This window comes from Vidua macroura, chromosome 4 (assembly GCF_024509145.1).
Source record: "Vidua macroura isolate BioBank_ID:100142 chromosome 4, ASM2450914v1, whole genome shotgun sequence".
Taxonomy (NCBI): Eukaryota; Metazoa; Chordata; class Aves; order Passeriformes; family Viduidae; genus Vidua; species Vidua macroura.
Window position 1 is genome coordinate 59,328,504 of NC_071574.1, and position 144,179 is coordinate 59,472,682.

Below are 144,179 nucleotides of genomic sequence, written 5' to 3' on the forward strand. Positions count from 1 at the left end.
TTGTCTGTCATGGCCATAGAACTACTGAAGACACTAAAACTGTCAACAAATTTGGTCCAGGGGCCCTGTTTGTGGTGGAAAAGGTCCTCCTCTATCATCATTAAAAGTCTACTCCATTTTTTCATGAGGGAACTTTGAAAACATTGTGTTAGCATTATATTTAGTTGTATATAAATGGAACAAATTGTAATCAAAAATGGAACAGATTGTTTCCACTTTGGGGTTTCACTAATTCCTTTTACAATTCATGAGAATAAAAGTGAGGAGTAGATTTTAGGGTTGCACCACTTTGTGAAGCTTTCCTTCAGAAATGTTACAGGTTATTAAGACCTAAAAGATGCCTTCATACTCCCTGGAATGAATTAGTTCTTGCCTTACAAAGATAAGTCAGGTGGCATTTGATGTTTCTGTGCCATCTACTGCTCTGGCAGCTAGATGGCAACTGCAGCAGCCATGCTGTCCTTCCAGACCCTCTGCTGTGTTATCCTCCAACTACTGCCTTGCTGTTGTTTTCCCCAGTCTAACATTTAAGTAATTCACATTGGAAGTATCTGACTGTTCTTTCTCTATTGAAATACAACCATTAGTACATAATAGTGGGAAAGCAGTCAGGCAGCAATGTTTGTTTTTTTTTTTTAATTTTATTTTTTGCATTTAAAATATTTTGCTTCCAGCAGCACAGCATTTGGAGGAACAAAAGAGATACTAAGCAGAGATGAACTGGATGGGGAGGGAATTGAATGGGTTGAAAGATAAATGACAATATGCTCAAGGGTTATGAGAGCCATCTAGCGATAAATACACTAGGAGTGAAAAAGGTCACTCTGAAGAAGTGAGTGCAAAAAGTAATCAAGCATTAGAAAGAAGGACATGCCATGTGTAAAGAATGAGGTTCTGGAGTTAAGAGTATAAATACTGATAAGGAAAAGAAAGTGAGAGAATGAAAGCAGATTGCCCAAGAGCTTTCAAAAGTTGCACAATAAAATTGGCTTCAAGAACACCAGGACAAAGAGATACTGAAAAAAGGCAAGGACTTCCACAAGGGAAGCAGATGCCTGGGTTCAGCCAAGGAGCAGCCAGGCAAGTCAGAGCTGGAGTGCAGAGGCAGGCGAGTGGGCATGGCACAGCCTTTCTTGGGAAGCTGTTGTGCCCGAAGGCAGCTCCCACAGCTTTGGGGCTGCTCTAACAGACAAGAGCAATGGCTGCAATGGGGCTGAGGCCAGGGGCAGAGCACAGATGTGTCCTTGGCAGCCCTTTGCTTGCCATACTGCACTGCCATCAGGAAAGGCAGAAGCTGTGTGCCTGCAGGAATTGCTTCAGGCTGGTCGTGCTTGTTCTGCAGTCAGATTTTGCACAAAGCCTCTGTCTGGCATTCAGGGAAGATCTACCCTGACATGTAGCACTGATATCTTGCTGGGAATGTTTTTTACTGCTACGAGACTGAATCATATGCAGAGCCTAGTCATTTCAACACCCACCTGGTTCAGTTTAACACAAGACCTATTTCTATAAATTTTACAAGTCTTCCATATGGCATATACAGAAGATTAATTTTGGACCCCTACTGCATGTTTACATCTTGATTCTGGGCACTTTAATATGTAGTTAAAAATGGAAAAAATCTCAGGAATAAAATCCCTGTGTTTCCTGCCAGCTTGTCTAACTAGTTCTTATCAGCCTGTCTCCTGGGCTGTGAGAGTGTGGGCTTTAGGCTTTTCATCTCTGCATGTCATGGACAGCCCACAGGGTAAGGACACAGAAATGGCAGCTGTAATGCCAATGTTAAGCCAAACAAGATCAATGCATCAGAAACCTGATCTCACCTAAGGGAGGGGATGCTATCCAGAGGGACTTGGACAAGCTTGAGAAAAAGGCTTGTGTCAGCCTCATGAGGTCCACAAAGCCAAGTACAGGGTGCTGCACCATTATCAATATAGACTGAGGGAAGAACAGATTGAGAGAAGCCCTGCTAAGAAGGACTTGGGGGTGCTCATGAATGGATGGAGGGATGGATGAAAAGTTGCACATGAGCTGATAATGTGCACTTGCAGCTCAGGACAACCACATCCTTGCCTGCATCAAAAGCAGTTTGGCCAGCAGGTAAAGGGAGGTGTTTTTGCCCCTCTGCTCTCATGGGATGAGCTGGAGTTCTGCACTCAGCTCTGGGGCCCTCAGCACACAAAAGAATCATTTTGAGAGGAGGGCCACAAAAATGATCAGAGGGATGGAGTGCCTCTTGTATAAGGACAGTCTAAGAGAGTTGGGAAGTTGGGAGTTATCTAAGCCTGGATAAGGGAAGGCTCTAGGGAGACCTTATTCTGGCCTTTCAATGTTTAAAGGGGGACCCTTATAAGAAAGATGGAAACAGATATTTTAGCAGGGTCTTTGTGACAGGACAAGTGGTAATGGTTTCTGAATAAAATAGAGTAGATTATGACTAGGTATAAGAAAGAAATGTTTTATGATGAGAGTGGCAAAACACTGGAACAGAGAGGTGGTAGATGCCCCATTGCTGGAAACATTTGAGATCAGGTTGGACATGGCGCTGGTTGAAGATGTCCCTGATCATTGTATGGGGAATTGGACTAGAAAACCTTTAAAGATCCCTTCCAACATAAACTATTCTACACTTCTGTGAATGTATTAAACCTGATTTGTCTGACCATTCAGATAGACCTGAATGGCATATAGCTCCTGATAATAAAGTTCTCCAGCTCTCCTCTTCTTCCTTATAGGAGGATTGCTGGGAATAGTATTGGACATTTAAGAAACTCAACTAATGCCTGATGAATTATACAAGAGTGATGGAAAACATATTGGTGTGCAAAACCTCCCCAATCCTGAGTGAAAGTTGTGATTGGGTAGGAATAGAGGGAATTCTGCATAAGATAATTTCATTTTGGCATTTTGGGGGCTGAGTAGTTCCTGAGCCACTTGAAAGGTCTATCATGGAGTTCTATAGTGGTTCCAAACTTGTAGGAGCCCTTGGCTTCCACTGCTTACTCCGATGTTGCTCAGGTGAAACTCCCCACGGCTTCATCAGAAGAGAACTGAAACCTGCATCACCAGTTCTGGAACACTCCTGGGGATATGAGTGAGGGGCCTAGGTTACAAGGATTGGGATTTTAGCAAGGCTACAAGCATTGGGATTAGCATTTTAGCACCAGTAGAGAATTTTAATTGCTTGCCACAAGGAAGGGAAAAGACCTACAGTGAAGTGTTGCTTTTGCCTTTTTCCTCCAGAAATGTCTTATTTTTCTCTTTGCTACTGAGAAAAGACAAACTTTGTCTGTTTGCTTGTTTGTAAGTCTCTTCCCATCTGCTTTCTTCCAGAGTTATTGAGCTGTGGTTTTAATGTGAGACAATCACTGAAATGACATTTAAATTGAGATATTCCTTGCTTATTTCAAAGGAAAGCTAAGCATAAAGAAGGAACAATCCAATACAGAATTTCTTTCATGATTGATCTCTACTTGTAAGGTGATTTTCTGCATTTCTCCCTTAAGGAAAAATACAAACCTTTGTATACTCTTAAGTGAGATCAAGGCCTGTTTTGAAAAGATTAACATATAACTGTACTGGGAAAAGCCAACAAGAAACACAGTAAAGAAAACTTCATAACAAAGTGTAACTGGGATTACTGGAGGTTGTTTGTGGTTGATTATAATGAAGATAAGAACAAAAATTAAGAAAATGCCCAATATATGATACGAAAAATAAAATTAAAATCAATAGTATTCCTGCTCGGTCTGGCCCTGCTGGGGGGTTTAGATGACTCTCACCATTATTGTTTCTGCTTGGAAGCTGAGGAAGTCTTTTTATGCCCAAAAGATGTATGCCCAAAAGATGTATGCCCAGCAATAGAGAGTTATCAAAGAGATGTGTGTCTCTACACCATGGAAGAATAAGTCTGTAAGAAAGCTTCTATGTCCACAGTGAATCAGTGGCTTCTCAGTGCTGCCTGGCTTTGAAAGCTAAGACATGACAGGATGTGTAGTTCTGAAAATGATGGACTGTGACCCTGATTTTTTAAGATTTTCTAAAGCCTTCTGAGTTTACATTCTCGTAGCAAACTTTCTCACACAACTTTCTGCAAATAACTTATTGTTTTGCATTCCTTCACAGAATAGGAGAAATTTGATGGACTGGTAGTTTGTCCAGTGTTGTTGTCCAGTTTCACCCTCCAATCTACTGTCACCTTTGGAAAACTATAAATGCTGGAGTCAGAAAAAATAAAGTAGTCTCTTTATCGTGACAATAGCAACAGCTCACGTCGTGCTTTCTCGTGTCCTGTAGTGACATCAGATGGCTTGATCCTAGGCCCAAAAGTCCCACACTGGGCACAAGAGATGGATGGGCTGTCTTCTGGAAGGGATCCCAGCACCCAGGTTGCCTGGCGAATGAGCCTCTGGTTGCTTCACTTATGAGGCTATGTACACAGAGGGCAGCATTTTCCATCCCCACCAAGGAAAATGAAGGGGATTTTGCAAGGACTATGTTCCAGAATTTTGTTTATGCTCTTCCTAAAGGCATTAGAGGGGACAGACCTGCCCCCACTTGTTCAGATTGAACAAATTCCATCTGACATAGCAGCTGGGCAAAATCTGAATTTACTTCCTAGGTAATAAGAACACAAGTATTATCACAGCTGAGCCCTGTGTCCCACTCATGTGTGATGATGTGTCACAAGGTTGTGTCCCCAAAAGCTGGGCAGAGATAATTGTTTTCTGTCTTTAACTGGTTTTAGGAGTTTTGTTCTCATCCTTTCAGCTTTAATGGCTTGCCTCTTTCCTGGGGTCTGGATAATCAATGCTGCAATGTTTATAATCAACACTGAGTGATTTTTCATGAAGTAAAACACAAAGAGTGGCCTTGCTGAGTAGGCAACATGAATGTATTTGATTTGTATTTTATTCTCAACCATTTATTCTTAACTTGACCCCCTTTCCTCTCTGCAACTATCAGGCTTTCAGCATAAATGACAGAGCAGAGGCACACACTGGCTTGCTTCATATTAGGCTATATTCACAATTGCTGATGTTTCATAAATCACACCTGAACAACTGAGCCTTAGTAGAGGTCTGTGGATCTTATACTGGTTCTGCAAACACATATATAGAGAAAGAAGTTGAGAGGAATATGTGTATAGTTCTGTGGATAGGAAGTTTCACAGGAAACATTTCTTACCCTATGCAGAACTTTACCCTGCTGGCTGTCTTCAGGTCTAGCATTAACATCATGTCACAAGCAAATGTCAAAGATGTTTTATCAGGTTATTTCATTTTGGTTTTTCCATTAATATGCACCTACATCGTTTCCTCTTCTTTGTCCTTACACTTCAGTTATTAAAACACTTTAATATTCCCTATGGATCTTCTTTAGTCAGCCTATACATATTTAATACAAGCAGCTCCTCTGAGGGAAGCAGTCCTTCTATCAGCACCTTTACTGAAACAAGCTTACCTCTTCCTTGAATGCAAAGTGGAGGAATACACTTGTAACTAAATGACTTTAGAGAAAAAGCATCAAGTGAACAACATGAACTCTTCAATTCCTAGTTTCTAAAAATGACACTGATATACTAAAAAAGCCATTATGCATCAGCATGTCTTACAGGAGTGAGGTGCCACATGGCAAAGTATATGTGCAATAGGAAGAACAAATTGTTACCCTTAAACAAATTATATTTATAATCTAAAAAAAAAAAAAAATAGCTGGGCAGTAAGATGGAGCTTGGAGGCAGCGCTGAATTGAAAATAAAATCTTTTCTTTGGTTCTTCAGCCATCTCTGTTTGAGGTAGTCTTTTCTGGCCAGTGATGGGCTAAGGTCCTTCAAAAAATATTTGAGGAAAGAATGGATGAAAGCATTTCAACCAAGAATCTTTTGTCTTAAGAATTATTTTAAGCATCTTAGTTGTGTCTAACTTCCACCTTCCATCAGGGTTAATTTTCATCAAGGTCATGCCTTTATGATTTTCCACTCCTCTTTTTAAGTGCCTGCAGGATGAACTATTCTTCTCATGGATGACACATTTTCAAGCAAATTTCTATTTTGTTGCTCTTTGCTCATGCACTGAGTTGCAAAATATTCTTGCCCTTCATCGCTGCATAACATTATGTGAAAAATAAGCTAATGTAGCATTTTCTCCTTTAGGTCATGCATGTTGATATTCATCCAGACTGGACCTAAGGCAGAACTCTCTCTCCTGGAGAAAAATCACCTCCTCTGGCTTTAGGTGGACCTTACTTCCTGGCACAGAAAAAGATTCAGGGATGGGTGCACAGCTGACTTTTCTCTGTCACAGTGATACTGGCTCTCCAATAAAAGCATCTCCCCATGCTTATTGTTCTATGAAAATCAGATATTTTTTTAGCTCACTTTGCAGACACCAATTGGCAGTGACATTCTGCCCTTTTAGAAAAGTAAATTCAGTCACTGAAAATATGAGTTCCACTCCTGCAAACAGATATGTGTGGATAGTCTGTGCCTCTTTGCTGATCCATATTGATCAGGGATAAGGGTCTGTCTCTGCAGATAGCTTTGAAGGTTCAAGGTCTCTGTTGTGGCAACATGAGCAGTTTGCTGAGAGCCTGTACATAAAAGGAAACTGGGAGATGAAGTGGAAAATCTTGTCTCTGACCTCCCCCACTGACAGCATGGGAGGAAAGAATGTCAACTTGGGCATTTTTCGGCTTTAACTATGAATAGCTCCAGTGGAGTTAATGATACTTAACTAGTGTTTCTGTAGACAGCTAATCTGTTCTTCTGATCCTCCCAAGGCTCCCTGCCCCCCTTCCCCTTTTTATTAAAAAATGAACCCACTCAAGGCAGAATTTTAATCTTTTGTGACCTGCAGTTTTCATAAAGAGCTTGTTGGACAGGAGCAATCATAAAGTTTCTGTATCTGATGGCATTGTTTTGAAACATTTGTTGTGCTCCCCACTTATGGTTCAGCTGATAAGCACAGTTCAAGAAATAAAAAAAGCATTGTTGATTGTCAACAGGCATAACAAAACCAGATTGTGTTCTGATGGTATTTTAACAGAGATAATCTTTTAAAAATGTGCAAAGTTGACTGTGCTGTTTTGGATAGACATTTTCTAAATGCACAAAATACAATGCGAACAACAAAAGACATTAAAATCTTTAAGATGAAAGAGATCAGACAGATTTTTTTCTGTCCAATCCATTAAATTGTCTCAGGGATGGATTATATGCTGTAATTATCACCATAAATGCACCTGATTAAAAAATTTACATAATTAATGTGTTAGTAATAGCTTTGAAAAGACCTGCTACATATACTTGTGTGTGTGTGTGTATATATATGGTCAAAAAGATCACGCACACATATATATGCAAATTATATATCTAGTCCAAGAAAGGCTCCAAGTAACCAGGACCTCTCTTCTGTCATAATTCAAAGACCAGTAGCTGAAAAATGAGAAACTGGAAATCTTTAGGAGAAGATTTCAAAGTGGTTTATAATACAATAGATTGGTAAGCCACCAGCTTCTGAGAGCTGTAGCAGCTCTGCCTATGAGTAGCATTTGTATGGTGGCAGGATACAGAGGCCACTACTGGAAGTTTTTGCTATATGTCAAATCCTTGATGCAAAAAGTCCCTCAGTGAGGTGCAGCACATCATGTGAGCTCTGACACTTAGAGTCAACTGCTGAAAGGCCACTGAGAGAGGAAGTTTGAGATGAAATGAGCAATTTTAACACAAAGATTTTCCAGCTTCCTCAGACTCAAGTTCTAAATTTAGTGTCTCCTCTCCTCTCCTCTCCTCTCCTCTCCTCTCCTCTCCTCTCCTCTCCTCTCCTCTCCTCTCCTCTCCTCTCCTCTCCTCTCCTCTCCTCTCCTCTCCTCTCCTCTCCTCTCCTCTCCTCTCCTCTCCTCTCCTCTCCTCTCCTCTCCTCTCCTCTCCTCTCCTCTCCTCTCCTCTCCTCTCCTCTCCTCTCCTCTCCTCTCCTCTCCTCTCCTCTCCTCTCCTCTCCTCTCCTCTCCTCTCCTCTCCTCCTTTCCCTTTTTCTAAACAATGCTGGAGAATAGTGTTAGGAAAAAAGAAATATTTATTGACTTTGTAATGGGATTAAGGAAAATTGGACGAGAGTATCATTAACCCAAGGGATAAATGTTATATATGCAATCACTGCTATCCAAACCGTTGTTCATCTGGAAAACCAATTTAAGTTAAGCCTTTTTTAATTGCTTCTCTGTGTACATTTACTCAAATCAAGAAGGGGCAGAAATATTTATTTTTTCTTTGCCAGAATTTTGTTGTGAATGTCTACCTTTTTTTTTTTTTTTTTTTTTTTCTCTTTTGGATACTTCTTATAAATATGGGTTTGAACAAAATGTCTGCTTAGGAGTCAGAATATCTCTGTCCACTGAGGGAAGGAAGATTTCATACTGCAGCAACAGGGATTGAGGTGCAGCAGAAGGTGTCTAGATGAGATCGAGAATTTCTTAATATCACATCACAGGAACTCCTTTATATCAAAATGAAACATTTCATATTAAACTGTTGGAGAGTGTTCCGGGAAGGGGGCCATGAGGATGGGAGGGTCTGGAGGGGAAACCTGGTGAGGAGCGACTGAGTGACTTGGTCTGTTCAGGCTGAAGGAGAGGAGAATGAGGAGAGACCTCATTGCAGTTACAGCTTCCTCCTGAGAGGAAGTGAACAGGCAAGTCCTGATCACTCAGGCACATGGTGTGACCCTTGGGGTGTCCTGTGCAGCGCCAGGATTTGGACTCGATGATCCTAATGTGTTCTTTCCAACTCAGCATAGTCTCTGATTCAGTGGTTATCCCTTTTCCTTGGCTCTGGAAAAGAAGAGTTTCCTTGGAAAATTTGCTACTTCTTTTTCTGATGTTCTGGTCAACAAAAGGATGCAGTTTTACTGCAGGATGGTAAATAGATGCAGCAAAGGGACTGCATTTCAACTGAAGCTGTCACTCAGGCTGGTTAACTGTTGCCTGTGTGTTCAAAGAGGGAAAGGCTTTGAGATGAACTGGGCAAAGTAAGAATAGAGATTAGTTTAACATTTGGGACACTGCTGACTGTATTTCAATATTGACCTTGAGCACTACCTTGTCAGTAATGTATATATTAAGCCTTTGAGCACCAACATTATTTTATTGATGAAGTAACCTTTTGCTTGTGGTAATACTGGGAAACCACTGCATGTATTTCAATGGAATTTTTCTATGTGAGAAAAGCAACAGTAAAAAGCTCAATGTTACCATTTTCTTTTAGGTGCAAAACAGCCCACAAACCTCTGCATAAAACATTTTTCCTTTGTCAGCATATCAGAAGGTAAATTCTCAGTGCTAAATCTTGGCACAGTGTGTATGTGGAACTTCATGGCATACCTGTCAGATGTTCTGATTCATTTTTAGGACTCTGAAATATCACAGCTATAAAAGATTTAAAAGTTCAGCACAGATTCAGCTGCTTAATTCAAAGAACTGTGCTCATTAACTGTTTACCTGCCCTTTGCATACCCTCCAGGCTGAAAATGGGAACTGGCATCTTAACAATGAGCAATGCACCAGCATTGTGCTAATGAGCTGCTTGCCATGCTCACCTCCATGCCACTCTGCAGAGGCTTATTCTCTTTCATGGTACACTGTGTGGGGAGAAGGCAGCAGCACCCAGGCAGGTAGCCCCAGCAGATGAAAGCCACCAGAGTCCACTAAACAGGACATCAGCCCCCTTCTCTTCCCTCACATCCACAAGCAAATCCACATCTTCCAAAGCACAATGCTGCGTCCTGTGGTTGCTGTGGATTTCCTCACCAACCCTTTTACTTTTCCTGTCATTTCACAACACTTCCTATCAGCTGGAGGAGCATGGACACAGATGGGTGGTCCTTGCCTTGGAAGATCTTACATGTGCTGACAGCACAGCTGCAGAACAAGACTTTCCTGATTTCACAGAACAGATTTCAAGGCTGCTGCATGCAGGGTTGTCCAGTATACATTTGATCCTCTTATTTACCTATAGACCCTCTCTGTACCAAACAGTATCTAATATTGCTTTAAAAATATGTAGATTTGCTACTGCCCCAGCCCTTTTCTCTTCAAGAACTAGGTCTATTTACTGGAAATTTTTGGCAGTCACAGGATGGTGAGTACCTACATGTTGCAGTGCTGGGAGATGCTGTGGAATGTAAACTTCTCTAATGACAGCTCCTTCAAGCCCTTTTCAGTCTTGTCGAGTTTCCTTATTAATAGAAGAGAAGCAATCTTACTTCAATGGCAGCAACTCTCTAGGCAACTGCTGAATTTATAAGAATACAGATGGTGCCTGCCATTTCTTTTTTTCAGCACCACACTGCATTCCTCATCTGACATGTGGAACTTGTTTGGTACCATAATGCAGCAGCTGGAGACACTTTTCTTAGAGGTAAAGGCAGTTTTGCTTGCATTTTTCTTGGCAGCATTGAATTTTACCCACCTGCAGACAACATTAATATTTTTTTCCCTTCTGAGAGAGCAGAGCTCATGATGGTGATCTGATTTGAAATATTCTGGCTCTATGCCTCTTCCTCTCTGCACCACAAACTGATAGAGCTAAGCATTTCTCTCCTTCTAAACAGAAAAAAAAAATTAAAAAGAAAGAAAAAAAGCAGGCAAGCATCTAGATAAATCTGTATGTAGCATTTAAAGTATTTAAATGGAAATGTTTTGCTTTGGGATCTATCTCTGGCAGATAACAGTGCCAGATTTGAATTCTACCAAATTAAACAAAGACCAAGATTGTTTTATTAGAAGAACTAAATGGAGATGAATGCTATAGAGCTGAGTGCTTTGCAGTTCAGGCTAATCTTTCCTGACAGGTTCTGGTGTGCTGCTGACTGCACTGGAACAGCCCAAAAATGGACAGAAAGAGGAGGATCTCCTGATTGAAATGCAAGGATGCATTAACCATAGGGAGGATGTCTATGTCTCAGCTTCTGACAGCAAAATCCATACATTTGGTTGATTGCATGCTGTTGGTTAACTGCTTTCTGGGATATTTCCCTATTGTGTTTGTCAACGGCTGTTATTGCAGCAATTTGGGTTTCAGACTCTGGGTTTTCAAAGCAGCCTGCTGGTCCAGTGTATAGCACAGCTGAAGAAATTGGAAAGACCTAGAATAAAATGGCATGGAAATAGTACCATTTCTGATGATTTAGATGATACTTTTAGCAAATCCCTTGCTCCTGACCCTGTTGGAGTGCTTACTGACTCAGTTTGTCAGGCTTTAGATCTGTGCTATTTAGTAAAGATTTGCAGTTGGGGTTATTGTTGGGCTCACTACCAGTTCTCACCAGCAAAGAGAGTTTAAAAAGGTTCAAGGAGTCTTTTCAAAGTAGGATAATAACTCCTCCTATTTGACATGTTGTTAAAGGTTTCCTCAGGGTTTTAATCCAGAGTACATAAGAGAAAATATGCATCCAGATAAAGGCAGATAACTGGGTGCAAGCAGTTTGCCTTGGTTTTTAAGTGCAAATATCAACAGGCTGACAACTCTCCTGTGTGCAGGCAGAAGCTCTCATTTGTTACATGCATTTACCATTAGCACATAGCAAAAATATGTTCAATTGTAAATATCAGCAGACTTCTCTTTTCATATGCAGGAAAAGACAGTAGGAGCAAACCATATCCCCCAGCTGCAGTTCAGTCAGATATTTTCTTCACTTATTCAGTGTACAGGCATTTTTTGTGCAAGTCACTTGGATTTTGAAGTGAATTACAAGATCAGCTGTTCTGACAGGCCGAAAAGAATATTTTTAGTTCCATAGTTAGTAAACCAAATCAGCAGGACATGACATTTTGTGTGCTCTCTGTGAAAACCAACTGTTCCCTAGTGTTGGAGGTGAAAGGGTACATTTTTCCTTTGGCACATCTAATGACTGAATTTCAGTCACTTCACTGTTCTAGCAGAGCTTGTTCTCATAGCTTGGAAAACTTGATGGGTAATTAGAAATATCTGTAAAAGCAGCTAGAACTGCCTCTTCTTTGGCTCTTATCTAAAAGTGTTTTTTAAAAGTAGCTGAGTAATTTGATAATCTGCTGAAGATTTTTCATATAAAGCACTGAACAGAAATATTGCAGCTTTGTGGGCTGTTTGAAGATTGCATCTTCTCGCTGCATTAATGAAGTCCCTTCTGAAGCACAGGCACCCAGAGTTGGGACAGGCAGTTGAGAGGTCTGGAATAAAAATTTACTCTTCTCAATTTCACAGAATCATAGAAACCTAGAATGGTTTGGATTGGAAGAGACAAAGTTCATCTAGTTACAACCCTGTCATGGGCAGGGACATCTTCCACTAGATCAAATTGCTCAAAGCCTCATCCAGGTTGGACTTAAACATTTCCAGGGATAAAGCACCCATAACTTCTCAAGGAAACTTGTTCCAGTGCCTCACAGTAAAGAATTTCTTCCTCACACCTAATGTAAACCTGCCTTCTTTCAGTTTGAAGCTATTCCCCCTTGTCCTGTCACTACATGCTCTTGTAAAAGTCTTTCTCCATCACCCTTGTAGGCTCCCTTTAGGTACTGGAATGTGCTATAGGGTTTCCCCACAGTCTTCTCTTCTCCAGGCTGAACCACCCCAAATCTCTCAGCCTTTCATTTTCTTTACAGGAAAAAAAAAAAAAAAAAAAAAAAAAAAAAAGAAAGAAAAAGAAAGACAGAGATATGAAGGGAATAAAGGGAATATTAAAGTGAAATAAGTCACAGAGGAAAGAAAAAAGCAAAAAAAAAAAAAAAAACCAAAAAACAACCAAAAAAAAAAAAAAAAAGGATAATCCCATTTTCCCTAGACATCTCTAGGGAAATAGCAAAATAGCAAATATTATGTAAGAGACTCAAGCTCTTCTAATAAGGATGCCTGCCTTCTTGGAAGGATAAATTGGATTGGCATGTCTAAACTTGGAAAAGGAGTTAATTAAGGAAACTAAAAAATGGTGCAAAGGACAGAAAAAAAAGCAAACATGGAAAAAATTGTTATGGTTTCTCACAGTTTCACTAGTTGTCTTCTAATGTTTCCATAATTTGAGCCTGTCTGGGGAAGTTTTTGCCTTTTTACCACAGGATGTTGTGGATGTTAAAAGTATAAGTGCCTGCAAAAGGCAATTCATGGAATTAATGGGAAATGAAAAGATCCTTACAGGATGTTAAACACAGAGGAAAATACAATAACTGGCTTAGGATACTAAGATTTCTGACAGCTGAGAGGATACATTAGGAAGAGTATCTGGGTGTGCTTGTGCTTTTTCTATCTTCTTTCCTTTATTCATTAATGCCAAGTTTTGATCTGAATACACTTTTTGTCCTTCAGCTTCAGTATTGCTAAAAGCAAATTCTGTGGTTAAAGGAAGGGAGTAAAAGGTTCTAGCTGATGCTTGTCAATTACTGTTTTGAAATCTTTTCCTGCTTCCTTTACATCCACCAAGTAGTGATTTCAGCAGACTTGGTGCCAATTCACTGAAGTTCCAGTAGCAAAAAGCAAAGCAAGAGGAATTACCTAAATCTGAGGTTTTAATCCTCCTTAGTAGGGTCCTTCTCTTATATGTAAAAAAACTCTGAGAAAGTTCAATAGTGGGGCAAAACTGGTCATTTAATAATTAAGTCAAAACTTAATTTATCAGCACTTACCAATTTGGGGGGATGGGGGTGGGGGGGGGGGCGGGATGGGCTTTTTTGATGTTGCAGATACAGAAGACATGTAAAATACCTGTGGGATGGCTCCCCTTGGTCCTGTTTCTTGACTTTGGCAGCAGCAAACTTGGAACAATTTTAAAATCTTTCTAGTTTCTGGTCTAGGTTTAGACCAGTCTAGGGACTTTTCCTGATGTTGACTCTGCTCCTTTGTTGTTCTCTACTTCAGCTCCATCTCACTCCACTGGCCCACACAGGAGCCACAGGACAGGTTATTAACAGCTCTGTGATCTGTCTCTGCAAACAGCACAAGAGGAACTTGTGCTCAATACAACACTTTTACTATCATTACACGTGTATGGCACCCTGAAGGGGAATGGGAGGTTATTGTAGGAACTCCCAAAGGAACTACTGAAAAGCTAAGCCAGTTTCTCTGCTCAAGAGTGTTCTCTTGGCAAGAGGACCCAAGTCAGCCAGGCGGACAGGTTCTGGGTGATGGGGAGGGACAGGTTGCCACAGGCAGGGAGTGACTGTGGTGTGCATTGCTCCTGTCTGGTGCCAGGCATAGGTGCTGTGACTCAGACAGGCACTGCACCAGTGCCATTGATGCTATCGATCCACTTGTCTCCCCCCTGTTCCCTAGCTGTGCTGCAGTCTAAATCCTTCTGGCAGGGCTTCAAGCAAGGTATTTGTTTATGCAGAGGCAGCAACAGAGCTCCATGTAATGCTCTGCTCCTTTTTTATATGGGGTGTTTTTTTTGTTTGAGGGTTTTTGGTAGTTTGTTGTTTGGTTGTTTGCTTGGGGATTTTTTTGGGTTTGGGCCTTTTTTTATTGTTTGATTTGGTTTAGGTTATGGTCTGCAAAGTACTCATAAATGCCTGTTTTCTGTTGTGTTGCACAGGTACACAAGCTGGGTGCCTAGGGAGAGGCTGATGAAGAAACCACAGTGTTACCACATAGGACATTGCTAAATCGCTTCCCCCATTAACTAGTGACATTTGAGTTAAACTAATGAGAAGCATGTCTGCTGCAATGCAGTACACATCTATTCTTGGAGACTGCTTTCTTCAGCTTATTTACTGTTTTACCAACGCTCTTAGTCACCATTACAGCTGATTAATGAGGCCTTTCACTAAAGGGAAACTATTACAGACATTCTTATTTAATCTACTTTGAAACTTTTCTATTTCTGGTCATTGTCTTCTGTCCCTCCTTTCTCCTCCTTCTCATCTTTTCTCAGAAATTATAAGTGAAGCAAGAGATAATGCCTTCAGAGCCTTTGACCAACTGCTGAACATATAGAACATGATGAAAATCAGACAAAAAAGTAAAGTAATATCCTTGATAAAACAGGTACTTCTACATTAATAATCTGCCATCATCTAAATTGCCATAAAATTCTCAGCTAGACTGATATAATCCTAATGCCTTCTGCACAATAGGCAGGTTTTAAAGTACAAAACTCCATCTATTCTCTGATATAATCTCTATTTTAGCAGAACTTGCTGTAAAAGGGATGGCCTCAGGATTTCTACAGCTGGGGTATTCAGCTGCTTGCTTTAGGCTTATCTGACCTTGCCTGTTTTATAAGTCGTTCTCCGAAAGGAGTTTTCAGTAATATTAGAAGCGCAAAACACTGTTTTGTTTTCCAAACAAAAACCCATGCATGTGTGTTCTGAGGGTTCTGTCCGGGATTCTGGATAGACCCATGGATCTATGGATGGGAAGCAGTGGCTGTGCCCACATCAGGGTATGTCTTTATGATTTTCTATACTGATGTCTCATTTTGTACAATAAAAATAAAAGGTTCACTTTGGGGATTTTTTTTCCCCATTTGTATAAGTACCTGCAGTCCTTGGAGTTTCTCAAAACATTTAAATTTAATAGCAGGAATTCCTGGAAAAGCACAGTCAAGACACTTTCTGGGGCTTTAGCATTACCCTCTCTCTGATATGCCAGTAGGCAGGGGGCATGACTTATCCAAACCTCTATCCACTGAAAGTTAACCAGTCACAGAAGAGCTTTGTCTGATTGGACAGGAGGAGCAGAGACCACACAACAGGAAGAAAAGCACATTTTCAAAAGAATATGTAGATCAATTATGTCTTATTTATATATCTTTTTTTCATACAGAACATATGATCCAGCTCATAAATGTCCTAAAAATATTCAGTCTACTGCAAAGACAGCATTTTAACACCATGCAGAGAGATGAGATAATGAGGAATACCTCTCTTTTCTCATAGGTATCAAGTTACAAATATTTTACACCATGATTCATCAGCTATGTTTGACTTGCAATTTCTCTACTCAATTTGCTACTATTCATCTTCCTTCTGCCATGCTGTCTCCTTATATTCTTGAGCAATATCTTCCTCCTTCTAGGTTTTATTTCCTTTCACCCCAAACCAAGGGAAATAAAGGCTTAGCAACACGTCAAAGGGGTATCTAGATTGAGGAAAAAATGAGAATGGTAAAAAAAGCCTAGATGTGAGATCTTGACTGAACAATTTTATTCCATGGCAGGAGACAGTCTGCTAGACAAAATAATTTTAAATGCCTCTTTGCAGTGGTGCCACACAGATAGAGACAAAATCTCTTGTGAAACCATGATGTGATTTATTTCTCTGTACCCATCACTGTTATACTTACACCCTACAGGTAACTGTCCCTATAGCATATTTTCCCAATTCTTTAAGCATCTCTTATGTCTTTGTTCAATACTGAGGATGTGGCTGTGCACTCATGATCCAGAACTGCTCAGCAAAATATTTTCTGGAAGTTACTCAGTAATACATAAGTACAGTGCATTTTCTGTTTGAAAAAGGAAAGCTCTTTAGCCCTGAAATTGAAGTAACAATTGAAGTTATTGTACCTGCTCACAGCTTCTTGAATATGAAAGAGGAGAGCATATGAGGAATACAAGTACAGTGAATGGCTTCCCAAGGACAGGAGCTGTTTGCAGCCTTTCTCACCCATAAACACTATTTCTTTTACCTACCAGACCCAACTGGGTGATTACTAAATGTGGAACATGAGAAATCAAATCAAGATGTTGTTATAGAGCTCAGTGGACTGTGGTATTAGAAATGTGCTTTACTTAAACAGCTCTGAATTTTTATTAACTTTAGTCAGAGAAAGACACAACATAATGCAAAGAGGCTTTTTGTGATGTCCAAAAGGTATTTTTAAGCTCAGTTCTTTGTGAATGTTCTCAATTCCACAACTACTGAGTGTTTTGTTTATATGATTTCCCTGATCATTACCAGATCATGGTATGATCTCTTAGAGACATGGAATTTGCAAAATGTGTTATAATCACAGTAAAGGCAAGACAAAGTTCTGTAATAATACAGTGCTTTGGTTCAGTATATGAGAACAGGATCAATAAGCAGTACATTGATGAACATTCAGTCTGCACTGAGGTGAAAGGAGTAAGACACACATTTAAAACAAATGCTGCAGCTAAGAAATTTTCAACAAATAAGTTGTGTCCCAGTTTACCTCAGTTGCCCTTTACATTCTGTGAGGAAAACCTGCACTGTAAATATCAGCATTTGCCTTTGCTTAATAGTGGGAGCAAGCACAGATTTAAAACTAAAAAAGACAAAACATATCAGGAACACCTCATTCCCAATCACTTCAAATCACAGAGGACTTTGTAGTGCTTGAGATGATATATTGTTCCCCACACTGTCATTTCCCTGGTTTATCTAGTCTTCAGAATTTCTTATATTCATTGCAGGAAGCCCATTATACATTACAAACAATTATGTTCAGCTCTTTTCTCAAAGATTTATCCTTTCAATTTTTAACCGTAGGTTGTGGCCTTGAACACCGCCTTATCTGCTCAGCACCTGATAATTGAGGGAATTACACAGGACTTGCTAAAACAGCACATGGTAGTGATGACAAATTTAACCTTAACATATCCTTGTTAATGCTGGGGCCAATGCCTTAATCTAAATATCTACTTATATGCTCTGATTGTGGTTTATTTAGCTGCAAAGTACCTTGTCAAACACAAGAGTTGCTGGCTGTAGATCAATAGCTGCATGAGCCTACTCTGCTCTCCTGGTCTTTTCTGGGTGATTAGTTTTGTACCAAAGGTCTGCTGGCAGCCTCTCAGTGGCATGTGTTGGGCCAGTGAATCTCTTTGAATTGCCTGGCATTTGGATGAGAAAATTGTTTACTGTCTTTGGAAATTCTTATGTGGAACTTCTTATGTTCTATCTTATGAGATACTTCTATGAAGTATCTCATATTAGTTATAAATGGTAAATTTAAAAATATTAAAGAAAAAAGTTGATTAATCAATTCTGGTTGTAAACTGGAGATACATACATAAATAAATAAAGTTTATTCAGGGTTTCAGATGAAATTATAAGGCATGAAGCAAAACATTTTTTGTTTTTAAACTTTTATCCTCTTTTTTCTTAATGTATCAAAATGGAATGAGTAGCATTCAATCACTTTTGTCTGTGGGAATGATCTGTACCTTTCCCTTACACTTCTTTCTCTATCTTCCCTCACTCTCTTCTTTTTGCAAATTGTTGTGCTGCAGGTATACTTGTGGGCACTGTAATAAAATTCAATAATGCATTTCAAAATGCTATACTTCTGGAAAATTTAATGCTGTAGAGAGTTCTCAAAGTTAGGCAGAAAAAATGAAATAGATTTTAATCTAAAAACATCATAGATTTCACTTCTGCTGTTAAAAATATTCACAGAAGAATAAAGAAAAAAGTGTATGAAAGGGGAGTTGTTTCTGCTATTTCAGAATTTAATATTACTATTTGTTTATATTATATTAAAAAAAACAGATGGGAGATTTTGATTAAAAATTCATTTTAATTTTAGATGCCTTTCCTCAAAATCATGAGAAATGTCTCTGCATCTGGCTTCAGAATTTAAATACCTCTGCACATGATGGGTGCTGCAGGAAGTGATTCACGCTACTTGTTTAAGGATGCAGCGAGCCTGTATGAGAGGTGCCGATATATCTCCTGCCAATGGAAGGACAGCAGGCTAGAAAACTAATTTAGGAAAGTTAGGCTGAAGTCAGAAGTGGCTTTCTTCCCTCTTAAAATTTGCAGTGGGCAGTCCCATGCATTTGCAGGTATCCAGATCACTGTGATGATCTGCCTTGAAGTCCCTAGGGAATTTATATGTATGCGTGTGTGTGTGTGTGTGTGAGCATAATAGAACCATGGTTGTGGGGATAACACAGAACTGTTACACAAACTTCAGTGGTTATCATTTTGTATTTTTTTGCACACAGCATTTTGTAAAAGTTATAAAGCTGCCAAGTCCATTAAACTGGAGCATCCTGGACAAGTTGCTAAGATCATATTAAATAATTTCTAGGTGTTCATGTAATGTTTTTATAAATATTAGATAAGACAGAGCACAAAGCAGCCAGACATTTTTGAAGCAGAAAACAATAAATGTGTGGTATTTCTTTATGATGGTTCACATTTAATATTAAAATCCTGGTAATGAGCCTGACTTTGGAAGGCTATGTTACTAGAGACTGATCTATAGCTATGCATCACATGATTTAATGAGGGCTGTACCAGGCCAGTAACTCCTGAGCCTGTCTGTTCTTTCTCCCCTAATGGGATATCTATATTCTTGTTTTCTTTCTGGCCCTACAAAAAAAAAAAAAAAAAAAAAAAAAAAAAAAAAAAAAAAAAAATTATAGATCACAGTAACACACTCTTCATGACATTTCATTAGTCTGCTACAATTTCTGCATTGGAGGTTGTAGTTAGCTAGCTTCCAGAAGACTTTGCAGTGACTGCTTTGAGTTTATACTTTTCTCAGAAGAATGTAATTAATATATCCATCCTGTTACAGCAGTTCCAACTGGTGACTCCTGTAAGGAAACAACATTCCATGAGGGACCAAAATTTTAAAAAAAGTTTGATCTGTACCACATTAACTCCTTGGTTAAACTGGAAAGCATTGGTAGCTCTACAACATAATTCACATTTCCTAGGACTGGAGGATAGTATGACAGCCTAGGTTGGAAGGGACCACAGGAGATCTGCAGTGCAAACTCCTGCCCAAAATCTGGGCAGCTGTGAGATCAGTCAAATCTTCATAGTCTGCAGGGATGGGGATTTCACACCCTCTCTGGACAGCCTGCTCCACTGCCTGGCTGTCTACATGGGACAGAAAATTCATCTTTTTATATTATTCCAGTCATATTTATCAGCTTCTGCAGCTTGAACACACTTGGTCTAAACATTTTGGCAAAACAATTTCTTGGAAAATAGTATACAGAAGCACTAGGACACTTTGAATTGTGTAGCCATTTAAATCAAGACTGTCAAAGAAAAGAATTGTGATTGAAAGCATTTTGGTTTAGAGTTACTATCACTGAAAGAGACCAGAGTAAAAATTTGAATATATATATATATGTATATCTATGAACATTCTTTTTTCCTATGGCACATCAGTTTTAGGCATTACAAGATATGACATTTATATAGACCCACTACTAAGAATGAAAAAAAAATAATAATACAAAACCATAGCTGTATAATGAGCAGGCAAAAATATCTGTATTTTGAAAAAAATGCTTTATCTTGCAACTGAAAGCAACATTTTCCCTAAATATCATGTTCAAGGTAAGAAGCTTATTGTTATAGCAATGTCTCCAAAGCATTCATTTCTACTGATAACAGAAAAAAAGTCCAAATTTCTCTTAAAGCACACAGACCAAGTTTGACCAGATTTTAATCTAAATGCTACCTGCTGATGGTTTTAAAAGTGTTTTTATGGAAGATTGAAGTAACCAATAGAAAGAACCTCAGTTTTCTGGTAAAGTACCACGAATGTTATTGATCTCCATCCTATCCTGAGACAAAATTTCACCCTATATCAATTACTAGTTTTATCAATTACTGACACTGAAAATAATCTTCTTAATATCATTTATACTCCCTTTATGTTGTATAATAAGTCAGAAGTTTTACACGCGTGTTTGATAGGAAGTTTACATATAGAACTATATGTATTTTTGCTCTTCAAGAGAGCAAAAAAAAAATACAGTAAACTGTTCAGCTGTGGTACAACACAGATAAAGCTAAAGGTCTCAGATCAAATCCTCAGCAGGCAAAAAATAAATGTCATTTCATTGACTTTAGTGGAGGTACTCCTGTATGTGCCAGTGAGGATCAGGAATATGAAAGGAAGCATTACAAGAGCCATGAAGAAAACAAAAGCATTGAAATATTCTAATATACTGTGATTGTGTTTGGATCCCCAGAGAGGTGCATTCTAGAAATAGACCAGGAACTGCAATTACAGTGTGGATAAAGAAAGACAATGAAACCATCTCATTTTAGATTCATAGGGTCAGAAAAGAGAAATTGCCTGACATATTCTCCTCCTTTGAAAATCACATGTGTTAACAAGGAAGGGAGAGCACAGAACCTAATGCAGAAGAATTTGCTGCATCGCATTTAAAAGCTTTTAGAAAGGAGTATTTTTGTGTGCTTAAAAACAACTATGCTGAGTTAATTCTGCAAATGGAGTTAGCCAGAAATTTGAAGAGCTGAGGTGAAACCTGAAGAGAAGCTGAATATTTACAACTTCACTCTGTCCTAATCCTAATGCTGCAGCATGAATACGTTTTCTTAATCTCTTTGCTTGTGAGTCATCCTGGTGTCCTTTGCCGCACAAATTCACACTGGGCTATGTAATTATTTTTAGAAAATAGGAACTTTGTCATCTTTGCCTTGCAGAGGGATCGGGTGATGCCATTGGATCCCCATTGCTTTCCTGAACTTGTGACAATGGGGAACAAGTTCACACCAGTGATTATTCATGAGCTTTGTCATAATCAGGATGTGTATATGTAGATACAGAGCTACTGGGAATGGTTTCAATTAGAGCTCTGTTTGATTGGGAGTAGTGATGTTTGCTTCAAGCTTTACAAGCTGATGAAAATAACCTTCCAAACACGGTATCTCAGTCCCAAAAAGCCTGAGGGGCTTCCCATCCTGAAGGAAGGATCTTGCAAAGGAAGAGAAATAGTGCACATGATTGAATGCTTTTTTCCCCACACATAAAAGTGTGAGCCTGAAAAAAAGTGCTTGGGATTACTGGACAGCTAAGGGGCTGCATAATGAGATATGGAGACCTTCACCTTCAGGTCACCTGTGACATGAAGTCATTACCATCTGTCAGCTGTTTAGCAGTCTATGTGAAATGAATGTTGTCCTCTGTTCCCTGTGACCAGAGCTGCAGCCAGCCAAAATGGCATGTATTGGCATATTTCAAAGGACACCCAGACCACTAAGATTTCCTATAGTGCTGAGAATGAACTGACTCCCCTCATTCATAGTTGTTTCTCTTGTGCATATTTCCAGCTTTTACTAGAGGTTGATCTTGATTGTGGGATTATTTATGCTGTTTGATATCCCCCACTCCCTCCTGTCAATAACTATTTAATATAAAACACATAAAAAAGTGTTGGGAGTTGGAGCCACTTCCCCTGCACAAGACGGGCCATTAGAACAGCTCTTGTGGTTCAAACCTAGATTGTGCGTAACCCAGAACCACCAATGTCCAGGGAAAAGCATGATAAAGAATATAAATATGGAAATACTCTTCTGTCCATTTATTCTAAAATGCATATCCATACATCTTCTCCCTGATCTGAAGACTTTCTGGCAAGGTGAAGTTGTTCCTGTGTTTGCCTCCTGATGGATCTATCGTTCATGAATTAGGCTGTTCCTTTCTGGAACACATTTGTATTTTCTCTGCAGCATGACAGCAAAGAGCTCAGAGTGCTGGGCTCCTTCCTGCATTTTACCTTCTCTTTACAGCTCCATCACTTTACCATGCCTATCTCAGGGGTCACAGGCTCAGATGGAGAACCAAACATCACAGCTGAATCACAGTCTGATGGTCAGAGAACTTTCCAAGGACATTTCTAGACATGCCTTGACATTTTCCAGGGAAATGATGGCTGTGAGGAATCTAAACCCTCAGTTTTCCCACTTCTTGAGTACATAATTTAATCCTTACGTATTAAATGGAAGGCGAGAGCTGCAGGTGGCCATTCTCTGGGCAGTCTAAGGCCAGGAGAGGGACATCCAGGGCACCTGTTTTTATTCTGATGGTTACACATATGAGCAGTGGAGATCTAAGAGGCTCAGACTAAGAAAGTGTGTCCACACTGAGAAATGCACCCAGCAACCTTCTTCTCGTGTCTTGCCTTTGACCTTTCCATATGCACAGTGAACTTACTGGGGACAAAAGATGTGACTGATTTCCCAACACAGAGGACAAGAGGAAGAAAAAGAACTGAGTCATAGTGTGCCTGGTTTCCCTATTTGTGCAATGCTGTTCAGCTAGCTTAGGTTTTAAAGGAATACAGTAGGAAATGCAAGCTCTTTTTTGTGATACCATTTTTGACAAAACCTCAGGTTATATTTGTGCAGTGACATCAAATTATTTTTTTGCCTATGGATTTGCTATTCATTACAATTTTGTACATTGATTAAACTGGATCTTTGTAATGTTCAATATTTACAGTATGCTTATGAACAATATATACAGACTTGTAAAAATGTAAAACAGCCTCTGACCACTATTCCCTTCTTTTTTGCATAATGTCAAAAAATATCCCTCATCCCCAAGAAGTGCTGGCTGAGGTGGCACACACATACAGATGGGCACAAGAGCCCAAAAAGTGCTGCCAGACATAGCTATTCCCTATGATAAATATTGCCCTGTAATGCTTGCAAGAACTGAAAACTTATAAACAATAACTCGCAGCCAGCACAGAGAGTAAATTAAAGCAATTTATTGAATAGATATACATAAGAAATAAGAAATCATAGGCACACTCCATAAAATCACAAGTCCATAAACTCCACTACAGTGGAACTCCCATGTAATGAAAGGTAAAACTCTGCAGGACCTCTCATACATTCCCTCTTTATTTAATACAGTGCTTGGGTTTTACACTGCTCCTGATAAATGAGAGCCATCATATTGTTGCCATGGGTTACCCTTTGCTTAGGACTTTCCAAAGGAATAACTTTATGGGTTACTGCATAAACATGGGTTTGATGCACAGAGCCCCTTACTGCAACACTGTGTTGCTGAAGATGATTTTGGGATGTCCTACAAATATTTCTGAGGCAGACGCAGCAGTGTATTACACACTGACTCATTGTGCTGTGTCTTGATTCAGTGACACTGGGAAATGTAGATACATCTATCCCATTATATATTTAAAGGGTAACTTCCAGTGAAAAAAGACATTTAAGCATTTTTAAGTGCTGATGTATAGAGCATTAATGAAACTAATTGCAAAGCTAACAGTCAGCAATATTAGTTTCTTATTAAATAAAGAAAAAATAACCAAAGTAAGTGGACAAAGACACAATATTTTGATTTAGTTCTATAGTTCCTACAATTTAGATGGTTTTTTTTTTAAGTCATCTGGCTGACACCATTATTAGTATAAGGCACTGTAAATAAAGTCATTGTTGCATCACAAAATCAAAAGTATCCACCCAGAGAAAGCTTTACAGAGAATCACAGTGATTTTTGCCTTGAGGTTTTGCTCTGCTGTGTGAACCCCTGAGATTTCATCTCAATGAATAGTTTGAGAATTGCCTATTTCTAAATTTGCCAATTATATTTGTAGGAGCTGAATGTTTTCTGACTTAAATTATATATTTTCTTTAGATAAAGAAAATCCTATGTCTTATAAATATTTCATTAGAAAAATAAAAACATGTGAGCTTGTTTTACAGATAAGGTATCCAGGTTTTAGGAAAAAAAATTGCCAGGGAGAAGTTGAATTTCAGAAAGAAAACCAGTAAAGAAATTCAGAATAAAGTAGCTTACTTTAAGGTAAAAAAGAAATACATTATATCCACATTTATATACTTAGAGAATTTATGCAATTCCCATAATTATATATGGAAATAACCAGTTATTATAGAATGCTAATGCAAATGTGTGAGTAGTGGAAAACACACATACACATTTTAGCATAACAGTATTTTGGAATTCATATGCAGATTGATATTTATATTTCTATTTGCTAATTTACAAACAATATTTTGTCACTACTATATAAATATATGTGTGTGCATGTAATACTAACATCCAATGCTATATTTCAAAGTGCATTTGTTTCATAACTATATGCAGCAAAAAAAAGTTTGAACTATTTAAATATAAATTCAAATCTACAGATAAAAATGCATTATACAGCAACGGTTTGGAATTGTTGATCTGTCTCAACATATTACCATTGCTGGTAATGGGATGTACTTTGTGAAATTTCAACTTTCTGAGTCAAGGGGTTAACATTTAATCAATAGTTCTCACTGTTATGGGCTCTTCTGGGAAATACTAGGTTGTGATATATGCTATGCATCATGAAGCAGGAGTTAGAGCCTGGTAGAAAAATAATCTGATTGTAGAGTTTCATTGACAGTGCTACTCATACATTTTCTGCATGCCATTATTTTCCATAAAGTCCCCATAAAATTGCCATGGTCTTTTCCATTATAGTGTCTAAAAGATGTTACATGCCAGAGTGTTATTGTGCTCCTGTGAAAACCCATGCCAGGTTCCCATCAGGAGTTACTAGGGGCTGTTAATAAATTGGAATGTAATGAACTGGCGCTCATATTTTTCCAGTTAAACAATAGGTATGGGGGCTCCTTACTGCAACACAACCAGAAAAGCTGTGTGCTCTCATCTTATTAAAATACAAAGGCTGATCAGAAGAAAAATACTTCATCTAAATATTCTGAAGTATTGACAAATTACAATTCCAGGGTCATAAATTAATAGATTTTAGAGCCAAAAAGGAAAACTATGGTTACTTCATGTGGGAGAAGTGAGAGGTGACAGTGGTAAAATAATCCTTATTCATAAGACTATCTAGTCCATTTTCTGAGTTGGATGCCAAGGAACTATTCCTGAGTCATGTCATGCAGTCTTTGCTCTACAGAAGACAACGGAGGCTCACAAGCCTGTGCACATAACCAGACTGAAGGCTGGACAATATCTGGACCAAAGCCCAGTTTCATGGCCCAGTGTGGTGGGACAGACTAACAGCTTCATCAAGCGATTCCTACTTCTGCATGGCTTGATGAGCAAGGCATGGCTATGACAGGGAGCTTTGCTGAAAAATACTCAAGAAGTCCCAACAGGTTATGTGAAAGAGCAGATCTTTCTTAAAAACATTTTTTTCAGTTAAAATTTTCATGATAACTGGTATCTCTTTTTTCTTCTCTCTGAAAGATATTAACACCTCCCTGCCACTTCCAAGGCAAATGTTCAGGTCTTGTGTACAAGTCTGATGTTTTACAAAAAGAACAAAAGGCTCTATTGGGCCCCTCTCACCCATATGCTCACAGGAGTCAGAAGGAGACCTTATCACTCCCTTGGCCTGACCTTTGTGGAATGGGAATACCTGAAAGTTTCCAATGTCTTGGAGGGTTTGAAGACCCTGTGGGCAGTGAGTGGAGATTACAGGCAGCCTCATCTTCTGAGAAAATAATTGTAGGTAATGGTTGTCCAGGAGAAGTTTATTTCTGCACTTTTTTTCTTACACCTATTAGAGAAGAGTTCTGAGCAGACAGCAGCAGTAAATGGAATCTCATTTATTTTTTGTTAGGATCCATGCTCAAAATTTTTGCTTTCTCTAAGATGTAATTCAGGCAGAGAAAATCGCATCAACAGCACTATATGTGTTTCTTTTGCTGTTTTACTCTGGGGCTTTGTAGGTGAAATGATAACACAGAAGAATTGTGTGTTACTTATGTGTTATCTTTAATTACAAACATGCTTGGTATTCCTCTCACAACTTTGCAAGAACAGCTAGCTAAAAGAGAAAACAGATCCTTCTTTCAGTATGTTTGTGGCAGTTTTTTTTCTGCAAAGAGCAATGGCAACCAGCAACGTATCTGTTTCTAGGAGGTATTGCTGTTTAGTACACATGTCACTAAACCCAGCCATCTGACTTGAAGGAATCATTATTTCGCTACATAACTTAAAGGAGTCCAGCCCCTGTAAATCAGCTATGCACCATGCATGTATATGCTTTCTTTTACTGCCTGTTTGGGGGAAATTTATAGAGTAGTTCTCCAATAAATAACTTAATTACTGAAATGTAAAGGCTGCCAATGTGTTGCAGTGTAGCAGTGTTGTTCCAAAATGAGGCTACATCTTCCTTACAAGAAAAATATATGCTTGAAGAACTACTGCATTTTTAGGTTGCATGCAAATGAGCTGCTAAGAAATATAGAAAATTTCTTGTTTTCATACAGTCTTTTAGTTTTCACTATACCCTTACATTACCCACTTCAATTTTCCTTCACTGATGTATGGGCTACAGGTAGCAGAAATGGTATGCGAATGTAGGAGAGACTCTGTCCTGTGATTTTTATGTCCTTCAAGTATATCCTAACTCCTGACCCATGGAGAAACTCTTAAAAAATCAAAATAAACCAGACTGCATGTGGGATGATTTGATATAACAAGGTATGGTACACAAAACAGCTTGGAAATGGGGAAAAGCGGTGCCACTTTTGGCACAGCTCTGTCATTCTTACCTCTATATAGCTCTTCTTCAATTGAGAGCTTATACACATGCTCATCTTCCTCTCTCCATTTTAGTGTCAATGTCAGTAAGTATGAATTAAATTTTATTTTCATTAGTGAGACATGTCTGGCTTGCTCTAGACTCAGGTCACACTGATGGGCTGTGGATGCAAGTGATTTGTGTCTCTGAAATACTTAAGTATTGAATGCTCAAGTGCATAGAATAAAATTCATGGAGAAAAAAGTAACCATATTTACTTTCCTAAGTTCATGCTGAACCGTTTCCTAATCTGCTAATGCTTCATATTGCTTGTCATGGGACAAACATATTTGACAGTCTAAGCAATAAATCCAGCAGATATAGCTTAATGGTCTGTCAGAACTGGGAGCAAAGGCTCAGGTCTGGTGCAGCTACCTCAGCATCTCCTCCTGCCAAGGCAAAGCCGTGGTGTGTTAAGTCTTAATGAATCAGGCAAAGCCCAATGACAAAGCTCCCTTTGACACTGATGATGTGGAATTGGAACATTAAACACCAGTGCCCTGATTGCCTCTCCATGGGCATTAAAAACTGAAATTTCTCTGATGTTTCTCTCTGGCCTTGAGGTCATCCTTTTCCTTGGTGTTATTCTTTGTACAGAGAGTGTTGCTTCTGTTTTTTTTCCCTGACCTCAGACAGGCTTTTACTCCACAGTTTTGCTCAGTAACTTATTGCAGGTACAGAGCACAGAATACAATCTCACCTGAGAATATGATCCTCACATTCTTCACCTCATGCCATGTCCAGCAAGACACAAATCAGGGAAGCATTTTTCAAATTTGATGAAAAAGAGGCTGTCATCTGAACATCTTATCCAGTTCTAATCGCAATTCATTGACATTTCTTTCTGAATAGAGTAAGACAAAACAAAACAAAACAAAACAAAACAAGTACATTCATGTGATAAAAATTCAGTACAAGGTAGTAATTTACTTCAGCTACTGACTATATTCAACTTGATTTAAATATCTTAATATTTAATTATCTACATTCATCTTACTGAAATGCACATAAAGGAACATCTTCAAAGAAATTAGCTTTGAACATTATTTACAGACAAGGTGACAGCTGTCTAATTCATTCTCTTGTGCCAAGGGAGAACAGCAAAGTGATGTAAAAAGGTTTTGAACTGTATTATTTAATTCACATAATAAATTTCAAGTAGAGTCATGTGGTAGGGTTCTGTGTGGTTCACTGCCTTTCTACTGATTCTCTTATTAGATGTTTGCACATCTATGTCTGGCCCACATAAATGATTTCTCTAGCTGTCTTGAGTAAACTTTCAACAGCAAAATAGTGTGCTTTTACAAGAGTGTGTATTCCTCTGGTGTGTGTGTGCATATTCAGCACGAAACATTCTCAAAAGCACAATACTGTTTCAAAGGCCTTAAGGCAGAGGAATGTTAATGTGATTGCTTTCAGTGCTGATTGTGTACTCTGCACTGAGCAAGTTCTGTTCTGCCCTGAGTTGCTTATTGACTAGAGTCTGATGGCAAATGGCAGGAAAACAATACTGCAGGTGGGTAGATAGATAGACCTCTTGGGCTTCTGTCCAGTAATGATGGGATGCAAATGTTATTTGTAATGAAATAAAAACCAAAACAAACCACTTTTGGCTTTGATTCTCTGCATAAAACAGGGTTGGGAGTGCTGTGCTCTGCAATTTCTATAATCCTTTTAGCACTGAGCTGTGTAACGCTGGCCTTTCATTAAAATACTCTTGAGGACAAGGAAGAGCAGTTATACTCCTGACCTTACCAAATTTAGCATTTTGGAGAGAAGATTCAAACTTTAATGTCAAATAGCTGTTGTGTCAGTACAGAGAGCAGTAAGTGAAAAGAAGACTGAAAAGCTGAGATGTAAAAAGGTTAAAAACTACGTTTCAGCAATAAGTTCTGCAGAAGCTGATTGCTCTGATGTAGATTAAGCTGTACCCTGACCTTTCAAAGAATTTTTTTCAACTGTCACTGTATGAATGCATGAAACAAGCAATATCATTAGGGAAGACACCCAGGCTGGTAGACTTTGAAGAGATTATGTCAATGAGTCATGACCCAACCATTCAGCAAATGGAATGAAGGTTATAGCTTGTACATATCAAATAAATTTAACTGAAAAACTGCAATTATGTTTCTCTCTTAAAAACATATTGGTCATAAAATCTGGGATTATTTAAAGCTTGTGTACTCAAATATATAAAAATATGTATGTATAGAAAGGGCTAAAATCAGCTGTTGTGAACTTCTCCAACCTTTTGCACCTACATGTGTTTCCTACTCAGTGGGAGACAGCATTCTTAGCCTATGAAAATTATGATTATTTCAGACATTTTGCATCTGGCAAATTGTATTTAAGAAATAGTCTCTGCGTGGTGCTAACAACATCCAATCATTCTTAGCACTTGTTAAATTGAGCCGTTCTGGGATATTTTCACCATTATTTGCAGAAAAATATGACTGCTCTTTTGAGTCCCTAGTAGAAAATATGACACTAGGAAAGCATTAATGCATAAAGGTTTGGGCTGTGCCAAATTAGAAATTGCATTGGGAATAGTGTGGTCAGCAGGTAAAGGGAGGTTATTTTTCCCCTCCACTCTGCCCTGGAGAGACAGCAGCTGGAGTTGTGTCCAGTTCTGGGGCTCCCAGCTCAAGAAACTTCTTGAGTGGTCCAGCAGAGGGCTAAAAAGATGATTATGGGACCAGAGCACCTCACTTATGAGAAAAGGATGAGGGAGCTGGGCGTGTTTAACCTGGAGAAGGAAAAACGGAGAGGGGACCTCATCAAAGTCTGTGAGAATCTGAAGGGAGGGTGGCAGGAGGATGGAGCCAGGCTCTGCTCTGTGGTATCGAGTAATAAGACAAGAGGCAAAGGGCAGAAACTGGTGCACAGAAGGTTCCAACTGAATATGAGGAAAAACTTCTTTACTGTGAGGGTGACCAAACACTGGAACAGGCTGCACAGAGAGATTGTGGGCAGCTGCTTGAATATCTCCCTCTCTGGCAATATTCTAACCCCACCTGGATGTAATCCTGTTCAACCTTCTTTAGCAGGGTGATTGAACTAGATGATGTCCAGAAGTCCCTTCCAAACTCAATTATTATGTGATTCTGCGAATCTGGGGGATTATTTTTTCTTTGTGAGCTGCAGTCATTTATAAGACTCCCACCTGGAGCACTGTGTACAGTTCTGGTGCTGCCAACATAAGCGGGAATTGTTGGAGAAGTCCAGAGGAGCACCATGAATTTGGTAAGACAATGGGAACATGTCCCCTACAAAGTCAAGCTGAGAAAGTTTGGGCTGTTCAGCCTGGAGAAGAGAAGTTTGTACGGAAACCTCATAGCAACTTTTCAGTATCTGAAGGGGGTCTGCAGGGAAGCTGGAAAGAGACTCTGCATCAGGAACTGCGGTGACAGCACAAGAAGTAATGGGCACAAGTTAAAAGAGGGGAGATTCAGGTTGAATATCAGGAAGAAATTCTTTACTCTGAGGGTAGTGACATACTGAAACAGGTTGCCCAGATAGGTTGTGGATCCCCCAGTCCTGACAGTGTTTAAGGCCAGGATGGATGGGGCTTTGAACAACCTGGTCTAGTGGGAAGTGTCCCCACACTTGGCAGGAGACTGGGACTAGATGATCTTTAAGGTCCCTTTCAAGCCTTTACATTCTATGATTCTATGATAGAAACCTCAGATGAGCGAGCAGCTCAGGTTGAAAGTGTTTCTACCCTGCAGGAGTAAAATTACATGGCAAAAGGTGCACTTTCTGGCACAACACCCAGCAGGAATTAATCTAACTACACAGACCAATAAATGAGGGGATGATGGGGTGAATTTCAACACTGAAACACTGAACAAGCTCTCCAGAAAGCTTCAGCTCTTGGGGAACTGAATGCGCCTTTGTGTAAACACATTTTTGCTGCACCAGAACACAAACTACCAAGATTAAAACTATATGTTGTATATTTATTCAAGTTGCTGTTGGAGCAGACATTGCTTGACACACATGGGTTTGGTGTGTGAGCTGTTGCTGACTGGAGGGATCTCATTTGTTGAATGTCTGGGTTAATACAAGTCAAGCAAAGCCCCAGACTAGAAAAGTGGCAAAACATAGGCAATCAAAGCCTTTTCTTCCATGCCTCTTATGCAACAGGGCAGAAATGGTCAATATGCAGCTTTCTACAAACAGTCTTTCCAAACAAGACAGGTACTTCCACTCACAAAAAAGCACAAATAAGCAGAAAAAAATTACTTTTCTTACCCAAACCCTTAATCTGTGCTTGAAACTCAAAATCAGCCTAATCCCTAGTTGATCACAGTCCACCAAACCACTTCACATGTCAATCAAGGTTATGTAAGCTATAAAGTGCAGACTGACTACAGGAATTTTACGTGCTTGACTCAATCTCTTTGAAAAGTGTCATTGATCTGGGTGATTCTAGCACCAGCCTTTGTTATACCAAGTTTGGAAAGAGAGGTAAGAAAAGGGGAGGAGGAAAAAGAGACTGTGGCTGTACAGGCTCCAGCCTCAGTCACTTCCATGAAGGCAAAGAGGCAAAGGAATGATAGGGGAAGACACTGTGTGCTTCCTGCTGGTCACTCTTCCCTCATTTACTGTGGCTGGGAGACAGTGTTCTCTTCAGTGACCGGCTTTATCAAGTCATGGACATTGTAGCAAGTTGGGTAGAAATGTTCTCCCATTCTAAGTCTGTCTCCTCTTAGGTCAAGCTGCTCTGTAGACAAGGGCTTTTTTGATTAAGCCAAAGGAAAAATTGTTTTTCAAGTTTCATTGAATGGATAGCTATTGATGATACAGGCCTAGCATGAGAAAAATTTTGTTACATAAGTGAATATTAAGAGCTGTCTGTACCCTTAACAGCCATAAATTTTTTTGCAAAGGAGAAAAATGTATCTAAATATATATATGTATAAATCCTTCCTAGTCATGTGTTTGACTTTTGGAACTCTGCAAAGTTGCATAATGAATCTGGAGATCACTGATCACAGAGCAGAAGTTCATGACCTTAAGGACTGTATTTCTCTTCAGTAAGAAAGGGGTTATAGCACCACTGCCACATTCTCAGGATTTCTGGTCAGGAGGGAACTCTTCTCATTCACATAGACTAGTGATATTCATGATGATATCTCATTTTCTTCCTGCTCACTGGCTTTGTAGCAAATGTGTCATCAAACAGTACGCATAGTTATGCTTTTATGCCCATTATACATATATCTATATCTAGATAGATAGATAGATAGATAGATAGATAGATATCTACATACATATCATTTTATCCATTCTGTATAATATTTGCCACATGACATTTTAATGTGGACCATCATAAGCCACCTTAATTTCCATAAGTGGCTCCTGTTAAGAAACTCTAATCTTGTGATAAGTTCATGATCTCTGTCTTCACTAAGTCCATTATTCATGCTCTATGCACCATGTTGTCTTTCCTCTTTTTCTTGTTTTTGATTTCTACGAGAGACACAAATTAAAGGAGCATGTGCTATTAAATTCTCACATTTAGCATTCCTAATTGTCCATCTTGCATACAGACAGTAACAGCATTTGCTTTCTCTTGGATCACCTCTTTTACATTCCGCATTTGTTTAATTGTCATTACCTTACACAAACATGCAAGGTGAGAGTCTTTCCTTGACATTTCCCTTGGAGTAATGATAGTCTAATTTTTGAGACTTTTGCGACATTTTACATCCCTGTGACTAAGTCTGAAATTAAAGTTGAGCTTCATGCTGCACAGTCCTTGTCTACTTGGCTGCAGAAATCTGGACATTGGAATCTACATCCTGAAGCAATTTAAAAGAACTTTTACCAGAACATGACTGCCCTCTTACCAGTTCACATAGCCCAGAGGACCAGAAAAGATCTTTCACAGATCTGATTGTGATTGAATTAAGACTCATTTCAGTTTTCTAACAGTTTCATCCACGTAGAGGTTCACTGCTCACTCCTGTCCTTGTAGCCCGTACATCTGAAACTTTGTCCTTCTAAATTATATGGTCCAATATACAGAGAATTGCTCATCACATTATACACAAGAGTTGTTGGAGGGGTTTCAGTACTATGACATTAAGAAAAAGACCAGTTTGTATTCGGCTGAGGTTAATAGCTTTGCAGAACTCATAAAAGCATTCACAATTGTTCTTGACTGAATCATCATAACAGCAAGCAGGTGCTTATATATAATCATACGTTTTGGGAACTGTCTCAGATCATTTGTCTGGCTCAAAGGATGTACCTCACAGCTATTCATCTGAAAGACATAAAATGACTCAAATTGGCCACTTGGCTTTCATTTCTACCAGAAACAGTGTGAAATTCAAGATCACTTTGTTGTTTACACATCTTAAGCAAGCGACACAGAAATGGCACTTTTATATGTCAGCAGTGGTTTCTTTTCTGTTAATGAGTAAAAAGTCCCTCTACTTTTTCATCCTATTTTGCAAAGTCTATTATGTAAGTTTGATTTGTTTCATGGGTATAAATGTTATTTCTGGCCTCTAATAGTTTTCATCTGGCTTCAAGCAGCTTAACCTAAAGATTACTGGTAAACAAACTCATTGACAGAAAAGCCAATGATCCTTTAACATATACAGTGATATTTTCTTAAAAGAATAGAAAATCTTAATTTTGTTGCATGATTTTAACATAAAAAGCTCATTCTTTTATTTAAATGAAAAGTTAAGAATAGGTAAATGTTTCTCTTTTAACTGTCCATATTCTGATTGAAGAAACCTCACTTTCTTATACTGCTGCTTCTGGACTTATATCTATGTGGTTTAGATTATTCAAATCATTGTTTCAATTATTTTTAGTTCTTTTAGGCGATACCAGTAAGATACCACTTTTGAATAGAGTAGTTCATGAAAAAGAACCCCCACAATTCCACAACTGCTTCTTTTTTTCACAACACAGTTTGTCTAGTTTCTCCTACTACAGTAAAGATATGCAATGTGGTGAAAGAAAGACTAGGACTTGACTGATGATGTTTCATACTCTTTGCATTGTCAAGCTGCAAAGGCAACACAGGATCAGGGGACAATACCACCAGCAGGAGTGCAACAGCTTTAAAACTGCTTTGCAGTTTGTTTTGCACAAGCCAATGGTCACAGAACACCTGGTAGATAAGGCCGCCTTAGTCCTCTGAGCAGTCTAAGTTACTGCATCTCCTCCTTCAGATGCTGAAACAGTAAAACAGTTTTCTACTGTAAAAAAAAAAAATAGCAACAAAATGGAAAGAATGTATGCTGCCCCCCTGAAAATGGATAATTTTCCTTGTTTTTTTTTTTTTATTCCCATTTGTTCCTTTGCCCTTAATACCTTAATACCATTTCCTTGCAGCAGAGAATCAAACTGCTAAAAGAAAAGCTTCCAGGACTTGTTTCCAAGGCTCCAGGAAAGGCTGATGACTATCAAGAAAATGTCTTGTTTTCTTTATGACTTCTCGTTTTGCTTTGGGATCAAAACTTGATTTCAAAGTGCATCTATGAAGTTGTATCTTACATCTCAGTGAAATACCTGTGAGGGCCCTTCAATGTCAATGAATTGCATGTGAGACCTAACAAGTGCTCTGTGTCTTGTTTTGATCAAGCTGTGCAATGAATTGTACATTGATTTAGCAACTGAAGTAGGACTTGTGTAATTAATTACGGAAATTTTTCTGAAGTGCCAAAGTGTCCAAAGTCAAAATGTTGCTATACTAAATCAGTAATACCTCTCTGGTAATTCAGTGTTTTTATTTTTTTTCTTTTCAGATATGTGAAGAAGAAGGCAGATTTCACACTTTGAAAGTAGAAAATTTTTGTTATAACAACTTTTCTCAGTAAAAGTGATTGCCTTTGGAAGGTGCGATATTCATGTGTCTCTCCACAGATTAATTCTCTTGGATCTTATCAGCAGTGGCAAAAGAAAATGGAATATCTATCTCCTTTACTGTAATGTAGGCATGCCTAAGCATTGCAACCACTATTTTTTCTAGCCCTTTAAGGATAAATTATCAAGTGGTAAGGAAATACTAACCTCGTTTGCATTAGGTTTAGTTCAGCACTGGTATTTCTACTAGGTGAAAAATAGCCTCTTGTACTGAAATTTTTTGGGGAGTGATAATCTTCCAATAGACAAATTTGCAACCCAGAGAAAGGTAAATGCAATTTTGGTTTCTTCTTTCTCTACTATGATAAATAAGACACCAAAAAATATTTCATCCTTGTGTGTGGCTTTTTTTTCAATATGCTGCTCTGCTTATGTTCATCGTCCAACTAGGGAAAGAAAATCTAGCCTGTTATTAACTATTCATAGAATTCACAGTGAAATCTAATGTAATTGTGGTGTTGCTGGGCTGCTTACTCTCAGGTAGTGGCTTTCTGCTGCCCTTTCCAGACCTAGACCTCCATTTGAAACTGCAGCCAGCCAGCATTTGGCCATAAGCAGGTGTTCTGAGAAACCCAGAGCAAGTCAATAAACAACTGGAATTGAACCTAGACTCTGAAGAAACAGATAGCTCAGGGTAATGCTGCAGCAGTGGTGTCTGAGCACAGCAACATAATTCCTCTTTGTAATGGATGACCAGAGGGGAAGTAAAATGGATGCTGAGCAAAGTAGGAAAAGAACAAAAAGTTCTCCAGAGATTTGGATGTCAAATGAATGTATAAGGGAACACTTACAATACATCTTGTTTAACTGGAATTAAACTTATCTTTAAGGACATTCCGTTCCTCACACTCTCCTAAGAATGACTTTATTTAGTATAATATTATAAGATATCTACTTAAACCAGCTATTAATTAATATACTGTATTACTGAAGTATACTGTAAATAGCTTTTAATGAATGGTATTTATATAAACATTTGTATACTCAATATATCGATTGAAAATTTAGGGAGGAGAAAGGCTCAGGTCAATATCTGTAAGACCAGTCAATGTTCCTTTAATTATAATTTTGGAGGCATTCGTATACCACTTGTTTTTAAAAAGTGAGGTGACCTGCTCCAGTGATGAATCTAGTCACACTGGCTTACTGTATGCTCATCTGTGTAAGTATCTTAAGAGTTAGGTTTGCCTGAACTGAGTTTTCTTTGTAGTTTCCCTCTAGAGATTAAAGTGTCCTGCATAGTAAAAATCAATATACGACATCTTTCATGGGAACTGGGCTTGATAGAATATTTATTTGAAATTAGTGACTGGAGTAGTAGAAATCTGTCCTTCACAGCTAAAGTTGAGCAAATGACTGTGTGAATAGACTGCAACTGCCTTAGGAACTATGCCAACAAAACAGTTCCTCATGACCCACAGCCTAAAGCCATGACAAAGGCCTAGTGCCCTTGAATATGCAAAAGAGGACAGGTATTTGGAGGTGGAAAATGGTTTTGCCACTTCAGCTTGTACCAGTTGTGCCAAAAAGAAGCTTCTGGATCTGGTTTGGACCTCATAATTTAAAAAAGGACTGAAGAAATTCTATGCATCTCACCTGTGGTCCACAAGTTCTCTAACAATGGAAAACATAGAAATTTAAGTCTCATTAATTTGTCCAGAAGAAACCAACATAAGCTTTTATTTGATGGCATGCATGCCATTCTGAAGAGAAAATAGTCTCTGCTAGTGAGAATTATAATGTGCTAGAAAAAGGCACTGCAAGAACTAGCACCTAGAAGTTAAATCTGCAGATTCAACCAGAAGGAAGGCACACAGGTGCTCAGCATGCACTGGAAGAGACTGCTGAAAGAAGTGCTGAATTTTTCATTTCTTGGAGCTTTCATATCAAAACTGACTGCCTGTCTCGAATTGCCGGAGTTGAAATCACATCCTTGTGTTCAATAAAGGCATGCCTGGATGTGAGGTTTGATCAAGGATCTCCTACTAAATAACCTAGTGGTCCTTGTTGACTTTAAAATCAGGCAATCTATTTCGTCTACAGGCTGTGGGGAGAAGAAAGAGATAAAGATTATTTCCATATTTTCATTTTGGGAAGGTGCTCAGAGAAGTGTGATGCTGTGGTATATATATAGATAGACAGACAGATGAGAATTGATGACTTCTTACCTTGATAAGAAAATTCTCACACTTGCAATATGATTAAAGAAACATCAAAATAAAACAGATTAATTTTTCCTTTAATTATCACAGTTTCTACAGCTGTTGAGAAAATTATATCTTCTTTAATATGCCAAATTTCTTATTATAACCAACAGATAACAAGGGAATAAGGGTAATTGGAATTAAATTTATACAGTGGAGAATTCTCCAGTTTAATGTTGTCTAAATGGGTTTTAACATATTGAAACTGCCAGAAACTCACATGTGAATAAAAACTGTAAAAGAAAAAGAAGAAGAAAAGTAGGATATCAAGTAAACACAGTTCCAGAAAACTTTTGAGGTAAAATAGTGCGATGTAACTGGCAACTCCCATGAAGTTCCACTACCATTGATCAGTGCTCAGTTAACATAAGTTAAGTGCCAACACTGATAAGGAATAGATAAGTCTCACAAAACATGATTCTCCTTGGTGACAGGTTATTTTCCTCCATGACACTAATCTTTTACTTCTTGCAAGATGAGAAACTTCAGAGGAAGCTCAGTGGAGCGGCAGGAACAGCAATTCTCTCAGAAAAGAACCTATTTTGATGCTGGTATTTGTTTCAGGTCAGCACCAGTCATATTCAGAGCTCCCTGCTGTGCAAAACTCTCCCACAGAAGCATGGAAAGTGACCTTACACAGTTGGTCTTACAGCTGAAATCACCAAGATACAAGGTGGACAGTGAAGGGACCAGAAGCTGAGGTGACTTGCTTGCATAGCCAGGTAGAATTGAATTCAATCCTGGGACTCTGGGATTCTGAGCACAGTGTTGTTTGCTGTCCCTGACTGTGAGAACTGGGATGTGAATTACCACTAAGTCTAAGGCAAATCCCAAGAGCACAGCCTCTGCTAGTCTGCAGCATCTTTCTGCTGAGGCACCTGGGGTGTCCTCAGACAGCCAGACAGCTAACTACCACATGGGAAAAAAACATGCCATGATCTAGTCTTTTCCAGTTTTTATTGCTGAAGAAAGTGTTATCTTGGGTTCACACAAATCTTGGGCAAAATCCTAGCTGCATGAATATCAATAGGAAATTTTCTGTTGACTTTCGTGGGAGCAGGGTTTTGCCTCTCAGGCTCATGAATCAGAAACAATGCAAAGGTAGCTTTGAAAGTGTGGCTTTTTAACGGCATCAGTAGGAAAGGAGCCTTTTCCTGGGCCATCCAAGATATTAAATTTTAAGGTTTGGCCAAAATACATTGACAAATGTAGTCTTCATCTGTATGGATATCAATGGTGGGCACATCTGCATTATCACCATTTTATTTTCTTTCTCAGGTGTAAGAAACAAATTTCTAAGCAAATCTTCTGTTTGCTCCTCCTTTCCTGCATTTGTCATCAATTGTAGAGTGATTTTGAGTGCATGAACTAAATCCTTATGGGTGAAACAAAACCAAAAGATGGGCATGGGGAGAGCCCTGAATGTGCTCCAAGTACTAATAGATGCTCAGCTCACGGGGCTAGAAGAGAATTACTCCAAAACAGACCATGGTCAGAGTGTTTGTGGGTGCTGCTCTGCATCATCAAAATTTCTGCTCTGCAGATTTGGTCCTGTTGTGCCACATTCCTTACTAATGTAAGCACAAATATATTTTCATCAGTTATATGTCCAGGTTAGCACTATATTGAAACCAGCCTTTACACACCTTCTGTCTGTACAAGACCTAAAAAATTTAAGCTAGTGCCCACCATAGAAGTCTTGTACCCGAGGCAGTGTTTGAGCTATATCTGTATGAATGACTAAAAATTACTTTAATTCATGTTGCAACCCACATTGATTCCATAGATCTTCTGGATATTCAAAAAGTCAGATGCTCTCTAAGTTAGGGCTCCCATAGTTCTTTAAATCATGTGATCCCAGAATCACAGGAATTATTTATATAGTCAGAGCAGAACGATTACAAGTTCTTGCTTTTTTTTTCTCCAGGCCAAGACAAGCAAATGAGATAAGTACCTTAATCCAGGGTAGGTGTTAGGTACATAGGGAACTACTAGTGCCTGGTGATGCCCACACTGTGCAGAACACAAGAGGTTCATCATCTCTGTAGGCTGGCCCAAGGCAAAACTGTCATGGATTATCAGAAGAAAAAATCAGCTGATATTATATCATGGTATAATCTGAGGCAGTAATGAAAGGAACTTCCTTTTTTATGTGCTTTCATTTGAATCTTGGCTTCTGTAAGAATGCACTGAAAATAGATGTTACCCTGTCATCAGATCACGACTGAGATTTTCCCAACCCAACACCTTGCTCTGTACATTGCAGGAAAATAGAGTTTTTGTGTTATTAGCTTCAGTATTTACAATTCTATTACAAACACAGTAAGCTATGAAGGAAATAAGTTCACTGTATAGATAGCAATCCATATGTGGGAATAATATAGATATTTGATACTTAGCTGAAGTATATAATGATGGCTGTATCAATCTGGACTGCTAGTTCCTATGTCCATTTCATCTCTAGTTTACAGTCAATAAGATTTCTGAATGGCACAAAAGTGTTCCACTTAAGTGACATGATATCTAGGAAGCTGTCAGATATCAAGGAAAAGGGACAACACTGCCTGGAAGGACCAGAGCTCATTCTCAAGAGAGTAGGTGAAAAGATGATTTTATGACATTATATTCTGACACTGTGTGAATCAGTTTTAATGAAGGATATACTTGTTTTATTTTGCAGTGATAAATCTGAAAATATTTAACGCCCTAGGCCTGAAGGAAAAGAGGTGATTTTTTAATGGAGTAAAAAGGTGCTATATCTTTTTATTGAACATGAATTTGGGAACTAAAACTAGATAAAAATACTTTTGTTCCCATATTTTTCTCACAGAAACTGAATAAAAGCAAGACTGTATACTTCATCTTTCTATGACTAGCTGAGATCTGCCTATAAATTCCTATTGCACATGGTATTTCACTCAGATTTTTCAAGTAGGAAAAGATTCCATTTCCTAAGTCATCCCAACTTCCAAAGAACCAGATATATTTTTTTTCAGAGTTATGAGCTAATTAAAATTATCTAACAGCAACATAATTTAAAGGTCACTTATATACATATATGTACAAAAAATGTCCAGGAGTCTTTTTAATCCACTTGTGAAGTGCAACTGTTTCTGCAGTGAGACATAACAAGCATCTAATAGTAAAAATACATGATAATTTGAGATAGCAAGTGAATGAAACTTCTTCCTGTCACAGCTGTGTCATGATATAAGTAGAAAAAAATGCAATTATGCAGTTGGAATTTGAGAGGGACATTAGAATTAATATAATTGTTTCTCTACAGAAATGGGAGGACTTACATGTTACTGAGGAAACTAAAAATATCTTAAAGAGACTTGCTACCATTGAAATAAACCAACTTTTCTCACTCGGAAGAAAGTGTGGTTAATCACCACTGCACAAATTCCCTCCCGACACCTTCATTTCTAATTTTGTCTCTCTAATATCATCCTATGGGTTCTGCAATCATATTCTCATGGATATTTATGCATTTCTCTCAAGTAAGAACAAGCCAACATGACACACTACCTGCTCTTTCTGGTGGTAATACTGGCTGATGCCTTTGATATCCACAGTGGACTATTTCTAAATTTTGGATGCTTCTGAAAGTAAATAGACTAAGCTGATTATGTCTATTCATTTAATGTGGTATGTGGTTTCTTTGGTGTTTGGTCATGCTTTTTAAAATGTAATGATAACTGATAAGATCATCTCCATCCTTTTGTCCTTTTCACATCTGTTTGAACAATTTTGCCTAACTTATGCAACAAGTTTGGGGTTCTTTTGTTTTTTTTCTTCATTTAGCTGTTTTCTTCCCTGGCTTTGCATGTGATTCAAATTATGATGAATTCAATTCTCATTACAACCATTGCCATAATCATGATTATTTGCTGAAATGAAGAAAAACCAAGTGGTCCCAAAAGATTACAAACTCCATTACCCCCAAAAACTATAGTGTAGCACCATGGATAGGAACAAATGGAAAGATGAATTCTACCGTGCTACCAGTGTGATAAGAAGCCTCCTTAGTCTCATAGTTATGCTTTCTTTTTCTGCACATATCAAAGAAGAACATACAAGTTGAGCGCTATTTGAAAACTGCTCTTCCTTTAAATATAATCCACAGTTATGGCTCTGTAAGTACCTGATTCCACTATAAGCATCACATGTATGAATGGAAAAGATGTTTATTAAGCTTTTACAGTCCTTAATGTTAATTACTGAAATTAATGACTGGAACTGCAATTAGAGTTCAACTAAGGGTTTTCTAAACTAATAATGGGGCCTCATGAATATTGCTCATGACTGTCTACTGGGAATTATTTAGCAGCCATTAGATTTATTATGTATAGGACCTCAGTTTGAACTTTCATGACTCCTCTTCAGATAAATTAGTGATGTCCTGCAAACTCATAGGACCACATCTTCCTTTGCTTTTTTTTTTTTGGAAGAAAGACAGTTTTAAAGGCAACTTTGCACCCAACAAAATTAAAATGATGACTTACAACACTGAACACATCACATAAAAATCTCCTGGATGAGAAAATTTACTTTACTTTTCACTCTGTAATGCAGAATCCCACTTGGAGGACAAAGGCTACCCTGACACTAGAACCAAGCTTCCATAACAAAACTGCTAAACACTTTCAGGTCACCACAGCCTTAGAGAAGTTTCACAACAATAAGGTAAGGTTCACAACAATAAGGTAAACTATGCCTCATCATTTCAGATAATAATATTCCTATAAATTTGACTCCTTTATGAGCATTCCTACAATAAAACTGCATTTGTTCTTAGAAGATCTGTGTCTGGTCCACACTACCATAGCACAGACCTCTTAAATGAATGCCTGCAAAAGATTGTGTACATACTTATTTCCAGGCTTGTCAGTGGATTCTTGCCTTCAAATTAGTTGATCTGTCAAAGCTAAGCCTGTGCTCAGAAGCCTGTGTCTGCAGTTTTTGGTCCTAACCAAACAAGTTTGCCAAGGGCTCTTTGGCCATTTCCTGAATTCTCTTTGAAAGCAGGAGCCAGTCAATTTGATGTACTCCTGCCCTGCTCACAACTCCCCATGAAAGTGGCTCAAACTAGTATTCAGCTCATGTTTTTCATCAGGAGACTTTCTTCTACTGTACCTCCAGAAACACCTGCCATATGAGCACAATTTGGTGTCCTGAGCACATAGGTTTTAAGGCAGCTTTTTGGCCAGACTACAGTAATGATGAACACAAGCTTCCTCAAATTGGTCCTCACACCAGACATTCTTCCCATGATAAACTCCTAACAATGCTTTTTTACAAAACACTGCTTTCACAAAAAGTCACCTTCATTTATTTGGCCTAATATTTTACTTACTGTAAGTTTTCAGCCTCGTATCCATACAAGAACTGAAGAAAACTCCCCAGAATGGCTATCACACAAGGGTACCAATGTTTTAAAACAGCTTATGAGTTTGTGAATTTTAATGAAATCTGAAATCTCCTGGGTTTTTTTCATAATTATATCCTCAACAATTTTTTCAGTGTCACCAGTATGATTTGCTTAATAGCCACTGTTTTATCTGCTTTGTGTTCTCTTATGAAAGTGGAAGAAGTATGAGGTGTAAATAATCTATTTCAAAAGTTCTCAAGTAGCATCCAAAAGGATCTGTACATGTCCATCCAAAATTTTGATATTTGAACTCAAAATTATGTATTTATTTATTCAAATGATATTTTTTAATGGAAAGTCTGGAAGATGCAGTGCTGTAAACAAGCTTTAAATGCAATGTATAAATACAGTGAGGTTTACATGGTGGAATGTGACCTGCACTTAACTCTGCACAATGGACACATATCTAAGGTGGACACTTTGCCCAGGGTGGATTTTGTGTTCCTGAGTTTTAGTGAGCAGACTCTTTCAATACCTTAAGTGAGGACTGCTCATAGATGTCTGATCCAAGTGTAACAGGGAGAGTCTATCCAGAGTAGGTCCTGGCTGAGTGAAATGCTGATACTGAGCTGATGTGACAAACCAAGAACCTTTCTCCCATTTCTGTATGTTTATCTGCACTGAGCTGTGTCATGTGGTAAGTCACGCCAGGTGAAGAATGCAGAGATTTCCCAGATGTGAGGACAAGGAGATAGAACAGATGTGTCACATTTGTTGCCTGTTATGCATGTATAAATGCACTAGCTACCTCCTTGCAATTCTGTACCAGAATTATATAAAACAAATAAACTGCATCAAAATAAAGCAGAAAGAAAAAAGTAATTTAGTCTAAGAACAAGTGAATGGGCTCCAGGGTTTAATAAGAGAAGTTAAGTTAGCACAACAAATTTCCAATGAATTTACCATACACTGATAATTCACTCATCATGTATTTAGTCTTCTGCTTGCTCATTGTTTTTAAAAAGACTTTTTATTGTTCAGACATCCCTGCATTGAGAGTTACCATTTGGAAATGCCAGTAAGTTTAAGAAGATATTGGAGACAGTCTAGATATAGCATCTGCAGAAGAACTTGTTTAGAGCAAGTATATTTGGTATCTATGAAATGAATGGTTATCTGCAGGATCTTCTATCAGCAGCATTCATCAGAATTTTTGTAGTCTTAAACCAGGACTGTTCTAGGGTTTGAGAGTATACTGATTCACTAAAGATGTATTGTTAGCTGGAGAAGGGTAAAAAAAGAATAGTGTGTTGATTACAGCAGGGAGTGACCCAGGATAAACAACTGATATTATTTCGAGCACTATGAAAGAAAGGATGGGTTTCTGGGACCATACAGAGAAGGAACAAGTTGGGTTGGTTCACCTGTTTTTCTGTGTACAGAATCAGCATTTCCTACACAAGATGGAGCCTACAAATTTTCTGCTGTTCAAAGAGAGGAAAGGAAATTGATCTTGACATTCAGTCTACTTATAAATATGCAAATGTAGATGCCTAATTCTATCATTCCTTTAATTTTATGGGATAAGGTTATAGATAGTGCTCCCATACTGAGACAGAGCTCTGACTGTAAGTAGGAAGATGCATGAATGAAACTCATGGCTAAATATTCAGGAAAAGTGGAAGGTGAGCTGGGAGCACACAGGAATAGGATCTCTTCAATGGCACTAAATCCAATACATCAGCTATAGTTTACACAGTCCTGAATTTCCTATCCATCAGTAATGCTGACTATCTTTTAATACCAGAACCAGATGCACTGTAGCTGTCTAAACAGGTAAAAGTGGTATGAAAAGCAGATACAGAGTACAGTGTACCAAGTAATGCCCAGCATGCGCTAAATACTGAGGAGACGAGTTGAAAAACAATTATATTCAAATAGCATGCACAAACCCACTCTGTTCTCACTTCCAGCAACAAGTCTGTTTAAATAACAATATCTCAAAGCACAAAAGAAAAGGAAAGCCTCATGAAAGTCACTTTCAGGGATGACTGCAACACCCCAATCCTTTTACTTTGCCTCTTCAAGGAACTCTTTTTCCCTGATGTGAGGATGAAGAATTAATCATCCTGTTACATAAAATGAATACTCCATGGGGAAGATGCATAAAGCATGCAAGAGATGGACGCATTTTTTGTAGAGTAAGGTCACCCTCAGGGGGTGAGACCACAAGGAAGAGTGCTCACTGAGTAATTACTATTTCAGGATGCTCTGGAGAATTGCAGGCTTGATACCATCTGAAAGAGCCTATGATTTTCAATTAACCCTTTGCTCCTTTAGATTGGTAATTACCTCTGTGTATGTTGGGGAGCAGAGGAATTGGAAATGGTTTCATTTGCCTGGTGGTCAATGTCTGCCAGAGATGTGAAACCCAGACAGGGGTCTCCTGAATTGGTTGTCAAGAGCAGAATGTTCTCAGATTTTGAGGAAGACCTCTACTGCAAGTTTGGGAAGAGACAAGTAGAGAGCAAGCTTCAAGCTTACAATCTTATCTGTCTCTAGCTAGGTCTGAAAATGCCTATCAGTGTCCTGCTGACCAGGTGATGCTGGCAGGCTGAACCCAGTGCTGGATTGCACTGAGGTTTAGGGGACAGGAGCCAATGTTATGTAAATTCAGCACATGCTGAGGCAGCAGGTACCATCAAGGAAACTAAGATATGATGAGTAAAAATAAAAGACGAGAAAATTTTTGAGTTAAGAAAGGGGATGGAAAAGAGGATATTCTAAGGTGTATCAGGTTATAAAGGCTTCACTGTGTTTTTATTACTGCAAACTAAATCTCTGCAGTAGCTTATTAGACACATACTATAGTTTTAATTAATCAATTAGGGAGTTTGATGAAAAATACAAGGGTTTTAGCATTTAAAGTATTCTGGAGAGTGTATAGGCAGGGGAGTCTTTTTTCTCAGGTGTCTCCATACTATATAATGATTAACCTTGAGTGAAATGTTATAGGAAGCACTGCGAGCTTTTATTCATGAGTCACAAGCATAAAACCTGACCCAAAAGCTCTTTGAAAAGACTCTGCAAGGAGAGAACTTTGTCAGCGTGAATCCTGTAGCACTTAGGTCAAAATGTGCATTCAGGTGTCAGGTAAGGTGGGGCAAAACAACATTTATCTCTTAAAAGGACAGACTTAATGAGAAATATCCATAGGAATAAGCAAAACTTCTGTGTTACAATGTGTTGAAGAGATAATGCAGTTGCATTTAGGTTATGTGCGACATAAGTTTCAGATTTCTCACTGAAAGGTCTTGAAAGAAAAAATATAATATGAGAAAATGAATACAGCTACCCTTATCCCATCATTCACTGTGTAAACTTATGGCCTCCTGAGTGTAATGTTATGGGATTTTCATAGAAAGGACAAATACAACCCTATGGGAAAGATACATCATGCTTGCTCTCTCTTGAGACAGCAATTGGATTTGTCATGGAGACGGGAAACCCAAGGTCTCCAGGTAAGCCCCAGTGCAGAATGTGCCCCTAGAAGTCTTAAGGTAACTGCATGAGAGCTGATAACATTGTTCAGTTGGGAGAGTCTTTCAGCTTTTTGAGGTATAAAGAGTAATTCCATCCTAAATAACATTAACTACCTAAAATCTCTTCAAAAGTGTATCTACTCAAACATATGAATACTGAATAAGCAATATAAACTCTGTGCTGGTAGCATGCATTTGGTAGCAATCTAGTTTGTTATTAATGAATCAGTATATTTTGCTCAGTGGGGCACAAAGACACATTTAATCTTGAAATATCATTAGCATTGTGTTATTTTGTGGCACATTTCACCTCAAAGATTGCTGCATTCACTTCATCTTGAGTAGAAGGTCTAATCCATCAGTTAGTGCCATCTCATTATAGTTCCATCAGAGGCACCTAATGACTATGGATACCTAATACAAGTTTGTAGGTGATTTCAGAATGTGACTCAATGCACTTGGGAGGCATGAACAGCTCTCTTATATCTGAGGAAACTAGGAAGAAAGGGAGAAAGAAAGAGGAGCTAAAAAAAAAAGGAAACAATTAGAAAGAATAACTCTCTGGCTGCTGGAAATGAGTATTTTAAAATGACAATATATCCTTCCATAATTAAATATTTAGATAATCTTTTATAAATGTATCTGTATTTTCTGTTACAATATGAAACTACATAGCAATTATAATTATGTTTATTTATATCTATCTCTATATTACCAGTTTTATCTCCAGATCCAGATATATACACAAACACATGGATATAAATGTGCACATTCTTAAAATGTGTAAATACATAAGAACTGCATTTTTTCATCACTAAATACAACCAGTTCTATGCTGGAATTAATTTTCTATTGTAGCTGCACAAGAAGTATTCAGAAGAAGAGGAAGTGACTGTTGAGTCAAGGAAAAGGCAGAATGTTATATACCGAAATAAGATAGACTGCTATGGTCAAAGTACTGCAGAAATGTCACTGTCGTTACAAATAGCCTGACACAGTCAAGTTTCTTACTTTCATTAGAGATTACAATTCTGAGAGAGTAAAATTTATCTCTGTTGTGCAGGTTTTGCTGGTTGGTCTAGGCTGGGTCCTAAATCAAAATAAAACAAGCAGAAATGCTCAGAGGGTGGTGATCACCTTTGTTTGGCACTTAGAAGAGACCCCCACCATCCAGCTGGTTTGCAGGGGGAGGGGGGTCTGGTTGGTTGTTTATTCTTTCTGGTTGAAGTCTCCTGACAACATGCACCATCTAAGTATCTCCATCTAAATTTTGGGAACTATTATCACTCCTCTATCACAGTATAAATAAGTCTGAATTCTGCTACAAACTCTGCCATTTGAGATCAGAGCAAATTAGCCAGAAAACCTACAGAATCTCCATCTGCGGAAGTTTGCAAGTTTGCTCAGCTAAGAAAAGGGCACAGCCATTCTGCTCTCAGGCTGGTAAGAGACCTGCTCAGAGCAGAAAAATGGTCTTGAGACACCCCGAGGTGTCTCTTACAAACACAGTTTCTATGATTTTATAAATATGTTTGACTTGTGCTACAAACACTCCAAGTACTGGGAAAAAAACACTCCAAACTTGTTAAAATATTATAATAATTTCAGCTGGGGAATTCTGAATGTTTTCAATTTCTTGTTAATTTATTCCTGAGCTCTGAAATGTTTGAAAACCCTGAAAATAAATGTCTGACTCACAGAAGACATTTTCTATGAAAATCTACCAAATTTACAACTGATTTCTTTGAAACTAGGAATTTTAGACCAAAATGAAAGTAAAGGCTGTCATAATTTGGAATGAATGCCAGTACTATGCCAGATTGCACCATGAGTGAATAAACAGGGGATGACGGCAACAGAGCAACAGTATAATTAACTCAGTTTAACATTTTCAGGGTTTTGCATCAGTAGCTCTAGCAGGAAACAGACAGCTCTGCTTGTTGGCCACATCAGTATGCAACCAGCACTGAACAGATCAGCAGTAACCAGTGAGCTGAAAAAAATAGTTTTCCATGCACACATCTGCTAATCTGAGGCAGAAGGTATTTGGCTTCATACCTCTAAAGTTTGGTGTGAGCTCCTAGTAGCTTTCAGTGGAGAACAGCCCCCCTTCCCATCACTTTTGTTCTGCAGCATTAACCTGCAGCAATTGTTTAGAAAATAGATGTGAATATCTTAGTCTTGGAAAAGCTAAAAGAACATCAATCTAAGGCTTTATTCAAGCCTTTGGATATCCTCAGTATGCTCTTACTTCTTCTCATTAAGAATGCCCTGAAAATAGAGCTAAGGATGTTTCCAAAGATTGTTTTATATGATCCAAACCATGACTTTGTTACAAACTCTCACACAGCCTAGAGCAGCAATGTTAATGTTTGAGGGCTTTTTTTAGCAAAGAAGCCTATTCTAAAACAGATGGGAAAATAAATTTGAAAGTGGGATTTCAATCTGCTTTATTCTGTCCTGTAATTGTTAGAATCTTTATTGTTTGGTAAATGTATTAAAAAAAAAAAATGTGCATTGAGGTTAATGGGATGTATCCTTAAGTAGAAAGTCAGAATGGACACCTGAGAGCTTTATCTCTAAAACTGTTGGTGTAACTGAGGATCTTTAGGATAGGATTTCAGATGCCTTAACTGACAAGATGTGTAGTGATACTCGTGTGCTATTCCACAAGAAATTTAGCTTTGTAACTATGACTACTTACTGTTACAGAGAACTGGAGGAAGAAAGAAAAGTGGAGAAACATGGTTTATTTTCATGAATTTGAAGCAACTAGAGAACTCACCCAGCTTGCTGTAGCCTCTGTAGTCTACAATGTTCATAATGCACTGTATCACAGCAAATTAACAAATTAGCTCCTAACTCCCTCAAATCTAGGCTCAGTATTACTTGACTGACCACATTTTATTTGCTGCAAAATCCTTCTATTTGTTTTGGTGGGTTTTTTTTAAGAAATGGAACTTTGAATGATACTTTGTTGGCAGATATATTTATCTCCCAGGGCCATGAGTTGCATGGGTGTAAGCGAGGGCAGAGCTTGGCTCTAAATGACTGAAATGCTATGCTCCCCTGGCTGTGAGATGCTGAGGCAGTATATAAAAATAACAGAGCATTAAAGCTTCATAAGTAGCACAAAGAAGGGTTGGAGTGACCTAGTGCGCCTCCTGCTTCCCAGGGGCCTGCGGAAAGGTTTCTGTGCCTTCAGCTGGTCTTGCTGAGCTGGAGAACACAGACCAGCTCCAAGGTGTGGGTGCATGGCTGGGGAGTGCCACATTCAGGAAGCAGCAGCAGCTCCCTCACTCACCAGATGGGCTGGGCCGACACAGCATGGAAAAGGCTGGGATGGACCATGAGTGTGGGTGCAGAGCTGCTGGTGGTGAGGGGTCCCAGTCTTTGCTCACCATCTTTCCAGAGTTGTGTCCATGCTCACTGCAGTTTTCCTGCAATGTGACAAGCAGATGAATCTTCTACATTTTGAATGAGTTATAGCTTCTGTGGTATATTGTCATGGTAGCAATGAGATAACCTCCCTGGACAGTTCAGTCTGTACAAATGTACTCACTGCTTCATAGAGCATTTCTCTTTTCAATCATTGTACCTATTGGGTGTTTCAGAATGTGTGATTTTTAGGTAAACTGAAAATGGAAAAAAAAATACAAGTTAGGTTCAATATAGAAGAGAGGCAGTTTAATGAGAGAGAAAAGCTAACACTGCAGTTCTTAAAGCACAGGGGAAATCTAAGCATGGAGTACCAGAAATGGGATTTCAGCCTTTGCTCTTAATACGTGTTGCATCTAACAATTCCATTTGTTCCACTGTTCTTCAGTGCCAGAACTAAGCAAATAGTTTGCAATAAATAATTTAGCCTTTGAATTTAACCTTCATTCCTGCTCATGGAGTCACAATGTACTGGTTGCAGTGGTTTCAAACTTATTTGCAACTCAAGATCATGCAACATTTAGGGGTGAAGGGAAGTTGGAGATATTTTTTTATTGTGATGTACCAGTGTGATGTGACACTCCCAATTGATTGTAAGGCACTGCTTATCTTCTGTGATCTGATGGTTGCAATAGGATGGTGAAGAGGGAAAGTGAAAGCTGTCATTTTGAAATGAAACATTAATTTTGCCTTTTGAAAAGATTAACATCTTGATACTTTTTGAGTAAGGAAAGTTGACATGGAGTTATTACAAGAAACAGACAAGTCTATTTCTGACTCAGTCAGTAATTCTAAATACTTGGTCTAGGGTTGCATCTAAAGGGGACACTTGAAAACAGGGCACCCTAAGACATCTTCCAGAATAAATTTCACCTTTTGCATTGCATTGTGAAATGGACTTTTATGTCAATGAGGAAAGTAAAGGATTCCCTAATGACTCTACTACAAAACAGAGGCCAAAACCAGGTCACTTTGGGTCATGTTTTTTATCAGTCTTCCATTCCTAGCTCTGGTAAAACATATGTCTGTGATTTCAACCCAAGAGATTGTTGGCTTTGCCTCAGACAGGGCCATTTCTTTTGCAATGAGGAGTTGCAAAAAGTCGGCTAAGAAAATGCCACAAAATAATTTCTCATACTGCAGCTCAAGGCATGCAGAATAAGCTGTGAGGATTACTGCTGAGCTCCTTTTCCAAGGATAGAGAGAGGAGCAAGTTGTACATATCTGACATCATAAAATACTACTATGGCAACAACTCACTGTTTATCTTCTTAATGTCCATTTGTAAGGAAAAAAGACCACAAATATGAGAAACCAAATTATATTTTATCTGCTGTTCTTTTGGTGGGTAGATTTATGTCTCAAATAAATATGTACGTTTACAGAATTAAAAGGGGAAGCTTTGGCACTGCCAAAGTGTCAGTCTTTCTCTGGGTGATTACATTGGAAAAAACAAAGCCTCACATGTCACCTTGCTGGAAAACTTTAAGGTTTTGAAAGATCTTAATAGTGCAGGGAAGCCTCATGTATCTTCTTTTCTGTTTGGAGATGGGAACCAACAGTATTTAGAATGGGTTTGACAGAGTTCATTAGAGAAAAAAAAATTATATATGCAAATGGGAAAAAGCACTAGAGTAAAACAGTAATAAATTGGTATCAATCCAAAAACGAGAGGGATAACACAGATTTTAATTGATCTCTCAGCTTGTAAAAAAATGCAATTTTTTTTATAAGTATGCATGAAGTGCTTAAGAATTCAGATAGGTTTCTTACAGACATCCATAAGCAATTTCCCTTTAGCCCCAGTGACAGATAAGTATCACAATTTTCTGGACAGTGAGGATTGAAATCAGAGAAAGGGGTCTTGATAGTCTTTTGTTTTTAGAAATCTGAACTCAGCTGACAAAAAATATTAAAAATTCCATTGTTCTTAAAACAGAGATGAAATACCTAGACATTAAAAAAAAGATTGAATCCTTTTTTAAAGGTATGAAAACAGCACTTATATGACAAAAATATTTTCCTCTTTTTCTATCTTTATGTCCTTTAGATTTTCCTTTTGAAAAAAGATGCGGTCTCTTTTATTACTTGCTATCTTAAGTTTTCTCTCTTCATTTATATCCATCCTTGACAACAACATGCAATTCATTTTCTAGCAAAATTGGATCATGGGAAAAAGTAGAATAAAAAACATCCTCACATTTAAATGCAGAGATACTGGCATATGCAGGAGTAAATGCCAGGCGCTCTGCACAATCCAAGGATAATCCTTTTGTGTACTACATGAACTTGTGAAATCATTATCCCAACAATTAACCAGCATGACTAATGGGACAGGGGAAAGAAAGAGAATAGCTGCTGCTGCTATTCAGTTGGTGCAGAATGTCCCCTGACTTAATCTATTTTACTGTACATCTTACTGGGGTGTCTTCAGTCTTTTAGAAAGAGAGGCTGCCATGAGTCTTGGGCCCAGCTATTTTTGACTGTAGCAAACATTACACTGATGTTGTCATACTGTCCCAGCTACCATTCTCTTTTTCTTTCCAATGAATGTACATGGTCTTAGTAAATAAGTCAAAATCTATTAAAAAAAAAAAAAAAAAAAAAAAAAAAAAAAAGTGAAGGGAGGGAGAGTGAGCAAGGCACAAATCAAATGAAGCTGAGTGGGCTCTGTTTGCAGGCTATGGCCTTGCTCCCACTGGGCCCACGCAGCACGTGCCTTTTTATCTTAGTGCCTTTAAGCTATGGTGGTCTGTTCAACCTTCTGGGGCTACATATGTCTCTGTGCCAGGATAATTGTTCTCAACAGCATGAGCTTAACTCTATCATCCCTCCTGCCTCTTGACTTACTGTAAATTAAACAGTGGCTCTATGAAAAAAAATGAAGCTGGGAAGTTTCAGCAGTTCTTTAAGACTACCTTTTTAAAAAGATAGCTTTTTTTATGGTAAGTATGGAACATTTCTCTGGTTTCCATGTGATGACATGGAAATCATTTTAAATATCCCCTTTGCACTTTTTTTGCCTTTTTTTTTTTTCTTTTAAGCCTCTGAAGCAAAGAACAATCAGAAATAAATTAGATTAATGGGGAAAGAAGACTAGACACAGACAGACAATATATGTATGGAAAACATGCAGGGAGCCAAATTCCCATTCAGAGTTTGCCAAATTACCCACAACTTCTCTTTCAAAGCCCTCCTAATAACATGCCATTGTATGCAAAGCCTATAAGAATTGAGTTAAAAAGAGTGTGTGAGTATCAATTACATATTATGGATGTAAATTTTACAAGCTCCCTCTCCTTGGCAGGAAAGGGGCGATCTTTGTTTCATGCACAGTCGAGAATGCTCTGTCACCACTGAGAAAATAATAAAAAATAGTAATAACAGTCAGAAAGGCTCTTTAGTTCAACTCACATTTTAACTGCTTGGTCTAAAAATCAAGCAATATAAAGTTTTCACAGATGTTGTCATCCTGATCTGTACTGAAAATATTCTTTAACTCCTTGAAATCCCTTAAATGTCTTGTTCCTTTTATATATCTTTGTCTTTTCAAAAAGATCAGGAAATTTTAAACTTTCTTTGTCTTCATCCTAATGCCTTTCCCAGCACTTGTTTCAATTCAAATAAACGTTTTTTGCAGAGACTTATGCTTAGTCAGATGACACTTTACCAGCACCTTTTATGTTGGCATCCTAATTGTGTCTCTGGAAATACCTGCATTGAATGATGGATTTTATTTTTGGAAAACACCAGAAGAGATTATCTTTTTTATAGAAGAACACAAAGAATAGAAATCATTGAGCCATAATCTTACGTTCTTCACTGGAATCTGTCCAAACTGACATTTAAGTCAAAGCAGATAGCATCATGTGAGGGTTTAGCTCTGTCAGCTGGGCAACTGCAATTTTCAGTATATACATTATTGTATTGCTGTGTGCAGTGGCAACAGTGCTAATACTGCTCAAGATTTCAGGTCTTCCTTGCAGAACAACCATGATCTCTCATAGAGATTGTGTGTTTTCTGTAGTTCTGATAATTGTTTCCCTTAATCTACAACAAAAAATTACTTCATCTGAACAAGCACAAGTTTACTTCTTCCTCAGATGATGTATTAAGATGCAGTTATAGTGCAGCATAGCAAGATTCTTTACTGAATTATTCTCCTTGGGTCCTAAGCTGGGCTGCAGAGGCCCCATGTCTCTGTGAACTCAGGACTGTCAGAAAATTGTTGTGTCCTTTTCAGGCTTTTTACACAAGGGATTTGAGGTTAAGCTCCAAAGGGAGCTTTACCAACAGATCTTGAAGGTTATATGGGATTCTTTCCCAGGCTGCAATGTCCTCAAGGGAAATTCACAATTTGAAACTTTTTTTATCCATCCAGGTTTTAAAAAGTGCTGTGTTGGCCTAAGAATCTTCCTTAAGCAGGTCTTAAATAGTATTGCACAAAACCTAAAATAGTTCTGCTCACAGAGTGAAAAGGTATTCTGAAGATGAAGTTTCTAATTTTAAGTAGTTGTTACTGAGTCTCCCCATCAAGTTCTAATTTCTTTATTAGCAAATAAAGTTCATTGTTAATTTTCCACACCCTTGCTATGCTGGTGTCTGTAAAGACAGCCTGTTTCATTACCAGGTTTGTCACAGAGGCAGTAAAAACTCTGGTTCACTGATTCACATCATGTGAATAGTGATATTACAGTAGTTCATAATGGCATTCCTTATAGAAATCTGCTGCAGGTGTTTATGGAAACATATATTTACTAGATGTTTATACATACATACTGAAGTATGTATGTATGTGACAGTACACCCACACCTAGTGCAAAATAAACTCTGGTGACATGACATTGGTAAAATGTCCAAGCCTACAATCATTGCTGCACACCTACAGGCTGAACAAGCTGTGGACACCCATGATCCCAAAGCTGCCTAGACCTTCCTTTCCCAACATCTCAGCATTTGAAGCCCCACAATGACATGCCCGAAGGTGACGTGTGACCCCTCTGTGGGCCCTTCAAAAGAGGGCGGCAGGACATGCTCCTAAGGGATTTGAGGAGGAGTTGTGAAACACTTCAAAAAAAACCAGGAAAAGTAATGGCACATTCCTTTAGGCCTACAGCAGGAGGGTAAAACTGTACTTGGCTCTCCCTGTTGTCATAGTCATTGTTCAATGCTCATACTGTCTGTGTGCCTGGACACGCGGTCTGAGCTGGCAGATGCTCCTTGCTCCTCTCCATCACATCAGGGGTCATGCAAGGCTAACAGGAAGGCACACAATCTCTCACGTGTCAGCTGAAAGACCAGTATTTGGTCCCTGTCTTAACATTGTCTCATTCCTCATCAGTGCAGATGAGCTCAGAGATCTGCAATTAGACAGCTGTAGGTTTCCTCTGCACTAGTCCAAAAAATATCCATGCCTAACATGTAAGACAGGCCAGATTTAAGCTACATATTTTCTACAGATTTTTTTTCTGAGGAAACATTTGGATTCTTATATTTGCACATTGCTGTATGCGTGGAATTTGGCGATATCTCCTGCATGTAGCCTCTTTAGGTCCTCTCAGCTGGCTTTGTTTAAGTATCTGATTCATCGAAAAACTTTGCACAATTTGGGCCCGGTGCAAAGCCAGTTTAATTCAACGCCAAAGCAAACCAGGCTTTATATACTCTGCTTCGGCATGGATTAATGCATGATGTTTTAGGCATTCACATTAAACAGCTCTAGCCCAAATCCTTGTAAATAATAATAGTTGTTTAGAGTATAAATGAAGGAGTAAAACTTACATTTTAAGAGCTACTTGGGATGTAGCCAAAGTACTAAATAAACAAACCTTACACATTTAACTGTTGACCATACTGAGCTTACTGAGAGGCTGAAAACAAAGGAAAACTTCCTCAGCTAAAAAAAAAAAAAAAAAAATCCATGCTAGGCTAGACAGAGAAAAAGAGGTTGCAATGTTGCAACAGAGTGAAATAAAGTAGAGACTCAGAAGATAGTTAAAATGCTACTCTTGTCTCTAGGAAGAAACCTGACTACATAGCGGTAAGAATGTCTTTTTATTTCCAGAGCTTACTAAGGCTGTGATAGATGTGTATCTGAAATATATTTCTTCTTGTGTGAACAGACTACATATCACTATCATTAACAATAACTCAGCATGTTTATCACAGTGCATTTCAAGGAGGCAAGAAAACACACAGGTTACTGTTCTAATACTGCAATAAGTCATTGAACCATCAACTTCCTCATTGTTTTTAGTGTAAATTTCATATTTCACAAGGTTTTTTCCTCCTTAGAAATGGCTTATGCAAAACATAACAGAAATATATTGGAATGCCATGCCTGAGTTTGGGTAGCATTTCTACAGATCAGTTCAAAGCAAAGAGTATTTCTTCACTCAAATGTGTTATGTTGACTGAATAATGTGTTAGTGCAGTCAAGAATACAGTATTTGTCATCCCTGACACTCTGAGAAGATATTTGCTCAAATAGAGTTCAGCCTAGTTCTGCAAAATATTTGTTGCTAGGCTCATATTCACTATTTGTGGGTAAGATTGGATGCCTCTATTATTTTTAAATTTGTTCCATCTAAGACACTGTTTAGGAGTCTTACTGTTTTCAACATTCAGATTTCACATCAGTAAGAAGTAATTACCTCCCTGAGAAAATCCCCTTTCGTCCTGATTGAGGCCATGTCACTGCAGCAGAAATATTATTCAGCAGCCACTGGGCATCCTTGGTGGTGACATCTGTTTGGTTGTCTGGTGAGGGATTGAGGTATAATCAGTCATATAGGTGTTGAATAGTATTGGCTTCCTGACAGACCATCAGAATGGCCATAGAACCGGTTTAAAAATCAGCCTTTTTGTTTCTGCCACCCAGAGAAACACTGTGATGTTTGGCGATCAGTTTTACTTGCAGTACTGCACAAATCAGGACAAGAAGTTATTTCCAAGGCAGAAAAATAATATGCTAATGGGGAAAAAAAAAAGAAATTGCTTTGCCTCTCTGTTTTTTCTTTACTGATTTGTGAATGACCAGCTGACTAACTCACCTATGGTATCAGAAACAAAAGTTAAACCTTCAATTTTCTCTAGAATTTCTAAATTGGTTACATATTATTGCCTTAAATTTAGACAGAACTGTAAGGCAGAGCTTACAGTTCTATTGTTATTGGTTAGTGAATAAAAGATGAAGATTAACATGATTAAAGAGAAGTGAAACAGGGGTTCAGCAGTATTAACTCAAAAGAGTAATTCTCCTGGACACTACTGGGACTGTGTCCATGACTGAGGACAGAATTATGCTCTAAGGAAAGCAAAAAGCAGACCCTGTCTAACCAGTCCCCTAGGGGGAATGGGAGTGATTACAGGGCATGCTGTTTTCTCTTATTTTATGGGCATAGGCAGCCAACTGGAAAACATGTGAGGAAACCAATGCAACTGGCATCAAATCTAATGTAACTGAGACCAGACTAGCAGTTGAAGATTATGAGCTATTGTTTGCAGAGCTGAGAGTGAAAGCAGGGACATGGCTACTGAGGTTTTGTGTCTCAGAGCAAGACCCACAGTAAAAAAACTGTTCATACACTTAATTTTCACTGAGGGAAGATCACATGGATAAAAGAAACTGAAGACTTGGTGGGTATAGTCTTGGCAGGAAAGCAAGCAAGAGAAATTTGGGGGATCCATCTCACATAACTGTAGGCACTATGCTACAGATAGCTATATTAGAGCAAGTCACCCAGACTCCCTTTAAAGTCAATAGAAACAAATAGTTGCTTTTAGAGTGCAATTCATCTTAAGCTCAAATAAACAACTAAAATGTCTGTGACCGTGTGCCAGAAGTGTCTGTTTCTCTGCTTTAAGCATGCAGTTGTTCAGATGAGACTGTGCACACCACAGATGGAGATATGGATCATCCCATGAGGTTTCAGAAGGACAGCAGGAACAAGAGACTGACAGGGCGCTGCACGCAGAAGGGAGGTGCTCGCCTATTCAGCTCTCCATAGGCAGATGTGGAGGAAATCTGCAACTAACCCAGCATTTCTCCAGAAACTTTAATTTTCATCTTTCCCATCATTTATTCAGTACCTCCACCTCTGCTAGCTGTATATGGAGGAAAACAAAACAACAGAAAAACATATTGTTCTTTCTTTATTGTTATATAATTAAAAATATATATATAAAGACAGCTTCTAAGTATAACAGCATCTCAATACATATTTTCCAAAATTAACACCTTTTATTTACATGTAGACCATGTGTGCAACAGCCTTGGTTGTTATAAAAGAGGCTGGATTCAAGCCACAACCCAGAAATAAGTGCTTTTGCACTCAGTTCCAATGGTTTCACTGCAAGCTTTGCCTAATGAGTTCTCCAGACTTAACTGCAGGCACCACACTCAGCTGCGTTGGTGTCCAGACTTTATAGCTGCTGGACTTGAAAAAGTGCAATAAGATCTTAAAGCAGGGAAACTCAACCTAGATCAGCTAGCTAGCAAGACATATTTATTACCCAAGTACTCTTAGGATCCATTACGGTCTCCATTAAGACCAGTATATTGAAAAGACTAAAGAAATGGCAGAGGAACTGTTACTTACTTGATGTTACAAAGAGCATAGGCAGTACCATAAACTTCCAAAACCAGAAACATAAATCATAAGAAAGTTATTGTATTTTTGGTAACAGGAAACTAAGAAAATGTTTTTCTCACACTATTTCTGAAGGCATTTCTGGCTATGCAACTATATGTCAGAAAAAACCAAAACATTACAAGGTCCTTGAAGTAAAACTACCTGATACTATTAAGGAAGATACTACACTTCTTTGCTGACCTTTTCTATAGCACTTGAGTTTAGATGTAGCTGCTGTATAATATCAGAACATTTTGAGTTATACAATTCACATGTGTTTTCTATGAATGATGCAAAGCTTCCGTGAGTCATAAAAAACTGGCGAAGCTGACATGACAAGAAAGAAAACTCTTACACAGTACTTTCAGAAAGTACTTCAATGCACTTGTTTTGTGATTGGTACTTTCCCTTCAGTGTTTATTTAAAAAAACATAAGGAATCTCTGATTCTTTGGGCCTTGTTTCACTAGATATTTTCCAATAACTTAAGAATCTAAAGGATCTTCTACTGCTCTATCCCTGTTCTACAAGAGGCAGTAATGTTAGATAGTTTCAGCCTGAAACAGTACTAAAGAGCCAGATATTTAGTTTTTCTGACTTAAAGGGAACAAGAATATTTTAATATGCATTCTTCTCAGTAAGAAAAAGAAAATGCATAATAATGCTTTTTTATTGTGCACATGCCTGAAAGGAAAATATCACCCTCTGAATATTCCAGTCTTAAAAGGTATACTAGAAATGGTGCTCTCCAGCCTTGCTTTCCTGCTTCCCAGCAGTCAGCTGAGGCCTTGGAGCTCACACTCACACTGCTACATTTAACAGTCAGTCTAATCCCTCACCAATTTATATTTTCTGCTTTCAGAACTGCCTGTGGCCATGAGTTTTACAATTTACGTGTTGTTTGGAAAGTACTTCCTTTTGTTAGGTTTAAGTCTACTGTCTAATAACATTTTGTATGACCCGTTGTCAATGTGGTGCCTCTGCAACTTCTGCCTGGCAAAATCTGATTTTATAGATCTCTATTATATTTTCCCTTACTCATTGCTTGAAAAGTTATACTTTATTTAGTCTCTCTTCCCCAAAAAAGCTATTCAATAATCTGATTTTTATTGCTCTTTTCTGTACTTTTCCATCTCTACTCTATAATTTTTGTAATAGTGGGACCAAAAATGCACATAGAATCCAAGAAATGAGTGTGCCATTGATTTCTACAGTGACATAGTAATTTCTGTTCTGCTTTGCTCTTTATTCTTTTTCTGACAATTCAGATGACGCTTTTTGCTCTTGTAACTATCAGTAGGCACTGAGCTGACATTTTCCGAGAGCATTCACAATGAGTCTAAAATCTCTTTCCTGAGGCTTATTAGGTAATTTAGAAGCTCTTGAAGTATACATCCAGTTAAAATTGTTTTTCTCACATGCACTGAACTTAGCAGCACTGAATCTAATCTAATGCTTAACCACTTGGATGGTTGATATTGTGAGATGTAGCTGTAACTTCTCACAATCCACTTAGGACTGACTTTGCCATCTCACTATTCACCTCACTTTTTACTGCTCCATCTGTAAAACCTATCAATCTCTGTCTAATTTACCAGTGCACTTAATTTTTTTATTAGCACAGCTTAACTGAAGTCTTGGCATAAATTGCTTCAGGGATTCCTTTAATGTATCTTGTTTTATATTGTAACTTTTTCATCATTGTGTATGCTTAGTCTTCTGAGATGAGAAGACCTGTTTGAACATTTTTTTTGTTCTGTACTTTTTCTTTCCATTTATTTTTTAGCTTCCCCCTCTTTTATTTTCAATCTTGAGCTTCTATTTTATGAGATAGTACCATGAAATATAAAATAATAATATGGGCCTAAAATGCATTAATTTGTGAGATCGATTCAGCATTTAATAAAGAGAACAGTGAACTCAGTAATGATAGACTCCCTGTCAGAAAGCAGCTGAAAGGTGACACCAGAATGTATTCCATATACTACTTCTTGTACCAAAGCTGTAGACATGAAAATAGGCTGCAGCCTACCTCTTAGGCACAATCTCCACTCACAGAAAAAAAAAACTCCTCAGAGGTTGTGCAACTGTACAAATTGCATTTCCTTCATTCTTCACAAGAACAAGCAGCTGCTTGAATTAAGACTTTGGATTTAAAATAGGAAATATATCCAAATTCTCTAGCAATATGATATTTTAAGTCAAAAACCTTCCTGATGCACTAGGACTTATCTGAAACCTGCCTTTCATAGCAAATCAAAATTTGCAGGGGCTTTTCAAAACTGAAATGTTCTTTGTTTGCTGTTCTCGCTGCTGTTCTCTCCCTGTCAGCTCTAGGGAAATTTTGAAAACTTTTATCTCGTTGATTCTGATGTAGATTATAGAGTGGGAGGTGTTGGTACTACAAAAACAAAGTAATTGCTTGCCTACACTCTAATGAAAACTACTGCATGAAACATGACTGTCACAAGTGATGATGGCATTATCTAAGCATTTGGGTTTATATTTGATTTTAGTGACTGTGCTGATTATAAAATAAAGAGTTCAATTATAATGATATGTATGCATTCACTGGGGAAAAAAAAACTTTATTCACTGCCACTGTTCCCTTCTGCACTGACATTTCTGAATCTAATAGTAGCTATGAAATGTTTGGCCTGCTGCTCTTCTGACTGGGCAAATTAAGAATAACTCCAGAGAAATCTATGAAACCAATATAATCATAATTTATCTCAATGTCTGTTCATGCCTATTGCCCTCCCATTTTTTTTTTTTTTCTTTTTTTACTTCCTTCCTCAATTTTACTCCTCACTACAGTTTGAGTTGTGGCAATTTTGGACACCCCTAAATAACAAAATTAAAATATCTCAAATATTTCAAGGGAAAAAATATGTAACACTACATTAAGAAGAAAGAGCAATCTTATACGGGAGTAAAACAGATTTATGTTTCATTCTGCTCCAAATGGGTTTCCTCTACAAACGGCATCATCCAGTTGGGACTGAGCTTTTGCACAGGACAGATTCTATCTCATCTTCCCTGTTCTGTAGTGACTATTTTTTTCAACATTGATGATAAAGTTTTCTGAGTCTTTTCAAATGTTTCTGGACTGGGAATATTGTGGTTTTAAAAATGGAGAGCTTTCTCTCCCCTCTTAATTTGCTACTGCACGTGGCCTTAATGTGCTCCTTTTCACTGTCTCTTTTTGCATGTTTCCACACTTGGTGCTTTTCTTGCAGCTTCAGTTCCTGTGTTGTGTGGTTATAGGAAGAGATCATCTGTCTGAAAATTAAAAATGAACAAAATTTTTTATCTGTCATACCTACAAAGAAAGGATGGAAACATAATTCTGGTGCATCTTAAAATATTAAAACTCACTACTGATTTTGAAAGTCTGCATGTTTTGGAAACATAATTATAAAGCAAATTTCATAATTTCAAGAGGAGGGTGAAGATATTGAAAGAGGTCCTTGGACCTGATTACAAACTTATACAAACTTACAACTGCACTGTCAACCATCAAGAATATTCCAGTGTTTTACTTCCTTCCCTGAAGATACTCTAATGCCAAACCTACTGATTTCTAAGCAAGGATGAGTACAGGAGAATTCTGTATGGATTCTTTTAATCCATAATTTTATTACAAGATTTCTAAACGTTAAGCTTCCTAATGGAGCTCTCACACTATCGTATGAGGTACTTTTTTTTTTATTTATCCTTCCACTCTAGAGCACAAAAACTCCTTTTTTAGAAGATAAGAAACACAGAGGGCATTTTTCATCAGATCAAAAGGGTTGAAATACTTTATACTGTCACTCCTCTGTCTGTTGAAGTTTGTCTGTGACACTTCAGAGTCTATTATAGGGTGCTTTTACTTTATTCTGTAGTGGGATAGCTTCCCAAAATGTCCTTCCAGTTTTCCATTTAAGAGATGTGTGGGATGAGTAGATTTTGTAGCTGCTAAAGCTATTTATTGTTTACCTGAATGTGGACTATATTTTGTTGCCTATAAGAAGGCAGTCATGGAAAGAGATAATATCATCACTTAATATTTATGAATGGATAGTTTTCTTTTAATGGTGAAATCAATACTTGTCCCTAGAACAGTTTGCTTTGCTTCTAAAACAGAACAATAAGCAGGATCGCCAGATAGCTTTTCAGATACCATAAATAAAAAAAAAAAAAAATCTGCTTATTAGCTCTATTTTTATCTAGATTTTTGAATCTTGTTCTTGAGCCAGTTACAGAGTGTTCAAGGGAGATTATTTAGTTAACCTCTAGTTTTATCATATTCTCCTTGGCTGTGCAATTTATTTAAAGACCTATTCCATATTTCACTGAAGGTTATACACATAGATGTAGTTATGGATATGTGCATCTGTGTCAGTATTTATGGAATTGTCAGCCTGCAGAGAATTGCCTGTGATGTACACAGATTTATTTATCTGGTTATTTGGAGCATAGTTTCAAAATAATTGCCAGGTGAGATTGAGATTTTATTGCTGGTACTCTCTATTTCACAGCTTTGCTGAAGTGGTTTAATTATCAGCTATTAGAGGTGATAATTCATGCACCAAATCTGAAGGGAGCTTTAAAAAAAAAAACAAAAAAACAAAACCCTCAGTACGCCTTCTATGCTAAAGAGAAGAGTTCTGCATGCTATTTATACCCCTTAAAGTTGCTTTTGCCATAGCAAATAAGCCATAGCTGTAGTGCTGCCTTCTTTTTTTTTTTTTTTTTTTTTTTAATTTTTTTTTATTTGGTCATTTTATCCTTCAAGCTGTGCTCATTGGCTGTGGTTTTGTCAAGGGGCTGGCTGCTGGTGGGCTGTGTGACACCACAAATGGTGCTGCACTGGAGACCCAGGCTGGCTGCTGATGGCTCCCACTCCCCCCAGGGCAGAGCTCCATGCTGCCGGTGCCTGGCGAAATACCAGATGTACCCTTCCAAGGCCATACACAGGGGATGCCTCCTGGTGCTTGGGCTCAGGACTGATGAATACACACCAAGTGCTGACCCTTAAACCCTCCTTCAATGATAAAGCACTTGAGCAAGGTGTTTAGCTGAAGCTGTTGGATATGGGAATAAAACAGGGGAAATGACACCACCAAGGGAAGCAGTCGTGGAAAGAGCAGAAATATATCTGTACTTTGAACTATTCTGAAATCATTATATCAATAGCTATATGATCAATATGCATCCTTCATGGAACCATGTTAGTCTGATGTTTCTGAAGTGAAAAATAATGTCATAATCTTACAGACATCGTCTGTGTTTGATGTGAGGTACTGATAACATCTAGTACACTGATAGGGTAATACATGCCAACAACTTTTTTCTTTTTTCTGGTGTTTTTTGGTTTTTTTTTTTTTTTTTTTTGTCCAAACAAAACTGAATGTGTTTAAATCCAAGGCTTCTCAAACCCAGGTGACTCAGGCATCTTTTGTTTGTTTTATAATGCTGTATGTACCCTGAAGATGAAATCTCTCCTTCTGTCACTTGTTCCTGTCTTGTATTCTTTCTCAGCTTTTCTCCATTTACAAAGCAAATAGAAAATCTGTTTTGAAATCTAAGGAGCAAGGTGAAGGTCTTTATAGATTACAATTACTTCAATTAAATTGCTTTCTGTGCTAAAATAATATTGCTTTGCATTAGAAAGTGTCTTACCTGGAGAAAAGTTGGTATTTTTTCTCTGCAGTTTGATGTAAGCTTATATAAACATATGAAGTAGCAAAATTATCACTATGGTTAGTATCTTAAAATTTTTAATTTATTTTAAATGAAATATATTTCAAACGCTCAATTTCTTCCTGGTTTTCTTTGGTTTTTTTCCATCCTAGAAGGAAATTACATCTCCCCAGTCAATATTTTTTTTTATTATATTTCAAACTAAGTTTTAAAATAATATTCCCTATTTTTCAGTTTATTCAGTCACAGTCACTGGAATTGTGTGTTGCCATTTATTTGTTCTCCTGACTAGCATTTGAGAGAAAGAGGCTGCACTGAATGCCCTAACACTGCTTCAGTGATACCAAGGACTCCATCATCCTGAAGTGGCAATTGAGGGAACTATTGACAGACCAGAGGAAACATCACAACTGACACATTTCTTCATTATCATTGAAGACAATGAGGCAAATTATGCCCTTGATTTTATGTGCTCTGGATTTTGTTCATATAGATTTGGCTAAAAACCTTGTCCATATTGGATGATAGTACTCTGAGTGTGTTGTAAAGAGGTAGGGAAAAGAGAAGCAGAGGAAAAGTAGAGATTTTTTGTGGTTCTTCTGTGGATAAAAATACATTTTTATTGATGCATTTTACCTCAGATGAGTATATTGCGAGAATTTTTAGTTTAGCTTCTTATTGCAGCAGATGGGGATCCCAGCTGCTTGTTTCTTTCCACCCTGACAATCTGGTTATATCAGTTTTTCCAGCAGCTTGCATGTCGAAGGCTTAATCACAAAGAAAGAGGCTAGAAATACTCCTTCTTTAGAAAACAGAACTGAAGCTAGAAATCAATTTCCACCTTTTCTACTGACTTGAGTCACTGGTAGTGGTGATGCCCACTAAGGGCAGGGGCCAAATTTGCTAATGGCAAGGTGACCAGAGTATGCCATGGATAGCTTTCTTCTCATCAGGCAGACTATAGTCCTCTTCTCCTACCAAATACAGATGACCATCAGTCCAAGAGATTTCCTATCAGACTGGGACAAGGCAGGCTTTGCACCTCTAAGTTGAACCTTGAAAATTTGCTCAGCTTTATAAAATTTGGGGATGTTATTTTATACCAAGTTATGGTAATATGACAATGTGAACTGTATGGCTCAGCCTCTTAACCCAAAAGCTGTAATGACAATTTATTTAGAGGGAGATCTGATATTAAATTGCAGCACGGATGGCTGTGACTGCCTAACCAATTGTCTTGAGAAACTTTACTTTTGGGACTGTTCCTAACCTAATGGGGCAGGGTCTAGATGGTATTGAATCAAGGAGAAAGACAACAGGAAATATTGAATGATTTTGAAGAGTGAAAGAAGAAAGGAACAATGAAAAATTTTGAAAAGCTAGATAGTCATATTGAGAGTGTCTTCTCTGTCTAGTAATGTAGACATATAAGAAGGAAAAAGCCCCGAACAACTGCAGGACTATTTTCATGAAGTTTTGTGGAGCAGAATTTCAAAGTATTATAGGTAAGGTCTCGAACCCTTCTTCAGCTACACATTTAAAATGTAGTGAAAAGTCTAAGGAGTGAAATCTAAAAGGTTTGTTTAATGAAATGTTTTCCATAGGACCTTTGCAGAAATGGGAGGAAACAAAGCATTAACTACAGTAAGAGGAAAGATTTGCAATTAAGTCATTTATCTAATGATACAAAAAAATCTCTGTCTCTTTTATCTCTGTCTCTAAGCAAGACATTCAAACCAAACCTATTACAGAAGGTCATGAATTTAAAAAAAAAGAAATCCCATTTTTGAAACATTCAGCTAGCATAAAGCATTTTAGGTCTGCTTTTTGAAAATTTAGTGGATTCACTGTCGTGAGTTAAATTAACGAAATTTGTTTCTTTTACATGGCAAATTCTACATAGTGCTCTGTCTTCTGAAAATATCAGGTGATAGCTATCTTAGAATGGGCACACAAGGCTGGTGGAGATTTTGACCTTTATACCTTCTGTGCTGCTGCTGCAGTGTGTTCAGCTGCCCAGTACTGAGAGCTGGCTGGAACGGCAGGCAGAAAGGAGCAGACGTCTCTCCAGAAAGTGTTTGAATAGTGTGGAGTGTGGGGCCCCATATTAAACAACTCTTCATCTCCATAACACCCTGCTTTGTCTTCTCTGAGAGGTATATTGGGCTTTAACTGGATGGATGTTTCTGCTACAAGTGCAGAGCGAGTGCTAATTCCTGAGGGGGCTGTTGGTAGCCTCTTCAGAGCTGTAGTAAATAATGACTAAGTCCATGAATTACACAGAGTTAATGCACTGAGCCTTGTGTTCTCTATATGCCTTGTCTTGCATTGTAGCTGATCTACTATTTACTGTATACTCTGCAGTTTCAAACAATGTTCAGGCAATCTTTGACCATGAAGAATCTCACAAGTGCTCTGCTCTGTTTGCTGAACCCCAAAGTGTGGACTATTGCCCAAAATCTGACTAAACTATTCAACATCCTTTACTTTTTCAGCCTGAGAAAAAAATCCCACGGGAGCTGCTTTGCGCCAGAGTCAAGGTTGATTTTCTTGTGCTATTTCACCACTACCAGTTCTAACCTGAAGTGGAAAACATGTTGGTGCATGAAAAATTGAAGATGATTTCCAAACACTTTCTCACTAGCAAAGAGGTGCAGTCTGAGCTCAGATTAGATTCAACTGCTTTGTTTATTTGTCTTAGTGAAAGATTTGTCTCTCCTTCCAGCATGATAAATCCCAACAAAGGAAAACACAATCTCCAAAAGCAGAGTGTACCTACCTGTGGAGTGGGAATCACCTTACCTAACTTTATCAGTTATCTTCTCCAGGTTGTCTATGTTCCATCTGCAGGCAAAGGAGAGACGAGAGCATTTCTAAAAGCTGATTCATCCCATCCTGACTGTTTAATGCAGGTGAGTAAATTGCCATCTGGATGGGCCTGCCACTTGCTTTTTCTCCCTGCACAAGCTCTAGAGGGAACTTAGATAATCAGTTTAGACTAGACAATTTTTAGATGTATGAAGATAAGTGTGATGACTCCTATCCTCAGGTGTGCATCTGTGTGAGAGAAAAAGCATAGGCGGTGGGAGAGATAAAAGATGGGCACCATTTAAACACAGTGTGAGGGTTATCTTACAGTCCCTCTGTATGTGTTTGCTTATCTACTCTCTGTGTGTGGTTTTGTTAGTGTGATTTTCTTTTGCTCCAGGATAACCACAAAAAGGGGTGCAGAGCAAATGATGTTTCCGATCAGCAACAGATAACACTGCCAGCCACTGGATCCTGCTGAATATCCACCCAGAGGATCACCAACATCTTGGAAATCTCATGAGCAATATTTCAAAGCACAGGCTGGCATCATGTTACATGGCGCCTTAAGGGTTCAAATGGTTTGGAAGTGAAATCACTTCCATGGTTTCTGTGATTTGCATGTGAAATTGATTTTATTGGATTTATTTGATCATGTAGCACAACTGTTTCCCCAAGGAGTACAAATAAACATGTTACTAGAAACTGAGTCGATGCAATGAACCATAAATCTGGGAAGCAGTGGCTGAATGTTAGCAAATTTTACATAACTGCAGTTATTTTATAAGGTTTTGATTTCCTGTATCAGTTCATGTTAGAGAAAAAACACAACACTTTGAAAGGACAAATTGAATGAAATTCTGGTGGATGCCAAACCCCATCATTTTCAGAAGTACATTCCTGGCTTTGAAATTTATTAATATTTTGTACTTGAAACCTAGAGACATTGCTTCCTCTGACTGATTAATAATTTTCTTTGAAATGTTAACATTTATTATTTATCACTGATCCCTATTTAAAAGCCCATTTTTCTCCATCAGTTATGACAGTGGAAAGCTCAAATCTATTACAGTGAAGCCTGTACTCCTCAGAAGCTCTAATTTCTTGGTTGTGGCCTGTACCCCCCCTTGCAATGCAATGTCTCTACACAGACAAAACAAAGCAGTACCAGCTGCTGATGCACCTGCCAGGCCCTGTGTGGGGATGTCACACCCCTTGAAGTGAACCAGGTCATCCTTGGTATGTCACCTCCTTGCCTCACTCCTTCTGTGATGTCTCTTGTGACCATGTTATCAGCTTAAATGTCCTGAAAATTAAACACTTTTTCACCTTCTCATTTTATAGAACAAGTAATGGGAACTTTGTTGTGGGTTCTCATCATGTCTGTGTGGCTTCATCTTTCCCAGCTCCAGAGGTCACTTTCAAGCAGACCTGGCTTTTAATGGCAGAAAAATAAGTAGACCGTCATTCTTATAAAAAGGAATTAATCTCACCTAAATTTAATTGGTAAAAATTAGGTTTCTGGTCTCAGCCTGTCAGCCTGACCCTTCTCTGGTCAGTGGAGAAGGACATGCTCTTCCAGAGGCTGATTTAGTAAGACAAGTCCTGTTCTTGTTTCTTCGTCAAAATTTTTTTCGAGATAGGAGTAATTTTTTTTAATCATAGCTGTCTACCAGTTCTATGTGCAGGATGATAAACTGATGACAACCACTATAAAACAAATTAATCAGCCCAGTGTTAGTTCTTATATATGAGTTTGTTCTAAGGAGGAGCCAAAGTTGCCAAAGTTTCAGTGTTACACAAGTTCTTCAATAAGGCATGCAGAACTAAACCACAGGTAATTAGAATCTAAATTATCTCATTGTTTAATATTCAATATGAAATACTTTCTTATGTTTAGATTTCGAGTTTAGGGGGGAAATTACTATTATTTGCAAAGTCCAAAATCAAGGATGATGTAGCAAGCAAAGTAAAAAAATTCTACAATAAAAAGTTGACACAGTTATTTAATGGAAAGAATTTTGGCTTGGAAAAGTATCATTATTTGCATTTTTTTTTTTTCTATTCAGATAAACATGCAAAAACTCAAGAAAATATTCTTATTGGCCAGGATGGAGAGTTCTCACATAAGAATTGGTATTACTCTTTGTGGCTGTTACAGTCTTTAATTGGTGTATGTAATTTCAGTTGCTTGGTAACAACAACTTAAGTATTTCCACACCTCTATGTGTTTAAAATCTCAACCTAAAAATCAGAAATCTCTTTAGAAAAATATTCAAAGCAAAAAGAAGACAAGTAAAAGTGTTGAGCATATAAATTTCACAAGTATTTAGCATTTTGCTTTAATTTCCTGAAGCAAAATTAAAGTGTCACTCCATGATTTTCATTAAGGGTTTGTTTGGGTTTTTTTTTGGTTTTTTGTTTTGGTTTGGTTTGGTTTTTTGTTTTGGTTTTTTTTTTTTTTGGTTTTTTTTTTGGTTTTTTTTTTTTTTGTTTGTTTGTTTTGGTTTTTATTTTTTTTGTTGTTTTTTTTTTTTTTTTGTGTGTTTTTTTTTGGGGGGGGGGGGGGGTTGGGTGGTTTTTTTTGTTAATGGAGTTCCCAAATAGAAAACAAACTTCATAACAGGAAAATGGAAGCCTTGCCCTTAGTTCTAAATTTGATGGTTTCACTGATTCCAGTGAATTTGATTGCCTGGGAAAGGCTTGACCTTCACCCAACAGGTTGAAAAGAACTCCTCACTCATATCAGCTGAAGGTAATTGTGGTTGTTCAGGTCTTGGGCCATGGCAGGTATAGGTACCACGCTGTAAATCCCTAACTGTGGTCAGCATTTACCTGGAGTTATTTCTGACTAATTATTCCTTTGAACTAGAAGCATTCACATTTTTTTACCTTGTTATTCTCCTTTAAAATATTCCTTCTAATTTTTCCTTTCTGTGCCATGCAGCATTTTTGAAGAGTTGACTGCTTATCTTTTGGAAATCCTTGTCAGCAACAGGGTCCATGATACTGCTTTTTCACACTCCTGTTACTATTTGCCTAAAGCCATGTGCTCTTGCTCACCTTAAACCCAATTTCTAAGTTTTTGAGGGTCTTTGCCATATCCATCACAAAACGTTCTGGTCCCTGAATAGAATTTTGAGACACCATGGATATGAATAATAAATGTCTTTTATCTTTACAGAAAGTCACTAATCTTATGGTGGTCTTTGCTCACCTTCAGATCCAGCATTGCCTAATCCATCAAACTCTTACCTACCCTTGTGTTTGAAAGCAGAACCCCACACAGAAAACTAATCATCAGCAAAACCCTCTGTGAGAAACAGAACGACATGAGTCTCATAGAGCTGCTGGAAAACAAGCCCGTTGCTTTTGTTGAGTTTCATCTATACTTAGCATTTTTGCCATGACTAATCCATTCCTTCACTCTAAATTTGCCATGGCAAAACAACACGCCTGGATCTTTATACTGAGCACCAAACACAGCTAAATCCTTCACATGCAGCTCAGGGAGCTGCTTGCTTTCATCACCAGAAAGGTCATGACAGAATGGTCAGAATACAGAACAGCCTGGGATAGAAGGAAGTGACATATTGTTATGCAGAAATCACTCTTATCACTGTGTATGAAATTACAATGTCTATATGCATCACTCTCTAAAATAAGACCAAACCATATGGAGAGATTTTAACCTCCCTCCCATAGCAAAATTGCATTACACCATTGTAATTCTCATCCTCTTTTAACTCTTGCAGTTACTACAGTTATGTGCACAAACTCTGCAGTGTTTCTTCTTCCTATTGCTTAGCTGGGTTTTTAGCCTCATACATAATCCTATGAGAATAATATCACATCAAACTCCTTAAACTTGAACTAGCAAACAACAGAAGGAATCAAATGTTTAACAACTTAGACAACCATGATAGAAAATCAGAAAAAAAAAAATAGATGTGGTTATTTGGCTTTCCATCTGTTCTATTTTTCCAGAAAAATGCAAACCATGATCCTGGACACTCTTGTATGCTTCTTGATTTGACATGTGTTCCCAGTTTTTGTGAGAGAAAGCAAAGTACAAATGAAGTTCATTAGACTGTCTCCTTTGAACAGTCCATTTCTATTCAGGTTATGGAGAAAATAAGCTCTACTCCTAGTATGTAGCAGAATACCCAAGCCAGACTTTTACAATGTGCAGAAGATTGGACTTTCTTTATGACCTTTCTCTTGATTAAGCTTCTGTGATGATAATGAGAGAATAAATCACCTCTGTTAATTATGAAGTACAAGCTCAACTACTTAGCTTGTACAGCAGAACTGAACAAGAGCACAGCCTAATGTTTCCTGTGTCCCAGAGATACTGTCAGCTTCCACCAAGACTATGTCTTGGCAACAAATCCTTCTGGGATGTGCTGTGCTCCTCCACGAGGAGCCCACCTTTCCCTACTTGCTGCTGGGGGCTGCACTCATGATAGCTTGAAAACTGTGCAGCACCTTTAAAATGTGCTGTCACAGATGGTTCATTGGACAAGTCTCCTGCCCTGGCCCACAAGCAGAGGAGAAATTTATGTTTCCTACATTTTTCCTATAGCTGCTCAGCAGCGTTTAGGACAGAGCCCCGGGCATGTTCTAAAGCTTCACTAATGTTTTCCATATCTGCAGAAATAGGGCCAAGTCTGAGTCCCTTAGCAGTCTATGGTGAGACTCACTTTGAGTATTGGGACAGATACTTGGCCTGTGTTCCTTAATTTGTGTTATTTTATCTGGTAGTCCCTTGTGCTTGAGGAATAAACCTTTAAGACTGGATTTATATATACTCCAAGAAAAAACAAGAAGTAACTCAGAATCCAGAGAAAAAGGAGAAAAGAAGAAATAAAGCTCCAAAACACTTTATCATGGTACTGACAGCCTACAGAGGAGAGAAATGGGGTAGCTGTGTTGTACTCTCAGTCCTAGAGGACCTAGTGAGGGAATCTGAGCATCAGGCTTGGCAAGGCTGCTCTGCATTGCTGCGAGGCAGGGTGGAGCATCCTGCAGTGGGTCACACGGTGAGCAGAACAAATTTGTAAACTTCTTCCTTCTTCAGAACATACCAAACTAGTGAAAGCATGTATAGCCTTAAGCTCAACTGTCCATGGCAGTGAAATACTTTCTGTGATAGCTTGCTTTGCTTTCTTCATTTTTATTTCCTTTCCCAATGGTAAGTTTCAACTTAACAAAAATTATTACCTTTATTTCAATTGCATAATATGCAATTCTATCAATCCCCCTTCTCTAGGGTGTAGAAGATTTGATAAGGTCCAACTTAACTTGCCTGCTGCTGTAAGATATTGAAACTGGGGTCATTCTTGTGCACCAGAACAGCAAAGTCAAGAATGTGCTGCAGGGCAGACAGCTGGTGACTCAGGAGGAGGGACTTAGAGACTGCCAGTGTCCCTCTCCCTATTGGCTTCCCTGAAAGCTACGTAGTGTGGTTGGTTTATTTTCCATAAAGGACCCTACATTCCCTGACACCTTGATTAAAGTACTGCAAACTGGGGTAAGAGGTGTGTATATGGGGGGTTATGGTTTGGCATTTATCTTTTGCTTGAATAGATTTATTTTCTGTTTGGAGCTGCGTGAGCTCACTCAGAGCAAATCCTACTCTAAGAGGTGATTGCCAAGAATACAGTAGAGGATATCTATTACTCCTAGAATTTGTTACCTTTATTTGCCCAAGAAGTTAGTCCTCTCATGCAAGTCACTGATGATGCAGACGGAACTAGGAAAATAATTTCTAGCATTTTTAGATGTGATCAAACTATCATAAGCCTCAAGATAACTGGTTCCTCCAAATGCATCATTTTTTGGGCTTGACTTATGGCTCTGTCCTGGCTCAGGGAGGGAAGTCCCCCTCTAGTGCATAAGGGCTTCTCAGGGCAGAAGTTATCTCCAGCCACCTGGCAAGATGTCCAAAGGTGCCAGTTGTGTGGCCATGGACCCATGGAGAACTGCCCCATCCTGAACTGCAACTCCTCTGTCTTCACTAAGTTCCTATCACCATTACTATCAGACCATCCAAGTATTTCATTTACATCTATTTGGGCTGAAAAGTATGGGGTTTTTTTTCCCCTCTTTCTTTAAGTGTGCATGTTATTTTTTGTTCCTGCTAGAGAAGGCAGATGGAAAGATTTACACCTTGCACTTGAAGTTGAATGTGTTGACATTTACTGTAGACCTTAGAGACTTTATGTGTCTTGACTGTCTCAGACTAAGCTTCAAGGAAGTCCTTTCCCAGACAATCTTTGCCTCCTCAGAGACTAAGATTTGCTCCATTAGGACAACAGAGCTGATGGCAGATTGGAGTTGTCTTTTTCTCTGAAGTTTGTACCGAGCAAACACTACAAATGAAGTCAATATGCCCAGAATCAACCATGCATATCCCATTGAACAGAATCATAGAAACGTAGATTGTTTTGTATTGAAAGAAACCTAAAAGATCATCTGGTTCCCACACTTTTCCATAGACACCTTTCACTAGAACAGGTTGCTCAAAGCTCCATCCAGCCTGGCCTTGAACACTTCCAGGGATAGAGCATCAATATTTCTCTATTCCAGTGTCACATCACCCTCACAGTGAAGAACTTTTTCTTAATATCTAATATAAACCTACCCTATTTCAATTTAAAGCCATTCCTCCTTGTCCTATCACTGCATACCCTTGTATAAAGTCCCTCTCCACTTCTTTCATAGTCTCCCTTTAGGTACTGGAAGGTGCTATAGGGTCTCCCTGAAGCCTTCTCTTCTCCAGACTGAGCACTGCAGGTCTCTCAGCCTGTCCTCACTGGAGAGATGTTCCAGTGATCATCTTTATGGCTCTCCTGTGGATGCACTCCAACAGTGTACCTCCTGTACTGAAGACTTCAAACCTAGATGCAACACTCCAGGCTGGTCTCAGCAAAGCAGAGTAGAGTGGCAGAATCATCTCCCTCCACCTGCTGGTCCCTCTGATGCACCCCAGGATACAGCTGGCTTTCTGCGCCATGAGTGCACACTGCTGGGTCATGTCCAACCCCTCATCCACCCAGACCTACCCCAAATCTCAGAGCTTCCCTCAATCCATTCTCTTCCCAGCTTGACTTTGTGCTTGGGATTATCATGACCCAGGTGCAACGTCTTGCACTTGGTCTTGTTGATTTCATGAGGTTCACACGGGGCTACTTTTTGGGAGGCTCCTCATAGAGATTATCTCTCCCCTCTGCTGATGCGCTGCATCCCAGCAATATTTAATTTTTAATGTGCTTGATATTTGCATGAAACCAGCAGATTTAGTTGCACCAGGTACCTCTGAGTTGAAAGTAGGCAGGGGTATCAGTTGTGGAGATTTTCTTATCATATTTGTGATTTTATTTTGAAATATGTGTTTCTCTAAACAAGCAGAGAGATTAATTTTCATATGTGAAAAGATTTACTACCTGCAATATTGTATTGAAGTAGTAATATTTTTTGACCACTTTTGGAGTGAAATATTTTCGTTCATATTTTTAAAGGCTGTGAGAAAGTCAGAAATCATGGCAATAAAATAAAGCTGTTTGTGATTCAGAGCAGAATGTTATTAATAGGAATATATTATGGATAAGGGGATAATTCTGTCACTGTACTAACTAAACATGCCTGTGTCAAGGGCAGGGCTGAGGTATCTTTTTTATTTCACATTGTTTGTGAACCTGTAAACAGCAATGTTGAAACAGGAGTCTGTAATGCCTGTGAAGATAGACATAGACACGGGCAAAGGGATGAGAACTGATATCACATTATGCAGCTGTGCTGCAGTTTTTTCAAGAAAGGCTGCTTTTATTGTATCAAATAAAGTCAGCCATACCTTATCCTCTGCTCCTTAGGGCAAAGAGTCCGACATAATTGGTCTGCATGGTTGGTGCTTTGGGTGTTGCAAAATGTGGTGGCCACTGAATACCTTACCTGGGCCTCAGGTTCCCCAGTGCCCTCCCCTTCCCCCCAGAATTGACTGGGTCAGTGTAGCATCAGTCCAGAGAGCCATGGGCAGCTTGTGATGACCTCCTGCCTGGACCCTTGGACCTCTTCCCTGTGCTGATATAATTATTTTCAAACTTTCCAAAGTAGTGGATATTGATTTTTGCATTTGTTTGCTATTAAAAAAAATAAAAATAAAAGGCCACTGAATATGTGCCTCCTTTTCATCCTCTTTTACATCTTTGATATCAATCTATAAATTTTAGCTTGACCTTCTACATGTAGATTATGTTCTGAGGGTTAATTTATGTTCTAGAATTTACTTTTTGCCACAGCTCTATGATATGTACTTACAAGAGGCACTTTTCTATGTGTAAGTGTCCTCCTGTAATGTGTGTGGTGAGAGGGAGACAGACACAAGGATTCTTTAGGAGTAAGTAAAAATAAGAAAAATTGGGATTTTGCTCTAGAATAATGGTCAGGATACGTTTATCCTTCCCCATCAACATAATAGAAAATATAGGAAGTTTAATCTGGTTAGATGAGGTTAACCACACACGTCCTGGGATGCTGAGCATCCCTCATTGCTGCTTTCTGTGAAATTGCATTCACAGTTAGAACAATTGCTGCTAGTCATATTTTATGTATCGTATTTCACATTACTGTTATTTTGCACTTATCGGGTCACATTGCCAAAATTAATTAATAAACCACAGTTCACACACAACCTGTCATCTCATGTGCAGCTCCAGCTGGACTGCTCTCTTCTGTGTCTCTTCTGACACTTGCCTTTGGAATGTGTAGTGTACCAGAGTAAACAAATTAGGTTACTTATGTGAAAAAAATGTTCCTCAAAGGGAAGAAAAGGTTCACAGTCAGACTTTTAGTTCATTGTACATGTTCATATCTGATTATTAGAGATACTTCTACCCAAATTAAGATGCAAATGAGACCATATAGTCTTAACTCAATAGTATGGATTTTATTTAACAGTAACATGAGATAAAGAAATAGAAAAAAGGGGAGAGAAGGGAAAAAGAGAGTGAGAGAGAAAGATTAAGTAGGAAGATAGTCACCACCACAAGAATCCAGACAGTCTCATTGGTCCTCTTCGCCCTGGCTTCTTGGGGTCCCATGAAATAGAGTTCAATGGGTTAATATATGCTCAGGTACAGCGGGAACACCCAAGCACCTCCCCTGGAGGGGAGAGGTTTACACAGTGTTTACACAGCTTACACAGTTTACACACAGTTGTCTTTTACAACACTGTGGATCTTGCACAGTCCCTGGTGGAAGGACTCTAGAATCGAGTCTGGAGGAGCTTTGGAGGTATTTGATGGTTTGTGACACCTTCTAAGACATGACACGTCAGCATAGTTGAGCCACTTATGCCCCATCAGGAGGGAGGCATACCCTCAAGCCTACCTATGAATGTGAATGTCCCTTGTGAATTTGACCTTCTGGAATACAGGGGGGTGAGAGAAAGAGTTTTACAAACAGAGCTAGTTGTGTAAGGGAGGACAATTGACATAACTGGCATAGTAAAAAGCACCATCCTGCCTCTGCAGGGTTTACTTCTTATCTGGCTCAAAACCCACATTGTAACTTCTGGGAATGGGTTATGTGGACTAGAGACTTCACCACCACATATCCAAAAAATCTCCTCCTTCCCCTCAGCTGGGCAGGGGGAGAGAGTGCAAACCTGGCCTTATCAAATGGCTGATAGTTTTGATTCATTAGCCATTAACATTTCAGTCTCTCATAGTTCAAATTCCCAGAATCCAGTAGGCACATGTTGTGGGGGGTGGGCTTTGGTGGTTGTGGTTGAGCAGATGCTCCTTTGCACAGTTTAACTACTGTAGGCAAAGTCCTTCAGTGATCTTAACAGTGTTTGAGGCAATTGTGATCTTTAAATCGCTAACAACATGCTTGGAGCTAAGTACATTACTGAAGAGAAAGCATCTTTTTCTCTTTTCCTGCAAAATGTCTAATTGTAAGATGCTTAATTTTATACCCTCTAGACCATTTATGCATGTAGCAAAATAATTTAGGAAAAAATTGGAAATCTGAATGTGACCTATAAAGCAAAAGGATTATAGTGATTCTGACAGCAGGAAAAGTATTTCAAAAGGTGTTTCACACACCTCATACACAGCTCTTTTAGCTGGATTAGATCTCCTCTTTCTCTAAGAGAGATATGTTGTGATACATAGAGGGGGACGCAGTTCATTCAATGTGACAGCTCAGCCCATAGGTGAGAGAAAGGACATTTTTCAAGTCAACGTTAGCTATGAAGTCACATCTCTAAACTGCATCACTAAAATTTCCCATGGTGATATCACAGAGACGATAACCAGCTTAATAAGACTGCATAACCTTCTCAATCATTTCACCTTTGACATTACTGATATAACTAGATACCAGACACTGAGTTGATTCTTTAAGTTTCTCTGCATATGCACATATATGGGATTCCTGTGTCTTTTTATCTAAACACTCCTTGCATTATGAGTCTTATGAAATCATGTGGATTCCAAAGTACTGCAGTTAATAGGATTAATAAAGACTGCCACAAAATTGACATTTTTTACAGACTCAAAACCAGTTTTATAGATTTCCACTTTATTTTTATGTCTGGCACTTTCCACAGCATGATGGATAATGTTACAGTGACAGTAAATAGAGTTGACAGTAGAAAGACTCCTCATGGAAGACAAGATTTTTTTTTTAATGGCTCATCTGTTGGATATCTCTGTAGAATTGACTCCAGGTTGTAACCATTTTCGTGCTATAACCAGAGGGTCATGTGGACTGTGATTTTACCTTGCAGGTTTAGCTAACACAGAATAACAAGACTTGTGCCAAAGTGATTTTTATTGCAGTCCTCTGAAGAATTTTCACTACATTCTGACTTTGTGGGGCTTTTGACTTCAAATTTGCTTTCAAATACTTATCCATAATGGTTGCAGGCGTTTCATTTGGGTCAACTGCAAACCAAAGAAAGTCAGTTGCAGAGAATAAAGAGTTGCAGAGAATAAAGAGGGGCTCCTGATATTGAGCCATAAAAAATAATTATAAAATGAATCATATGGTAGAGGCTGCCCAACTTAACTGATTTTACAGAGACACTTTGCAATAACTAGACACATTATAATGTATTGTCTGTATCCAGGTGTTTGGTCATCACAGTAAAGAGTGCTAGGGAAGCATAGAAAATTCATATTAATTAGTATTTCAAATAGATGATTGGAAAAAATTCACAAAAACATCTTTTCACAATCCCATTCCTTATGAATTGCTGGGGGGCTGCCTGGACCAGTCTACATTGGAGATTGTAACTGCCATGGCCATGGACAACTAAGGCTTAAAATTTGCAGAATGATAAAGTAGAACAAATATTAATAGATTAAAATTTGCAGAATGATAGATTGCAGATAAACTTGAAAAAGTGTTTATTTGTTCCTTATGGAATGATGACTTGGCCAAAAGGTCCTGGGAATAAATGTCTATTGTCTCCTCTTTTTTACAGCTGATTTTGTCTCAGCACACAAAAGTTATCCCAAGGTGTGTATTAAAACACAGTGGAGAGAAGCTCAGTGTATTCATATGTAAAAATTATTAGCCAACAGTATGATGAGTCACCACACTGCATGTGCTGTGTTTTACAAAGTTCATCTTGGGACCTTTTCAGTGTAAATATGATGCAATGGAAATGTGCAAGACATCTACATTAAACCTTGGATTCAGTCATTTTACCTTCAGCTGGAGGTTTGATGAATTTTATGAAAATTTAAGAGCTCAAGGAATATGCACATGGCTTGACAGTGCTGCGCTCCTCACAAAGGTAAAGATTGCCAAAATGTTCCCTTTCCTAAACTCTGAGCACAGCTTCTAGGATCCACGTCTTGGTATAAATCCCAAAATGAGCTTAAAATACCACACACTGGCTGTTCAGAGGCATTCTTTTTGCTTAAATTCATATTTTTCTCTGCCTGGCTACAAATAACCACATTTACTAGAGTTAACGGAAAACAAAAACCAAAGAGGTGTGAACGTAGAAACCCAGGCAGGTAACGAGGTGAATAGATGTCTTTTCTCAGGGGGAATTTCTTTGTGATTTTCTCTAACCTGCAGACCTGCTTAAACAATTAATCTTAAAAGCTTTTCTGGGTTTATTTGTTCTTTTGATTGGCACTTCTCTTTCTTGCCAAATAATATTTGGCATTTGAGAAGGACTTCAATTTAACTTCTGGGCAAAATTCTAAACTTACACACACTGGCACACAGCTGAATTATCTCAGTTTATGTTTTGTATGCCCTCATATTACTGAGATCAAAATGTCATTTATTCCTACTCAGCTATGATCCTGACTTTTTCTTCTGTGCAGATTAATGAAAGTTTTTCCAAAAAGTCTAGGGAGATGTTGTTTTAAGCCCACACATATGCACATGTATTAAAAAAAAAAAAACCTAAAAAACCAAAACCTACAAAAAAACACACAAAAAAACCCCCACAAACAAACAAACAAACAAAAACCCCCAAAACAAAACAAAAAACCCAAAAACCAAAAACCAACCACATTCAAAAAGACCTTCTAAAGCAACATTTTTCTGAGAGTAAAAGTATCCTTTTCCATGAATCATCACAATTATTTGCAGTTACAGCCACAAAAGGTTCAGCATTTGTTATATATCCTGAACAGATATTTATAGCTTGATCCCAACTATGAAGTAATTTTGCATCATTTTCCCCTTGATATGACTTCTGAAAGTGTAATTTTCACTAAGACCTCAGGAAGTGCCAGCATATACACATGAATTTAAGCTATCCCTACATATTATTCAATTAATTATTCAAATTTTATTTTGTTTTTGTTCCTCTTTATCACTATGTCATTTTTAAAGGAGCAAAACAATGAAATACAAATAGCAGCAGTTCACAAGTCATTGACACTTGTTAGACTCACAAAATTTTTATCTAAATACATGGAAGAGGCAATTATTTAATTGGATTTAGAATCAGTGGGACTGAAAGGAAAAGGTTAATGCAATCTAGTGATCAAAAATCTCTTGTACCAGCATTCATGACAACTCTCCATACATATTTTTCTGTATTAACTCTAGCTACTGAGTTGCTAAATCTGTTTTGAAACATGTGAGTTTGATTTTCCTGTAGCTGGGCACATTTTGACAAGAATGACATAGGAAACAGAGGCACTGGAAGAGCTGAGAGGAATTCTCAACAGCTCCACAGCTGGTGGGAGTTTTTTTTCTCACGTGAAATGGGTTATGTGACGATACTGTAGACTAAAGGTTTTTCATCTGTGAGTGGTATTTTAAAGAGTTGGGAAAGGGGGTCAGGGCCTTTCTTTGGCATGATGCTTGTCACCCCTTGGGTGGTCACAGAACATAGCTGCAGCTATTAAAGTGAGAGTGAAGGCACGCTGGGGGCTCAATTAGTGCTGGGACTTGCTGAGCAGCATAAAATGAAGAGCTGTGTTGTCATATTGGGAACAAATAGTCCTGTATCTGAAAAGAAGTGGGCCTGGTTGTGTTTAAGAATGTTTTGTGGTCTCTTGAGGGCTGAAAATTCAAAATACTTAGTGTTTGGGATTTTTGCTAATTTGCACACTTATTCATTTCTATTGTGGATAGCATGGATATCTTTCATTTATCTGATGAAAATGCCTGAGCCTCTAAACTTTCACTTGCCTAACTTCTTGTGTCTACACTTGAGACAAATGGATGACCTAGAGAACAGCAGATAGATCTACGTGGTCCTGCCCTCCCTATCCACAGTTTCCAGGAGTTACTAGCTTGGAGGCTTTCTGAAGCAGATATGGCTTCTCTGAGGACTCCACTATTCAGCACCCACTGAATGAAGATCTACCTCCTTTGTATTAAGTTCAGCTTCTCTTTGCTCCTGAACATTTGCAGTGGAATAAAGAGTAAGCACATCCCAAACACCCATACCAGTAATGACTGCACACATTTTTGTTATTCTACAGGCTGAAGACCCTTAGTCTGTTTAGATATCCCTTACACAGAAGTGCTTTTCCATTACGTTCTTCTTGGAATATTTCTTGGGTTGCTTGTTTTTTTCTACTTTTTAAGAACTGGGAGCAAGTATACAGCATAATACCTGAGATGTGGGCAAATCATGGATTTATTCACCAAGATTATGTATATACTCTCCTTGTTTTGTACTCCTCTCCTAATGAGTCCTGCTATTTAGATTACTTGCTCGATTGTTATTAATCAGTGAGGTGATAGATCCATTAAATTAACTATGACAACCCCATGGTCCTATTAATAATTAGCATCAGTCAGAGTAGTAGTGTTGGACCAGATTTCATGTGTGTTTGGGCAGGGTTTTCTCCATGTGCATTAACTTACATTTTTCTATACTGATCAATAAAAAGACTGATGAAAGTCAGTCCCGTAAAGGAATGCAACTCTTCAGAGGTGGCCTCAGCTCTGCTTTTGTGAATATTTTAGAAAACTTCTAATATTTTCAGGTCCCTCCAATATTTTTTTCCATGACCTATGTGAGTAGGGAGACAAGAATATTATTATTGCACTAGTGGCTGTCAGAAATAAGAAATCTAATTAAGTCTGTCTTCTAGGTGTGCATTCTGTATTGGGGAGGTAGATGCCCAGATTAAGAAAAGTTAAAGTGAAAATAACAGTGGTTCAGCAGCATTCCTAAAACAGACAAAACCCTTTTGTCCTTGTGGCAGCAGATCTCCAGACGCTGCTGTGCAATGCCAGCATAGATTACACTGGGGTCAGGAGAGAGAGATGCCAGGGGACATGGGTGAGTTGCAGCCCATCAGTCACAGAAGGGGCAAGCTGTAAACAGCAACCACAGCTGTAGGGTTTTTCCAAGAATTGCAGTTCATCTCTGCACTTTTGGGGTAAGCTTTTGCCACATTTCTCTAAGGTGTGGGGCCTGGAAAGCTACTGCACTAATAGTTTTTTCTTGCTTTGGTTGTTTTTTTATACAGAGCATATGCAAGGGCTGGGTATAGTTTGTGACTTCTTGCTATTCAGTCAGATTCAGAATTTTGGTTACAGGCAGCTCAAACTTCAATTTCTTGCACATCATCTCAGGCCAGAGGAAAGAGCTATTTAGGAAACTTCTGTCAAAAGTTCCTCTGAAATTCTCATCCATCACTTCAAATGAAATATGGTTTGTTAAGACTTTTTAAATCAGACTATGAAACACAATTTGAAAACATGAAAAATGAAACAAAAATTTTAATTTAACACATTCAAGACAAAATTAAAGTGCTTCACCAATTTTGGAACAATGTTTTGATTTGGTGTTTGTTTTATCTAAGGGGGCCATTTCTGATTAAATTTATTTTGTCCATATATTAAAGATGTTCAGAAACTTGAAAACTAGGAGGATAGAGTGTTTGTGTTCTGGAAAAGAAATACCCTAATCAGACTATCATAACTTTCTGGTATCTTTTTGATTTTTTAATCGGGAAACATTGAAATGTGTGTTTCTATTCCAAAAAATGGGAAGAAAGAAAATCAAAATGGCAATTGTCTTTGTCTTAGCTCATTTATATATGTGGAAATTCCTGGCATAGTCCCTCAGCTCCTGCTGAGGCTATAGTCAGCAACTTGAGGTTTACTTAGTACAAAAATACAGTCAAGGTTTTAAGGACATTAAATAAAGCAGTTCATAAAATTCCTTTTCCTTACAAATGATTCAGATATTTGACAGTAAAATACTGGAGTGTTAAAAAAAAAAAAAAGGCATAATGTAATCTTAATATAATCAAGGGGAAAAAATCAATTCTGGAAGACCTCAGTCACCAAAGAGATCTCTGATTTAAACTCTGAGATAAGTTATGCTGTAGCTGCTCTAGGGCATCTTGTTCTTCCAACTGCTGTAACTGAACAATTTCAAACAATGAAAACTATATCTTTCTGTGGACCTCAATTTAAGACCAAACATTTTGGACTCTGCATGTTTAAAATAACTTCAAAACTAAGCTGACAGTGCAGCGGCAGAGCCCTGAGCTTTGGGACTGATGAACAGCGTCCAGCAGACAGAGATGTGCTTGCTGGGGTGCCAGGTGGATGCAGGAACCTTGGGCTGGTTCACTCCTCTTAATAGCTTTGTGTCTTCACCATTCTCCTGCTGTCATCCCACTAGTCCAACATTGCAGGTGATGCTAGACAGGCAACTTTTGGTATGCTTTCCTGTGTCCCTGCCAATTTCCTGTCACTAAAACCCCCAAAACTCCCATAGAAAGGTGTTTCAAGATGTTGTAATTAATCAGGAAAATTATTTTTGAAAGCTGAAGTGCTGAAGTACACACACAGGAGACAGCATGGACATGAAACAAGAGGGGTCCTTCCATTCTCTGCTGGTGCCTAAAAAAAAAAAAAAAGAAATTACTGCAAAATGGCTCATCCCCAGCAATCTCAGGTAACATGAAAAAAATTTTCTACTGTGTTTTTTTTCTGCTCGTGTTAGGATAATATAATGGTATTGGAACTATAATGCAAGTTGTACTTTAACTATAAAATGCTTAATCAAGAGGCAGATGAAGAATCAATCAGTTTTCATTTTTATGAGTCATTCTGTTTAGCTGTAACCTCTGTCATACACTTGAGTGTTGAAATAATTCAAACTTTGGTCTGAGAGGACTGTTTGTCAAAAAAATGTGGATGACCATTCTGATTGGAAAAAACTTCTGGAACTTATTGAACCTTTAATGGAAAGTTATATGGTGTGATTGCCTGTAACAGTAAAATGGTAGAACCTGATGGTAATTTCTTGAAATGTAGTCAAGTGTCCCACATCCCTAAATTTATCTTGTACTTAACACTGAATCTATTTTTTAAGTGCTGCCTTGTAATCAATTGTATTTTAAAGGCCTTCTTAAGTCTGTCAAGCACTTTCTTTGTCTGGACATCTGGACAAAGTGTTGTCACCTGCAAATACTGATATGTCTGTTTAGCTCTTTTCCAAACAACCTTATTAACTGCAGTTTCCAAAATAGCTCAGCATTTTTCACTGTAGGTTTCTAAATTGGGAGTAAGTTACATACTTCTATCAGCTGCAGTTTTGTCAATCACTTTCTGAACTTACAGCAGAATATTCAGTTTTCTTTCATTATTACTTTGTTTTCCTAATTGGTTCCTGGGGAAATACTTTTCCAATTCAATACATTGTCTTTCAAGTGAACTTATTTATGAAATGGTCTTCATCATCCATTGTTTAATACTCTTGATGCATTACAATAGACAAGAGAAGTACAATTGTCCTTAGTAGAAGCTCTATCAGCGTGGCCTCATAGCATTCTTATTTTAGTGATTTTCTGCTTTTGTCTTAATTATTGTCCCAAAAACTTTTCTGAGGATTCATAGCCTGTAACTCTGAGAATTCCCTGGTTTCCCTTTTTGGAAGGAAAAAGCAATGTTTGCTACCCTGCCATCCTGTGTTTTTTAATGAGCAATTCTGTATTCTTTGTTAGAAACAGCAGCTATGCTTCTAAGAGATCTCCTGGAGGGCTGCCATCAGTCAGGTGACATGCTGCTCTTTAATTTATCAGTTTAATTTTCCTACTCTTCTTATTTTGACAGATCAGCCTGACATAGTGTGCTCTTTATTTCCTGATAAGGATAGAGCTTGGGTAGGTACCTTGGCTGTATTTGCTATGTTGAAGACTGCTACTGAATTTTTGATGCACTGTAATGATGTTCCTAATATCTAAACTCAACTTATTTCAGCCTATCTTTATGTTTTACAGTCAGGTTCTGTGTTATTATGTAAAATTCTCATTTGGCTATAGGTTTCTGAAAAATCTATTACACCATGACCTTATTACAATGTCAGGCAATGCAGTTAAGCAGCTTCTGCTTTAAAGCTGTTGTTCTCAGTATATGGGCACGTAAGGGCTTCTTTCCCAATACAGCCAATGTGCCTGCTCTTATTTAATTCCCTTTCCAAACAGTGGCTATAACCTGTTCCTCTCCATTTCACCCCAGCTGCCCTTGCATTTCTGACATCCTTTGCAGATATTTGCCTAACCAAAGTTCTCCCTGGCTCTTGTGAATATTTCTCGTTCCCTACTGAAGGGAATTCTGAGAACTTGGAGAGACTGTGCCAGCAATCTGCTTGCACTTTGGTTTAAGGTGGAGACTATTTCTATGCTGAGGCTTTCCTTGTGCACCTTCCCTCATGTCAAACAGACTTGAACCCTCCCTGTACACCAGCTGCCCAGATGTTCACTGGTTCTGTATTGGGATACCTGTCTGGTTCCTGCTGTGGGCACATTGGGTCAAAGCATTTTCCCCAGCAGCCTGAATCTAACTTACAAGACCAAGTCTCACTTTTCCTGATATATTACATTAACATGATATAACCTCTCTGAAACATTTTTTTTAAAATGTTTGCTGCCTCTATTTGAAATGTGGTAATATTATTTAAAATAAAAGGTTTAAATGAATAATGTGTTAATAAAGAGTGACCTTTCCATTTTCAAAAGTCTAAGTAGAAAACAATTGTACAAAGAACAGCTTTTAATGGGAAAGCCAGTTTTATGCCAATAGCCTATGTGAAAAGATGATGGCATCATTTCCTGCAAAACCTATTACTGTATGGGGAGATTGTCACTTATCCCAACACAGACTGTGCAAAGATCAATGTTTACCCTTCTCTGAATCACATATAAAACAAATGATGTGAAGAGAAGATTCACCATCTATTTAAAAACACTGGTTTCTATTTTGGACATAACATGTAAAATTTCTGTTTAGCAATTTCAGTTAATTGTTAGATTAACATTTTTGGGAACAGATTGCAAACTTCAAAATGGAAAAGATCATTTTAGGGAGGGAACCAAGGCAGCTGTCAGTGAGCAAAAATTAACATAAATTTGCATAACAGATGTACAGTAAGGTGTCTATGACAGACAATCGCTGAATATTAATGATACAGACCACGACATCATTTGCGTAAATGCTGTCTGCTGGGTATTGAAGCTGCTGCGCTATTTGCAGAAGACAAAGGAGCGCAGAGCTGAACAGATGCACCAAATACATCGATGCATCTTAATTTATGACATCCTCATGAAAGACCTTGTGGTGCGATTTCAGGTTTTATTACAAATAATTCGGAGATAAAGGAACTAAGTAATTATCTCTTCCACTACAGTCAGTTCTTTCAAAGGGGAGGGAAGCTTGCTTGTGACAACCATTGTGATGATTTTTTTTTTTTTTTATGAAAAGCCTCCTTAAAAAAAATACCCCCATTACAAAGAGTCAAATATTCATCATCATTAAAAGATTAACGCATATTAGCATGCTTCATGGGACTTGCCACCTAACGTACCATCACCACCACAACTGGAGTCCTCGAACACACAATGCATTTCAACGAATCTGCAAGGAGAAAAACTGGAGAAAAAGATAGAGATGATACAGGCTGTTCAAAAAAAAAAAAAAAATTACCGATGTAATGATGTTTTAGATGATTGTTAATTAGACTTCACCCTCAATCTTTCCTGCCCTTAGTCCTTGTTATAAGCTGCAGGTACAACTGGAACCACCCAAAGATTTAGAGGTATCTATAGATATACAGAATATTCTTATTATGTTATTCCTGCAGCTAGAGAAACTGATGGAAGTTGTTTGTTGATAACAGGAAAAAAAAATTTGGGTCCCTGACTATACAGTGTAGTAAAGTTAATGAATGAGAAAGGGATAAATATAAGAAAATAACAACATCAAACTAGACTTGTAAGCCATGTGTATAGAAAATCAGGCAAGGCACGGGATACTTGTCTTCTGTGCTATTAATTTATTTGGGCCTTAATGGATTTCTCTCCAAGCCCATGTTACCATGAGAAAATGAATTGCTGACATGATGAATCTGTAGGTTGCACATACAGAGTTTTATGTGCATAGTGTTCAATTTCATTCTTGTCAGCTAATCAGCAGCAGCCAGACTTTTTATTTCAAGGGATTTCCTTTTCCCATTTGAACAGAGAATATAGCCCAGTAATCACTCTGCAGAGCCACTCAGTGAGCTGTTATTTCCACCTGCTTTTTCCTCAGAATCTCTATCAAAGCCCTAATCCAGTAACCTGATAAAATCCTTTCAAGGTCCTGTAGGGTCCATTGTAAAACTGTTCATCTGAAAGGATTGTGGAATAAGGGGAAAGTTACCATGTCCCCAAAAGAGCCATATGGTAATTATTTTAATGGAAGCTTACTGTATGGCCAGAAGGCAGTTAACTTGTTATTTCACATTTTGTGTGAAAGAATGGAAAAACTGCAGTCTGACACTCTTCTGTCCAATTTTCCTCCCAATTTCTTTTACAGAAATGCAGCTTTATTCTGTGTTTCACTACACTAACAGCAGGTGATAGGCTGATGCCCAGATATACTAGCAATTAATGGTAAAAATGTCCTTCCTTTTAGACTTTGTCTGCATTCACATTCTAACTCCACTAGGGGAAAGAGATGGTGTGCTAAGTGGGGAAGGAGCTTGTCCAAGGTGTACAAAACAGGGATGAACAATGGAACTGGAAACTTACTTTGATGTGATGGAGATCATTGTGCTTTATTGTTTCAATAACAGAAAAGTTCTTGCTGACTACAAGTGGCTCAGCATTTAGGTGAGCCACTTAAGGCTTTATACAACTTAAGGTTTTTTATACACTTTATACACTTAAGGTTTTATACAACTGTAGGTAAGCAAATTGCTCATATTCCCTTTTCGTAATTTCTGAGCTGTGTTGACTGACTGTTGACTGTCTGTGTTCAGTCAACACAGACAGTGGAGATGAGCCTTGAAGACAGCTGAGGCTGTACTGAAGAAGTCTGTCTCCCTGCTATGAGAACTACTTTAGGACTGTTCTTCCTAGTTTGCCTTGTTGGACCACAATTTTCTTTTCATTTTTTGAGTAACCAGCTGGCAGGGTTCCTTGGGCAGCAAAAATGGGAGAAGCTTCTGGCAACTTCTCACAGAAGCCACTCCCATAGGCTCACCCTGCTACCGAAGCAAACCCAATACTATGCAAACCCAGTACTGCTACTACTCTTTCATGGAAGCCTCCAGGCAGCTCTACCAATGTGCTGGCTTCCCACTGTGGCTGGAGGAGCAGGCTGGTTGAAAAATTATCTCCAAAAGGAGATGATTTGTTCTGACTGATTAAAGGAACCATGATCCTGGGTACTCTGGAAGTCTGTGGAGTTTGAGCCCAAGTTTGAAGGAAGGAGGAAGAGCAGGCAACAGTTGTTTGTAGTTTCTGTTTCATGTTCTTCCTTCATATTTGAGGTTTAGTAAAAAAAAAACTTAACTACCACCTCAAGGAAGCATTCAGCATGCACTTTTCCTTACAATTCAGCCAGTATCCATAAACCAGCGAGAGGAACTGCTATGCTTCTGGCTGGGAAGTATGGTTCTGGTAGCACTTGCAAATGGCTGCATTGTCATAGGGTATGATAGGGCTTCTTATGTGCCTGCCAGAGGGATCATGAAACCTGTATATCCTGTCACTGTCCAGTTGCCAGCATAACATGAAAACACTTGGCAAATGAAACATGAAAAGCTTCAGAGCTTGATTTGTTCGCTTTTACACTATTATAAACCCATCGATTTCATTGGATTTACTCTGAATTTATGCTGATATAACTGAGAAGAAAAAAATGGCTCTGTAGAGGTAATATATATTATTTTATTCATTCCATTTTTCTCTAAAACAATTTAAAAGCCTTGGCAAAAGAAGCCCTACGTTGATGCATAATATACCAAACTGAGCAGTAACTAAAATAGATCTTTTTTCCACTGCTGTAATTCTCCTTAGGTCACTTTTTGAAAACTACTACAACTTGTTTTAATAAACAAATACTTTTTGTATTCATTTGGATACAGATTTCACAGTGAGGTCACCTTTGGAGTGGTGTCCTGCAGCTCAGGCACTCTCAGCAAGATGCACCTGAGGAATGGGCTGCAGGATTCCATGGCCTGTTTTGGACAAACAAAGATTGTATTTGTTCTAAATGTCATGTGAATATCTCCTCCCATGTCTGAACAGCTAGAAGATATAGTGTGGTGATATCTTTTCCTTTCTGTTTTTTTAAGTAATACAACAAGTTCCTCTACTTTCAGGTTACCTTGTAAATAAAAAATTATTGTTAGCAATGAATAAATTATACTTAAGCAACTTTATTATTTTGCTGCTTTTGTTGTGAGCTCTCAGGCTACTTCTTGGCTCATTACCAGTATTTAAAATCCTCTGGTCAGAAACTCAGGGATCAGCCTGGCTAAACATGGGGAGTGTGTACTCTGATGGGGCACAGTGATCCGTTTGCTAGGCGTAGTCTCCTTAAAAAAGCAAAGGAGAGCAAGATTTTTGATGAGACACAGGAAGGATGCCTTAAAGCTAAGCTGTAAATATTATCAAAAATGTCTTTTCAGTACTTTGGAGCCCATTGTCCTGATCATATCTACAAACTCAATAAAATAGTTTTGGGAAAGAAAAGACTAAGATGACGAGTATCACACTAGAGTGAGCAAAGGCAGGCAAGGATCTCGTTGCTGTGGTTACTCAAATTGATTATGCAAAGGGTAGTTCTGGGCTTTGGAGGAAGTGAGGATGATGTTAGTAGATATCCATCTGGAGGTATTAGGAGGGAAGCATTATATACAATTTCTACATAAAGGATTTGGAGAAAAAAAATAAGGAGAAAAGATATTGAAGAGTACATCAGCATTAGCATGAGCAGAAAAGTAGAAAAAATAGAGCCAAGAAAACTCTACAGAGGATCCAGAGATAGTGACTGACAGGGAACAAATCACAAATTAGTACAGAATTTCAAACTAGGAAAAGCATTCAGTGAAACAGGAAATGCAAATGGTGTCAGAGAATTATGTCTGGTGGATGAATAAAAAGAAAATGGTGAAATAAAGAGAGAGAAGGTGAGTGAAAGGTGAGAATGACTGGAGTATAAGCTTAGTGTTCAGAGAACTTAAAATGAGAAAGTGCAAAAGAGACAAAGCAATAAATTTCAGATAAGCTGTGAAGGTGTAAAGAGGAAGAACGTTTTGGTTTGAAATTGATTAAATGCTAAAGAAAATGTTTGGTCTCTATTTTTCATTTAAGATTAAACCCTAGTGAAACATGCCAACCCCACAGCCTCAGCAGAAGTAAATTCCAAAACTGGGAAAACTAATTTGAAGTCTCTTACCCCAGAGCACAGTAGCCATCAGTTATGGGTGATGTTTAGAGCAACCCAAAAGCTTGATGCGTGCAGTAGATAACCAAAAATAAGAATGTGGAATGCCAGTAAGATAGACTAGGCCACAAAAAAGACTTCTGTGAGAATGTTCTTAAAAATATACAAATAATGAGAATAATAAGGAAGTGAAAAAAAACTTCTAAAGGAGAAAACTAATGCATACATTAGTACCTTTATGATAATGATCCAAATCAAAGAACAGATTGCAGCATAAAATGTTATCCCAGTTCTGAGAAACTGATAAAATAATAAAATGGAATGTATTCAGTCTGAATAAAAGTGGGCAAAAATCCACTAAACACCACCTATCTACCTCAAACCCGAATTGACCCATGTTACTGCTATTAAATCGTGGAATGTTCTCGGGAAGCCCAGCCAGGAATAAGAAATGTAGCCCTGAGATAGGGCATATGTGTCAGGAAAACAGCTGTGTAAATAGTGAATCTTTTGTTTTGCTGGTATTTCTGAAAGTAAAGAAAAAATAATTTTGGATTTAGTGGGCAAAGGAAACATTTTTGAGGTAAATTAAATTTCTTTGGCAGATTACTTGCAAAATGCATTGCTAAAATGTTTGGGGTTTATTTGTTTATCTGGGTTATTTATAGTTTAAAAATCATTTTTTCAAAATTTTCTAAATGACAATTTTGAAAGAAAAAATATAAACACACAATTTTCTTTAAATATTAAAATTATTTGTGGGGTGAAGGAGGGCTGCTTTAAACCTCTTGTGTCTCTAACTATGCAGTAAATTCAGAGTAACTAGTAGTTATATTTTGCTGTTCATTGAATAATTTCTTCCAGAGATACTTTAGCCAAAATCTTTCACAGAAATTTAGTCTAAGTTAAGCCATAAATCTGTTTTTCACAGTAGCAGAAGACATAAATGTTCTCATAGAAGCAGATAGTAAATAAAAAAAGATAAAAAAAACAAAACAAAAACAAAAACAAAACAAAACAAAACAGACAAACAAAAACAGACAAAAAAACCCAACAAAAAGGTCATTTACAGGTATCCAACAAAAGAAAGTCACTGGATCTAGAAAACTGCTGGTGTTTCTTCACTCTCTGGCTTTCATGGGACACTGATGCTGGTTTTTCAACCCCATTTGAAAGGGGCCAAAATACCAGCTGGGAGCCTTGCCATGAGAGACAGGAGGATGGCTGGGTGGAGGTTCCCCAGGTTCCCCCCAGGAAGGGTGAGCCAGGTCCATGTGCTGCAGGAGAAGTCTGGGGGAATGGGTGGGACACACACAGGATTGCTGTCATTTCTAGTGGTGGCAAGGAGAGAAGAAATAGGCTATAGGAGGAAGAATGGGCTATAAAAAGTAAAGTTTATAGCATTTCCCGTGGTCAGAAATTTAGAAAAAGCTCCATGCCTGAAAGCATGAAGATTCAAACAACCCACAGCAATTTTCCAGCTAAAAGCAGTAAATCTCGTTCAAATAGCACCTTCTCAATTTCTTTCTCAAAGCTGTTTTTTTTCAGAAGAATTGTAGGATGTCCTTTTCAAGATATATAAGGTTTATCTGACAACTTTTATGTTTTCTCATCCCCTTTCTCAAAAAACACCCACTCAGGCCAGATTTTTTTGCTCAAAGCACACAAACTCCTCAGCAAGGCCATGCTTTGGTGAGAGCCATTGTCAATACATGCAGGTGCTGGAGCGCAGCAAATGTTTGGAAAACCTGCAATCAGGAGTCCCATAGTTGCTTTCCATCCTGTGCTGCCACTGCCTTCTCCCTCTGCCATGGCTGTCTGAAGTTTGCACTCGTGATCCAGTGCCTGAATTCCAGGTAAACCATAGCTTTGTGAGTTTCGAAACCAAAGGAAAGAGCTGAGAAATGGCAATATGTTCAAAACAATGAAAGTGTTAAACTGAGTTTGAGAATATTTAAACTGTGGTCTTTATCTCTACCCATAAGGAATTTAGGAAACTTGTGAAATACAGCTTTCCAACCAAATTTCAGTCATGCCAGGAATTAAATTGTGCTTCTAATTGAGAATTTGGTTATGTCCTCTCAATGAGAAATTAAAGTGTGTTTTCAGTTTTTGTTTCCACAAATTTTTTTCTTCTTTGCTGCTTCTCTTTTTTTTTTCACAGCTTATTCTGTGAATAGTTGAGTGTTTAACCTTGGTTTTTGTTCTCACTCTACAATACTAGAATATCCCTGTGACACATATTCCTTGAGCTATCCTCTGATATGCAGCTGGTACACATTCAAGGTCATGGTCCTTGTTGAAAGGCAGGAGAAAAGTGAAACACAAAAAATGATCAGAGTAATTTTCTGCTTGTTTTGCTTTTATTGAAACTGAAGCTTATACTGAATAAGGACCTTCTGCTCTTTTCACTATAATATGAACACAGAGTATTTGTTTTGGTATTACCAGGACTAATTTTCAGTTTTTAAAGTACAGCAAAGAGAAATATGGGTGTTGTGAATTACATGGAAGAGGGTACATCACTGGTTGATGTCAGCTGGGGTTAAGCCACAGACATTTTCAAGAAAAAATCATATTTAAATGAGAAAGTGATATCTTTTTGTGTGTTTGTTGTTTGTTTTTGGGGGGTTTTGGGGTTTTTTTTTATAAATATATAAATTAGACAGTGGAAATAAAAAAAATTCAGAAAATTAATCTGTCTTTCATATCTGTTAATTAGCATTTAGCAATAGTTCTTTCATTCTGAGACAGCAATTTTTCACCATAAGCCAATTTTATTGGGAAAAAATACTAGGCTCAAGCCTAGATGTTTCATTAGTTAAAAATCTGGCTGCTGAGTTACTGAATCTGAAACTTCATAAGGAACTACTAGAAGAGGATGTGAAATATCCAGGACATTCATGTTATAAATTTGTAAACTATAGAGATGTACAGAGATTAGATTTCTGTTTATATGCATTTGTATATACAAGTATTTTATGTAGCTTTTCCAGGACCAAATTAATCTTGGTACCCAAACCCAAGAATTACTCCCAAGTCATGCTTGCAGCACATGTGATGGAGTTTAAACATAGCCCACTCCCACCTCAGGTCTGATCTTCTCCTTTGTGTTTCACAGCCCAGTAAGAAAGAACAAGTTTAAACACCTATTTCTGCCAGAAATGAACCTCTGGTCCCCAGACAGGTCTTCTGGAAAACCTGTAGCTTCAAGGAGCCTAGTGTTTCTCATCAGTCATCCAGTGTCATGTAGATGACCTGAGGCTCAATATTGGAGATGCATTATTTAATTTTAAATCAGAGGTTTTTTCCTTGTTTATTTCTTTGTCACCAGAGGAAAGGTTCTTTGGTATTTATATGTTAAAGATCCCATATTCTAACCTATCTGATCTCAGGAGATGGTTGGCGGCTTTTTTTTTCAGTTGTGCTGAAAAATTATTTCCTCCAGAACAATTGCCCTGTCAGCAGTGTAGTCAGCAATATTACACATACATTTCATTTTTCCTTCACTCTCAATGTTATATTGCATTACATTTTTGGAGCAATCTCCTCCATAAATCTGCTCTCTTCAGTTCTAGAAAAGCAATTTGCAATGTTGTGCTCTCTTCCCAAACTTCACCAGGTACTGTTGCTTTCTTGGTGCAAAATAAATAACAGTGTGTGATAAAGACATCTATTTTGACAGTACTGATTAACTAGCACAGCCGTGTCCCTTCCAAAAAGCAGCTCCTTTTGAGTGAGCAATCCATTTCAAATGGTCTTTGGTCTTGTTGCTCTGCTGTGTAATCCGTTTTTTGTTTGTGTGTGTGTGTATGGGCTCTTGAATCATAGCCAGCTCCATTGGTTCCAAGTGATCCTTGGAAGTATGCCAGTGTAGAAGTAGAGAGAGGACAGGAAAATGAGACATTCTTCTTTTTTCTTCCCCAAGAAGTTTTTGTAAAAATCAGACCCTTCTGATTTTTGACCCCTGTGGTGCAGGCCCATCACCACAGCCATTAGGGGTCAGTTCAAAAGAATCTAAAGCCTGCAACCAAATCTATTAGATGTATCTAATTTTATAGAGCAAGAATTAGTAGTTATCTGTCATTTTAAGGAAAGCCACATGAAACAATTGTTTCTATCTGCACCAACCTTTTGAGTTCTCTTATCCCATTCCCAGGAACTACCTGAGCTGGCTCTTCCCGCACTGGCAGGTGCCTTCTGCCACCATGCTCCTTGTACTTTGTTGAAAACAGGGCCAGAATTGGTTTACAAATTTCCTTCCTATAAAAATACTTTCAAAGCATTTGTTTTGAACTGTGGATCCATCTACAAAGAAGATCTTAGAGTTGTTTAATTACCTGCAGAAAGATCTGCTTGGCCATCGCATGATTCCTGCTGTCTTTTGACCATGAGTACTTCAGGAAGTCTGCAGAGCTGATACTACCAGAGCTATTTCAGGCTTCAGAGATGTGTTTATGAGATGGTGAGGGGGGCTGATAACAGGTGTCTGGGCAAAACCAAAATCTCCTGTGTAGAGCACTTATGATAAAATCAAGGCAGAGGATGTTAGTGCCAAACAGTGGATGAGTGTTTCTGGAAGACAGAGAAATATTTTCTTCACAGCATTCTGGCATAAAGCACAGCAGGGCACACAATGTGCTAAACAATGGCAGGACTGTGTGCACTCTGGCATCTACTGCAGAAACAGTCACTCCTTTACTGAGGAGTTTCTCTCTCTCTGCTTTGGGGAGTTTCTCTAATTATTTGGATAAAAATTCTGGGAAAGCTCTTGTGTTCAGGCATGTGACCTCCTCTCATGGATTTACTTGTCATTTTTCCCTTAGTCTCCAGTCATGTTATTCTTTTTCCTTTTAACATCCCACTGTAGCCTATTCTCACCATCATCCCATTGTGGAGCACATTCTTAATTTATTTTCTATTCTGCAATTGATGTGCTGCATACAAAAAGAGTGATACAAAAATTCTGAGGTCTAATGGGCAAATTCTGCATCAGCCACTATCTTTTCTAGGGCCTCCTGTATCATAGATCCTTGCAAAATCTGAAGGACTAGATATGAGAATGAAGATACATGACTGAAGTGATACTGAAGTCAAAACTCACATTCTTTTGCCAGGTACAGTAACTACTGCTGCCTTGCCCAGAAAATGGGAACAGCACAGCTCCATCATCACTCTTGCAGACTTGGAAATGGGAGGCTTATTAAACTGGAGTAGGAAAGTCTCCATGACCCATCTAGAATAACCACTTTCCACCCTTGAATGATTTTTATCAGTCTTGTTTGATACTATTTGAATTGATTACTGTGGTCTTGTGTGTCTGTCAGTAGTCTTGAAATCAGTTTTCTGTGAGTGCTGGTTCCTGCTGGAACTTCCAAGTTCATGGCTAGCTATGCTGAGGATGTGCTCAGAAGAGAGCTCTGGTTAGACTTAACTAAGCTTCCTTAACAACCACAAATAATTTCCCCACTGCTTCTCTGTGTTAAAGAAGGAAACTTGGTTTGAAGATTAATTTCAGCTTCTCCTTTTCCCAGAGTGTTAAAGGTCAGTACCCTGCTGATTCTGGTTTGATTGAGCCTTCAGGTCATTCCTGAATAGTCTGAGAACTACAAAGCATAGTTTGAGTCATTGGGAGCAAAGAAAAGTGCTGCAATGCAGATCAGCAACATAAGAATATCAGGATGAAAAATGACAGCCCCTGAATAATTTCATTAGTGTTGTTAATACTTGAGAGGGCTGAGGGCAGAATTTGTACTAACTTCATGCATCAGAGTAAGATTAAAACTGAATTTCTCAAGCCACATCCTGTGGTGATAGAGAGGAAGGAGCAGTTCTCCATTATATGTGTACTTGGTAGGGAAGCCAACAGGGCTGCTGTCTCTTGCTAGTTCTAATGGGTAATTCTAGCCCCATGGTGTGACAATTATTTCCTCTGACCAAAGAAAATATCCAGCCTGGATCCAGCTATGTTCCTATATTTTCCTGGATCCCAGGAGAGCATTTAGTTTCTGTGACTCTGTAAGCCCTTATCCTCACATCTGCAAACAGTTGAGAGAATAACTTTGGATGTGTGTGAACTTTTAGCTTAGTTCTTGCCCTGTGTGCAAAGAAGGGGAGAAAGAAGGGAGGAAGGAAGCTCTAGAGAGTGAAGAAAAGGTCAGCATAAATAAAAAGCAGTGTAGAACTGTGGGTGGGGCAGCGGATGGAAATTAGTCATTTTGTTTCTCTCAGAGGCTGTCCCAGCCCCACTATATGACAGCAAACAGATTGCCTCACCTCTACAACTTGCATCAGTTTAGACGTGGAGTTTCTTGGTTCAGACAATGAGTTTCTTTCTGCAGGCTCCCAGTTTTAGCTGGAATACCTAGATGTCATTGTACCACAAAGAAATGAATAAATAAATCTTACCAGGGCCAACACTTAGATAATGGTGTGCATGGCCTCTAATCTGAGAAGATAGTTTTGCCTATGATGATTTCTCTAACCAATACAAATGTCCCTTCTCCTAGTTTATTCCAAATAGCTTCCATGAACTGCTGGCACTTGAGCTATCCATGAAGGGCCTGTTTGTCATGTAGGTGGTACCATGGGGAATGAAATCCGTGCATTAGAATGCAAAGGGGTTAAGCAGGGGAGTCTGCAAAATGCAGCAACTACTCTTGGGCTGGAGCTTTTCCAAGCCTCTCAGTTTTCAGAAGAAAATTAAGTTCTCCATTGGGAGCAGGCAGAAAAGCAAGTGTGTTACTACACCAAGCATGAGCTTCTAAAAGAATCATAGAAGCTTTTTTTTTTTTTTTTGAAAGGAGCTTTAAGATTGGGAAATCCAACTGTTAATCCACCACTGCTATGTCCACCACTAAACCTTGTCCCTGTGTGCCACATCTTTGCATCATTTAAATACCTCCAGCAGTGGTGAATCCACCACTTGCCTGGGCAGCCTGTTCCAGTGCTTGACCACCCTTTCAGTGAAGACATTTTTCCTAACATCCAATTGAATCTTTCTCTTGCACAACCTGAGGCCCTTTCCTCTTGTCCTGTATTTTGTTCCTTGGGAGAAGAGACCAGCACCCCCACCTTCCTACAGCCTTCCTGGGATTTATGGGGAGTGTAAAGGTCCCTCATGAGCCTCCTTTTCTCCAGACTAAATGCCCCCAGCTCCCTCAGGTGCTCCCCATAAGCCTTGTGCACCAGACCCTTCTGCAGCTCTGTTGCCCTTCTCTGGATATGCTCCAGCACCTCAATGTCTTTCTTGTCATGAGGGGCCCAGAACTGAACACAGGATTTGGGGTGTGGCCTCACCAGTGCCAAGTACAGGCGGACAATCACTGCCCTGGTCCTGCCAGCACACGATGCTTGTACAGGCCAGGTGCCTTTGGCCTTTTTGGCCACCTGGGCACAGCTGGCTCGTGTTCAGTCACTGTCCCCAGCACCCCCAGGTCCTTTTCCAGTGGGCAGCTTTCCAGCCACTGTGCCCACAGCCTGTAGAACAGCTCTGTAGAACCTTCATGCTCTCTGGTAGATCAACCCTCCTGCCCTACTTGGTGTTATCTGAAAAAATTGTTGAGGGTGCAATCAAACTTTTCCTCTGGATATATTGCTTCTTACACCTCATTTCCTTTTTAAGCTTCACACACAAAAAGAAAGGCAAAGACTAACAATACAAGACTTCACTATGGAAGCTTCCTTAACTTTCTTGAAATTGAAGCAGAGAGGTTCCTAAAAAACCATTTCCCTAAATTCCCAACTTGAGTGAATTTAAAGGTTGATCCAAAGTGCAGGGAAGTCAATAGAAAACTGTCCATTGACTTAAAAAGACATTGAATTAGGCCCAAGATGATTAAAACATTTTGGCTTATCCTTGAAGATTAATTAATGAGAGCAAAGTTCAGTCAAAGTTAAGTGTTTTTCAAAGACTCCCCCCAAAGTTTTCTATTTCAATAAAACAATAAAATGGTATCCCCCTACCTCAGAACAGTTGCTCTCTGAAACAAGGCCAAGCCATTTCATTAACTTTGGATCATCAAGTCTAAAACAACAATATTTTTGTGTGTGTTAGAGTGTATACGCAGCCTTGTGAAATAAGCCTTTTTCTTTGGGGCAACTTCTGACAATTAGGAAACAATTAGATGTCAAGCTAATTAAAGCAGCTTTTTCTTATATATATAAAATAAACCTTATGCTCCAAAGTGGTTCCAGTGTATTCAAAGCTCTGAAATTGGGTCTGAAAGAAAGGACTCACATCTGCCTCTCAAGGTCTACTCTCCCTATAAACTCATGAATAATCATTGTCACCAGCTTATCACTGTCAGATTAGGGGCTTAGTATTACATTTTATTTAAACCTGATCCAGATGGCTGCCAAGAGATTTTCAGGCAAATGAACTGTGAGGCAGACTATCATCAAGGAGCATTTTACTGTTTGTGCATACAAGTGTGTTCTAGGTCTCCAAAGTAACTTACAAAGCTGACAAATTATTTTTATTTTAGTTTTTTTACTTTGGAACCTGTGAACTTAATCTTCATCTGCAGCTCCTCAATATAATTTTTCTGGCACAGGAATATAGTTAATGACCTATCCTTCATCAGATATTTCATTTTCTTGAATTTACCAAGTCATTCAACTAACAAGCTAAAGAATAGAAGCAGAAGCCATGAAGTTATGTGTGGCTTTCTAGACATGCAGAGACTTTGCAAAATTTGACATTCAAAAACACTGCCTCAGCATACCTGGAAAAAACATCTGCTTTTTTCTTCTTGTAGTTTTTCTGTTTCCCATTACTCAATGGATATGCTTACCTCTAATATGTCTGCAGTAAAAGAATTTCCCATCATAAGAATATGGAGAGATTTCTTTGGTAGTGACTGATACAAAAGTGAATTTGTATCAAAAGTGAAATTGTCCTCTTTGATAGAGGACAGGAGAGCTGAATACACAGCAGCCATTCCAATAGGAAATATATTGGAATGTATCCAAATCAGGTCTCCCTTGACTTCTGAATGTTAGACTGTATTTAACTTCTTTTTAAACAATGCCTGTGCGAATGTATATGATATGTAAATGTATAAAATAATTTCATGGTTCACTTTAATTTATGCAGTAATTTAATATACATTTATCCCATGTTTCAAGTTTATGTTTTATTTCAATATTAAGTCATATCCCCAGTTCCAAGTCCACCTCAGGAAATGTTTTGGCTGCAAAGAAATATTTGATCCAGTACTCCTTTTTCTTAATTAAATAATTTCATTTTGGAAAAAAAAATCCCTTGAGAAAAAAATTTGCGTGTTTCTACGTTATTTTTTTTAATTTTGTTTTTAAAAAGTTACATTTATTAATTTTTGTTGTATGTTTAGATTAATTTTTATCTCAAAAGTCTCTATTTAATTGCACTGGAAGTAAGTGACATCTTAATTCAGAAAAGAAGACTTTTCTATCAATGCTAGCTAATTAATGTAAAAATTTTCCAGAAGAAAATATTTCAGCTCTTACATTTTCTTATTCCACATCAATAATAATACTAGTCAATTTTGAGATTGCTATGCTAAGAAATAATGTAAAAAGATGCTTCTCTGTAAAAAAAAAAATCTTAGAAAAATAAATGAAAATTCTGCAATGAAACTGTTACTAAATTTTTTTTCCCACAGTTCCTAACATAAGGAACGTTGAAGATACTGATTTTCATGTTTCATTTGAGGTGGAATAAGTTTCCCATTAAAGCTTCTGTGCTTGATATTTTACTGTGGTAAAGGCTACCACAAATCCCTCGTGATTTCTGTGACCTTCAGACTTGAAATTATCTTGTACTTAGCGTATTCTTTTCTCTCAAAAAATAGGTTCAAATTTTTAAATGATGGAGGGGATATAGACACATTAACATTAATGGTGACTATGTACCTCAGCCCCCTAGACAGTTTTGAGAATCTCAGCTGATGTCAGATTTGTTATTTTATGATGAACTTCTGTAGTAGCATTGCATTTGTACAGATAATGAAGTCATTATCTGATCATCATTGTTCCATGTTTCACACTCTGCTTGAACTCATGTGCTAATGATTTTCCACATGATAAGTGCATTTCTTAGATCATATATCAAATATATCATATAAGGTCTGTGATACATTCTGATGACTACAGGAATCCCAGGACAGTGTGATTATAAAATCCTTGGTGGCACCCAGCCTCAAATCATAATTTCAGCTCATGATATCAAACAGTGAGGCACACTCTGTGGGAGTGGAAGATAGCACTTCCTAGAGTATGAAAACAAAATGGGAAACAAAATGAAAAGACCCTGGAAGAGTGGCACAGCAAATGCCCACTCTCTGACCCAACAGTCCTACTGCAGTGTTTGGCAATGCACTCCACCCCATTCATCAACTCAGGAAGATCTGAGGGTGATAGAGGGACTACAGAGTTACTACAGAGGGACTACAGAGTAACTACTCTGACCAAACAGTGACACTTGGTTCCCTGTATGAAATCAAAAGTTGAAAGGACTGCAACAAGTGTAAGTAGTGGCCTTAGACAGTAAGGTTTTACTTGGGCAAGAGGAGAATGTCAAGAGTCTGATTTCAAGGAGACATACCCAGCAACTTCTAAAAATCAAGCACCTTTTCCAGCCCTTAAAGTGACTCACCTTCCCATGAGAGAAGGTTGCAGAGATGGGGAACTTGTCCATTTTTCTTCCTATAGTGTAAACTAGAGATCAACTTGTATTTTTCCATGTTCAAGCACCAATAAAAGGGGGACCATAGGATTGTTTTTGCAACCCTGGTCATATCTCAAAACCAAGATTAAGAGTCACAGTATTGTCTTTAGAGTGGAGAATATGCTGCCTTCAAAAACTGACTTTACAGTACATTCTTCTTTACTTCCCATTTCTCTGTCACATGCTATGTTGTGTTGTGTTTTTTCCTATTATCAATAAAAGGACAGAATAGATAAGTTATCAAAGAGTATAACATAAATTAAACTGGATTTTCACTAGTTTGTGGCTTTCTAACAATGGTTTTGGCTTGTGTCACTTAATATTGTCTATTATTGATCTCACTGTGGAAAAAATGTCATTTGTGGTGTTATTACAAAAAGTACAGAGTCAATTTGAAGTGAAAGGAAAGCATGGCAATTGTGGAAACAGTGATAGAAAAAAACTCTGCCATGAGTAAAGTTAGCCACTCCCCTCCATTTAAACTGCAAATAGTACAATTATGTCTGTTCCTCATCAATTAAGGCATAGAACCTCTCTACTGTCACTGCCTTTCATCTAGTTCATCAAGATCTCCCTGCCTCTGAGATCTTGAATGACTCTGTTCTTGTGTTCATTCTCAGCCTTGTGCCCCTCGTAGTCATGTTGTTCCACCAACAAGAACATCCTAAATTTCTCCTTCTCCTCATCCTTCTGCCTTCTTTTTGAGCTCTAAAGAATAATTTTCATTTCTGCTCTTTTAGCTTCAATCTTGTCAAACAAGATTTTTTTTTTTGCTGTCAGAATATGAGTTTAATAAATTAAAAATAATATCTTGCCATCTCTGTGAGTATCACTGCACCCATATGAGCCCATAATCTTACCAGGGTAAGTTTTATGGGAGACAAATTTTAGTGCAACGGTGGATGCTTGGCAAGTAATTATAAACTATGGTGTTAAACCCATTTTCAAAGATGGTTCTTGGTTTCCAAAAGCGGTAGAATACTTGCAAGGTAGGATATAGCTTCTGACATCATTGCTCATTTCTTTATATAAGAGATTTAAATGACACTTTCTGCTGGGCTGCACAGGCTTGACATTTCCCTTCATTTGATTCAAGGTAGGATGCTCAGTCATTCACTGTTGGGGTGATCTATGAAACTTGTTTCTTTTACAAGTCTATCTGGATATGCACTGTGTCGGGAGGGGCAGATTTTCTTTCCACTCTGGGTTGCAAAGACAGAGCATCAACAGCCTCAGAGCTCTGAAGTACTCTTCAGTCAGAAGTATCTGCAGCTTTCATGCCTAGCACCTCTCAGGACTTGAAATGTTCTCCTTGAATGTCAGGGAGAAATGCTGTGCTAGCAATATGTGCTCCAGCACCAGTATTTGAAGGTGATATCTTTCTTTTCATCGCCTCAGCTTTTCATGCCTCCATTCATACTCTCATTTATGCAATGGGGAATCCCTGCTAAGCACACTTAGTGAAATCCCAGGCAGTATGTTTTCCTTGTGATTACTTTGAATATCAAACAGCTGTCTCAATGGTATGTTGGTGTTAGCAAAAGTAATATCTGACATTTATGCAGCAACCTGCAACCTTAAATATTTTCTTAGAATTATATAACAGGGAACAACAGGCTTTGCTTACAAACTCAAACTATGAAACAAAACCCTGCTACACTAAGACAGACACCCAGTAGAGTGGTACTCACCTTGTCTCCACTCTTTAGTTTGGACACAATTCCTGGTAGGAGTTCACCACCTTTTCTATAAGAATCAATGGCCACTTGTTCTCTCATTCCTCTGTTTAGTGTACAAAATGGGGAAATCCCAAATGGCTTTTTTGACAAAATATTCTTGGTTTTCTTATGAAGAAAGTTTGCTCTGGAAGAAAATGCCCTATGGGATTCCTAAGCAAAAGCATATTGATACAGCCTCTGTCCAAATAAGTATTTGAATTTCCGGCTGCCAAGTATTAAAACTGTATCCCACGGCTACATCTTTTTCCTAGGCATCAGCTGTTGGCCCCTGCTGAAGGGGAAAACAGGGATAAATATTTCATTTGATCCAGTAGAACAGTTCTTCTCTGGAGTTAGCATTGATCCATTTTACCCCATTTAAATGTATTCCCCCCCAAAATTGCAGATGTCTGTTTATAGTAGTGGAGTTATAAAATCAGAAACAGGTAACAGATTGCTCATCTGACTGTGTGAAAGCTGTGATATGTTACAGCTATCTAACTAGTCTTTTTCTCCTCTGAATTTTCTCAGGAAATGTTTGCTTGGTCCAGCCAATGAGTGGTATGTTATCTATAGAAATTTGAGTGGAATTCAGCTCAACTCACATTAATTATTTAAGGTTAGGCATCCAGTCTCAAGTCCTCATTTAGACCCTCTTTGTGGTCAGGAAGGATAGACACTCTCCTCCTCTCTAAGGGATACTATCCATCTTCTCCACTGACTCATTAAGGAGTCCAGAGTGTAACTCAGGCTAGATGAGTTATTTCTGATGAGCTAATAATAGGTTACATTATTTCCTCCACTTTCTTTTCCCTACAAAAACACACATGAGAAAGAAGGGAGGGAGGGTATGCTAGCCTGGACCTTCATTTTGCTCAGTAGATAGAGATATCTGTCAAGCCTCAGCATTTCATCTTTTCCACCAGGATCATCATCCCAGTCAGGAAATGTGACAGTTACTTATTGTTTTGCCCAGTTCAGTTTGTACTGCTTGTCTGTGTCCAGCCAGTGATGGCTGTAGTTTTCATCCTGCAGGACAGCCAGGAGTGCAGGTTCTGATTCCCAGATAGTGCACTGTTTGGTGTGCTGATGCACAGGGAGAAACAGCAGCTCCTCAGGTGCTCTCTCTCTCTTTATTCCCAAACATGAGGCAGCCAACAAGGGGCGAAGGACCTGTCAGTTGAAACAGATGAATTAAATTTGTAACAAAAGAATGTCTTCAGGCAGCTGTTTAGACATATCACTAAGAATCCACAGATTCACTTTACCCTCTGCTGCAAACAGCAGAGGAAATTAGGCAGCTGTATCCTCATTGGTGAGTTTATTACCTAACGCCTGGAAAGTGAATATCAAAGATGCTGGTGTTGCCAAGCAACCGCATGAGGATGACAGCGGTCAGAGCACACACAAGGACTCTGTTAGAGCACTGCACAGCAAAGGTCAGCTCCATTCACCATTATGTGCCGTGGCATGTGATTAACAGGGTGCCTGGTTCTGTCCTGGGGATGCACATAGCTACTTTCTGGTCATGATATGTCTCTGACAGCCAGTGAAGGTAAACTGGATAAAATGGAGTAGCAATCCTCTGACCAGCACAATGAACATAAAAAAGAACTCTCCTTGCAGTCAAACATGGTCTGACCTTCAAAGTGTCCTAAATGCAGGACTGAGCTCAGAGGTTCTGCAAGTGCTAGTGGACAAATGAGGAGATTTAGCATGCCTAGGGCAAATCATTGTCTTTGAGTGTGGCTAGCAGGAGATGCCGTATGTCTGTACATGTACCTCCCTTATTCTCTAGAACTGGGTGTTTGCCAGGAGGTAAATGGTTAATTGGGAATGGCTCCTGATCCATGAATAGCTCTTAGTCTAATGAATCGTGGCTGGCCCTGGACAGGTGCACAGCCAGGGCTGTTCTGTTGTTACACGTGGCTGCTCTCCAGAGCCCAGGAATGCTCCCTGACACTAATTTGTTAACACAGGAGCAGCTCATGATACTGCTCCCTCTATATTTCTCATCCAGTTTTTCGTTTGAAGACTAGTGGAGCCCCAAGTCCTCTTGTCTCCTTCCCAGGTGGCTGTTAGATCCTAACAGTTTCCCCCTTGGCTGAGCAGTGCCATGATCTTTGGGGCCATTTTGCTTAATACCTTGGCAAACACAGCAAGAGTGTCCTACCCCTTCAGAGACCCTGCAAGAGTCCTCATGCACCCCTTTGCTAGACAGGAGGCTCTTGCACTCTCCATGTTTTCTCTGACAATAATGAATCACATGACCCAGGGGAAGTTATTTAATATCCCATCCCAAATGGTTGTCTCATCTGCATGCTTGAAGTATTCATTATTTAGCAGATAGTGCTGCTATTTAATCTTTGTATTATAGTAGCATCTGGAGGTCTCAGCTGAGAGGCAGCATACAAATACAATGTGAAAGACAATTTCTTTTCAGAAACTTAACATTGTAAGCAGAAAAGCAGCATTGCAGAGTGATTTGTTCAAAATCCCACAGGGGAGTAATAACAAAGCAATATCTCCCATCTATTTTTTGACTGCTAAAATAACCCTGTTGGTGGAACCTTTACGTATATAAATAATAGGATATACAAAGAATAGTGTTTAGTTTATGAAAGAATACTTATGATAACCCAGAGAAGAAGGCTTAGAGAAAAGTTGTCCAAATGATATATAAGTAAAAACAGCACTTAAAGCAGATACATCAATGAGACTTCAATGAATATCCTCTAAATATGTTCTTCTAAGACTACTTCATTAAAATCTAATTTGAGATGAAACCAATAAAGTAGGGTTTGTTGGTTATTCTCTACTTATGAACAAAGTAAAACTTTTTTCACTGAGAATTGAAGATACCATGAAACCAAAAAGTTTTATAAATTCATGTGTGTTTTGCCAAAAGGCATATGCCAGAAAATGCATTAGAAAACAATCAACATACTTGACCAGGTCAATTTGTAGATTAGACTTCTCAATTTTCCTTTCAAAACTGTTATTTAGCATTTCTATAAACTTAAAATGGTTTCAATTTTTTCCCTTAAGTTAACTGAAATGTAAAATTAAAAAATATTTACTTTTTTTTTTTTCTGAATTTTTGTTTTCCTGCAAATAATTTGTTGCTGACTCTAATTGTACTGCATTTTGACCTCCTTGTACTTTATAGGATATTATTTGTGGAATTACTCCCTACATTTTGAAGCAGACTGTCTGTGTCTCGCACTCAATGAATACTTATGGTTGTCTGCGTACTTTACTGTCTTGACTCATAAAGATATCTCTCATAAGGAGAGAATATAAGCATGTATATCAAGTAAGGTGCATGTTTTGAATAGCTTTCCTGAACTGATTTGAGTCCAAGCAACATATTGTCTTTTTGCATTATATTTTGTATCTCTGATTAAATTCTAATTCACATAGTCACAGAAAATTGCTTTCCTCCCCTCTTGTTTTCTCTGTATTGTGGCTCATCCCTTGTTCTCACAACTGTGGCATATTCCACATGAAAGCCTAGTGTTTTATAGGATCCAAAAGAGAATGCTGAGGTTGCCTTGAGCCATCTGAGGTCAAAATGGAAACTTTACATAATCAGGGATATTTGGATCTCTGATGCTTGGATAGCACTGAAGGTGCTCTTTGACTGATGAAGCTACTCTGTAAGGTAGCAATGAATCTATTAATAAAATTACAAAATGTATCATGGGAGCAAACTCTTTTAGTCCTCTGAATAACAAGTCCTTCGAAGTTTATAACCTGGCAGCAACTCATCTGGCATGTAGGTAGCATCTTTGGCAGGAGCCTGGATATGTCCATTAGAGATAAAGAAACCTCTACCAATGTCACTCTGTTGGCATGGAATGGGATGATCATAAAAATTTTCAACTTTTCTGAATCTTAGACATGGTTTTCTTTATTGATTTATTAATTTTTCTTTGTTCAGAATACATCAAAGTCTACTGATTGCATATGGAAATAAACAGCATTTACAATCAGACAGAAGTCCAAGACCCACTCAGTTCCAGCAAACACATATTTAACTTCAGGTGGTTAAGTCGCCTTTCAGAGAACTACTCAGACTTAGAGAAAACATTTATTTGGGCAAATGTTTGGAAAAGGAGCAAAGGAATGAATTGCATAAGTAGCAATTTACTGAAAGCTGCCTAGAATGCTACCAGCAAAAGCAACAGGCACCAGTTTTGCCTTGCATATCCTGTTAAAGTGCTGTCCTTGCATCCAGTTTTCTCTCCTGACTAATGGGTTTTAATCTGGATACATGACATCCTACATTAAAAAAAACACGGAGGAAAAGAGAGAAAAGGATTAATCCTCAGACATCTTTTACAGAGATCCTCAGTGCAAGAAAATAGCCAGGGACTCTCAGCATGAAGTCATAATTTGATGAAACTGCATCCACGCCGTTCAGGATTGTCTGTCTTCACTGCAGTGTTCTGTAGCAGTCAATGACAATGAGCACATGGGACCACTTCTAAAAATTTCCTTGAACTGTGACACAATTTTCTCACTTGCTCTTTAATTTAGATTTGTAAGTCAAGGTCCCTGTGTGCATTCACAGCCAGGGAATGAGCACCAGAGAATGAAACAGGGCACAGAGACAGTGGCTTCAGAAGTCTCCCAGGCTCCTGTCTGGGCTCCCACCAGCAGCAGTTGTTTTGCTGAGATTCTCATCATGCAATACTGAATGAAGACATTTCCATCAGTGAATAAAACAGACCCATGTCGAGACCTCTTGGCTTCAAGTGACGGCAAAGCAACAGCAGAACAGAGCCTTTCCACTTCCAGTGCCTGAACTCTTTGATCACCTTTCTTCACTCCTCCACTTAGTCCATTCAAGAGTTTGGGAAATATTATTTCATAGCATAGCTGTTCTTTCTTGTTTTATTTCTGTAAATTTATCCAGTAAGGCTGGGTTAAAAAAAAAAAAAAAAAAAAAAAAAAAAAAGCTGTGAACCTGTATTATTTAATACCATAAAGTGTTTTCAGATACAGCTTATATCACTGGCCTTGGACATATCAGGAAATTATAAAAATATGTCCACTCCATCATTTAACTTGTATTAGGGACTTTCAGAGAGACTAAAAATTAGCCATCAAAACTGTTTTCAGGAAGGTTATTTCCATATTTTTATGTATTTGTGGAGTAAAGGATCTCAGAAAGTCATAAATCTCCTCTTCTGAATACTTGCACTTCAAACATCACAGAATCACAAAATTGTTTGTGTTGAAAAGGACCATAAACATCATCTAATTCCAAACCCTGAATATGGTCTAGAGTTCTTGGGAAATCATACATATTTCTGCAATTTCATTATCTGTGAAAATTCTCTTTTGCCAAGAGCTCCTATGATGGAACAGTTTTTTGAAAAAGAAATCATGAGACGTCATAGGGGAAGATGGCACTTAGTGATAAAATGTGATTTGAAGTCATAAAATTGACTTCATTCAAGTATTGTGAAGAAAATGACATTATTTTCTTCTGAAGATGTTTGAGTTATCTGAGAACATACTTGGGAGTTTTGGGTAATTTCTGAGAGGGCATGTGAATATTTGCTAATCAAGGCATTTAATTTTTGAACTGGAAAAAAATAATGATGGTGGATTCACATAGTTTACTTCTGTATTAAAAATGGAAAGATGATCAAATCATCAAGCTCCTGCTGACACAGTTGAACCAATGTTAACACATCTGGGAATTTTTTCCTGAAATTCCCTCTTGTGAAAAGGCTGCAGACATGCTAACACTAATATCTCAGAATTTAACACTCTCAGGCTTTTGGGAAATGCAATTTAAACATAAAATTAGATCTGTATGGTGGTTCAAAACTTAGATATGCATGTTTTAGTCTAAACTAATATCAAATTTAAAACCGTTTTAGATCAGGTAAATATAAATATAATGAGTAAAAATGCATTGTATTATGGGCAAGATAACTTCAAAACCCACACAAATGAAAAAAAGGAAATGTGTATTAAGAAATAAAATGTTCTCCTAAACATTTTCCATGTCCACAAATTAACTCAGTTATTCCTATTTTTATTCATTAAGATTTTTACACTAAATATTTTCAAGGTTATAACTAGCTTTCTCTGTTAAGTTTTCTTCAGCTATCAGAATCTTGATGTACTGTGCAATCTACTTTGCAGTTACTTCACATGTGGCTTTGCTGAAGTTTGAGCAACACTAGTAAATGCTTGTTTCTTTTAAATAATTTATTTGTCAATGTAGCTATATTCTACCTATTGTAAAATTTCCACTAGGAGTTTGATAAGTATAGCTTTAAATGTTTTTAGATAAATGTTCTGCAAAAATCACTCAATATAAAAAAATTTTAGAAGAACAAATGAGAGAATGTTTATTTCCTGCCACAAAAAATACTATTATGTGAGGAAGAAAAGTGACTTGTCTTAAATTTAAGATTAACTTTATCCCCTTAGCTTGAGCCTTTAATCTATAGAAAAACCTGGGGATTTATGAGTGTTAACAGACCTGAATTTTTTATTTCTCCTTCTTTCCTTTTACTTGTTCATTTTCCGTCTGTGTGTCCCCTAAGAACCTGAGAGCAAGGATTGAAAGGAAAGATAGATGATTTATTTGATATGTCCTTATTCTGCCACACAGACAGCAAGTTAAAAGTTAACTTTTTACTTTTATATTCATACATATATATATATGCTTTAAATGCAGCTAGAAGCAAGGTGATGGCTGGTGGTTTAAATAAACATAAAATTTTGAAATTCAGTGGCACTGAATGTGAAGGAGATAACAATGCCTGGAAAGGTACAAATTTTTACATGAGCACTATGACTCAATGATCCTTGTGGGTCCCTTCCAACTCAGAAGATTTTGTGATTCTGTAAATAATGTTAATCTTATAGAACTGTGTTAATTATATCCTGAAAGGTGAGGCACATCCTTTGATGTTCAAAATTCACATAGAATTTTCCTGCTGCCAATAATGTTGCTCAAGATAACTGCTCTAAGTATGAACATTTTACAGTATATGTTGAAATACATGTTTACAATATCCGTAGTGTGCTGAATATCCTTTATTAAAAAAAAAAAAAAAAACCACAAAACAAAACAAAACAAACAACAAAAAAAATCTTATTGGTCTTTGGTTCATATATTTTTCTGGTATGTGAATTTTGATTTTAATTTTCTAGTGGAAAAAGGAACTGAACAAGGTCTTCCTGAGAGTCATATCCTTACTGTTACAAAAAGGTCTATTATGTAAAGAATTCTCCTCTAATACCCACTTCTAAAGACTTTTTGAGATCATTTCAAAGTGATTTTTTTTCCAAGAGAGGACATGAGGTTCTGCATCCTAATTTATTTGAGGAGTCTGAGCTTCAAAGAAAAGCTGAAGTTTCAGATACTTTTGTGCTTAGTGTTTCCTATTAAAACAGCTTCCAATCTAGTAACTTTTTCTCTTTTCAATCACTCTACTCAAACAATGTGCTCGTATAGAGAGTTTGTGTCCTAAAACATGGATTCCAAACTGAATGTATGTTTTGTAACATCTGACCTGTAGCACTCGCATTCCTTAACGAACCTGGTCCAAAAGAGGCCATGTGGCTTTTTGTTCTTGCAATTTCACTGGAGTAAATAAGGAAGTATCTCACTAAATTCAATCCAGTGACAGTGGCACAATAGTTTTTGATAGTGTTGGATTAGGTCTTTCATAACAAGTGCAATTAGCACCTGATTGATCTGGAAAAAAGCAATTTAATAACTAATGAATATTGGACAGATGTGATGTAAATGCACTAGAATGTAAATGCACTAGAAATAGATTCACTCAAAACAAATGGGAAAATATAAGTTAGGGGAGGAAAAAAAATTTTAAAATGTAAAGGCAGTAATGAAGAAGTGTATTTAAAAGTCAAAAACATTATTTCTTTCTGAATTGTATTTTCTGTGAGTATCCAAAAAAAGCCCTTATGTCTTGTACTATTTGCTTACTTGGATCATCCTGAACAATTGTAGGCTTCCTCCACTAAAATGTCACTTAGAGAAGCAATGGCAAGCTTCAGTTTGCAACCCAATAGATGTATGGGAAATGACTGTGGGAAATCCCAAGCTCAAAAATTGCAGCAGTAAGGGGAAAAAAAAGTATTTTCTTAATTGCTGATTTTTCCATGTTTGATCTCACATCTGTAGAAGAACAGAAAGTTTGACTGTGGATTTAGATTAAGCAAGTATGCAGAAAACCAAAGGAAACTAATATTTGAAAAATCAAGTACCCTATGTGACATGAACATAAAATGAGGGATTGTTTTCAAATTGAACACATGAAATAGACTCCTTTTCTAAAATAAATGTTTGTAGTCCTCACCACAAAGCTGAAAAGAGTAGAGAAGAAGGAAGAGGAATAGGGGTGGGGAGGGGGAAGAAACAAGGAAAAGGGAGGGAAGAAAATCTTTGCCTAGTTAAAGCAAAATAAAAACTGAAATGAGCTTTCTGTTGCAGCTTCAGCGATGCTGCTTCTGCAATCCTGTTTGGAAATGGAGGAGATAATTGCATTTTCAACTTTGAACCCTTGCCATTCATTTCTGTGCTGTGACCTCAGTAGTCTGTTTGATTGCCAGCCTGTTCAGGTACAAAGAGCAAAACAGTGGGAAATGACACAGCAGAAATCAAATTGCATGAGTCATTTTTTTTTTAATTTCCTTTATGTTCCTTATATAATTCTGATGGCAGCAGAGCTAAAGTTAATGAACAGTAGTAAAAGCATCTGCTGAAGCTGTGTCAGTAGATTCACCTCTGTGTTCACAACTGCAGCGCTGCAAAATTTATCCAAGGTCTCTTTGAAACAAGTTTTTAAATGAGGTGAAAAGTACCAGAATTATGCAGCTCATGAAGGAGCCATATAGTGTTGTGGTACCATAAATAAATGCTGACATTTCCTCACTAGTAACTACAATAGCAGTGGGTAAAAATTGAAATTCAGGGGGTTAGACTACTATAAAATTTTTACAAGGTTAAGCAAAGGGAGCAACTAGAGCACTGTGAAATGTCCACTGTGCCTTTTAACCAGATTTCTAAGGGCAAATATCACCTTCTTCCCCTCAGGGGTGCCCAGACTTTCAAAAGTAAAAGAGAAAAGCCCCATCAGATTAGTTTCTGGGCTTTGCAGCAGGAGGCATTGCTTGTATGTAATTGCTCAGTTTCATTATTCATGGGCTAAGAGCAAAGTGCTCAGTCAAAAGAAATTGGCAAGGTCTGGGGCACGACAAGAAAGATATTTAAGATTTCATTCAATAAAATACTTTATAATAACTTATGAAAAATTCATTTCCTGAAAGAGGAAATACCAAGCATCTATTTAATTTGTGTGTGTTGCTATTGTCATATGCAATCCATGTAAGGATGACCATAGGGGACCAATTGCTTTCTCATGGGAATCACATGAGAAAGGTTAGGGGCTGTTTGTTGCTGCTTTAATTTCAATGGCTGCTCTGGAAATTAAGTAGTAAAACTGCTCTAATAGCTCAAATTCCCACAGATGGTTCACTGGAATGATCATCTTTCTCCCTCATACCAATGTGAACAGTGACACTGGCAGGATAGCAGGATGCTGGGCCAGGGATTGGGAGCTTCTTGGTGATTCTGAGATTTGTTCATCGAGTTCCTTAGACTTAAATCCTTAAAGAAAAAACTTAAATCAAATTACTCTTGCTTGTCTTCAGCTGATTCATAATTAAAAATATGCAACTAAGAGCAAACTTAATAAAGGCTGGGCTGCATGAAATCAGGTGTAGGTGTAACACTATCTGCACTATAAAATTGTGACCTTGAGTCCTCCCTCCAGTTGCTACAAATTCCTGGAGGAGATTGGAAGTCATGGACACCCACTTGCCTTCTGTGAGGCATTCCATAACTCTCTTGAACTGATGCCCAGATGTACCTCAGGTTTGAGACAAGGCATATTGATCACATTCAAATTCATCACGGTTCAGAAACCAGATTTATCAATTTCTCCACTGATGCCCTGATATAGGCATTTCAAATTGGATTCCACTAAAAATACATCAAATATTTTGACCAAGTTTTGAATATTTCTCTTCCTGCTTGTGCAAAAAATGCAGAGGCATTTCCCTCTTAGAGAATGTTTTAAACTGATACTTGGGGAGGCAGAGGACATGGAGACAAAATCTAGGCTATGTACCCTCTGCCTGCTCTCAATAGGTTCAAGAGCTACATTTTGGCTCAGACAGCAGTGGCCTCAGGCCCTCCACCCTCCCTTACGAAACAACCATCATGCTTCTAACCAGCTGACCATATTGCATATGTTTGCATTAGAAACCTGGAAGGTTGAGCCAGGCCAGCATTACACAGGTTCCCTGCTCGGGGGATTAGTTCAGAATGCTAGAGTAACACAGAGGCATGCCTTCAGGTGAAAGAGGGATTGGGAACAACTACGTTCTATGTTGCAAGATGGGAAAGGAGGTCACTCTGTATTATCTTGATCTCTTAGTTGTGCATCAGCACTGGGCTGCCCTGAGGAAAATGAAAAGAGGAATATTGTCACTATTTGTGCTCTCAAAAAGAAATAAAAAAAGAAAAGCCATTTCCATTCAGCATATTTTAGCAAAGGTCACAGGTTCTTTGCTTTTATGAATTCCACAGAGGTGTAGGCACCTGAAATGGGCTTTATTTAGGAGATTACTCTATCCTGGTGAAGAGTTACAGGCAATTCCTGGTTCAGCCTTTGGAATTTCCCTTGGAGAAAGTGCAGATTATTTTGAAGATTTCTATGATATACCTTACTTCTTTTTAAAACGGTGTAAGAAGCAGAGGAATTTGCCTCAGTTCTCCGGATTTCAGCCTCAGGAGTGCCAAAACATATCTTTCTCTGCCAAAGCACATGGGTGTCAATGTGGATCCTGTTTCAGATTTCTATCTGGCTTTGTTTATTTTAAAGATCAAGGCTTTCAGTTAAAAAAATCTAAAAAGTAACTAAAACCTGTACCCCATATAGATTACAAATTGCATATACTTTACAGCCTTAAGAGTGACAGCCAAGGAAAATAAACAGTTTTATCTTCATCATGGTCATGACTCCTGGAATCTATGGAGTGAATATAACCCTTGCAGGTGCTGAGATATTAGTGTCAATAATAGGTGTGCAATGCAGATATCTGCTGGATAGCAGAATGATGGGGTGCTGTTGGGGCTCACAAGACAACTCTTTGGGGTGGTAAGGATGAGATCACACTGCCTTATAATTCTCATGGGTTGGAAGCTCCTGGAAATGCAGCTGACCTTGTGCACAGGTCACAGCTGATCAAATGTGCACTGTGGCTTGTGTTTGCTGTAGGTGGAAGGTTGTTATGGGAGAGGAGGCAGCAGACAAGCAAGGAGTTATGGCTCTGTTGCTGCAGAGGTCAGGGATCTCCAGCTCTCTTGTCTACATGCTGCTAATTCTTGCAAACAATGCGTCTCGTGCAGTAGCCTGGAAATTGTAATGGTGACGACATTCTGTCATCTAAAGTTCAAAAAGAGCTCGATTTGGTTTGGAACCTTCTCCAAAACTCAGATTCTTACTGTGAAGGAGCCAGTGCTTCCTTAGAAAACTGAAACCAACTAGCATTTATTGAACCATGGCAATTATAAATAAGGGATCATTACTTGCAGTTTTATACCCTTTTCATCCTGAATTTTCTGGGTGCAGCATAAGCATTCACTAACTCATAGCCTCATGACAGCACAGAGTTATAGCTGTTTAACAAATCAATTGATACCAAGAGGTTAAGCAACTGGGTTATTTTCACAGAGGGAATGACTGCATAGCCAGCAATGAAAGGATGCCAGAAATTCTGGGATTAGGTACTTCTAAATCACTGTGCATCATTCAGAAGACACTGATAAATATTTACCTTCCTGAATGCTGAGACACACTGCCCTTTCCTTAAAGTAATGCTGCATTCCCCACTCAATAGTTTTATTGTCTCTTGTAATTCTAAGGCCCATGAAAGGATATGACTGTGAAGGACATCAGGAGGACATTTGGTCCATTTCTCCAGATTAGTCATTCCTGAGAGATATCTGTTAGGACAGGCAACAGCAGTATGATGTTCTTAAAGTCCTCTAATATTATAGATCCCCTGGCCTCCATCTGTAAAACCTTTTCATGGTTTTCTATTCCTAAATTTTTCAATACTTTTCATAAAGTCTGACCCATACATTTCTTGTAATTTAAAACTGTTGCTTCTTATTCTATGCTTTGTGTCCGTGAGCACCAGACATTCCTCCTCATCCTTTCATAAGAAGCTTTCACACACTTGAAAACTGTTACCCTTCTCCTCCACCTACTCTTCTTTACACCTCTTTGATGTCAGGGTCACATTTCCTTGACTTCTGATTGTTATTGAGTCTCTGCAATACTTCTCTAGCTGGTCCAATTTTCTAGAAAGTTATTGCCTGAAACCAAACCTGAGGCATGCCTGAGGGAAACCTGATCACCACGTGCAGTTCACAATAAAACGTCTGTTTGGCTGCAGGACTACTGCCTCATTAGTTGCTTCTTACCTTCAATTCCTGAGGCCAGTAATTTTTATGTGAGAGTCTGCCTGAGAGTTCACAGAATCATAGAATTACAGAATGGTGTGGGTTTGGAGTGATCTTAAAGATCATCTAGTGCGAACCTCCGCACCATAGGCAGGAACCTTTTCCCTTAGACCAGGTTGGTCAGGGCCCCATCAAACCTGGCCTTGAACACTTCCAGGCATGGGGCATCCACAGCTTCTCTAGGTAGTTTCTTTCAGTGCCTCACCACCTTCTGAGTAAAGAATCTCTTCCCTCTTCCCAACGTCTAATTTAAATGTCTTTCAATTTAAGGTCATTTTCCCTTGTCCTATCACAACATGACTCCAGGATGTTCCCCTCTGGTTTTCTTGTAAGCTCCCTTCACATATTGGAAGGTTGCTGTTAGGTTTCCCCAGGGCCTTCTATTCTCGAGGCTGAACAGCCCCAGCTGCCTCATCCTGTCTTCAGAGGAGAGGTGGTCCATCCCTCTGGTCAGCTCCATGGCCCTCCTCTTGACAACATCCATGTGCTCTAGTCCATGTCCTTCTTATGTTGGTGGCCCCAGAGCTGGATGCAGGGCTCCTGTTTGGGTCATTTGTTGCATTATTTACATTTGTCTTTATTAAATTTTATCTTGTTTTTTTTCAGCCCATTCTTGCAACCTGTCAAGATGATTTTTTAATTTGAATCCTACCCTCTAATTTATTCACAGTCCTTCCTAGCTTCATGTCAGCTGCAAATTTAATAAGTGTAAATTCCATTCCATAACTCAGGTCATATTGCATACACTTTCATAAGCTTTAGGAAGACTGAAAGAAATCAGCCGACAATTTGGCAAAATACTGTACTCCTGTGTGCCGCTCAACTATAGAAAAAGTTTAATTTTTTTTTTTCTAAATATATCTGAGACTTCCATGGTTTTGGTGCTTTTTTAAAACTTTCAATATTTTTAACCCTTCTTTATTTTTCTCAATATTTTTTTTAGTATTAAGCTTTTTTATTAGTAGTTTTTAAAAGTCTGTTATGGGGTAGAGATACCAGATGTAAAGCACTAACCACTCATATTGTGCTAACATTTTTAATGTTGTACTGAACTATGTAAATCACAAATACAATACAAAAACCACCAATATGACAGAGATTATCCAAAACTGCTGACACCAGCAGTCTCCAGGGGAAAATTTCTATGTGATCAGTTTTAATCAGGCCTTTCTCTGAAGCTTTTATGTAGGCTTCCACTCATGCAGGTTAGGGCATCTGCCAAGAGAGCATTTTCCATGCTGTTTATGTAGTGCTGCAAGTGAACATTATAACTCAGAGGAAGGAATGTAAATCCTGATATGTTTGATTTGCTGGGCCATGGTGACACCTTTTCCATCAGAAACAAAGCTTTCTTGTTATTCAGCTCACTCAGCAGGGATCGTAAAGCTGGATAATCCCATGATTTTCAGCTGCTAAACCTGTTGCAGATATTTAATATAAAATGACAAGAGCCACCATTCTTTAGACTATTTCTTTGACACTTAAAAAAATTCTGAGGCCACTGACTCATCATGAACCAAAACTTACAATGGTGCGTAAGGGTATCTTTGTTGCAGATCTTTGTGATTGACGTCCAATGAGAATGAAGTTTCCTGGGAAGCAGAGGATTTAAACTGAGATTACATAATCATGTTTGTCTTGTTTATTGTAAAAGGCACTATGAAAACCATTCAGGTCTTTAAAAATGTCTTCAGTGTGGGAATCAACAGATGTTATAAAAGTATGTTTCTCTTAATTCTACTAGTCTTTAAAATGTCACTTATTAATAATTATCTATATTGGTGTTTTATTTGAAGAGATAACCAATGTGAAGCCTTGTTTGCACCCTTGGTTACCCAATAAAAAGGAATTTAAATGGATTTTTATAGATGTTGAATTCTACATACGGTCTTGGACTACTTTTGCCTGTGCAAGCTATCAGAGTTTTCTGTAATACCCAACAGCTGCTAGACAGGATGCACCTTCTTTTTCACCCTCTTCATGGGAGATTTTTGTCAGTAAATTGTATTTCCAGTTGTGTCTGTGAGATCTAAAGTCCGGGCATTGATCCTTTGGACTACCTGAACACTTTGGACGCTACCCTGAACTCCTAGCAGGTTGCAGGCTGAGATGGTCAGTCCTGCTAAATGTTTAACAAAAAGGCCCATGGTCCTTTTTCCTCAAAATAAAAATTGTCACTTCAGATGTTCTCCATCTTTAACAAGATATATCCCAGAGAATAATCTTTAATTTTCTGTTTTCAACAACATTTCTGGCATTGTCATTTAGTTCTCTGTTAAAGCATTTTCTAACACATTGGCAGATATCTTTAAACTTTGCCTGAGGTAATGCCAACTAAAGTTTCTGAGATAACTTAATCCTAAGGAAACCTGAATATGTTGCCAAGAAGGACATTGGCATTGCATTTCTGGTGATACAACCTTAAGCAAGACAGCAAACAGTGCCAGCTGAAAGACCCAGTGCAAGCAAATACAGAATTTGAGAGGAAGAAACCATAAATAGCATTTTAAATATGAATGAAAAGGAGCTCCGGGCACAAGAGAATTATTTTTCTTTTTTGTCTTAGTAGGATTCTCCAGATCATAGCTGGAATTCATGATCCTTTGGTTCTTCCTCAGGTATACTGTAGCCACAGCCTCCTTTTCTGTGATATCTGTTTTCCAAGGTCCATTAAGAGTGTACACTCTGTGTAAATTGAATATTATGTCTAGAGAGACTGTCCTGGTATTGCAGGTCCTGTTGTAACACCTACAGAAGCAAATGGATCCAGAGCTGCTGCTGTGTTGCCAAACCACTTTGTATTCTTGATTCTTCTTCTGTATTCCTCAAGGGCTGGTCAGCAAAATGGTGTGAGAGAATTGTTTTAGAGATTTGTTGTTGTCAAGAGTGAAAGGAAATTGTCAGCCTGAAACAGAACTGAAAAATGTATCTTGTATTTCTGCAGACAGGAATCATTTTGGAAAGAATCAAGAAGAGTAAAGTTTGATAGTGATTCTTAGAATGAAGTACAAAATTTTTGAAACTGGCTGAAGTGAAAATAGCCTGCACTCCCAAATATATTCCTTGCTTTCTAATTTGTCACGATACAATGGCTTAGACATATGTTTTTGCTTTTTTGAAAAATAGTCTAACTTAATTTCAATCACATAGATTTTTCTGCTATGATACCTGAACTTTGATAATTAAAGGAGCAATTGTATGATGACAGGATAACAGGCCTTCTGGATAGGAAGAAAATTGGTAGAAGCCATTTATCTTGACTTTTGCACGCCTCTCATGTGTAAGCTTGGGAAACATGGACTACATTAAAAAATGGTTAGGTGAGTGCATTACTCATTTAAGAGATATGTATCAAAAGAGTAATTCCTGATCAAATTAGAGGGATAGTTTGAGTGGGTGTTTACAGGAATTATCCTGAATGGTAAGTAGTGCTTTTTTAAGACAGGATGGAGAACACATTTATTAAATTCACAGAGAGCACCAGCTTGGCAATATATGTATGACAAACCAGGATTAGAACTACAACAGTGTTGATAAATTGGACAAATAGCCTGGAAAAATAGAATTTAATTAACAAGCTAAAAAATACAACGCTCTGCCTTTTTACACAAATAGAAAACCACACTTAAGCTAGAGGGTAATGCAGCAAATCTGCAGAAAGGTTTAGAATGAGTCACCAATAGAAATACCACTGGTTGTAAAAGAGAGACAGACACGTGTTTTTATTCAATGTGTGTTTACTCATTAAGTGTCACCTGTGTTACAACAGTAAGATTTCTGAGAGAGGTTACATCTTCAGTATGTGTTCTGTAAACAGTTTGGTTGATGGAGAACAAGATTAGCTGGACAGAAACCGAAGGACAGCAGTGAGAATGATAAAGATTGAGAGGGGACATTTGGGGAAAAATGAAGGTGTTAGATATTTTTGATCCAAAGAGTGGAAGTTTAAATAAAAGAAAGCTTAGATGAGGAGGGGAATGAACTCTTCCCTTTGTCTCCCTGTTGAATAAAAACAAATTATCTTAAATTGTGGCAAGACAAATACAAGTTGAACATAAGGAAAATTTTTCCAGGAAGAAGAAAAATGAAATTTTTGATCAGTGTCTGAGAGAGCACTGGAAATCCCACCTGAGAAATCCCTAAAAGATGTTTGGACAAATGTCAACCAGAAATAGCATAAGAATAATTTATCCAGTCTCAGAGTAGAGAAATGACTGGATGATTTCTTCAGTTATTTTCTGGTTTTGTTTGATATAATTCAAAATTTGTCATCATTTTTGACAATGTGTGTATTCTTTTGGCTCAGATAGTCCTACACTTGACTTTTAGTTTTTCTTTGCTTAAGACACAATGATTAATCTCTATTTCTGACAAACTGTCAACCAAAACAAAAGAAGTCTCTCACTCAGTATGTGCCTGACTTATCACAGGATCATGTTATCCACATTTTTTCCTGATAAATTATAAAGCCATGTGAAAAATTGGATGTACTTTTGCTAAATTTTCCCTTTGGGCCCCTACTCTGCCATCATTTTCATGTTCCCCCAGGGATATTTCTCTCATGCCACAAGTTCAAACAGTTACCAAAAGGTGTCTGCATCTGGCAAGGACCCTACAGAGAAGAGAACTCTCATTATAGAAACATATCCTCTCTCCCTTCTTCTCTCCTGAGGACAACAGGTAGCACCTCGAGTAGAGGGATAGACGATACTCATTCATTCCCAATCTGCCATTAAGATGTTCACTCTGACAGCTGGTGATCACGTTGTTATCTCTGCTCTCGCCAGGGGTCATTCCTGGCTTTGCAAAAGCATGCAGAGAATCCTTTCTAGTTGGGTAATGTCCTAAACTATTACATTTGAAAAGCATTTTCAATAAATTAGGATGAAGACTGAAAATACAGAAATCTAGGCAATCAAAGGAGAGGCTCCTATTGATTTCAGCAGGGTTGAATCAGATCCCTTACAGAAAATATCCAGAGGTTAATTCACTGATTATGAGGTTTTTCCTTCTCTTGTAATCAGTTATTTGGTCTCATATTAACAAAAGCATCTAGAGAAATATATACAAAGAAACAATGAAAGGACATTTTAAGAATGCTGCTTATGCCTTCTTTTACTTCTCTTTGAAATATCTGTCATATACCAAGTAATGAATAACTCAGGCAACCCAATTTCCCAGTGATAAAACCTTTACAGAGACTCCACTATTGCACAGTCTCTTCTTCTCTGCGTAATGTTATTTAATGTGAATTTTCTGCTGGGAAAGCACAAGTAGGCTAGATAAAATGGAAGTATTGCAAACTTGCTTGAGAGTCAAACTGAATTTTTGCCTCCTTCTGAATATAAAAGTTATATCAGTGATCAGTGACATTTCTGCTTTGCATTTTATACATCATTCGTTTCTGTATTTCCCAAATCCATTTCTGTAGTCTGACATATCTGTAAAATACCAATATTCTACAGAACACTGCCCAATGCTACTGTATGCCTACAATTTCTTTCCTGATACTCAGACACAGACACAAAATCATAGAATGCTGAAAAAATATGAATAGCTGTGATTCTAATTTAACCATTTAAAAATTTTTCTGCTGCCTAATAAAATTATTTCAGTCAGTAGTTTGCATTGCACACTGCTAAAGCAGAGCAGTGAAGTGCAAGGTTTGATTTCATCTAGCAAAAACCATTTAATTAGGAATCAAAAGAAGTCTGCCTGAAGAGATGTCTGTAAGAAATACACTTTGACAAAACTGGAGTGTGTCTAGGATTTTTCACCTTGTTTGTTTCTGCTCGTTGCCTTGCTTCTACTGATTAATGTGTGGTTCCTCAAAGCCTAAAAGATATATGCTGACAGATAGATTTTTTTCCTATAGCCCTGAAATTTGTTTGAGCTAAACTTTGCTGAACTAAAAAGCTAAGCAGGCATTGAACTTCTGCATGCACTACTTTTTTCAGACTGATGAGAGCTATTATATCATTCTTATGTTTTTTGTAGGTGTACCTGAATCGCAAACTGGATGTGGACAAAAATGAGTTGCAGAGAAGTGATAAAAAGCTTTTCCTTCAGCAAGTACCAGAAAAAAGTGTTTTCAAAAACTGCAGAGCAGTGGGTGGGTTTTGTTCACTTTCAGCTGGAGCAAACAGGCAAAGTTCAATGAAAATTTTGCCTTTTATTTCTGACTAAGGGATGCAAACAGCAAGTTACCACAAAAAGCCAAAGCACACAGGCAATTTGTGAATTACTATCCATCTTGCAAGTCCCTCTCAAGACTTGTGTATTTTGTGTATTCTGAAAAGGCTCCACCTTCAGCCAGTGCTGGTGGGTGACATACCTGCACTCTTCCCTTTGACTAAATTTGCTAAAATTGCTGGGGAAGATGTGCTCAGCCTTCCTTGCTCAGGAAAGCGAGCATTCTGCAGTCTGCCTCTCAATGCAGAGTAAAACAAAATCCCCCAGAGCACAGGCTGGCTTGCAGACATGTACATTTTCATCCCTCCAGGCTGATAACCACAGCCAGCAGTGTATGAATGAATGTGCCATGTATGCAGGAATTATGCAATACGTATCCGCACCGTCCAGTTCGCGTTAGCATCACTGCGAGCATCTTATCAGGCTGGGCTGCTTCACAAATGAATGCTGCCAGGCTGCTGGAATTATCTGCACAGTCAGATACTCATTTTTAGCTTTTTCATCATGGCTGAAGACAGCTCCACTTGATCTCAGCAAAGTTATTTTAAAATCTGAGAGTTTGCCAATGTTTCTTTTTAAAGGATCACATCTAGTGTGACTCATTACTCCTGGATTTCATTTGTCAGAGCAGCCAAGTAGTCTAGCTTTCAGATTCCCAATGGCCATTATCTCTGTTTGCTAACAGCTAAATGGCTGATGCATGGATACACATTATTCCTGTGTTTTCATGCAGAGAGAGATCTTTTGCTGGGAACAAAACATTAAAACAAGACACTAGAAGAATATGCTAATCCACCGATTTTAGAGAAAAAATGGTTATTGATTGGAAATATGTATATAAGGTATATTTTACTGGCTACTAGCTCTAGGGAGTTTATTAATTTGATTTCTTTACTTTTAGATTATATAATGGATATGTTCAAATAGAGTCTTATGCTACTGACACTATATGTTAAATAATAATTTCTAGCAGCAATCAATATGTTAATTCCAAATACAGCAGCTGGTTCCACAGTATGATCTTTCCTCATCAAACTACTGCCAGAGCCTGCCTCAAAGTAAGCATGTGAAAAACCTGTATGTGTTCAGCCATCCATTTAAGCCAGTGACTTAAATCAGGCCACTGAGTAAACCTGATTTTAGGCAAATACTTCGGTGAGTTAGGGTCTGAATCATTGTAAAATTGATCTGAAGAAACCATTTGATTAACTAATGTGAAGCTTGAACCACGTAATTATAAGATCACGCACATCTGGGGTAGAATTCATTAGACAACATTAGAGTTACCTTTTGATAAGCACAAAGAGTAAAATAATTGTTGCTCCATTAAATAGATGTACTACAGTTTGTGCATTTCATGTCTGCTATATGGTGCTGCAGATGCTTTCTGATTAGCAGTGAAATATGATGATGATGATGATCTACAATTGCTCAGAACAATTTCAATTGATAACTAGCTCAGCAGAGAAAATTCCTACCATTGCTTCAGGAGGTCAGAGCAAATGTAATCCAAAATCTTTCAAGCCATTGAAATTTCACATTTATAAAAAGATCCCCTCTTATCTAAGGGGGAGATAAGACTAGCATCAACAGTAAAAAGATATAAACATTTAAATTGATACTGTGATTACACTGTTTTTGGGTTTTTTTTGAGCAGTGTGCCTTGAGTGTACTCTAGTACCTTGCTACTAGTTATAGATCTATTCATGTGAATGATACTGGGCCAATTTTGAGTTGGTAGATGTGATAAAGGCAAGATTTCACTCTAAATATCAAATGGGAACATCTTCTAAGGTGTGGAAATCCAGACAGTGCTGACACAAAGCAGTTGCATGTGAATGTGTGACTACATCTGCAGCACAACTGTTGAGTGGAGTTTGCAATGAACCAGGCAAGCAGAAATTCCATTGTAGTATGACAATGAGTTTTGATAATACCATTACCATAAATGTGCATGGTCCAGTCACATAAATACATCACTTAATCCTTGAAAATGTTACATTTTAAAATATAATATGAATGTATTACTTGGAAGGAAGAGCAAATAAAAGAGCAGCAAATGGTTGGTTTGAGTATTAAATGGTTGATTAAGTAGATAACATCTGCTTGTGATGACACTTAAGTGTTGTCATCAAAGATTTTTTGTCATTTGAAAAGAACTAGACCTGTGATAATTGTATTTAAAAAAATAAAAAAAAACACTACCATGTGCTCTGTGCAATTAAACTACTTCTCTGCTGTTGCAAATATGTGTTTTAAGGTCCCTTAAAGAGTCATCAGCAAAAGCATTATTTTTTAATAAAAAAGCAAAAGCACGACAAAGTTCATTGGCAAGGTTCTCTCTACTACTCACTAGATGGTTAAAGCACACAGAGAAAAAGCCAGCTAATATCTAAAACAATGCATCTAAAATCAAAATCAACCCAAAAATTACCTATGTGGAGGCTGGGGGTGTGGGGTGAAAAGGGTAAGGAGAGGAAAATGAAGGAAAACAAAGGATAAGGAGGACCCTCCTGTTGAGTTGCAAGGTTAAACTGAGCCCTGAGCCCTTAAACTGACCAACAGTTTAAGCCTAAAGGTTTAAAAGCACTTGAACTTAACAACACTTAATTGATAGGTGAAATTAAACAATTTAATAAAAGCTTCATGTAGAATTTACTATAGCACAACATTAACCCACTTACAGGCCTTTCAAACCTGAAGTACTTAAGAATCCAGGAGAGCAACATTCCATTCACTAGGACATATTCACACTTGCATGCACACAGACCTAAAGAGTAGGTACAAGGTGTATATGTGAATAATTCCCCTTGAATTCAGTGAAGTACTCATTCCAGATGCCTTTGCATCTTCTAAATGGCCATGGGGTCAAGCCTTGAAGAGTGAGGGATATCAGCCCAGGATTCACTGCCCTTGTTTGGCAGTGATTCTGCAAGTATACCAAACCTGAGAGTTCACTGGCTCTGAGAGAAGTCCCACGCAGAGGCAGATTGCTGGTCACCTCCCACTGTGGTCCAGGAGAGCTCAAAGTGTCTCACTTAGGACCCCTGTTTGCATGGTCGCAAGACGGTTGGCTTTAGTCATAATAATTTTTCATCCTGGCTGCAGTTCAGGTTGTTAATTTCCTTTGAAATTTCAGTTACAAAAATGTTACTTCGCTTGGGTTGTTATTCAGGCAAGAAATGTAAGTTTCCAAGGCTGTTCATTAGAAACAGGAGCTTGTTAGCATAATTTCGTGGAAGCAGACTATTTCTGATAAGCTCAAGAGGAGCTTAGCCCAGGTGCTGTTCGTCAAGGCTGAGGCCTAATGAGCATTTCTTAGATCACAGTGTGGCTCGAGGGAGCAGGGGCAGGGGAAATGCACCACCACATCTGCCCATTGTATAAACTAACATGTGATTAGAACAATAAAACTCGGAATAATTCAAACAGTTACAGGTCCCTTCCAACTTGAGACATTCTATCATTCTGTGATTCTATGAACAGTTCTAGGTCAAAAGACTTTCTGTATGGTTTGGGAGTCAGCAGAATTTACGCATTCAAATGCCAAAAAAAGGTCATATGTGTATCGACATGCTGGTATGTCCATAACACTGAGCGAGCACTTTTCAGAGGATCCACAAGCATGGCATTTTCTGACCTCTCTTACATCCAAGCACCCTGGTAAATGTCTGGACTTCAGACATCGCCTGTCTTCCTAGGGTGTCTTGCAAACCATTATTTGAACAGACTGTATCTGGCCTTGAGAGGGGCCTGTCTGTGGTCCTGAACAAACATATTTGTCTTGATATGTCTCCAATCTATCTGTGACTGTGTTACATATCTGGGTACCATTTTAATTTGGGTACTCATAATAAGGAGGAGTAGCGACCTTAAACCCTCTTTAATCCCCCAGTAAACCCCTGCATTGTGTACATCTTCCCACCAAGGTCAGTTCTCCTCACAAATGGGTTGATGTGATATTTCAGTGTGTAATTTAGGAGAAAGCAGCTGATAAATTAATTTCTAATACATCAGCCCTGCGTTGCAGGATAAAGCCCAATCTGATAGAGGGGCAGTGTGGCTTGTGGGCAGCATGGCACTAGCATTCAGGGGCTGTGAATCCTCTGCCTGGCTGCAGTGCATTTTTTTTTCCACGGAGTGACCTTGAACACATAATTTGTCCTGTTATAATATGAATAAGATGATTCAGACTTCAATTTAAAACACTTCAAAATCTATGCTTGAAAAGATCTATATGAGCTTTAGCTATTATTGAAAGCAGTGCTAGGATCTGCACCAGGTCCCCTCTGTTTCTGCATCTATTGTTCCTTATCTTCATCGCTCCTTTTGTCTTCACTCCTTAGCCTCCCACAAACCCCTTCCCATAATCAACCTTCATAGACTGCACTCAAAATAGACCCCTTCAGCAGCCTGAAATAACTACTTCAGTTTAAAGCAAGTAAAGATATAAAGAACAAGTCAGTAAACAAGCTAATGATTTTCCCCAGTAATCCAAAACAATTAAATAAACTTACATATGATCCTTGTGCTCCCATTCCTCCTGCAGTTTTTCCTCTTTCCTTCTTTGCTGTTTTGCTATTATTACTTGGCATGCTACACCTGCTCGAATCCAAATGGTCTGAAAGGCAAGGGATGTGTCTTTTTCTCTTTACTGTGCCTTACATACAAATGTAGGAATGAACATTACATTTGAAGCATTTTCTGAACACTTTGATGATTTACTGTTCTGCATCTTTGTAAACACTTTGTTTTCTCCCCTGCAGTGAATCAAGTGCCTCTTTTGGATCTTTTGTCACTGATTCTTTCTGTGTGTTGCAGTTTTCTCTGCCGCAGAGCTGAGATGGGTTCTTTTGAAAGCATTTGCTTCACATTCATTTATTTCTTGCAGAGTCACGTCACCCCAGGGCTTGATTCTCACTGCCTTTTGCAAACAGTTTCTCCCACTACTTGGGGCTACTGATGATTTCTTCCTGCTCTCTCTCTCTCTCTCTCTGACGAGTGTGGGTTTTCCCTTGAGAACTGTACCTGATTTCTGAAGAAACTAAAGGTTGTAACTGCATGAGAAGGAGCAAGGGGCTGTGTTATACCATGCCCAGTCTCTGACAGGCACAGCCAAACCCCTAAGGAAGATGACCAGAGGGTGTCACTTCCCTAGGACACCTCTGCAGGTCAGGTCTTTCTGACTAGAATTTTTTGTAGTGGTATAATGATGTTTCCTCTCCCTCCTCTACTTCTGGACTCACTAATATACTATCAACATATATATTATATTTTTAACATAAAATGACAGGGAACAGGGAAGTAAGGCTGCCTGCCATTAACCTCAGAATTAACATTTTCAAATAAGTACCCAGAAGGAGTCCTGCAGTCCAAGAGATCATCATTATTTAATAGCACAGTTTGCATGTAATTCTATTCTTAGAATCATAGAATGTTCTGGTTTGGAAGGGACCTTAAAGATCATTTAGTTCCAAACCCCCTGGCATGAGCAGAGTCACCTTTCACTAGACCAGTTTGTTCAAAGCCCCATTCAGCCTGTCCTTGATTGCTTCCAGGAATGGAGCATCCACAGCTTCTCTGGGCAACCTGTGCCAGAATCTCACCACCCTCAAAGTAAAGAATTTATTCCTAATATACCTAAATAAATCTAAATCTACTATCCTTAATTTTTAAACCATTACCCCTCATCCTATCGCTATGTTTCCTGATAGAATGCCACCCTGTCTTTTCTGGAGGCTCCCTTTAAGTACTGGAAGGCTGTAATAAATAAATTATTCCTCTTCATGGAAATCATAAGTAAAAGGCAAGAGATTTATAGGATCTGAAGAGAAACCAGAGTTCACTTATCACTTCTGGATTGCTCTTAGTGATACTGTGGCAGACTTGAATACTTTAGACTGAAGTGTAAAATACACAGATTCTGGTATAAACAGTAATAGAAAAGACATGTAAATCTTTTTGCATTATATTTATATGAAGATAATGAAGAGTAGAAGCTTCACTCTATCATCTAGCCAGAATGCACTAGGTAGTAGAGCTACACAATTCATTTATTTCAGGCTCTCATTTGATCCACATAAGGTGCTCTTTTTCATCTTCCTTCCTTTCTCAGTTTTTTTTTTTTTTTTTTTTTTGAACCCTAGTTTCCAATGCAAATAAAAGTTCAAAGTAAAATTCTGTCCACAATGCCAGGCCTACTTCAGGTGCTGAACCTCTCTGGGAAGACTTACTTGGTTCTTCTTGCTCATTTGTGAGTTTTCAGGAATTCTGTCTGGGATATTTGTCTGCAGAAAAGGAGAGAAAAAGGAGAGAGGACATTGGAAATACGTCTATATACAAAAGATTAAACCAGAAAAAGACATTGACCGTTTCCTTTCCTTGACCACGTATGGCAATTAGCTTAATTGTGTTAAAAGTAGATTAGACATTAGGAAAAGATCTACCTATAAGTACAGGGGAACTGGAATAAACTACCAAGGAAACAGATAAAATATTTTCGTGGCAAATTTCTGTGAAACGGAAATATCTGTCAAAGGTGATTTAGTTACCTTTACCTTACTGCAAAGCAATAAACTGGACACTAGGAGATCCCCCTGTGCTCTTCCTTGCCTTCAAATACAAATTGGCATTGAAGACACTTCATCACCAGGCCTTAGCTCCCAACAGCATTGTATATGGCTGTAATTGGTTTAACTAGTCCAGAAAAACACTCCTGCCCATATTTTTAAAGAGGCAGGCTTCAGAAATCTGTCAGTGAAATAAAGCCTGAAAGAGAGCATTCCATCTGGGGTAACCCTTTTTTGCCGTATGTCAGTCCCTGTGAAATGTTTTATGTATGTATTCTTTGGAAATCATCTAGCAGAAACAGCTGTGTGTGCTGCCCACCTGCTCAAGCCTACAATCTAGTGTTATTTCAATTAGATTTGATTGCAGGAAAAGTTTATGAAACAGCTATCAATGATTTCATGCCATCTGGCTTCCGCTTTTCTTCTGTTTAGAGAGACCCTGTGTTTACATTGATTGGCCTTCTATATATACAAGCATGATTGAGTTTTATTATTCTTTTTATTTGTCTGATAGCAGTGTGCTTGGTGTCTTGCAGTGTGCTGTACAAACTTACAACGGAGGAGAAATGTAAAGATTTCATATCATGAAGTCTGGATCAGGCACACATGAGGCTTCAATTGAGAACACACCAAAAAAGAAATTATATTTTAAAAATCTTAGTTTATTAATTAGGATATATATAATATATAATTTTATTTTTTTTTTACAGAGGGTAAAATGACTTGGTTTTAGCCATGAAAAATCGAAGTTTTCAAACAAGAGAGTAATTTGGTTCCCTTCCAGAGTCAACAGAAGGAGACATAAACTTTATCAGGAGGAGTTGATCCAAAGACATGTCTCGGGTCAAGTCTCTGGAGTCACTTCTTTCCTCTGTTCATTATCATGGGAGCTTGGACACCGAGACGAAGATGGGCTTACCTTCTCACCTGCTAAAAGCAGACATGAGTCATCCCTTGACTACAGAAGTCCTTGTCTACTTTTAAACTCCTCAAATTATGGAAATATTATCTTTGGCTATTAAATTTTTTCTAATTAGCTATTTTTTCTTTGATACTATTTAGAAGTTTACTCTCAGGTGCAAGATGAACATAAGTCCTTCAAAATGTTGGCATTATTTTTCTTTCTCCCCCCAAATTCTTGGTGTTTCTGTTGTCTGTGAGGATTTGGTGCATAAAAGTTAATCTGGAAGTGAGTGTTTCACTGGTAGAACAAATTTGTCTTCTAGCTCTGACCTGATTTCAGTTATGGCAGGCGTTAACCCTGGTGTATTTGAACTTGACATTTCAAATGACAGCTGAAAGGTTCATCCCTGTTTGTGCAAATCAGCTCTAGGAAATGACAGTTCAAACTCACACTACTATCTTGCATGTTTGTGCCTCCTGAGAGGAACCAAATTTAGGTGCATGCATTGACTTTGGAATTAACACCATCTGCTCACACTGTGCCTGCCTAAGATTTGCTTGGGCTGCTTGCCTCTTTCTTCCCAGAAGGATGACACGCTTGTGGGGCTTGCAGGTGGTCTGGGCATATGCTAGGCTGTCAAACTCAGTGGTCTGGAGGCATCCCTACTCTTTGGAAATACTATAACCTTTTGAAACTCTACAGAAAGGGCTATGATACCATTAGAGGGTCCAAATCCCTTCTATATTTTCATTACAGTGTTTATTCCATAGCTGTGTGCCTGCCTGTAATATTAAGTACCAACATAAATTAAACTAAAAGAAGCAGGATAAAACTGTAAATGTTCTCATGAACAGTGTCTCCTTTTATTTTCTATAGTGCCCACTACAGTGGGGATTTGCTCCTGACTTTCATCACTTTGTGTGACTGCAGCATAGATGTCACTGTGCTGTTTCTGTTTAAACCAGTGTGCAGGCACATAGCGAACCTTCAGTGGAAATTAGCTGTTTAAACACCTTGCACCTGGCCTCTGGTACTTGCAAGCTGAGAACCATGCTATCTCATATGCTTCTGCTGTCTTTTAAAAACAGATTAAGAACCTTAGAATTCTATATATTTTCCTTGCTTTCACCATGGCACGAAGTTTCAGATGTTTTACTGGGAAAAGAAAAAAATGCACAGGCCATCTGGAGTGGAAAACAATGTACTGTTACCACATTTTTAAACCAAATATTTGAAGAAAGTGAACAATTCTCTTTAAGCTCAATGAAAATGGGGGAAATGGCCAACTTATTTGCTTTTGCAGATTTCCTTATGAATTATTTACTACTTCACTAAAACAACTTATGCTAATAATATTCTAACAAGCAGTGCAGGTCTGACTCATGTTCGGCTGAAGAGATATGTTAGGAGAACCCAGGAAACTTTGCTGTAGACTCACATAATTCTCTGGAATACAAATGGTATAATTACCCCAATACTGCTGAATATATATGAATGTAGGCAGCTGTAGAGCATAGCTTCCACATACTTGCAAGGATATGTTTAAAGAGTAGCTAAATACTGATTTTACCATTATTCTTTTATATTTTTATTATGAATTTGCATGACCACAGCACGAAGTGGCCAGACTAAACTGTAATCAGTGTCATCAGTAAAAGAGCATGTCTGCAAGAACCTTTACAGGTAAAACCAGTGAGTCCTGTGCTGGGAAACACAAGATATTGAGGCATGGGTACATGCACACTAACACCATGGATAGGTGTTGCATGTTCATTGTTTACAGGAGTAGCACCCTGCTGTATCACAATCAGCTACAAGATTTTTTTGTCTCTATATGTGCAAGAACATTGAGGCACCTCAATCTGAGACATTTCAAACCAGGGAACTAGGAGGATGAACAACTTTGGGTCCACCTGAAATACAGTGATTTATTCAAACCTATTTCATGAGGTTGTGAAAGAGCCAGGTCTTGACTCAGACTTTCTAAGTCCCTGCTCAGATCTTTGCCCCAGGATGAATCCTCTTGTAATCAGCAATGCACTTTGAAACCAACTGCTTAGAGTCTAATTATTACCAGATCAATTCCTGTACATTCAGAAATATAGAAAACCCAAATGTTGTTTGGGTTCTGAAAGTGCTAAGATATACACATGTGCTTAATTCTAATCCTCTGGGCTCAGTGGAACAGATCACATGTTTAAAGTAAGGAACATGGCTAAGTCTTTGCAGGAGTGGGACTAAATGGTAAAAATTTAAAATCTCTATAGTAATTGGCTGCTCTCCATTTTGATGAATGTAGCCTTCTGGAAAAACGGAAGACACCCCATCACCAACACAGAAAATAACAACCCCGACAACAAGCTAACACAAAGAGTCTGAAAGAAATGTGTTATTGTCATGAAGAGAAAATCAGCAATACAATTGGCAATTTGAGGAATGGATACCTCATTAAATAAATACATGTGCAAAGCAGAGGCTAATAGTACTGCCAAAAATAGACCTGCAGAATATGGAAGCAATTGAGCTATTTCATTAGAAAACTTCATACATTGAGTGCATCTGATCTTAGATGTGCAGTAAGAATAAGCAGCATTTGTCATATATATATATATATATATATATATATATATATATATGAGCTTATATATATATTATATTGGACAGCATGCTGAATAAAGTCAAAGTGGAGGAAAGTGAGTAAGAATCAGTAAAACTAATCTTAGTCCATTATCTGTAAATAAAACGAGGCAAAACTTTTGTTATAAACCTCAAGCCATTATGGTTTTTTTAGCAACTTAAAAATCATCTCAGATTTGTCAAGATATGAAAAATGGTTCATGAAATATCTTGAGTAAGTGAAGGTTTATTTATAAATCTCCATTGAATGCATGCAGATCTTTATTTTTCTGCATAGTTTCAGAGCGATATGAAATAACACTTTGTGGCTTGACACTCTGAGCTGTGTTTCACCAGAGGAGGTTTTTGTAACTCTGGATAGATCTTCAGCTGGTGTAAATTTTATTCCAGCTGAGCATCTGGTCCTTATTTTTACTGGTTTTATACTAGCCAAATTAATATCAAAACTGTGAAAAAATATGTTCATAAAATAAACATGGTATTCAAAATATATTGCTGAAGAAGAATTGTTTCAAAACAGATGCTGGATTGTCCTATTGAATCTTTTCTCTATCTTGTTACATTAGACATACAAAAATGTAAGAGAATGGGGACAAATAGGAGAACTTGAAGAGTACACAGCACCTGGAAGGCAACTGAGAGCAAAATTTACATACATCACAATATATCTAACTTCCAGAATAGCTCTTGTTTCTTCAAAAATATATTGTGTGACTCAGAAACTCTTAACTAATACAGCACTTTCTGTTGCACCCAAAATAGAATAGAATAGAAAATTACATTTGGGAGGTACCTACAATGACCATCATGTCCAACTGCTTGACCACTTCAGGGCTGAGCAAAAGTTAAATCATGTTTATTAAGGACATTGTCCAAATGCCTCTTTAACACTGACACCCTTGAGTCATCAACCACTTCTCTGGAAAGACTGTTCCAGCGTTTGACCACCTCCTCAGCAAATAAATATTTCTAAAGATCCTGCCTAAACCTCTCTTGATTCAGTTTTGAACCATTCCCATGTGTCCTGTCACAGGATAAAAGGGAGAGGAGATCAGCACCTCCCTCTCCACTCATCAGGAAGCTGCAGAAAGTAACAAGGTCACCACTCAGCTTCCTTTTATCCAAACCAGACTAGTCTAGAGTCCTCAGATGTTCCTCCCAGGACATTCCTTCCAGCCCTTTCACCAGCTTTGTTACCCGCCTCTGAATGCATTCAGAGACCTGAATCCTTCTTGAATTGTGGGGCCCAGCACAGCACACAGCGCTCCAGGTGAGGCCAGCCCAGCGCTGAGCACAGCAGGACAGTGACCTGTTTTGCCCAGCTGTGCTGTTTGATGCACCCTAGGACAGGGGGTGCCCTCAAGGCTGTTAGGACCACTGCTGGTTCACATTGAGATGCTGTTTTCCTTGAAACTTGAAAAAACACTAAGTTGAAAAGCAAACTATAAATGGGCTGTAAAACCTTTGGCTAAAAAGGTAACTTCACCCTATATGTTCCTCGGCACAGGGTGAGGACATCTGAAATGCAGAACCCAAGGAGCAGTGGAGCTGAACTGTCTTTCTAAGCAGCTGGTGCTTTTCTGACACGGTAGTGCCATAGCAGCAGCTCCCTCTGGGAGGCCTAAACCACGGTGTAAGTCACCCCCTACACACAGATACACACACCACATCCCCAGAACCACAGCCTCACATGGTGTTAGGGTAAAACATGTAGCATGTTTGCACTGACAATACTGAGATGAAATGCAAGCATCATGCAGCCCAAATTTCCAGGAGCAAGAGGCAACCAAGGACTCAGGTACCTCAGAATAACAGACCTGTTATTCTTCCTTCTCAGGTACAACTTTGCCTTCCTTCTCAGGTACAACTCAGCATAAGGAGAGATGCATGCAAAAGAAGCAGCATACTGAGCCCCATCCAAACCCTGCCTAACAGCCTTCAGGAGACTGAGAGGCTTCTGGCATCTTACCTCTACTTACTTGCAGTCTTGGCGCCCGTACTTGCCTCTCTCAAGACAGGAAATAGTATGTCAGGGAAGACAATGGGAGCTGAAAATGCCTGAGATAAATCTTCAGAAATCTGATGGTTTTTTTAGGAGTATTTCTAGAACTCCTGTGCTTATTAAATTGCACATTGATTTCTGAGTCCCCCACATACTATTCAGGTTTGATGCCAGCTGCATCTAGGTGAAGTCAGTCTGCTCCATTTGACTTCATGCTCCCTATATGCTGGCCATACTCAGCTTTGTCCTTGTCACCCACCATCTGCCTGGGGTCCAGTTTTTCCACTGTACAAAACTGTGTGTGGGCCAAAACATGTTCTAGGAGCATCTTGATGGCAGCTGGGACACTTCCCTCCAGTAGATATGTCCATCTGCCTGGGACTTCAGCAAGCATTGGGGAGAGCCCTCACGCTGAATGCATTGGTATCAGAGCGAGTTGCAGGTACTTGGATGGTAAGATTTGAGAGTGGGCCAAGGAAGTGTTTACATCCAGTAGCTAGCATAGCCATTGATGGTTTCATGTAACTTTGCAGAATTCTGTCACAAACATGTAGCTCTCAAATTGTTCTGGAAATAATAGACACTCCTAGGCAAGTTCCACACAGGCATTTTCAGAGTGCACAGGCAAATTCAGGATAAACATGTGAAGGAGTGGCCTCATTTCCCAGGTAGATAATCAGTGGTTTCAAACTTTAAAAAAAAATAATTTTCCTTTCTCTTTAGGTAATCAATTTTTCTGTTAAAGAAACTATAGTGCTGACATTGTGCTATTAGTTCATGTCAATGATATAATCACTTTGTGATGAACACCAAAAACTCATCAAACTCCTTGGTAAAAATAGCATTATTATACATATATGCATGTATTTATAGTTGTCTCTGCATCTTTTGATGTATGAAGTGTATATTCATCTTCTACCACCTTTTAATTCAATTTCCAAGATCCAGTTTCCACCATCATTTAAATCTATGGAGGTACACAGACTTGTAACTGTCCCTTGGTTTATTTTGAAACACAGCATGAAAAGAAATTTACCATATGGACAATTGGGCAGGGCTTTTTTGCTTATGTTATACCCATACATAGAAATCTTTTACTTGCATTGAATTTGACTGACCAATTCAAGTCCTGGATGTCCTCAAGAAATGACCCTGAGCTTTAGACTACAGGAATAGTATGACAAGTCATGCCATTCAGAAGTAGTAAGTATTAGATGGAAGTCCCAGGCAAGAAGAACCCTATTCTGATGATGAGCAAATTTAGGATGCTTAAAAATGCACAGTGAGCTTCATAATATGCTTGTGCTTACAAGGAGATTTAGGTAAATGTTTGTTCAGGTGAGTAAAGATGAGATTTCTTGGCTTCCTACATGCATTTCAAATTTCCTTAGAAACCAACTGGATTAAAGATATAGTGAGAAGATGAAGTGAAGGTATCTCTACCAGAAAAGGCTTCCCATCTTCAGGTATTGGCCTTCCTCAAAAGCTGGTTCAGTGGGATGTGAGAAACAAGGGCTGAGAAGACATTACAATCTCTCCCTTAACTGGGGTAGTATCTAGATTTTCAGGTTACACATGGGGTAAATTCTCTGGAGCTTTTCTCCTCTTTGAACATATTTTTTTTCTCATAGTTTTAATGACAGAGAGCTCCCAAAGGAAATTCTTACACTGAATGGGAGATGGTTAAATACCTGGAGAACATGAGTTGCTCATTGCTTCTAGAACTTTTCCAGAAATGACTGAGGGAATCAAATCTTTAAACAAATCCAGAACCAGGGAATTTCAAATTGTTCCTCATCTTCAAAACTCCTTACTCTTTTTACCTCTACCATGTTTCCTTTTAAAAGATGACTCTAAGTAAGAAGGAACCAAAGAACTTTGCTGTTCAATCTTCCTATTATTTAAAGCATTTCACCTGTTAAAAGTAAGACTGTCCTTTGATGGAAATGTTGAGTGGCATGTCACTCTGCCTTAAATCTGAGCTGAAAAAATTCAATTAGCAATGAGGAAGGATAACGCTAAAATATATACTGCAGTAAGAGGACCAGCAGAGAGAGTACAATTTAGAATGATAGCTAGATCAAGCACAGCAGACTTGATTAAAAATTTAGCAGTTCTGCTGATGAATGTCCTAGTTCAGATTTTGAAAACATCTATGAACTTAATTTTCCACTGATTAAATAATCATTTTATAAACCGTGTATAATTCATGTAATGTTAACTCAACAATCTTGTGAAATATGACTGCAGCTAAACAGTTAACTCCTGCTCAGTGAAATAGGACTTGCAACAGACCGTTAGCATGAGCTGGTCAGGGTAAAACTCTTGATCTTGGCTGCCCAGTGCCTTCACATCTGTCACTGTCACTGAACACAGACATATATATATCATCTGAGGTACTCCTTCCGGGCGAAATCCCCATTTCAAGTGTTTCCAAATAAGGGTCCTTAGCAGTGGGTGCCTGAATCCAAGGTTCAGCACCTTTACACAAAACCTGCACTTGAGAGATGCTGAACAATTGATCTCAGATAAATCCTTAAGAAGTAAGGTGTAATCATCATTGATTTCAAAGAAAATTAGTGCCCTCTAAAGTGTAAAACTGCAATAACCCAGGTTATTCTTCACTGACTTCATCCCAGATGATTGTGGTAGCAAATTATAGTACACCCTGGAAAACAGCTCAGTTTTGCTGCAAAAAATTGCCAGTGAAGTATAGCATAGAATCATCCACACTTCTTAGAGAGGTGAGGCCTTGTTAAAATGTATGGCAGCAAAATTATGTTTCAAAAATACTTACAGAGATAGCCAGGCAAGACAGATTATGAATTGTAAGGATAGAGCAGGTTTTGACTTCCATCCGCCTTGATGAGAAAATTCAATGGGACTTAGCAGAAAAGTGGGAATATAAAAATAGTGGAAACCAGGAGACAACTGGTAGTTATCAGAAAAATTAGGTTCTAGAAAGGTCTTAGAATCACTTTAGCAGAGTCTAAAATAAAGCTCAGTATATCTACAAAATGAGTCATACGGTGTAGAAGCACATGGTGAAGTGCGGGGCTGAGAGACCTCAGAGACTGGTTTTCACCCAGTGCGAAGAGAAAATATACAACTAAATTTAATTGGGTTTCAATCAACAAGGGAAGAGCAATGGGAAAGTTGAAGAGATTGTTCATTGCACATCACAATACCAAGGATTTTGAAAGGCCAGAATAAACATTTTAATTTCATATATTGAGCAGAAATATAGAAAAGCATATCTTTAAGAATACCAGCACAAGAAAGAATGCTTTAAAATTTTGTATGATTTCTAGGATTCCTAAATGTGATTTTTAGGGTTCTTCTCCACTCAAACATGTTCTTATTTATACTACAATTGATGTGGAGTGATATAATCTCTTTGGAAGAAAATGGGAGAAATTAATATCCCAGTTATAACTTTTCTAAGTTTTTTTGGTGTAAATCCAAATAAAACCCAACAAATACAGACTGGCTCACAGCTTTGAAATGTGCTTGAAATTTGCTGTAAATATTGAAATTACATTTGCCTTGCAGTTTTGCCCGGGTGTCATTATGAGGTGTTAGTTTCACTGATGCCGCAAGGACTGTGAACTTGGATTAAAATTAGTGAGAACTTTGACATGCACATTTACAAAAAATCATCTGTGCATTGTAACACAGTTTTTCCTCTGCCTTGCACCTCTGAGGACCCTCATGTATTCCAGAATTTGGAGGCAGTAAAGAAGCCAAAAACATACTTGAGAAAAAAAGGCAAATGAATGTGCATTACACTTCTCCAGAGAATGCTGCAATTGCTTGTATGTGGGACTTCTAATGGCCAAGATTTCCAGCAGCCCCTTTCCTGTTTTCTTCACCTCCAATCGATGCCAAAATATCTTATTTTTCGCATGCTGTAGCAGATTTCATGGGTAATTTCTGTACTTGTCTTGCTCTGGAGGCTATTAAAAGCTCGGAGGAAAAGCATATTGACTGGGAGGTTTTTCTTGGCTGAGGCCCATAATAGTGAAGCAGTGAGCCCACGTAATCAGGATCCACCCTCACGAGTTTAAAGCTCAGTCTAAAATCCACCAAGCACTCAGAGGAAAAGCACATAATTTAATACATGTCAGAATTGCATGCAAATTGCTAAATACAGTGAAATATTTTCAATGTGTGCAATGTGAACCATGCTCATGGAGCCCAAGCTGAGTCCCTGAGCAGCATCTGAGTGCCCTATCTGTTACTCCTGAGGACCAGCCAGTCTGCAGTCAGGCTCCCAGAGCTCTTCTCACTTGCCTTTAAGACACATACTGACTGATAAAAGTTTATCCTCCTTTCACTCCCTTTCTTGATAATGCAAGTTATCAAGTCTCCTGACTGTGATTTATACCTTACCCCTTGTTCAGAGACAAGAAATGAAAGTGGCATCTCTCCTTGAAGATGAGTGGAAATGTTTAGATTGCATAAGTTCCTTTGTGCAGATGGGTCCCTGCTTTCAAAATCGCCTTTTTGCTCATGGAGGAAGCAACATGGTCTCAGCTAAATGCTACAATGCTTATTCTGTCACCAGGTGACATCATGTTGCCATGGCAATGCTTGGCAGCATTTCATAGAGGATTTCTGTATTTCAGATAATGGAATTTAAAAAGGGCTTTGGTCTGAACTTTTCAGGGTCATTTCAAAACAGAAGACCCTGCCTTATCTGTTATAAGGAAAGGTGGTGGGGCAGGGGGAGGTGGAATCCAAATCTCAAACCGGGCCATAGCAAGCAAGCTAGGGATAGCTCATGTAAAACTGAGAGGAACTAGGTATCCCCTAGGTATCAAGGTGCACTAGGTATCCCCTCCACTCAGTCATTTCTTTACTTAAGCTTGAGCTGTGATGGTGCTGGACTTTTCACTTATAGGCATATGCCCTACAGCACACACATCTATTCGCAAATTAATAGCTTTCATCTGTCACATAAAATGGTGTTTCAAATTTACATCAGTGACTTTACCAAGAGGTTTCCTCATCACTAGCTGTCATTCTCAGAATGATCAGGAAGTACTCTGAAAAATCAATGGCTTCTTCTGAATAATGGGAACATCTGCTTTTGAAAGTGATGTAATTTCATCAGATCAACTTTTTGATACATGCTGTTTTGTACTCTGTTAGATGGCTAAAAATTGATTGAAAGAACAGTGCCAGTATCTGAAACTTATAAAATAAAATAGTTATCATCTGAAAAGTCAGGTTGAAGTTTATGAATTTCAGCACAAAAGCATGGCATCATGGGAAGCTTGATTACTTTTACTGGGCAATAGAAAAATCTGTATTTTCAGTATTCAGATACTTACTACATTATTGATCACATGTGTACATTCTGGTTTTGAGAACAAAGGAAAAATTATTCAGTGTACATTTAAGGCAGCCAGAAAATAACAGTTTCTTACAAAAATTATTAGGAATTCCTAAATTCTTATGCTTTTCTTTCAAAAGAGCCTTCAAGCAGAAAGTGTGCAGGACAATTATGGATCTATAGATCTGGGCAGCATGCAAATGAAAATGCATAGCAAGCAATAATAAAGTTAATCACCAGAGTTCTTGCCTTTGGGTAACTACAGTTTAGCTGCTTCTCATTTTTGCTAACACTTAGAAAAACTAGGGAGATGTCAACAATATTCTCTTTTCAAAGTTTGTTCTGGTGTGGGTAAGTATTTGCAATTTGCATGAAACGGCACTAAACATCTTTTATCTCCCACAAATAAGTATCAAGTAATCATTTTAATGAATGGGCACACCCAATGATGCACAGACATTAATGTCAATTCCTCCATATTTATTAAATAACTATACATTTCCTCATACATTATTGCAGTAAAGTGTGTGATTCTTCCCAGACTCAGAGCACATCTTGAACATTATTGAAAAATTGTGAGTAAACATGGGAAAACTGCAAGGTATTTGCACATTAACTTTCAGTAGTTATAGTTTAAATAACCCCATTAATGTGTGATATTATGAAGTTTATTACTTAGAGCCATGATGAGCATAACGAGTGAGCAAATGGGAGTACTGCAGAATAAATAACACTTCTTTGCTTACAAACATCCCCATAAGTTACAATAATAAAGTGTATAAAGTGACAACCCAGGAAGAAGCATCGTTCAGTTGGCTACACTAAACTTTTCTTCCTAGGAAATAAAAGAAGCTACAATAAATTTTTTATTTGTAAAGTTAATTTTTCATTATATTGACTAACACAAACGAAATCAAAATGTCAGCAAATGTTTTGGTTTGATTTAGCCTATTACTTTAAAAGATGTTACTCATCTCAAAGGTGGTTTTTGACACTCTTAATGTGTTTTTGAAGAGAGCTTTATGGTCTACAGCTAAGACTCCCTGAAAGTTTCCAGTGTAAATCAAGAGGGAAGTAGAGGGGGTAAGTGGAGTTTTATAGGTTTGTTTTGCCATACACAAACGTAGAGTCAAATGTCATTGAAACCTCCTTTCATTGTACTCAAAAGTTTATCTTTTAGAAGTGAGAAGGACAACAGTTTGCTCTTGGGCCAGTGGTGTCTTTCTCCAGTGTTTTTTCCAGGTGACAAATCCCATTGAAGGGACCAGATTTCACCACAGGAATGAGTGAACAGGATTTGTCCTATAGCAAAAATAAGATTCCACGATGCATTTAAATTAACTTACAAGTTTAGTGTAAGCTTTTCTACCCACATTCCATGTGTTATGTGCAGACAGGGAGCAGAAAACCCAATCAGAGCCCAGCCTCTCCAGAGCCATTTCTCAGAAACTGGACGGTGAGACTCCCTCCTTGCACAGTGCTGCAGAACTTGAGCCTGCGTAGGATCAAGCAAATGAATAAAATGGTGAAAAGTTAATCATGAGCAATTAATATTTCCATCCTGCAACAGAAATATCAGGATCTGGGGTGCTTGAAGTTAGAAATTTTACTTAAAAAAAAACCCAAAAAAAAAACCAAAACAACACAACCAAACAAAAACCCCCCTTGCATTTTAATAAAGAATTATTTATTCCAAAGTGAAATTAAAGTTAAATTCTCATTTTTCTGATGAATGAATACTTTATATAGAAAAAGACCCCAAATTTGCAAGTATCAAAATAACCTAATAGTTTATGTTTTTTTCCAGTGTAGTCAAAATCCTCTATGTCAGTAAGGTTTCTGACTTTGGCTCAGTTACAGGAGGTTCAGGACTCTGCTGCAGGCATGGTATCAAAGCAGCTGAATTGTGGTGTCTGTAGGACACCAGATGCTGGGAGGACAAAGAAGTTGAGTATGATCTATTGGAAATATAATCATTCTGGATTTTAAGCCATGTTCATTACTTGCCTTGTTCCCAGAAAGAAATTTTTCCCTTATAAACTCGTTGACCACAATTAAAGAAAAAGCGTAAACTGGGGGGAGGGGGGGGAGAACCCAGCCTGGATAAACAACCAAAATATGATGATCCATTTTTTCAAAAATTTCACATTGATGTGATATTAGCCACTATCAGAGACAGAAACATAGGATTGCTAAACTTCTCATTTGTTCTAACACTTCCATTCTTGACTTCCATAAGTTAGGAACTAGGAGTCCCAAGACAGAATTAGAAAGGGATTAATCTCACCTGACTTCAGCTATCTGAATGTTAGGAATTAATTTACATGGTTTTTAGATTAAAGTCTGATGAACTGAATTCCATGCTCAGTCACTTGAGAAAACCAGTTAGTTTGGGAGTCCTGGGCTTCTGAAGCTTCTTCCATCTCCTTGATGCATCTGATGTTGCAAGTAGCAGAATTAATTAAAATATATTATCATATCCCTGCCTGACACAAATTTGATTGAAAATAAGGCTGTCCTACATGAGTGTAGCATACTCTCATCATGATGCGTGGGGAATTTGTGGCAACAGTACATAACTCAGTGAGTGCTATGAGAATGATCTCTGTAAAGTTCAAGACCTCTAATATCTCTGCTGGTACACAGTGCCTGGTGAGTAACAGCCATACAGCTGGAATAGTCTTTCTTCAGTTTAGCAAGAGGTGAGGTTTGATTGATAATAGATGAGTGCTCAATTCCCTTTGAAACTGTTATAAATCAGTCAGATAGTTACAAACTGAAAAAATAAGTCAGGATTAGTGAAGGATTTTTCAAAGACTTTTGTAGGCTGTAGGTATTGCTTTGCTGAAACTCAGGAGAACTGCGAATTAAATTTTTTCCATCCTCCAAGGAAGAAACCTATCAATCCCAAGTCTGTAAGGAGAAAAGGACCTGGATACTTTGAAGCTATGCCCCAAACTTTCTGCACCATTTAGGCCCTGGTGCAGTGCTTCAGGATGATTCACCTCAGGACCGCAATAGGAGAGGTAGAACTTGGGAATTGCACTTTTGTGATTACAAGGATGGAGCCTGCCTATGTCTATCCATTGCAGAGCATGACTGTGCAAGTTAGGGAAGGAAATTATTCCCTTTAAAGAAGGTATTTCAGTCTAACCACATCAATCTAACTGATCCAAGAAAATCACCAAGGATTATGAGGAATCTCTCATTTTAAATTAAGCATAGGAATGACCACAAATGAAGTATTGCCAGTGAGCATCTCGGAAAGAGCTGGTAGCAATGTCTATTATTAATGTTATCTAGCCATTGCCCTGAAGAGATCCCACTTTCTGTTGCTTACTCTCTGCCAAGCTTCAACTGTTCAAGCTGAAATTTGACTTGGCAGGCAGCACCCAAAGGGGGGTCATAAAGCTCATCTAGGGCAGAGCAGAGACATGCTCTCGCATCTGTAATAGCAGCTTGCTGTTGTGTAACCCTACTGGAGACAGAATTTATGTCTTACCACTTATAATCACTCTGGCCAGAGCATACTCATACCCTCCTACAGAGGGTCCCCAACTTCAGAAGCAGGACTGGTCCAGCAACCAGAACACTAAACAGTGGTGGATTTCTTAGATGTGGAAGATTTTCTATTTTACAAAAGGAGTCATTTGATGTATCTTTTAAAGAAAAATATATTCATTAGTTTAACTTGGGGTTCAGGACAATATGAAGGATGATGATGAGTCCCTGGAAATCCTCACGAGGAAACCTGCATGCTGCATTCAAACCATGTTAGTGGGCATCACCACATAATGTGCATTAAGAGCTGAACAAATGATCAGGAGATTCAGTAGGCTCAGGGAGAGAGTTTCATCTCATTTAAATGCACCTACAATGCAGATACCAGAAGCTAGGCAAGTCACCCAGGACTCAACTTACAGTCTGTGGTCAGAAATAGGCACTTTTAAGTAGTGATTCATCAGATCTATTTTACATGTCTAAGGAATTGTACTGTGATGTAAGGGGTCCTGTTTCTTTCCAATAAGACAGCCTTAAAGGGACTAACTGTGACATAAAGTAGCTCTCTGCACACCAGGCTTCTGCATTAGTTGGATGAAACTCATGGTCTGTTTTTGTGCTGTACATTCACTCCCTTTCTGGAAAGGGAGTGCATACAGCAAAAAGAGAGCTTGCACTCTAGATTGCAAAGACCTGGTGCTGTAAAAAGAAATGCATCCCTAGGATGACTACAGTGTCGAGCAAGAGTAACTTGAGCAAACAGAGTTACCACTATGAGATGGATAAGTGTACAAGGGCTAGTGAAATGAAACTAGTTTAGTATCTGAATTTGGAGAGAAAGTGGGAAGTAGGAAAATGCTCTTCCCTTCCCCAGCAAGGAGAATTTTTCAAAATTACAGCCAAACTTTGGAAAAACACTGGAACATCTTTTATATTTTGTCCTATTGACAGTGCAGAATTGCATTATTTCTGTGGGGATGTATTGTCTGTAGGACACTTAAGAAGATTTGTCACCAAGAGGCTGCAAATACATTATGCAGGAGCATACCTTCCCCACTGTGTTCAAGCACTAATCCACAATAATAACAAATGCAGAGGTAAACACAAGACGTATCTCCTGAATTCTGCCTCTGAATTCAACAATTAGGTCAACATTAGACAGAGCTGAGAGATCCCAGAAAGCACTCCTCATTGCATGGTTGAACCTCTTTGAAAAGAACCCTGCTATTAAGCAGGGGCTATTTTTTCACATGTGTTAGACACTGTGCACCAGTCAGCTGCTGGTCCTAGGAATACACAAGGAAGCCTAGAGACCACAGAGATAACCAGATGCTCCATTGCTGCTGGTCTAACCACAGAAAGCGGGAAAAAGACAGCTATGGAGGATGTTGGGGAACATAGAATTGGGGAACCATTTAGGTTGGAAAAGACCTAAGAGCATTGAGTCCAGCCATTGAGCACAGCCAAGTCCAACACTAAACCATGTCACTAAGGGCCACAACTACATGGAAGGCCCAGAAATCAGAGGAAGTAAATTAGGCAACTGCAGAAGAGCAGCAGTCAGATGCCAATATCATAAAGAGGTAATGGTGTGACTTCTGATCTCACTGATCATCTGGCCTGAGGTGGGGGCCATACACACAAAAAAAAACCCCATAAATTAACAATACAGAGAACCAACTGGACTCCATGTCCTGCCACAAAGTCAGCAGCAAGGAGGAACCAATGGAAAAAAAGCCAGACAGGAACAAAAGATTGGATAAGATATTCTGAAAGTGTGAAAAGCTTCCTAGTTGTAGAGATGTTATGGTACAGATGTATTCCAACATTAATATTTTCAAGAAATAGCTTCATTAATAGAGTTGAAGGGAGCAGAATAAACAGTAGGAGAATAAAACTGGTGAATGCATCCAGAGATCCATTTACTTGCTAGTGTGAAGAACCCTAGTTGCATTCCTTCATGAAGAAATTATT